The sequence below is a fragment of the Dipodomys spectabilis genome, unplaced genomic scaffold (assembly GCF_019054845.1).
Source record: "Dipodomys spectabilis isolate Male_0828 unplaced genomic scaffold, ASM1905484v1 ptg000457l, whole genome shotgun sequence".
Taxonomy (NCBI): Eukaryota; Metazoa; Chordata; class Mammalia; order Rodentia; family Heteromyidae; genus Dipodomys; species Dipodomys spectabilis.
Window position 1 is genome coordinate 3676497 of NW_024871134.1, and position 144179 is coordinate 3820675.

The following is a 144179-nucleotide window of genomic DNA, read 5'->3' on the forward strand; positions in this document are numbered from 1 at the left end:
ATCTCAATGTTGTTTTGATTTGCATTTCTTTTATGACTAGGGAGGATGAGCATTTCTTCATGTGTCTATTGACCATCCTTCTTTATTCTTCAGAGAAGTTTCTCTTTAAGTCTTTAGCCCACTTATTTATTGGGCAGTTGTTTCTTTGAGGATTTGTTGTTGAAGGATTTAATTTTTTGAGTTCCAAGTATATTTTAGATATGAGACCCTTGATTGTTGTATGGCTAGTGAAAATCTTCTCCCATTCCGTGTATTTTCTATTGATCTTGCTAGCTATGTCCTTTGCCATGCAGAAGCTCTGCAACTTCATGCAATCCCATTTGTCCAACCTTTCTTTGATTTGTTGTGTTTCCGGGTCTCTATTAAGAAAATTTCGTCCCTCACCAAGGAGACCTAGGGTTTCTCCTATTACATCCTGTAATGTTTTCAGAGTATCTGCTTTGACTCCGAGGTCTTTGATCCATTTGGAGTTGATTCTGGTGCAGGGTGATATATAAGGATCTAGCTTTAGTTTTCTACAAGTAGTTAACCAATTTTGCCAGCACCATTTACTGAAGAGGCTGTCGTTCTTCCATTCTATTTTTTTAGCTCCTTTATCGAAGATTAGATGGCTATAGGTCTGTAGGTTCATTTCTGGGTTTTCAATTCTATTCCATTGGTCCTGAGGTCTGTTCTTATGCCAGTACCAAGCTGTTTTGATTACTATGGCTTTATAGTAGAGTTTGAAATTTGGTATTGATATTCCTCCAGCAATATTCTTTCCGTTGAGGAGTGTTTTTGCTATTCGGGGTCTTTTATTGTTCCATATGAATTTTTGGATTGCCTCTTCTATTTCCTTGAAGAATGAGATTGGAATTTTGATAGGTATCACGTTGAATTTGTAGATAGCATTGAGAAGTATTGCCATTTTCACCATGTTAATCTTTCCAATCCAGGAGCATGGGAGGTTTTGCCATTTTCTAAGTTGTGTTTTGATTTCCTTTTTCAAGATTTTAACGTTTTCATCATAGAGGTCTTTCACTTCTTTGGTTAAGTTAATTCCTAGGTATTTTATTTTTTGTGGAGCTATTTCAAATGGAGTTGCTCTCCTAATTTCAGCCACACTTTTCTCATTGTTGGCATACAGAAAAGCCATTGATTTGGGGGAGTTAATTTTATACCCTGCTACTTTGCCAAAGTTTTGAATCAGCTTGAGTAATTTGGGAGAGGAGTCTATGGGATTCTCTAAATACAAGATGATATCATCTGCAAAGAGGGAGAGTTTTATTTCTTCTTTCCCTATTTGGATCCCCTTTATGTTTGCATCTTGTCTTATTGCTGTAGCTAGGCATTCTAATACTAGATTGAAGAGAAGTGGAGAAAGTGGACATCCTTGTCTTGTTCCTGAGTTAAGAGGAAATGGCTTTAGTTTTTCACCATTAAGTATAATGCTGGCTGTAGGTGTGTCATATAGAGCCTTTATTATATTGAGGAATGTTCCATGGATTCCTAATTTTTCCAAAACCTTCATCATAAAGGGGTGTTGGACCACGTCAAATGCTTTTTCTGCATCTATTGAGATAACCATGTGGTTCTTATTCTTGCTCCTGTTGATGTGATGAATAATAGTAATTGATTTGCATATATTGAACCAGCTTTACCTCCCTGAAATGAATCCCGTTTGATCATGGTGTATGATTTTTTGGATGAATTGTTGAAGTCGATTGGCCAAAACTTTGTTGAGAAGTTTTGCATCAATATTCATCAAAGAAATGGGTCTATAGTTCTCTTTCTTTGATGAGTCCCTGCCTGGTTTTGGGATGAGGGTTATGATGGCTTCATAGAATGTGTTCGGTAGTGAACTTTCTCTTTCAATTTCATTGAAGAGTTGGAGAAGTATTGGTTTGAGCTCTGCTTTGAAGGCCTTGTAGAATTCCGCTGTAAAACCATCTGGTCCTGGACTTTTCTTAGCTGGAAGGTCTCTTATTGTTGTTTCTATTTCAATGTTTGCTATGGGCCTGTTAAGATGGTTTAACTCATCTTAGTTTAGTTTTGCCATGTCAATATTTGCTAGGAAAAGGTTTATTTCTGTCAAGTTCTCAAACTTATTAGCATAAAGTTTTGAGAAGTATTCCCTTATAATGTTCTGAATCTTGGTTGTTTCTGTGGTGATGTTTCCATTCTCATCTCTGAGTTTATTTATTTGGGTGTGTTCTCTTCTTTTTCTAATGAGATTTGCTAAGGGTCTGTCAATTTTGTTAATTTTTTCGAAGAACCAACTCTTTGTTTTGTTGATTCTTTCTATAGTATTTATGGATTCTAATTCATTTAATTCTGATTTAATTTTAATTATTTCTTTCCATCTGCTGGATTGGGGTTTATCTTGCTTCTCTTTTTCAAGGAGGTTTAGATGTGTCATTAAATTGTTGGTTTCAGATCTCTCCAATTTGTTGATGTCGGAGCTCAAAGCTATAACCTTGCCTCTGAGTACTGCCTTTGCTCTGTCCCAGAGGAGCTGATAATTTGTGTGTTCATTTTTGTTGATTAGCATGAACATTTGAATTTCCTTTCTGATCTCTTCCATGACCCATTCGTGATTCAGCAGTGTGTTGTTCAGCCTCCATGTGTTACCGGACTTTCTTTAGTGGCTTTTGGTGTTGAGTTCTAATTTTATTCCCTTGTGGTCAGAGAGAATGCAAGGTATAACTTCAGTGTTTCTGAATTTAGACAAGTTTGCTTTGTGGCCTAAAATGTGGTCTATTTTAGAAAATGTTCCATGTGCTGCTGAGAAAAACGTGTATTCTGATGCTGCTGGGTGAAATGTTTGGTAGATGTCTGTTAAATCTAGTTGATCTATGCAGCTGTTTAGATCTGCAGTTTCTCTGTTGAATTTTTGCCGAGTTGATCTATCTAGTGGGGAGAGTGGTGTGTTAAAATCCCCAACAATTAATGTCTTTGGATCTATGTGGGATTTGAGGGAAAGTAGTGTTTCTTGGATAAATTTGGGTGCTCCATTGTTTGGCGAATAGATATTTAGAATTGTAATATCCTCCTGAAGGAGAGATCCCTTAATTAGTATGCAGCGACCTTCTTTATCTCTTCTCACGAATTTTAATTTGAAGTCTATTTTATCTGTTATTAGGATTGCTATTCCCGCCAGTTTATGGGGGCTGTTTGCTTGGTAGATTTTGTTCCAGCCTTTAACATTGAAAATGTGTTTGTTTTTACAGGCAAGATGTGACTCCTGAAGGCAGCAGATAGAAGGATCTTGTCTTGTAATCCAACTAGACAGTCTATGTCGCTTAATTGGAGAGTTAAGTCCGTTAATGTTGATAGATAGAAATTCATTGATTGTTTCTAATGTATTTACAAGATGATTTCTTTGTGGGAGGGCGTGGCGGGAGGGATGGGAAGAGACCAAAGGAGGAAGCAACAATGCTTGATAAGAAATGTACTCATTACCTTGCCCATGTAATTGTTACCCCTCTGTATGGTATTTTCACAATAATAAAAATACTGACCAGCCATAGCTTAAAAGAAAAAAAGAATCACTTTTACATGCTAACTCTATTGGCTAAATGCTTTTTAGTGTCTGTGTGTTTACAATGCAGTTGGGTTGGTTGTTCGGGTTTGTGCTGATACTGGGGCTTGAACTCTGGATCTCATGCTCACACTTGTTTTTGTCTTTTTCTCTTGAGCCATACTTCCACTTCTGACTTTTTGTTGGTTCACTGGATATATAAAAATCTCATGCAATTTTCTATCCAGACTGATTAAAACCTCAATCTGATTCTCACATCTCAAACTTCCTGGGTAGCTAGTATTTACAGGTGTCAGTGACCAACACCAGGCTGGTTTGCTTTTAAATGTATGTCTTTTAATGTAAATTAAATAGAAGCAATGTTCAATACACAGGGAAACAATGAGAATATAAGTTAACATGTTGATTTCTGTCTGTACAGAGTTGCACATTTCAATTAACAATTTTTAAACAATTATATCACAAATTATTTGGAATAACTATATACCTTACTAGGTGATTTACATTATATGATTACATTTTCTAGTGAAAAAGTGGAAATTTAACAAAACACATGTGTGAAATAAAGGAAAATCTTCATAATTGATGAGGCTTTTGAAAACCTACTATTTGTAGAGTCACTTTATTCACAATAAGTGAACATCATTTGGTACAAAAAAAAAAATCTAGTAATTTTACCCCTCATTATAAGGTAGAAACAAAATGTCTGTCATTGACCCAATGGGTTTAAGCTAAAGGTAATAGATTTCCTCTAATGACAAGATATCACATATAGGGATGAGCTGCCCCTGAAGAGAACTGTGTCTATCAGTCACCAAACACAAGCCATGATTAGCAGAAAGTCAATACCAGAGCTCAATGCATTGCTTGAGTATTTTCTCAGAGCACATATGATTTAAAATATAAACTAAATACACATAGAGTAAACAAAGAATAGGAAAGAAGCACATATAGTTCGATATCATCGTGGTTTTCACTTTAAACACCCTTTGTAACTTATGTCCTTTGCAAAGTTCAAAGATGCTAAGGGCTTTGACCAGTTTAATAATGGCTTCTTTCAAAAGTCCATAAGGATTAGTAATCATGTGTAACACTTTAACAGCATCTTAATGCATGCGTGTTTTATTAAACCGTAAAAGCTATGTCGAAATTATACTACAATCCATATTAAACTTACCCAGGTGAGCTCTGTGGCACACAGTAAAGACGTTCCACAGAATCTCCTTCACTCTGCATGTGGGCGTGATTAGGAATCTAGAGAATGATTGATAAAGCAAACCACAAGAGCACAGCGTGAGCTTTTTGCTCTGGCTTTTATTGTATGCAAACTTGTTCCCTGGAAGTTTCTTTCATTTTTATTTATTTTTTCTAGGCTGTGCTCTGCCTTTGTGTTTGCAGTTTCTTCCCATCCTGTAGTCTTTGACTAAGCTCACACTCCCCCCTCCCCCCACAGTATTGCCCTCCTTGGTCACTTCTCCTAGGTCATGGCCTCCACTTCTTGAGTGTTTCATGGAACAGCTGGTCTCATCTCGCAGGCTTCATTATGCTTCCCGTCCTGATCTAAGCAACCAGTGGTTGCATGATGAACACATTATGTAAAGAATAGGCAAACTTCATGTCTGATTGATGCTACTGCTATGGTTCCTGTGAAAATTTTCTGGAAAGTCAGCAAAAAAAATGAACAGAGTTTTAATTTTAGTGTTTGTTCAACTGTAAGATATTGCTAACTGCAAAATTTGAGTCACCTGAGCCTTCTTGACTCTCCTGAAAGTGTCAGGAAGGGCAAAAGCCAGTTCCTCGTAGACTTCCACAGGAAAATCAGAAATGAAGATTCAGACCTACAAACATGGGGTGGTTGTGTGTGGGACACACTAACCCATCCTCAAAAGTCATTCATTTGCTCCAGACAAGAGTGAATTGGTTTTATAAATTGGAGTTAGACGTCGTATTCTGACAATCAGTGATTTTTCTATTATATATAGTTGTGTTTGCAAATGTGAACTGGACCATCCAATGCTCAAAACAGATTTTTTGGGGGGTACATTTTTCTTCATTATTACTTCTTTCTTTTCATTTTTCCTGGCTTTACTTAGGGCCTCACACTCTCCCTTAGCTTCTTATAAGGCTGGTACTCTACCACCTGAGCCACATCTCCACTTCTAGCTTTTTGCTAGCTCATTGGAGATAAGAGTCTCACTGACTTTTTGCCTGGGCTGGCTTCAAAACTTGGTACTCAAATCCCAGCTTGCTGAATGACTCAGATTACAGGCCTGAGCCACCAGTTCCTAGACAAGTTTTTCTTTTTCGTTCTCTCATTCTACAAGAAACAAATGGCATTCTTTGACCTGATGAAATATTAAAGGAAATAGGAAAGCTAGAAGTGGAAGTATCATTTTTACTATTTTAGCACTGTTTCACTATTTAGCACCTTAGAGTATGAGCAACCTTAAATTTACAGTGTGAAAGTATATTTGATATTTATGCATGAAGTATTAAAGTTAATAAGTATGATGCAAATGTTGTGCATATTTTGATTCTCTAATAGCTAATAGTCCTTTGGCTATGGTCAAATTAGGATTATATCTTCTTATTGTTGATATTCAATTTTATAATAATGAAGCCTTTTGATTACCTTGTAAACTACCATAATCTTCTAATTAATAATTAAATATTTTTACTTATAAGTGCTTTAAAGAAAATTACTAGAATTTCTAGCAATTTCCTTTTGATAATCTATCTCTAAATCAAGTTAATCAGCATGCTTTAACAATTCAATACGAATTTTCCAATTATTATATCAGCACGCTTTAACAATTCAATACAAATTTTCCAATTATTATACCAGCATGCTTTAACAATCCACTACAAATTTTCTAATTATCATATCACTCTAAATTATAATTTTACTGTCTAGGTATCCAAATGAAATATTAAATTAGAATTAAATTAAGAATTCCATATTTCTATCATAACTGATGTTGAGCTCACAGTCTTACCATTGTAATATTTCTCTTTTTATTTCTGTTATATTTTTTATGACAGAAATAAAATGATACCAATTTTGAGAGTTTGCATTATAGTTTATCTTCCATATAACATGAAGCAATTCACTTCCTAATCAGTATTATAGGTGATTATGTAATACTTAGAATGAACATTTTGTATCATTCGATCAATTTCTACCAATTCCCATGGATCTTTGATATAATTCTTATACCACCACTCATCTTTCCATTTTAAACGAAAATTAAATTTTAAGCAGATAATTGAGTAAATATACTGTTTTTAAATGACTCTACAATATTCAATTAATCAATCAAGTTAGAAATTAATAGAGTAGATTGCTATCTATAGTATGAAACTATTGTAAAGGCCCAATTTTATATGTTTTCTTTTTGAAAATGTGATGTATATATAAGAATTAGCTAACGTGTATGTGTGCAGGGGTGTGTGTGTAAGGGCATGTACATGAGTGTGTATTTGGATCTAAGGCATCCCGTGTGTGTTACGTTATGTGTGGTGAAGTGACATACATCTGTTTCCTCTAGTGCACATAACTCAGCAATTCCTCATGCAATGTTGGAGTTTTTAGTTTGTGACCAATGGTCAAGAGAGAATGGCCTAAATTCATGGATCCAATAACTCAACAGCATGTAATTAGTTGTAATGCTTAATATCTATCCTATATGAAACATAATTAAATGAAAATTTGAAGGATTCAAGTGCAGTATTGTAATCCCTTTAACCAAGGACTGGCTCTCAAATTATGATTTCATAAAAAGTATTCTTCTTTTTATTTGGAATTAAACGCACATCCAAGTGTGCATTTCTTAGAGATTTAAAGTTCTAACAATTTGGATTTTAAAAAGGAATAAATATCCCATTATTTTCATAATACAATGTCATTTCAGAAGGTAAAGAGGAAAAGAAAATAGTGAATTTTTTTTACCCTTGTGAATAGTTTGAAATCAATATATCAGTTATCCCAGATTAATCTGACAGCTGCCAGTATAAAAATCAAATGTTCAAATTCCAGATCCTTTTCTGTATTTTTGCAAAATTATAGCCATGCTTGCAGCTTAATTTTAAAATTCAACTATAAGCCAGCCACCAGTGGTTCACCAGTGGAATGTAATCTTAGCTGTTCAGAAAGCTATAATTGAGGCTCCTAGTTTGAAGCCAGCCCAGGTATACAAATCCAACAGATTTTTGTCTACTATGACCAGCAAAAAGTCAGAGTAGAGGCATGGCCCAAATATAACTTTTGTGAGGAATTATGTTCAAAGTGAAAATAAAAGTGTTGCATTTATGTGATTTCTTACATTCATAAAGATAAACAGTAAACAGACTTTCAAAGTACAAGATTGCATAGTGATTTACTCTTCTGTTACAATGCATCAATATTATAGATCTACCTAGTGATATAATAGTATTAATGCAAGGATTAAAGAAGGAGGAGAGGTTATACTTTAAAATAAGAAAAGCTTGCTAGAAAAAAAATCTCTGTAGATCATGTTGTTCAGTTTTATTGTGATAAAATGTGTGTAAGGACACACAGAACAACAATTCACAATTCCAATGTTTATGTTGGGTTCTTATGAAAATTGTTTGGGCTGCTTCAGTGTTTGAAAGGTCTTCTCAGAAAGTGCTAACTCCCCTACAATAAAAGTGAGTTTCAAGACTTGATCTCTGCTTACCTGAATTGATCGAATTAAACTTTAATGTGGCTTTCTGCAGTCTAGGTTGATAGTGCTTTTCCATCAAAGACATCAGCAGTAAGGAAGGGAAAAAAATACCGCTGCTTCATATTACCCATGGAATTACTGTATCTTCACAGGTCAGTCAGGGCAGCAGTGAATTTCCAGCATACTTTACTCCTTTGGCAAAAGCTTTATCGACTAATGCGTAGCTGAAAACTCTTCTTTCCGTCCAATGTCTACAGCATAGTTTCGAACACTCTTTATCTATGTTCTCCAAGCTTTTCCCATATTTTAGTTGTGGCAGAACTAACAACCTGATAATGAGATTTTTGAAGATAAGGGGTGATTTTATGAGTAGTTTAAATTGAAATCACGGTGTGTGCATTTCTATAGCTTGTTATGTATTGTGTGTATAAGATGAAAGGTGGGGCAGAAGGCAGCTGTGGGGAAGATCTCCTAGCCTTGACGAATGGACAGGGATTGGTGTGCTGGCACACATGCAGTTGTTCTTCATTTGTAGATTTGGCAGACATGGATTCAACCAGGGTCAGAGAAAGAAATATTTGCAAAACTATGCATCTGTGCTGAACATCCACAAATATTTTTTCTTGTCATTTCTCCTAAGCAATACAATTTAGGAACTATTTGTACTGTAATTGTTGTAGTATTTCATATGAAAATATGATATCATTTTATAAAGATGAGTATCTGCAGGTTTTGGTAACCAAGGAGGATCCTATATCCAATTTTTCAGGGAACTCAAGACAGAAGTATCATAAATACATTCTCTCTCTCCCTGGCTCTCTCTATCTGTGTGTCTTTCTATGTTTTTCTGCCTCTTTCTGTCTTTATCTCTCTGTTTCTATCTATGTCCTTCTGTCTGTCTGTCTCTCTTTCTTCTTCTGCTCTCTCTCTTGATAATCAGGAAGGAAAATAAACACTCCACTTCTTAATGTCCGTGGAACTTCAGTATCTCCACAAGTCAGACATTTGCAGCAGGCTTTGGTTCTTCAGAAATAGCTTGTACTAAACAATTTATTCAGCTGAAAGAAAACTCTTCTTCCAATTTCAAAAAGCATGATTTTGATTTTACTTTATCCATAAACATTTTCCAAGCTTCTTCCAAATCCATTACTTTGGAAGTACTATGAACTCTCTCTGTCTGACTCTGTCCTTTTTCTGTCTCTCACTTTCACTATCTCTCTCTCACTCATACACATACACACACACCACTATACATATATATGTGTATATATATATATATACATATATATACACACACACATATATATAGATGGAGGAGGAAAATAGATACTTGAATATAGAATTTGAATATATATAATTCTATATTCAAAGTAGCATCCTCATTCTACATAACTATCTACATAAGTATTTTTTATAATTATGCTTTTTTTGGTAAATGTTTATTAATTGCTTTTAGCTGAGCATGCACAACAGGCAAAGAAACAAGTGAGTTAAGTCTCTCAAGTGAATAAAGTTGCCAGTTATTAATAAAAATTACCCAGAATATTACGAGACAGGGTAGAGTGAAGCCATGTTCATTGCTGCACTAGTCAAAATATGAAAACAGCCTAAATGCAAAAAAATGGATAGATAAAGAAAATATGCTATAGACAGACAGACAGACAGAGCCATATTATAGAATTTCACTTATCTAGGGATTTGGTTGGGAAGATGGCGGAGGAGAAGCTGGAGTCTAAGTAAGCTCTCGGATAGAAAGCAGTTTTAGAGTTCCAGTGAACAGTCCTAAGCCAGAGAATTATACCAAGTGTGCCATCACAGTACAGAGAGTTAGACCAGAGAGGGGAAACCCAGACAAGGGGAAACCCTTCCCAGTAGCCGCCGTGGTGGCGGCAGCTGTGGTGGCAGCGGCAGCTGTGGCGGCAGTGGGCGAGCGCAGGAGCCATACCTGAGCCACAGAAAATCCAGGACGAAGGAGCCAGACGCAGCGGGTGAGCGGATTCTACTCAACACCAGCAGGAACCGACAAGGAGCGGACATCTTCATCTTGCAGTTCGCAGACCAGAGACGACCCAGGAACCAAGACACGGTGTGAGTAGAAGCCTGACGTCCTCACTCCTTCTCAGGGTGCAGAGGAGGGAAGGCCACCCCTCCCCCCCCCCCCAGCACCAGAGATCTCCATCTTGGATACTGACAAAGCTCGGAGGAGCTGCTAGCTCCAACTCAGGCCTTGGAATAAAATGAGTCATTTAGCAGGTCACAAGAACTTAACGGCGGCGTGACCTGTCAGACTCAGCTCCACCCAGGGAAAAGTCACCCAGCTCAGGCGCCAGCCCTAGGAGCGGCTTTCTTCACGGGGTAATCAGAGCCAGAGGCTGCCTCTCCCTCTAGCAGCCTCGACAATCAATTGAAAATCAGTAAACAGAAACCCTGAGAATGGCTCCAGGCTGGGCTCTGTGAGGTTTTCACAAACTAGCCCCCGGGAAAAGCTACTATCTGTTGAAAGGCCTCACTCTACCCAGAACCTAGCCTCATCACTGCATCCCCCTCTTTTGTGATACTCAAAGCAGATCTGTCTCCCAATGAACTAGCCTGGGAGGAGGATCACCAAATCCTGGGTAAAGCAGAGCATTTTTCTGCCTGTTCGAACAAACTGACTTAAGAAACCAACCAAGCCACAGGACCACAAGCAGACCAGAGAATCCAACAAGAGGCTGGTTACAGACACAAGGGAGATACAGGATTTTTCCCACTCCTCCCCCAAAAAAAAAAAAAATCAAAGAACTTCTTTTTTCTTCTTCTTCTTTTTTTCTTTATTTTTGGTACCTTATATAAAAAAATTTTTTCTTCTTTCTTTTCTAAAACTTTTTTTAACCTTTAATTTTTGCTTTTTTTGAAAGAAAAATTGTTTTCCAGAAACTTTTTTTACCTCTTAAAATTTTTATTTTAGGGATACGTGAGTGTGCGTTTTTCTTTCTTTTTAGGTTTCCTTTCTCTTTTTTTTTCTTTTTTAATTATCTTTTTGTTTTTTGTTTAGCTCTACTGAACTTCTTATCTTTTTTTCCTTCCTTTCTTATCCTTTTCACCTTCGCCTCTCTTTCGTTCTTCTTTATGTGACTTAATTCTTGTCCTGCACATCCTCAGATAAACCCGTAGTTGATTATTAGACCCTATCCCCCCTATTGTGTACACACTTAATCCACAAATTTATTACTCAATTCAAAACCTCTAAGACTTAAATTCCTTAATAGCAGTACCACCTCTTTATACCTATATGATATTTTGAGCATTTTTAATTTTAAGTTTTTCACATCTCCTTTATATCCCTCCCCTTCTCTCAATAAATTCACATTCTTCTCTAAATAGATTGTTATCGATTCTACATAATTTTATTAATTTTTACTTTTCTATTTTTTCTGGTCTTTTCTTTTCCTTTTTCCCTTTCTTCTTTTTTTCTCTCTCTCTACTTTCATCCTACCCAACCTATTTCCTGCTTTGAGATTAGGACTTAGTTAATTCTCCCTGAGCCTCCCCACATCAATCTATTCCTATTTTTTACCCACATCTCTCCCTAACCCCAATAATTTCTGGTCTTCCAAATTCTTCTTTGCGGTTCGTAGCCCATTAACATATAGTTATTTGATGTTGAATAGATGTATCTGTTGAACTAGATTGTATCTGTGGACTATTGACTGTGCAAATTCAGACATGGGTTGATGCTTGCCTTAAGATAGTGTTCTAGCACAAAACTGGAGCTATTTTCATCTCAAAGGGCAGAGTAAGCCGGAAAAACACAAGAAAAATGGCAAATCTGGGTATCTCAATTCCCAATCTTGATAATCAGGGGACAGAACAGATAATGAATAATCCAGAGGAGAATTCCCAAATAGCTCTACAAACATTGCTGGCAAACATGATAAATGAAAAGATTGAAAGCATACAAAGGACTCTGTATGAGCGTGATAGGGAGAGAGAGGAGGCAATCCAAAAGTTTATACAGGAATATCATAAGCTTGAGGAAGCTACTCAAAAACTGATAAAGGATTTGCATGAGCAGCTGGAGAATACCCAAAGAGAAAGGCAGGAATGGCATGAGCAGTCTGAGAACACTCAAAGAGAACTACAGGAATCCCATGAATGGGAGGAAGATAATCAAAGAGTAATACAGGAATTGAAAGAGCACGAAGAGAATACACAAAGATCACTAAAGGCATTCATGGAATCCATTAACAAAGAGCTGAAGGAAGTCAGGGAGATCACAAAGGGAATGCTAAATGGAACCCAACAGAAGGAATGGGAGTCCAAGGAAACCATAACCAATCAACTAAGTGATTTGAGAATAAACACTGAACATCAAATTAAGGAAGTAAAGAACTTCATACAAGACCTAAAACAAAGCTTCAACAAAGAATTCGAAGCCATCAAAGCTGACCAATTAGAAAGAAAAGAGATAAAAAACAAAGTAGAAAGTCTTGACAGCAGGTTAGACCATGCAGAAGATCGAATCTCAGGGGTTGAAGACAGCCTAGATATTATAGAGAAAGAACATACAACCATCCAGGACAAGTCCAAGAAATATGATAGATCTATCCAACACCTGGAAGACACCATCAGAAGGCCTAATCTAAGGATAATGGGTGTAGAGGAGCACCTAGAGACAGAAGTTAATGGTCTAGGAAATTTGTTTAACAGGATCCTAGCAGAGAACATCCCAAACATGCAAAAAGATAGGCCTATTCAGATACAAGAAGCTTTTAGAACTCCAAACAGACCAGACCAGAATAGGACATCCCACCGTCACATTATAATCCACACAGGATCAACTCAGAACAAGGAAAAGATCCTTAAAGCTGTCAAGGAGAAAAGATTAATCACCTATAAAGGAAAACCAATTAGAATCACCTCAGATTTCTCAGCAGAGACAATCAAAGCAAGAAGAGCCTGGAATGATATATGCCATGCCCCAAAAACAAACAACTATCAACCAAGAATACTGTACCCAGCTAAACTCTCCATAACTGAAGGCCAAATAAAAACCTTCCATAGCAAAGAAAAATTGAAACAATACATCTCCACCAAACCAGCCCTACAAAAGATTCTTAAAGATGTCCTACACATAGAAAACCAACAAGACCACAATAAAGGCCAAGAAACTGCACCCAAACTGAGAATCCAAGAACCATAGGAAGAACCAAGTTTTCGCAGCCCCCAAGAAGGTGGATAACATGGCAGGAACTCCCAAATACCTCTCAGTCCTATCTCTTAACGTTAAAGGACTTAACTCTCCAATTAAGCGACATAGACCGTCTAGTTGGAATAAAAAACAAGACCCTTCTATCTGCTGCCTGCAGGAGTCACATCTTGCCCGTAAAAACAAACACATTTTCAATGTTAAAGGCTGGAACAAAATCTACCAAGCGAATGGCCCCCATAAACAGGCTGGAGTTGCAATCCTAATAATAGATAAAATAGACTTCAAATTAAAATTCGTGAGAAGAGATAAAGAAGGTCGCTACATACTAATTAAGGGTTCTCTCCTTCAGGAGGATATTACAATTCTAAATATCTACTCGCCAAACAATGGAGCATTCAAATTTATTCAAGAAACACTACTTTCCCTCATATCCCATATAAATCCAAAGACATTAATTGTTGGGGATTTTAACACACCACTCTCCCCACTAGATAGCTCAACTCGGCAAAAACTCAACAGAGAAACCGCAGATCTAAACAGCTGCATAGATCAACTAGATTTAACAGATATCTACCGAACATTTCACCCAGCAGCATCAGAATACACGTTTTTCTCAGCAGCACATGGAACATTTTCTAAAATAGACCACATTTTAGGCCACAAAGCAAACTTGCCTAAAGTCAGAAACACTGAAGTTATACCTTGCATTCTCTTTGACCACAAGGGAATAAAATTAGAACTCAACACCAAAAGCCACCAAAGAAAGTCCGGTAACACATGGAGGCTGAACAACACACTGCTGAATCACGAATGGGTCATGGAAGAGATTAGAAAGGAAATTCAAATGTTCATGCTATTCAACAAAAATAAACACACAAATTACCAGCTCCTCTGGGACAGAGCAAAGGCAGTACTCAGAGTCAAGGTTATAGCTCTGAGCTCCTACATCAACAAATTGGAGAGATCTGAAACCAACAATTTAATGACACATCTAAACCTGCTTGAAAAAGAGCAGCAAGATAAACCCCAATCCAGTAGACGGAAAGAAATAATTAAAATTAAATCAGAATTAAATGAATTAGAATCCAAAAAAACTATAGAAAGAATCAACAAAACAAAGAGTTGGTTCTTTGAAAAAATTAACAAAATTGACAGACCCTTAGCAAATCTTATCAAAAAAAGAAGAGAACACACCCAAATAAATAAACTCAGAGATGAGAATGGAAACATCACCATGGAAACAACCAAGATTCAGAACATTATAAGGGAATACTTCTCAAAACTTTATGCTAATAAGTTTGAGAACTTGACAGAAATGGACCTTTTCCTAGCAAATATTGACATGCCAAAACTAAACCAAGATGAGTTAAACTATCTTAACAGGCCCATATCAAACATTGAAATAGAAACAGCAATAAGAGACCTTCCAGCTAAGAAAAGTCCAGGACCAGACGGTTTTACAGCAGAATTCTACAAAGCCTTCAAAGCAGAGCTCGCACCAATACTCCTCTAACTCTTCAATGAAATTGAAAGAGAAAGCTCACTACTGAACACATTCTATGAAGCCATCATAACCCTCATCCCAAAACCAGGCAGGGACTCATCAAAGAAAGAGAACTATAGACCATTTCTTTGATGAACATTGATGCACAACTTCCCCACAATATTTTGGCCAACCGACTTCAACAATTCATCCAAAAAATCATACACCACGATCAAACAGGATTCATTTCAGGGATGCAAAGCTGGTTCAATATACGCAAATCAATTACTATTATTCATCACATCAACAGGAGCAAGAATAAGAACCACATAGTTATCTCAATAGAAGCAGAAAAAGCATGCGACAAGATCCAACACCCCTTTATGATGAAGGTTTTGGAAAAATTAGGAATCCATGGAACATTCCTCAATATAATAAAGGCTGTATATGACAAACCTACAGCAAGCATTATACTCAATGGTGAAAAACTAAAGCAATTCCTCTTTACTCAGGAACAAGGATGTCCACTCTCTCCACTTCTCTTCAATCTAGTATTAGAATGCCTAGCTACAGCAATAAGACAAGATGCAGACATAAAGGGGATCCAAATAGGGAAAGAAGAAATAAAACTCTCCCTCTTTGCAGATGACATGATCTTGTATTTAAAGAATCCCATAGACTCCACTCCCAAATTACTCAAGCTGATTCAAAACTTTGGCAAAGTAGCAGGGTATTAAAATTAAGCCCCCAAAATCAATGGCTTTTCTGTTTGCCAACAATGAGAAAAGTGTGGCTGAAATTAGGAAAGCAACTCCATTTGTAATAGCCCCACAAAAAATAAAATACCTAGGAATTAACTTAACCAAAGAAGTGAAGGACCTCTATGATGAAAACTTTAAAATTTTGGAAAAGGAAATTAAAACAGAACTTAGAAAATGGCAAAACCTCCCATATTCCTGGATTGGAAAGATTAACATGGTGAAAATGGCCATACTTCCCAAGGCTATCTACAAATTCAACGCGATACCTATCAAAATTCCAACCTCATTCTTCAAGGAAATAGACGAAGAAATCCAAAAATTCATATGGAACAATAAAAGACCCCGAATAGCAAAAACCCTCCTCAATGGAAAGAACACTGCTGGAGGAATATCAATACCAAATTTCAAACTCTACTATAAAGCCATAGTAAGCAAAACAGCTTGGTACTGGCATAAGAACCGACCTCAGGACCAATGGAATAGAATTGAAAACTCAGAAATGAACCTACAGACCTATAGCCAACTAATCTTTGATAAGGGAGCTTAAACAATAGAATGGGAGAAAGACAGCCTCTTCAGTAAATGGTGCTGGCAAAATTGGTTAACTACTGGTAGAAAACTAAAGCTAGATCCTTATATATCACCCTGCACCAGAATCAACTCCAAATGGATCAAAGACCTGGAAGTCAAAGCAGATACTCTGAAAACATTACAGTATAGAATAGGAGAAACCCTAGGTCTCCTTGGCTCAGGCCGAAATTTTCTGAATAGAGACCTGGAAACACAACAAATCAAAGAAAGGTTGGACAAATGGGATTGCATGAAGTTGCAGAGCTTCTGCATGGCAAAGGACATAGCTAGCAAGATCAATAGATAGCCCATGGATTGGGAGAAGATCTTCACTAGCCATACAATAGACAAGGGACTCATATCTAAAATATACTTGGAACTCAAAAAATTAAATCCTCCAACAACAAATCCTCAAAGAAACCACTGCCCAATAAATAAGTGGGCTAAAGACTTAAAGAGAAACTTCTCTGAAGAAGAAAGAAGGATGGCCAATAGACACATGAAGAAATGCTCAACATCCCTAGCCATAAAAGAAATGCAAATCAAATCAACATTAAGATATCACCTCACCCCAGTTAGAACAGCAAAAATCAAGAACTCTAACAACAACAGATGCTGGAGGGAATGTGGACAGAAAGGAACCTTACTTCATTGTTGGTAGGAATGTAAACTTGTTCAACCACTTTGGAAAGCAGTATGGAGGTTCCTCAAAAGACTTCACATAGAGCTCCCCTATGACCCAGCAATCCCACTTTTGGGCATTTACCCAAATGTATACAAACAAGACCACACTAAAGCTACCAGCACAACTATGTTTATTGCAGCATTATTTACCATAGCTAAGATATGGAACCAGCCCAGATGCCCCTCAGTAGATGAATGGATCAAGAAAATGTGGTATATATACACAATGGAATTCTATGCCTCCATCAGAAAGAGTGACATTGCCCCATTTGTTAGGAAATGGAAAGGCTTGGAAAAAATTATATTAAGTGAAGTAAGCCAGGCCCAAAGAAACATAGGTCCCATGGTTTCCCTTATTTGCAATATCTAGTATATGTATGAGTCAAGCGGAAAAGGTCAGGTAAGGTGATGTTAGGAAAATGAATCCTTAGATATGTATTTTAATGTTTTTTTTTTCCTTTCATGCATTTGTTTCTAATGCATATGTAAGATTATCTCTTTGTAGCTTTGTATGTCCCTTCCCCACAGTATAACCCGTGCTTTCACTATATTTGATGTCAGTATAATTTGTAGAGGAGATGGGGAAAAACAAGTCGTTTAAGGATACAGGTGGACCTGTTGCAACAATGAGAAGGACAAGTTGTCATGTCGAAAACAAGCATTACAATGTTGGTGGGGGGGCGGAAGCGGGGAGGATTGGGGGGGGGGGGAGGCTGGGAAGGGATGTGAAGGGTAAATAAAGGAGGAGGCTACAATGCTTGATAACAAATGTACACATTACCCTGCCCATGTAATTGTAACCCCTCTGTACAGTGTGTTCACAAAAAATAAAATAAAAAATTTTAAAAAAAGAATTTCACTTATCTAGCAGATAGAATAATCCTATTTCATTTGCTTGAAAGTGGATAGGCCTGGAAAATTATAATAATTGAATTAAGTCAGACTCAGAAAGACAAAGGATGCATGCTTTCTCAAATATGTATATATATTAATATATCAGATTTAAAGTATAAATAGGTGTGAAATAACTAGATTCTAAACTAGATTCTAAAAAGAATACCAACAGTCACTTCTAGCCTATGGAATCAGTGCTAGCTATACCGAGGGAGAGGCATTTATATAAGGCCTTTAAGCAGGGAAAGTGAGAGGCAAAATTTGTAAACAAACAAATTTGAGAGCAATTTATCTAGTTGAAGAGCAATGCTCAAGATAACAGGGCGGGAGTCCAGCAGAAGGAGTAAAAGGACGAATGCAGATCAGGATAGAGAGACCCAAGGGACAAAATAAAATGTGTTGCTATTGTTTGAACATAGAAATTATATAATGAGTCAAGAATGACTACACTTTAGAAGCTTGTGTTATTGTATTGACTCAAATGCAAAGGTTTGCTGAGTATTTACGCAGTCTTCCTTGTCTCCAGGCAGAGCTACAGGGCCCCTCCGTCCACTGCCTCTGTAGGACTCCCTGGCTCAGTCAGAAGGTGTTGTTAGAGCAAAGCCTTTCAACTTCAATGAGGCCAAAGAAGTCAGAATGAATCTTCAGAGGAATTCTACTGATACACCAATAACAGGACATCTCACAAATGTTTTCTTAGCCTTACCTTTATTTAAAGTAACCTCATTACATTGTACACACACACACACACACACACACACACACACACACACACACACTCACACATACACACACCTCTGCTGGTACTGGAATTTGAACTCAGGGCCTTATACTCTGTTTTAGCTTTGCTGCTCAAGGCTAGAACTCTTATCAGTTTTGCCATCTCTCCACTTCTGGATTTTCCTGAATTTTTGAGATAAGATTCTCTCAGATTTGTCTGCACGGGCTAGCTTTGAACTTTGCTCCTCAGATCTCAGGCTCCTGAGCAGCTAAGATTACAGGAGTTGCCAACAATGGTTCATACTCAGCTATTTAATAACCTCCCTATATTACTCTATATTAAAAGTGCTTATCATGCCTTAATTATACTGTACCATCTCTGTGAAAAGGAGTGGTTCCCCTGAAAATCCTTGGGAAGTTATGACTGTATAGTTTCAAAATTTGCTGCAGTAATCAGTGGGTTAAACTCTCTAGCAATATTCTGACCTAACTATTGACTTCATATTACCATGTAAAAGTAGGTAGAAGGACAAGAGTTTTCTTTGATTCCTTCAAGAAATTTTTCCTAAAAAAGTGTTCTAGGATTTTTTTCTCTAATTCAAGGATCTCTAATATTTATTACATGACATCTAATATTAATATAATTTTATAAGAGCTAGAAGACTAACTTAATAATACATATATATGCTTTGCTTGACTATAAAACACGATGTTAAATAGCATATTATATAGTCTTGATAATGAATATCTAATAAGTAGAACAAATTGGTGTTACTAAGATATTGAAAGAACTTTTTTCTTTTAAGTTTGTGTGCCATCTGGCTGGCTGGCAACATAAATTGACAGCTACCCCTTGTTGATTTAGTGCTCTGGTGAGTCTATTGCTTATTGAAGACTTAACAAAAGATTACAGCCTCTATGCAATTTCACACAGGCTAAACCTGTTTACAATGGCTTTTTAGACTTCTTCCTAGGAAATGAAGCCAGATTTTATGGCCACCTTTCTTTATATAACTAGATTCCTACATTCAGAGTGCAGAGATAAGAATAGGGATAAGCTTTATACATTTCGGGTGGACAACTGGCTAAGACGCTATTGTAGGGAACCAGGATGTTTACCATTGCTGTCATTTATTTCAGAGGCACAACGTTAGAATCCTTTAGGAAAACAAGAGTGGAAGGGGTCAAGGGTTCTCTAAAACTGACTTCAACTTTATAGACTGATGAAAAGGTATTGTGAAAACAAACCTTTGGGGCAGGAAGGAGTACTGAATTAATTGATGGTCCTGGCACTGATAGTCCAGTCATGGGAGTATTATTGTCTTGCCAATTGTCATGGTAGCTTTCATCCGTCAGTGTTTGCATCCTGCTGCTCCCTCAGGGTGAGCATGAAAATGAAGCTCAACCCCACTCCATATTCCTTTCGCTTTGCATCCCTCTGTCTGACCTTCTTCCTTCTTTGTCTGCTCCTAACTCTGCATGGCTTCGATCACAATGCTTTGGCATTTGCAAGGTGGACCTGGCTGGTGTTGGCTGACCAGAGAGGGTGTACCTGATAGAACCCATGCCCATCTCACGCTCCTCCTTGTTCGAAAGTCTGCGTGACTTGGTGGGGCTAGGGAAGAGTCCTCACCACGAAAACATTCCTCCCACAACCTTTGTCTCCCTCACTCCCTCCCTCCTTACCTACTTGTACCCCACTGGGTGACTGAGATGAGTAAGGCTACCTTCAATGCTGGTCCTCCTGTGAGGACTCTATTTCTTCTTCCGGAAAGGACTCCAGGCATGCACCTCCAAGCCTGGCAAATCTCTTTAGTAGAACCTGCTTTCCCTACCCAGTTTCATGTCGCAATCTTGCAAGAGAATGCCTCATTAATTTTTTCCTTAAGGACCTCCAAAAACACATTGCTAGTCTCTGTTCCAGAAGCAGTTGTAGGAGACCAACCAAGCTGGCATTTTATTGTTGGTCCCAAATCTCTATCATCTCCTTCTTCCTACTTTTGTAGCTGGCTCTGGTTATTCTGAGGTCTTTCTCTGAGGTGAGTCAAACAACTCTTTACCATGTGATTCAGGTCACTGTCTTGTGTGGCTGAGGCTTTGTGGTAAGGGATGGGAGTGTTTTGCTGCATTTAGTTTCAATTTGTGACATGTAAATTGTCCCAGAGAAGTTGTACAAGACATGCACAACAAGAAAATGTCCAGTGGACTCCTACAGAATAGCCAAGCTGCCCCAAAATGCTACACAGTGTGCCTGAGCCAGCAGCCAGCAGCCCGGGAGGGGTCAGGAATGACTCACTGGTCATGGGAAATAATTTGCTATTTTTTTCCTCAAGAAATTTTACAACTAGCAAATCCTTATAAACACAGCCAATCATTTATCATTACCTTGATTTTTTTTCTCACTAGTTTTTTTTAAGAAAAAAATTCTTCCTCAAAAAAAGCCAAAACGGAATCTTTTCATTTTGTTTTATAGATTTTTGTCACTAAAACAAAGGAAAAGAGTGTGTGTTTCCAGCCACCAACAAGATGGCAGAAAGAGGAAAAAAAAATCTGTAAATACATTTTCTAATTCAGATGTATTAAGGCCTAATATTTGCTGATAATATTTAAATGATCACCCATATTAAATGTGAATTAGAAGTTCACAGTTCAATCATAAAACATAAAGACACACACACACACACACACATACTACTGTACTTTGCCATCGACTGGCAAGCATTTGTTAAGCTACTACAGAAAAGATGCTATTTTCTTATCATTGCTTTTCAAGCCAAGCAACACATTAGAGGAATTTTTTTTTGTATTTAAGTAGTTGTGCAGAAGGATTTCCTCCCAACATATGAATGTATGAGTACAGTGCATCTTGATCAATGCTCCCCCTCCCATCCTTCTCCCCCATCCCTCCCAAACCTTCCATTTACCTTGTAGATGGATTTTTGTTAAAAAGGTTTTGTGGGACAGAAGTAAGACACTTTGCAACAGATCCTTCATTGTAGGTTTTAAATAACAAAGGGAATTCTCCTGTTTCACCTTCATTAGGGAAATGTGGACAAAAGCAGTAAGAACATGAGCACATTTTACTCCCCACACTGTCTGCCTGCTCTGTAAACTCAAACTTACAAAAGTGTTATCATTTAATCAGACAATTACTAATATCTTTCTGAGACGCAAGGAGGAACTAACTATACATTATTCAGAAGATGTTATCCTTACTGTCCCATTTTATTTAGTTATTTTTTGTTATTCTATTCCTGGAAAAATAAAAATGGAAGGAAGAGGGAAATATGCATGATTAAAAATATCCTCTGAGTTACACTCATCTACTGCATTTGCAAAATTATGACCAGTACACTATGCATATTTTTACATATAGAACACATTGGTTTTCCTTGTTCATTTAATATGCTTTGTCCCTCTGCCCGTAATCCAATGTCTAAAAGAGATGTTTCATGGGTGACATCTTTCCCCATTGCCTTCCTCACAGTCCACTGTTTTACATAATGTGCAAAGGGTAGTGCTATATGCCTCATCCCTTCAATCCTCCAACACTCCTGGGCCAGGAAAAGGTGTACGCTCAGCAGGCTGTAAAACTGATCCCTTCCCATGTCACCTGACAAGAAGTATATTCTCTCTCCATCCTCTCTCTCTTCCTCTCTCTCTCTGTCTCTCTCTCTGTCTCTCTCTGTCTCTCTTTCTGTCTCTGTCTCTGTCTCTCTCTCTTTCTCTTTCTTGTACTTATTTTTTCTTGGGAATTGAACCCAGAGACTTGTAAATAAGGGGGGTAGTAGTGAGTACTCTACCGCTTGAGGGACATCTATGACATTTTGCTTTTACTTTTTTATTTATTGAATGATGTACTGCATTATAGTTATTCCACAAAAGATCTGAGACCCTACAAAAAAGATGTTTCTTTTATTTCTCTGCATTGATATTGTCATTTAAAATTATTTTTGGACTTCTATTAGTCATAATTCATTTGTTTTCGTGATAGGTTTGCTTTATTGATATTTTTGGATACTGGTCCTGGGGCTTGAACTCAGGGCCTGGGCACTGTCCCTGAGCTTTTGTGCTTAAGGCTAGCACTCTACCACTTGAGCCACAGCGCCACTTCTGGCTTCTTTGGTGGTTAACTGGAGATAAGAGTCTCAGAGTTTCCTGCCAGGGCTGGCTTTGAACCGTGACCCACAGATCCCAACCTCCTGGGAAGCTAGGATGACACTGGGTGGCTGGAGATTCCTTTCTAACATTACAGATCTGCCAGGCTGCGAGGTCCTGTACCCTGTCTTCATTCTTCCTTACCTGCCTCAGAGCTCTGGGGCAGATGGTAGGATGTAGCCCTGCGGGAGGGGAAGGAGGATCTGTGGACAAGTGGACGGCTGTGAGGTGTGAGGGTGCCATGCACCTGCTCCTCCTTCTCCTTCTCCACGGCCAGACCAGAGCCCTCGAGGTGTAGGTCCTCTCCAGGAGGAGCGCTAACTACAGTACCTTCTAGTCAAACACGGGCGATCGTCCCTGGTCACTTCCTTTTGTACCCAACCATTAAAATTCCACCTCTGGTGAAGACATCCCAGGATGGCTGTGTGGACAGGGACCAGGCTGCACACCATCCAGCTGAATCCTTTCATAGAATGGGAATCAAAGAAGAGAACACTGAAGAGCCACCCAGGAATCATAACATAATGTGGGAAGTCGGAGGAAAGCTTCAAGAATAGAACTGATATCCCGAGACAAGCAAGCTATCCACGACATTAAAACAGAGTTATGAGGAAGTAAGATAGACAAAGGAAGCTCCAGGAAAGTCAGAAAAGACTCCTCTGCCAAAGAGAAACATGCCAGAGAGGGCAGGAGGTGGAGAATTCCCACCACCCTGCCCCCCAGGAGACAGGATCAAAGCCTGAAGCTGGGCCCAGGAAAAAGCGAAATGGGATCTGAAGAATAACTAAAGCAGAAAGGAGTGAGAGGTGGCTGAAACGGTAGAGCACCTCTGTGCCAAGCCAGTGCAAGGCTCTAGGTTCAAACCCCAGCACTGCTAAAAAATAAATCAAAAGGAGAAATTAAAATGTAGATTCAAAGATAAAATGAAAGCAGTTTCCCAGAAAGGAGATTCCCTTCCCACCCAAACAAACCACAGAGATATAAGATAAAAGGATAAGGAGAGAAAATTAGTAAAAATATTTGCATTTCAGCATCTCATTAATGGTACTTCCAGAAAGAGATGAAAGGCAGAGGAAAAATAAGGAGTAATTCAGTATCATTTCCTAAAGCCAAAGTCCAGATATTTGTGGAATGGAGAGGACTACAGACTGGTCTAGAAAAACTCATTAAAATAAACAATCATTTTGATTTTTCTAAAATAGAGATATAAAGAATGCAGAACAGTTCGATGTAAAGAGAATAATATGTCTCCGGCATTGGTGGTTACACCTATAACTTAGCTACTCAGGAGGCTGAGTTCTGAGGACCTCGGTTTGAAACCATCCTGGGCAAAAAAAGCCTTATCTTCAATTAACCAGAGAAAAGAAAGCAGAAATGGAGCTGTGGCTCAAATGGTAGAATGCCAGGCTTAAGCAGAAAAGCCAAGTGTAAGGGTTTGAGTTCAAACCCCCATACACATACACACACACACACACACACACACACACACACACACCTTAGATGTGGATTAAAAAAAAATAATCTACAAAGGAAAGATAAAATTCCTCCAACGAAATGATCAAAATCAGAGTCAAAAGGATAATAATGTCAAACTTTGGGAGAAAACCATTTTATAATTTTTACTACTCAACCTGTCAATCATCTGTGCAAAGGAAATGAAGGACTTGAACTTGTGGCTTGTGTCAGGGAATGTAAAGAAATAAATGAATACTTGATGTGTGTATGCGTATGTGTACATATGTGTGTCTCTGTTCGTATTATCTCTGGGTGTCTGTGTGCATGTGTGCATGTTTTCTCTGTGTGTCTGTGTGTGTGTTACCTCTGTGTGTCTGTGTGAGTGGGTCTGTGTGCATGTTTGTATAATCAGTTTGAACTCAAGACCTTGCATGTGGCTTTTTCACTTGAGGCTGGTAGTGTTCTCCCACCAGAACCACACCTCAGCCTCTGTCTTTTTGCTGGTGAATGAGAGACAAAAGGCTCTCACAATTGTCTTCCTGAGCTGGCTGTGAGCTACGATCCCCACATCTCAGCCTCCTGAGCAGTAGGATGACAAGCTTGAGCACTGGGGCTGAGCCCTAAGGTGAGATTTGATCTCCTCCCTACCTAGCTGGAACTGAGCACTGGGTGTTCCTAAGGGGCACAGACAGACGGTGAGGCCTGCAGGGAGGGTACCAGTAAGCTTTCACTTGTGCTGAGAGAGTGAGTCCATGAAAGATGCATGGGAAGGAAGACACAAGGGAAGGAAGCAGTGACTTTAGAAATAGCTGGTTGATAGACTATGTCTGAGTTCTCCCTGGCCTCTCGGGGGAGGTGAGAAAAGGCTTTGCATTATAGCAATGAATGGGAAGCCAAGATGGAAGTCAGCCAACCGCCTTGGCAGCCGAAGCCAAAGCTCCCATCCACCCCAGGCCAAGGGAGTGGAGCTGGATGGAGCCTCCTGTGTGTGGCCCTGTGCCTAGCTCCAGGCAAAGCCGAGCTCGTAAGCAAGGACAGTCTGCCATGCCCCTTAGCGGGGTCATTAAGTTTAAGAAAACCATGTGGAGAAAAATATTTACAGTTTTGAAGGAGGGTGCCAGATTTCTGATTAAGAACTCTCAAAGGCTCTCAGAGGTAAAATTGGACTAAAGACAAGGATCTGTGACTGCAGCTCAGCCAAGATCAGCCTCCAGGTCCCCAACCATGTCACCGCCATTTGTGTTTATGTGGATGACATTTAATGACACATTCATTTCACCTTGAGAACTAAAATAGTTCCATGTACTTGAAAATCACGTGTGTGTGTGTTTGTGTGTGTATATGTGTGGTATATGCTCATTTAAAAACAAGAATCACGTAAAATATTAAATGTACTTATCCAGGTTTAAAGATTAGAAAGAAGAAATGCCTGTGTATTCATTTCTTAAATATCTTTCCAGAGGAAAACCTAGCCTTGGTCATTTATATAAGTGTTAGTCCCTAAAAGAAGAGCACTGTTGGCTGAGAAGGTGGCTTAGTGGTAGAGTGCTTGCCTAGCATGCATGAAGCCCTGGGTTCCATTCCTCAGTCCCACATACACAGAAAAAGCTGGATGTGGTGCTGTGGCTCAAGGGGTAGAGTGCTAGCCTTGAGCAAAAGAAGCTCAAGGACAATGCCCAGACCCTGAGTTCAAGCCCCAGGACTGGCAAAAAAACAAAAGAGCACTGTTTGGGAGATGTTTTGTGTCCATTGAATGAGATTTTCATTCAAATCCATGAACTTTTTGTTGCTACTGCTTGACTCCAAATAGTCAATTGATCATGTAGGTATGCAAGTAGGTCAAAAACAAGACATGCTGATTTCCTCTAAAACGGAACCCAAGATTCTGAAAAGGCAGTCTATCAATTATAGACTGTAAAACATTAATCAACATTTCATTTGTGTTTATGATTTCTTTCCATTGACTCTCACAGAACATAAATAACTATAATAATGAATTTTATTTCTGCAACATTGTTTGTAAATATCCATGATAACATTCAGAAAACACTGAATTTCTCATAGCTCATGCATATGGATGTGAGCTTTTCTAAGAGACACTGGGGAGGGGGTCAAGTGGAAAAGTGTAGACAAAGAACAGAGGGGGAAAACACAGACAAGAACCCAATATATATCCTACAAAATTAAGAAGAGTGAGTGAAGGTGTGGATTGGAAAGGATGGGTGAGAATGTGGAAATGGGTGACATTGATCAAGATATATTTTATTTATTTATTTTACCATTCACAATGGTTATCTGTGGATTTTTAGGCACATTCTAATTATGAGGGATAACATGCAATCTATGTTTCTTTAGGTCTGGCTTACTTCGCTTAATATAATTTTTTTCCAAGTCTTTCCAATTCCATAAGAATGGTACATGCTTTCTGATGGAAGCATAGAATTCCACTGCATGCATATATATATATATATATATATATATATATATATATATATCCCACATTTTCTTGATCCATCCACTCAATGAGGGGCATTTGGGTTGATTCCATATCTTGGCTATGGACAGGATAATTATACAGGTCTTTAGGTATTCATACAAAGTGAGTCGAAGGAAGAAATGCTTAGGAGGGAACAAAGAGCAAAACAGCTATGTGCATCTGACCATATCAAATAATACTTATCAAAATGAGCTCCAGGAAATAGAAACAGGAGGACTTTTTTCTCTTAGTTGTTCATTTGTTTTCATTTCTTTTTGTCTTGTTTGTTTATCTGTCTTGGAGAGATTAAGTATAGAAATGGAGGGACAAAGGGTGAACAAATGCTGCAGTGGTACTCACTAGACACTATGTTGAAAATGAACTATATGGTTTGTGGGTGGGGATGGGATGGAAAACTGGGAGAGAGCAAGGGAAGGGGTGACATTGTCCAAAAAGACATGTACCCCTTACCTGACATGTAACTGTAGCCCCTCTGTACATCACCTTTACAATAACAATAAATAAATTTAAAATATATATATTGCACTTATAAACTGCTTTGTTAAATGACAACTCCTTTGTACAACTACTTAAAGATAAGAATGTCATTTAAAAATAACATAAAATATAGTTTGTGGCTGGGCACTGGTGGCTTACGCCTGTAATCCCAGCTACTCAGGAGGCTGAGATCTAAGGACTGAAGTTCAGAGCCAGCCCTGGCAGGAGAGTCCATGAGACTCTTATCTCCAATTAATCACCAGAAAATCAAACGTGGTGCTATGGCTGAAAGTGGTAGAGCCCTAGCCTAGAGCTGAAATGCTCAGGGACAGCACCCTGGCCAGAGTTTAAGCCCCACAACCAACAACACACACACACACACACACACACACACACACACACACACACATATTCTTGTGTTCTGATGATCTTCACTGGTCTTACCTATTAAAAGGGAATATTATTTTTATTCAAATTCACCTTTTCACCACAAAAAAAAAAATACTAGAATGAAGACAAGAGAAAATACATTGTGTGACAATCATGAGAAAGAAACAAGGAAAGAACCTTGTATATGTGTTTGCACAAATGTTGAGTTACTGAACCATGATATCCCAAGGGTGTGCTCTACAGTAATGCTATTTGTTTATTTGTGTTGCTAAACCAGATGATGGTGAATCTCTCAGAAAGAATCTGGCTCCTTTGCCCTTAAACTAAACGTATCTACCTTTTTTGTTCATTTAGTATTTACTTGCCTATCTTTTTTAAAAATTATTTTTGTGTTATGACAGTTAATTTAAAGGTTTTTTTTTATTTCAAAATTGCATATACAGGGCTGGGAAGATAGCTGAGTGGTAGAGTGCTTGCCTCACATGCATGAGGCCCTGGGTTCAATTCCTCAACACCACATAAGCAGAGAAAGCCAGAAGTGATGCTGTGGCTCAAGTGGTAGAGCGCTAGCCTTGAGCTGAAGAGCTGAGGGACAGCGGACAGCGTCCAGGCCCCATGACTGACAAAAAAAATTGCATATACAGGTTTTGGGGGTCTATTATTGGTTTTGGTTTCTTGAGTTTTTATGATCTTTAAATAGTTGTACAAAGAAGGTGGCATTTATGAAGTATTCAAACCAAATTTATTGCTGAATGAAAGCATGATTGGTTAGTATTTCTCCTTTACTGGTGGTTCTTCATTAGTTCTTTATGTAGGAGCACCTGTGCGCTCTCTCTCTCTCTCTCTCTCTCTCTCTCTCTCTCTCTCTCTCTCTCTCTCTCATATGTGTGTGTGTGTGCCAATAAGATTAAAATCCGATTGATTTTTCCTACTTGAGAATAAACTGAGAATTATCTGACATTCACACCTTGAGACTTGTCCTGAACAGAGTCAGAAAAATGGGACTTCAAGACATATCCAGCCTCCATTGCTTAGTTGGGGTGAAGGCAGCTTAGAAGAGCTTCTACCAGACATCCATTATGTGGACAATGCTGTTTTATAGAATCTGTTCTGTGTAGTGGAAGCCACAGGGCAGAGTAATGGGAAAGGGGTGGAAATAATGCAGTGCATTATAAAAATAAATTTATAAAAATAATGCAATGCAATCCATAGATAGTGGTGCATATGTTTATTATTTAGTGTTCATTGGGAAGTTGTTAATATCACAGATCCATGAAGTTATTCTGGTATTGTTTAAAAGTTTAAACTTAAGCAAGCTAAAAGAACATCTCTCTCCACTCTCCCTCCCCTGCCCTGCAATTCTCTCCTGGCAGAAGCTATTGAACAGTGAAAGAGAATAAAAGTTCTTTCAGAAAGTCTAATAATTATCAACTAACTTCTACGTTTTTATTGCCAAACAATTATTTAACAATTGTGTTAGTAATAGATAATAATAAGGAGAAATAATTACTCAATAATTATTTAATAATGGAGAAAGTTCCTCATGCTTTTTTTTTTACTTATTTTCTGGCAAGCACAATTTACTAACTTAATTGACTTTTAATACTATGAATCTAAGATATTAATGTTCATTTTTGAAAATCTGATTTTTAAGTCCTCAAGGTAATGTGTGAAAAATATTCATAAAAATGAACACTATTTATTATCTTTGCAAGGAAAAGATGTGAGTCATTATAAGAATGCTAGACAAAATTTATTTTCCTGCAAATTGTCTTTTTTCAAGAATCAATTCAATATTTCTTTAGACATAATTGCTATTTCATTATTATTTATGTAGTATTATGTAGTAATATATTCTTTTGCTAATTCATAATCACATAGGCTTATAATGGAGAATTATAAAATTTTGTCAATTAATGACCATTGAAGTAACTTAAACTATTTTAGAAGAAAACAAATCAATAGCACATAAAGTAATTTAAGCACAAAATTATCACAAGAGGACAGAGATTACACTGAGTTCCTTATTCGTAATTCATGGTGCATTGATTATGTCTGGAAATTCTTTATGGGCATACAGCAGTGGAGATGGACCAAGTATGTTCTTCAGATTGGATTTCCAACTCAGTAATTCTTCCTTCCATCATAATAGTCAAGGAATTAAAAAAGAACCCTGTCTGTAGTATTATTTTATCCAACTATCCTATTTTTCATATACCAGAACATTCACCTTTGAATGAGGTCATATTTCCGTTCTTCCTTCCTACATATGTATCTAAGGCTTCCACGTCCTTATTTTTCATTCTTCTTTGCTCAATTCAGCCTCATTTAATATATGTCACTCTCCGTTGCTAACCCAGCCCTAGGCAGCCGTGATGGAATACCAGGCTGAAGAAAACCACAGAGCCATAAACAGAGAGATAGCAAGGTGTGGCTAACCGGGGTTCCCAAGGCCCAGTTGCACTTGGGCCTGAGTTCCCCCAAGCAAGCCTATTTCTCTGAGTTCACACAGGGAAGGTTACCATGGATACATGCAAAAAGTAAAGCATCTATATTAACGTTACAGCCAGAGCCAAAGCAGAGTTTGCAATAGCCTTTGGTTCCCTTACTCTTTGGAGACAGGAGGCTGCGGCCCAAGGGACATCTGACATGAAGCCCTTGGAGTCTCCTCTGTAAGGTCTCCATCCCTCAAGCCCAGCCTTCCCTGCACTATGGGAGGGGCCACATTCCCACTAACCCTCTCCAGAGCTGGCTGTTTTAACCTTTCCATGGGGCTCTCAGCCTTCCAAGTGGTGTCCAGGTGGCATTTCAACCTCTCACACCTTTTCCAGGTTTCACAGCTCAGCTTCCGAGTTCCCAACAGCTCTTCCCTTATAGAGCTACCATCTCCCATGGGTCATCTCGCTCATGCACCTGGGGGTGCAATTTGCTGGGCTCAGGAAGCATCTGATACTGAAGCCCAGATGGTAAAAGAGGTGAAGATGAGTCTGTTGCATTCCTTGTTGTGGGCCATGTTGGAACCCTGGAAGAATGCATTTGTATCCATGACCAGACACCTGGAGAGAAGGGGTCTCCCATGGGGGACACACTGTGAAACTTTGCCAGTTCCAGTTAGCTTTTTTTATAGCTCACTTACTGAGGGGCATTTTTCATGGATGTGAAAAGTAGAAAGAATTCCTAGATATACACCCCCCCCCCACTCCTTCCAACCCAGTTTTCCCTTTCATTATTATCTTCCATTAGGATGACACATTTGCCACTTTAATGAGCCAATTTTCATGCATTTTTAAAAATTAAATCTATGATATGCATCAGCGTTCATTTTCTATGTTATATATTCCATGAGTTTTGACAAATGCACCATAAATTCAGTGACTGTACTACACAGAATGGATTAACCCTCTAAAATCCTGTTCTAGATTTTCCTCTCTCTTCTCATTCCCAGCCTCTCACTGGGCCTAAACTCTTTCCCAACTTGCCCAGTATTTGGCAAGACATAGTGATAAATCTCAGAGCAGGGAGCCTTTTCTGACTGCTTTCTTTCACCCAGCACTCTGCACTGAGGTCTGCTGCACATGGGTCTGTAGCTAGCAGCACACTTCTTTCCATCTCTGAGAAAACATTCTATTTTGTGCACAATTCACACTTCATTTATTTCACTCTCTCCTCATATGGGGATCATAATTGTTTCCAATCAACCATGATTACTATATCAACTGTAAATAATAGTGAAAATATGTGTATGGACACAGATTTGTAGACTTTTAAAAATAACCTACAAAGAGTGCATTTATTTGTTTGTTTGTTTATTTATGTCATGGGGTTTGAACTCTGTGCCTGAGCACTGTTCCTCAGCTCTTCAGCTCAAGGCTAATACTCTACCACTTGAGCCATAGCACCACTTTCAATTTTCTGGTGGTTTCTTAGATACAATAGTCTCATGGACTTTCTTGCGTGGGCTGGCTTTGAACAGCGATCCTCAGATCTCAGCCTCCTGAGTAGCTAGGATTATAGGCGTGAGCCACTGGCACCCAGCTCCAAGAATATATTTGGTGTATCAAGCAGTACTTTGTTTTGTAAGAGATGAGAAACCATCTCCCAAGGAGAGGCTGGTACTGATCCTTCAAACTCAGGAGTGAGCAGTGGGAGTGTGTGACACTCCAATGCTATCCAGTGTCTAGCAATTTAACTTGTAATTCACCATTAAATAGTGCAGATATTCACATGCAATTTTTTCCCATGTGTTCATTTTCTTCAGTGAGATATTAGGATCTTTTACAAAACGTTTAATTGTTGAGTCTTGAACTCAACATTCCATGCTGTGGTGTGGCTTTCCTGATCAAGGCGAGTGCTCTAGCACTTGAACCACACCTCCACTTCTGACATTTACTCATTAGTTGAAGATAAGAGTTTGTCAGGTTTGTCTACCCAGTCTTGCTTCCCACATGGATCTTTCTACCTTATCTTTTGCATAGCTAGGATTGCAGGTGTAAACCACCAGTGCCTGGACCATTATTTAATTGTATTGCTTGGATATTTTTTGTTTAGTTTAACAGTTGTTCATTATGAAGATGACTCTAGTGTCAGGTAATATGTTTCAGAAATATTTTCTCCAGTAGTTGAGCTGCCTTTCACTCTATTAATCAAGTAATAAATAGCCTTTGGGTGAGGTATTCAAATTAATTTTGTATAGAAAAGCATGCAGGAACAGGAAGACCTCTGTATTATAATCCAGCTGATCTTGGTATATTTGAATGTTAAAAGAGAAAAGAATGATCAAGAATAGCTAACCCTCCCCTAGTATTATATATAGCCCCACTAAAATTAGGGATCCTTTTAATGCCATCTAATTCCAATACTTTTAAGTCCAAGCACCAGGCTGCTTTGGACATGCAAGAAGCAACTCAAATGCAGCTTCTCTTGCAGTCTTTATGAACATCAATATTTTTAACCACAGAACAAGAAATCAAACCAGAACAAATGTATCCAAACAACTACCAAAATGACAATAGAAATGGCTCATCAGAGTAAGGCATTAACTATTGACCTGTCTGCCTATGAGACAATCCAGTGTTATTTACCCTGGAGTCTAAGTACCGATGACATCTGGAGTTAATCACTGCTGGGAGATTACTTCTAACAATCCTTCTAAAGCAAAAGATTAAGTTAACACATGAATTTGAAAGAAAAAATACATCATCAGTTAGCTAATGAAGTTGAAATCTCGTTGAAACTTACAATGTTATCCTTATATATCCCTAACCATATTTAATTATCTTTATGATGTTTTAATATTGTGTATTTGCATTTCAAAAAGGCACAATTCAGCGTCTAGTTAATCTTTGAATGTTTTGAGATTATTTCAATACCTGGTAAATTTCCTTCAGTTAATATCATTTGTTGGCTTTCCTTGGAACAGTAGCTCACATCTATAATCCCAGCTACTCAAGAAACTGAGATCTGAGGATTACAATTCAAAACCAGCCCAGGCATGAAAGTCTATGAAACTCTTACCTGCAATTAACCAACAAAAAGCTAAAGAGGGGCTGTGGCTCAAATGATAGGGCAGTAACTTTGAAGTTTGTAAATGCCAAGCAAGATCACAATGCCCTGAATTGGCAGAATTCCCAGAACTGGCACCAAAAAGTTGTTGTGATTCTTGTTAGAATTTAAGATAGATGGGGGAAAGGTAGAGTCAAATGGAGCATGAAGTTTATTCTTCTCCCCCAAAAGTTCTGTATATGAACTGCATGAGGAATATTCTTGATTTAGAAAAAGAAGAAACTTGTAAGAATTTTATTCCTTATAGTTTATGGTATTCATTACTTGCTACCATTGTGGCCAAATTTTTACTTAGAGGTAACTGCTTTCCGACTTGGAAAAAATTATATTAAGTAAAGTAAGCCAGGCCCAAAGAAACATAGTCCCATGGTTTCGCTTATTTGCAATAACTAGTATATGTCTGAGATAAGCAGAAAAGGTCAGATAAGTTGATATTAGGTGAAATGTACCCCAAGATAAGTTTTCAAATGTTTTTACTTTCATGGGATTGTTTCTAATGTATTTATAAGAGGATTTCTTTGTTGCTTTGTATGTCCCTCCCCCATGGTATAACTCCTGCTTTCACTGTATTTGATGTTGGTATAATTTGTGGAGGGGAAGGGAAAAAACAAATCGTTTAAATAAGGATACAGGCAGATCCATTGCAACAATGAGATGTACAAGTGATTATGTCAAAAAACGAACTTTACAACTTTGGTGGGGGGGATGATGGGAAGGGATGGGAAGGGGAAACAAAGGAGGAAGCAACAATGCTTGATAATAAATGTACTCATTATCTTACCCATGTAATTGTAACACCTCTATACGTTATTTTCACAGTTAAAAAAAAGTAACTGCTTTCCTGTGAGCTCATTAAGCAGCTAATCAATATGCAGTATTAGCCAAAAAGCAAGGAAGACAAAAAGACACTTCAGCAAAGTCTAGAAGCTCTTCACTATTTTTTGGTCAGAGTGTGATACTTAAGCACTAACAACACTTAAAATAAGAAATCCACAGCCTTTGGCATCCTGTTTCTTCATGCCATCGGTTCTTTCTTTTGGTTATTTAACTGTGCTAGGTTCCACACATCAATGGCATGTTCACTACCAAATCTGGAATACTGGCTATTGTCAAGTGCTTCAGGAGTCTGGGTTATAAAGAAGAAAGAACCAAAACTCTACCCTGGTCTTGAAACAGTCTTCCACTTCATCTAGGCCTCTGCTTCCTTATTCTATACCACAGTCTGTTCTATACTTTGATAAAACCCTAAATCTAACTTAGGTCCTACAGACAGGAATGATTCTGTCAGATGTCTATGTCTAGTGCTTGAAGATGGAAAGAAATTATTGAAATGTCAACCAGTTTAGCTTAAGACACAAGTTCCACAGTATACTAAGTGGTACACATTTGCTGAGTGGGAAAAGCAAATATTATTGCTAACATATTTATAAAAGTATAAATATGTTTAAAACAAGAGCCCTCCTTCAAATATTCTAGATGCAGACATCCTAACTATTTGTTTTGTGTTATCTGTTTATTTCTGCTGGTACATAGGCTTGATGGTGGGGCTTTATATACTTGTTTAGCTTTTTCATTTAAGACTGGCACTCTACCATTTGAGCCACACCTCCACTTAGCTTTTTGTTGATTAGAGATAAGAATCTCATGGATTTATCTGCCCCAGCTGGTTGATCCTCAGATCTCAGTCTCCTGAGTAGCCAGTATTACAGGCATGAGCCATCTGCACCTGTCAACTTCAGTATTTCTAATATCTATATAATTGTATAAAAAAACAATGATCAGCAGGACTGAATCAAATATCACCATTAAAGAAAGAGCAGTCTTCTAGCCAGCTAGTGAATAAAAAGGGTTATATTTTCCTACATATGTTGAAAAATTGGTAACAGCTTCCCATTGGAAAAAGAAAATCTTTGTGCAGTGTCAGAGATTGGCATAAACTGGCTGCTCCCGCCAGTAAATCTTTTATGATGTAAATAGGGAACCCTATAGCTATTTCCAGAGTAATTTAAAACCCATCCTAGGAAACTTCATAAGCCAAAGACACAGGAAAAGCATAGCTGGCCTGGAAACAGGTTTTCTAGCTCTGCTCAAGCAATGAATTTTTAAAAGCTTTGCTTAAAACAACAGAGTGTGTCAATTGGCAATATCAGTCCACATATAAGCTTTCAAATGCTCTTGTTCTAAGCCCAGGCAGCTGGGTGATTTGTATCATATTTGATTCTGAGTTTTCCTGCATTCCATTTTGATTTAGTACTTTTTGTAGTTATACAGAGAACAAAATCTTGCAGCAAGCTATCTTTTACTGGGAGCTTTTGTTAGTTCATATTAGGAAAGGGCTCAAAACTGTTCTAGAGTAAAACAAATGCTATGTGACCTTCTGTGGAGAGGATTAACCTGAAGTGTTTGATTGGCTTGATGATTTTCTTCCTAAATTATCCTTAATCTTCACCAGAAGGCTTGTACAGCAATGACTGTGTTCAGTTTAAAAGAGAATACTGAAGCTCATAGACATTAAGAACTTGTCTTGGGTGTATGGTTTACCTCCAAGTGGGAAGTAGAAGGTCTAAACTCAGATCCTTCTTCCATCCTATTGATAATTTCATGGAGATAAAAACCACATTAAAAATGGCTCACATGCCAGGTGCCAGTGGCTCATGCCTTCAATTCTAGCTACTCAGGAGGCTGAGATCTGAGGATCACAGTTCAAAGCCAGGCCGGGCAGGAAAGTCTGTGAGACTCATATCTCCAATTAACCACCAGAAAACTGGAAGTGGTGCTGTGGCTCTAGTAATAGAGTGATAGTCTTGAGCTGAAGAGCTCAGGGACATTGCCCAGGCCCAGAGTTCAAGCCCCATGACAGACTAAAAACACATGAGCCAGGCCCTAGTGGCTCACACCTGTGAGAACTGATGATCATTGGCAGAAGCCAGCTCAGGCAGGAAAGTCCATGAGACTCTTATCTCCAATTAACCACAAAAAGCTGAAATTGGAGCTCTGGATCACCTGGTAGAGCACTAGCATTGAGGCAAAAAATCTCAGGGTCAGTGCTCAGGCCCTAAGTTCAAGTCCCAGGACTGGCCAAACACACATACACACATCCATACAAAAGCCCACATGAACAATGTTGGTGAAAGAAAAATAAGAGGATTCAGAATGACCAGATGGGAAAAGCAGACAAGGCATAAAACAGCAGATCACGATACACCAGAGAGCTGAAACCAAGAGGATCTCCTTGCTGGGAGTCCCTCTGAGGACAGGGGAGGAAGAGGAGGAGGAGGAAGAAAAAAAGGAGGAAGAGGAAGAGGAGGAGGAGAAGGAGAAGCAGGAGAAGAAGGAGGAGGAGGATCACTAGGATCACTACTGCTTCTCCATGGCGCCAACTCTTGCTGCCCCTAGGGCGTGGGAGAGAAACAGGTCTGCTTTTCTGGGAACACTAATGTCTTTCTGAGGCTTCTGTGGCTGCTGGAACTCACCCTGTGCCTGGGGAGGAATGATACTGACACCCTGGAGAGAGGCTGGCGTAGCAGAGGTGCAGCACTTCTCAGGGTCCCAGCTAAAAGCTGCCCAACACTCTTCCTTCCTGTATCTGTTCAGGAGCTGAGTCCCTGGAGCTGCCTTTGCCCACCAGGGCACAGCTTGCTGTGTGAGCTCTCTAGTAATCTCACAGGCTACTTCATGATGGGATGTACACTTGAAGTACCTTTCCCTGAACATGCCAGCCAGCCTGACAAATAGTAAGCAGTACTTCGTACAGATAGTTGCATAGCACACTAATTTAATTTGTTGTGTCAGGTTAAAAAGGTCAGCCATCAGATAAAGCACAATAACTATATCCCAAAACAGGTGTTTCAAGAATCAATAAGAGCCAGCTGCTGTTGGTGCATGCCTGTGGCTCGAGTTACTCAGGAGGCTAAGATTTGAGGATTGCTGTTCTAAGTCAGGCCAGGGAAAGAGTCTGTGAAACTCTTATCTCCGGTTCACTAGCAAAAACACAGAAATGGAGCTGTGGCTCAAGTGGCAGAGCACTAGCCTTGAGGGAAAAAGCTCAGGAACAATACTAAAGCTAATCACAAACAAACAAACAAAAAAAGAGATAGAACAAGTAAGGGCAAAAGTTAGTCTGAGGAAAGCTTACTAGAAGGAATGAATTTCCAACTAGTGTGAGAATTCTGAAATCTGAAATGTCTTCTGACAGGTCCATTTGAATTGACTGAAATTGAAGAAACAGACAAACACGTGCTCTCAGGTAATTTAGTTCTCAGAATTAAATTTGTACACGACACACTGTAAGGTTCAGTATAAAATGTGAAGCCCTGGTAGTGAATGTGAGGTGAGCAAAGACATGAGTGAGAATGATGATGCATGCATGTAATCCCAGCCCTGGAGAGACTGAAACAGGAGAACCTGAGTTTGAAGTCAGCCTGAGCTACACTGTAAGACTCTTGTCCCCAAATGGTGACAGCTACAGCAAACGCCAAGACAGAAAGCCAGATCCAGGGGAAATGTAAAGTTGCACTGCTAAGATTGGCTCCGTGCGAGCAGAAAGCAACAGGGTAGGTGGATTGATGGCTTTCCTTCTGCAGGGAGATCTTCATGGCTCCCAGGCTGCATGGAGATAATCTGCAGGCTGAGGATAAACAGCCCAGCTGGCTGTTAGGACAATGGCCTGGGCTAGCTGCTGGATGCTGTTTTCCCTCCTTTTCTCTATAAAAGAAGGGGAGGGGACGCTGATTGGACAAATCCTGCTTTCCTAAGTTATTGTCCCAGAACCAACCAGGAAGGAAGGAATCTCAGGGCGAAAACAGGATCTCTTGACTGGAACTGCAGGGTTCTTTTTTTTTTGGGGGGGTCCGGTTGTGGGGCCTGAACTCTGGGCCTGGGCACTGTCCCTCAGCTCTTCAGCTCAAGACTAGCTCTCTACCACTTGAGCCATAGCGCCACTTCCGGCTTTTTTCTTTCTGTTTATATGGTGCTGAGGAATCGAACCCAGGGCCTCAGGCATGCAAGGCAAGCGCTCTACCACTGAGCCAACTTCCCAGCCCATGGAACTGCAGGGTTCTTGCTTCACTTTATTTACTTGACTTCTGTGTTTTTACGACACAGAATGTTTACATCTGTGCCCTAAAGCAATAGACTTCAGAAGAGGTTTGCTACAGATGGGGCTAAGATGATAAGCAGGTTATTAAGAAAGGGTGGACATTTATATACCTTTGCAAATTAAATAATTTGAAAATCAGAAGTTGGCTTTTTCCAGGATAGTTTTTTTTTTTTTTTTATAGTGCTAGCGGATACAAAAGAACATTGTGGATAGCAGAGACCTTTAGACAGGCTCCAGGAAGATACATTTGCAATTGTCAATGACGAAAAATATGACAAGAGCAGGAGGAGGAACAAGGCCCAGAGGAACTGAGCGGTTAAAGGACAGCCCAGGAGAGGTCTATGTCGCACAGGTCGTGCAGGTACAGCCAGGGATCTGAGTTCAAATCCAGGTGTGCTCTCAACAGGTGGTCAGTCAGCATGGGCAGCTGCAATACAGGTGGGCAGCCTGAAAGGTGAAACTCTGGGCCTCCTGTGTGGGGTGGAGAGCAAGGTGAGGAGAAGGTGAGGAGGGAATGGCAGAAGGGCCCCTGGCCCTGGGCACTGGTGCTCACATTTGGGAGGCTGAGATCTGAGGATTGTAGTTTGAGTCCAGCCTGGGCAGGAATGTCCATGAGACGTATGTCCAATTAACCTGAGAAAAACACAGAAGTGCAGACACGTTTCAAGTGGTAGAGCTCCAGTCTTCATTGCAAAGGGTATGGGAGAGGGAAAGAAAAGAAGGGAATGGAGGGAAGGAAAGAAAGAAGGAAGAAAGGGAGGAAGGAAGGAAAGAAGGAAGAAAGGGAGGAACGGAGGAAAGGAGGAGGGAAGGAAGGAAGGAGGAAGGAAGGAAGGAAGGAAGGAAGGAAGGAAGGAAGGAAGGAAGGAAAGGAAGGAAGGAAGGAAGGAAGGAAGGAAGGAAGGAAAAGATCATCTTCCCAAGTATGTAGAAACAATTTAGTTGTTAAAAATTGTATTTAGGGCCAGGTGCTGGTGGTTCATGCCTGTAATTCTAGCTACTCAGGAGGTTAAAACCTGAGTATCATGATTCAAAGCCAGCCTAGGCAGAAAAGTCCATGAAGTTCTTATTTCCAATAAACTACTCAGAAAAAAGGCAGAAGTGGCACTGTGGCTCAAGTGGTAGAGTGATAGCCTTGAGCAAAGAAGTTCAGGGTCAGCACCCAGGCCCTGACTTCAACCCTAGGACTGGTGTTAGTAAAGCATATTATTTTTTTGCCATTAGACACCACCAGTCTTATAGGTTAAATGCCATTTCAGATGAGCCTGCATCAAGAGAGTCATTTGGCATTCTAATCAGATCCCCATTTCACCTTCCTTCTTTCCCACTGGTAGGCTGATACTGATTGAGATGCATCAGCTAGCTGTTCACCCTGCAAAACACAATTCCTTGGATTTATGGCATACCGGAGTGAAGACAAGGCCGTGTCAGAGAGGACGGGAGCTCATGGACTGAAGTTTGGGAAGGGTAGAATCTGGAAGCAGACGCTTTGGCTCTGTGCCCTGTCTCTGGAGGAAGGAGCACAGGTTTCTCCTCAAGGCTGGAGCCGTGTTCTGCAGCACACCAGGCCCCGCAGGCCAATGTCCTTTGGTGGCTGGAGGAAAGCCAAGCCACCAGACAGGATCCGGAGATTGATATCCTCTGAGTAATGAGCTGATTTGCAGTTGTCCGTGACATTGGCCATGATGGCTTGAAGGCTGACCTACTGACATAGGCCATTCCCTGATAAAGACCCAGGCTTAAAGCAGCTCCTAGAAGACACCTGCAGAGAGCTAGGAGTTCAGTCCCCAGCACCACCGAAAGATCACGTGTGGCCTTCCCTCTACCTCTGTACAGACAGGCTGGGGCTGCTACCTCCTCTCGCTCCTTTTCCTTCCTCCATTTGTAACATGGAAGTCAATTTACCTGTCTCCCATAGCTGAGTCAATATTATCAATGCCTGAAGAATTAACCAGCAACATTGCATCTGTGCAAGTGTATAGTTTCTTATTTTTTTTATTTTCTTTATGATTACCCCAGTAACAACATTAAAACAATTTGTTTCTTTTTTTACACTTTTTTTCTAGTTACTGCCCCACATAAAATGAAATTATAAGGGAAAATATTTTGTCAGGTGGGGTTAAGCTTATATGATACAGAAGTAGCAACATAGCCCCTCATAAGAAGGCCTGTTTTTTTTTTAAATAACATTAATGAACCATTATCCCACAAATCCTGAACTCACTTGATAGCTGTAACACTTAAAATCTTAAGGAGATATTCAGCTTTGCCACAACCTAGAAACGTGTAACCTGTTTCCTGGAAATAGTTTCCATATCCCTGAGTTCAAACCCCAGAAGGGGCACAAAAAACAAAAACACCACAAACTCAAAACGGTCCAGTCCAACTCATAAAGCTGTACTTCTGAACTTTTATTAGTCAAGGGCTTATATTACGGCTCTACACTCATTTAAAAGGCTCCTTATCAATTTTCCAGAAAGCTACCCTGAGGTTATAATAAAACTTTCTAATTTGACCCAGGACTCGTTTAAGCTAGATAGTTCACCCAACAAGAAATTCCTTGCCAAAAATTCTATTCAAAGACCAGAGATGTAATTGACCTTTGCAGAGACCAAGGCTGCCATCAAATCTCTTGATCCCAGGAATCTCAGGAAAGAAGAGGGAATTCCCCTACCTCTGTTTATTTTGCGCATCTGTTTCTTTTTCTTTTCTTTTCTTTTTTTTTTTTTAATTGTGAGAATATCGTACAGAGGAGTGACAATTACATGGGCAAGATAACGAGTACATTTCTTATCAAGCATTGTTGCCTCCTCTTTGTTTCCCCTTCCCATCCCTTCCCATACTCCCCACACCTCCCCACACCTGATCCTCCCCATCCCACCCCCACCAAAGTTGTAAAGTTCGTTTTTCAACATAATGACTTGTACATCTCATTGTTACAACGGGTCCATAGATTCATTCTTACTCTTATTCAGCTATGGAATTTACAGGAAAATGAATGAACTGGAGATCATGATATTAAGCAAAATAAGCCAGACCAGGAAGCAATACAACGCATTGTCCCTTGCTGACAGATTCTAGACCTATGTAAGCACAAGAGTGCACACTGACAGCAATTTCACAGGAAGTCCAGGGGGAGGGCGGGGAAGGAGGACGAAGTGAGGCTGTGAGGACAAGGATGTATTTTGTTGGAATTTATAAAAATAAAACAATGAAAGCCATGAATTTGTTTCAAAAAGTAGTGGATAGAAATGGAGCACACATACTAAAAAAGGAAGCGCTGGACCAAATTCTATGCATATGCTGAAATATCATCCTGAAGCACCTTTGTCTCACTGACATTAAATATCATTTTTCCCTTCCTCCCTGCCTCCTTCCCTCCCTCCTGCCTTCCCTTCCCCTCCTATCTCTTTCTCTCCTCCACTCCCTCTCTTTTTTTCTCTTCTTTTATCTCTCTTTCCTTTTTTCTTTCTTTCTTCTTTCTTTCCTCTTTTTGTGCCAGTACTCTGACTTGAACGCAGGGTCTAAGTACTGTTGCTTAGCTTTTTTCACTCAAGCCTGGTCCACTACCTTTTGAGCCACAGCTCCACTTCTGAATCTTTTTTTTTTTTCCTGGCTAACTGAAAATAAGAGTTTCAAGGACCTGCCTACCCAGGCTGGCAGTCCTCGGATCTCAACTTCCTGAGTAGCTGGGATTACAGGGTTGAGCAACTACTCCTGACCTAACTAAACATATTTCTCTACAGTATAACTTCCTTGCTTTTAAGTATATTCCTTTGGTAATTTGTAACATTGGCTCTAATATATTTTTCTTCAGAATTTAAGAAGCACTGAAGATTTCTTAACAAATAATCATGGCAAGCATGTACTCCTTCCTCATTTAGAGCCTGGCTTTATAGCAGCTTATTTTCTATAACTTCATTAATATACTTCTACAGGGAATTTCTTTCTGTCTAATGTGGTACTTTACAGAAACTTGTGGAAAATAAAATCTATTCCATGACTAGAGCAATCAAACCTAAAGTAGACTAGAGATATATTTGCTAAAATCAATACAGTCTAAGTGCATGGTGTTTGTTTGGTTTTTTTTTTATATGAAGACAATAAAAGCAGTGAGTACAAAACCAACAGCATCATTCTTGTGAAAAATAGACTCGGGGGACCAAATCAACACTTTTTTTTTCTCTCCAGAAATATATGTGTGTGGACATTCAGCAATGTGAAAACACATGCATATTTACTATTGTTATTCCATGCGTCTGTCTGCTTCTCTGAGTGGAGAAAAACAAGATAAATAAGACAAAGGAAGCAGAGGAGTGTGCTGGAGAAGTTAATCATGGCTCATGTTCGACCATGGCAGAGGATTCAGCCCTGTTCCCTGCTACATCACTGCTCAGAGAAACATTTCCAGGGGCTGATGTCTGGTCCTAGGGGATTTCAGGAGCAATGATTTAAGCTGGGGGGGAGGGAGGGGGAAGGATAGGTTGCAGAGGACCTGTGACGGGCATTTCTGACATGTGTCCAATGGACAAAGAGATCTTCCCGGTTTTGCAACTTGCTGGGTGAGGGTAAGTTTCATTTCTTGTCCTTTTCAGCATGCTCCTCCAAATCACTACAAAGTCCCTTTCTTTTCTAATGTGTGCAGGTTCTAGGGATAAAATCAGAGCTCCATCATCAACCTTGGCTTTTTTGATCATAGCTGGTGCTATACCACTTGAGCCATACCTCTGCTTCTGGCTTTTTGCTGGTTAATTGGCAAGAAGAGTCTGAGATTTCTCTGCCTGGGCTTGCTCCAAACCATGGTCATATTCATATAACATATATTCATATATATATCACACCTCACTCCCCAACCTCTGCTTACCTTTTCTCTTTTCATCTCGGAAAAACGTAAAGTAATACTAATTAATAAGAACACAAATAGGTTTTGCACTTAGCACTTATTATACAATGCAAATCTATTTTCACGGCAATCCTTGTGAAATTCTGGTGTGGATGTGGGAATTTTTACTTCGTATTCACAGATGAGGTGATAGTGGGAGATGAAGTCTGTTTCCCTGGGGAAAGAAATAATTTCTAAGCCATAATCTGGGCTGGGGGTTGGTCTTCATTTTTCTACCTTGGGTTGAGAAGGTAACTATGTATTTCTTTGTTTGTGCTCCAGGAGGCTCTCTCTTCTATGCTCTGAAATTCCAGTTGCCTAAGGGGGGCAATATGCAAAGATTTGGAAGTGAATGGTCTCAACTTACTTTTGCAGATATTTGGAACTGAATTCCCATAGACCCCTTCTTGGTGCCAATTAGGGGTGGAACAAAAATATGGAAGAAGCTCACCGACAGCTATCTTGCAGTAAAGTCCGACAGAGAAGCCTCCTCTCACCCCACCCCACCCACAACTCCAACCCACCCCCCAAACCCTGTCCCCACTTCTACACTGGAAGTTACAGCAGGGGTGGCAGAGAATGGCTGGATTAGGAACTCTTCTGTTCTTCACTGGTTCTAATCTCTTCCCCCTCCTCTAGGAGCCCCACTGAAACTCCCTGCGGGAGTAAGGTGGGCACTCAGCCCTATGGGCACCGTGCTCACCCTGCCCACGGGCAGGCTTCCTCAAACATCTCCTTGATCACTTACATTTCTAAACCCCCAAATGGGGGCCCCCACCCCTCAGATCTCAGATTCCTTAGCTCAGCTGCAGGAAGTGTTTAGATTAGAGCACATGGACTTTCTCAGACTCACTTTGGCCTTTCCACCATAATCACCTTGGGGCCACTTCACCTCTTCCATATCCTTGTGCCAGAAGCTACAATGTAGAGTGGAAAAAAGATGGCCACCCTCCTGGAGTGCCAGGTCAGAGGACAGCACTGACCACACTGTAAACTGAGTACCAAAGACAGCCATGCTTATGACATTCACTACCTTCCTTCCTTCCTTCCTTCCTTCCTTCCTTCCTTCCTTCCTTCCTTCCTTCTTCCTTCCTTCCTTCCTTCCTTCCTTCCTTTCTTCCTCCTTCCCTGCCTCCCTCCCTTCCAGTCTGGAGATTGAACTCAGAACCTACCTTTGTTAGATAATCACACAACAGCTTGAGCCACATCTCAGTCCTATGAAGAAGGCATTTATTTATTTATTTATTCATTCATTCATTCATTCATTTTTTGTTTGTGCTAGACCTGGGGCTTGAACTCAGGGCCTGGGCTTTTTTGCTCAAGACTAGCACTCTACCACTTGAGCTATACCTCCACTTCCGGTTTCTGCTCATTACTTGGGAATATGAGTCTCACTGACTTTCCTGTCTGGGCTGGAACTTTCAACCAAGATTCTCAAATCTCAGCCATTTGAATAGCTAGCATGACAGGGGTGAGCAACAGTGCCAGACTTTGAGGTAGACATTTAAATGTCTAACCCAGCTCTCTGACTTGTCCTTCCAGTTTATCTCTCTCTCTGGGTGGCATGCATGAGCATTGACATATTGCTTAAAACAGCTACACAGTTGGATTTCACAAAGGAAAGCAGTAATTCACTCTCATCATTAATCTCAATTGAACTCTTTCTTCACTGTTGTGAACTCCAAGCTATGGTTTTACCTTTACTCACTACTTCTTTTTCTTAGGTCTGAATGTGGTTGTACTTCTGGGTAGTGTGGTTCTAGAAGAATCTAGGAACTCACCATCTGATACCTCAGACACAGGGAAGCAGACTTCCCAGGTTAGAGCCTTTGCTCCTTATTGGAATGCCTATTTAGCTTTTAGTGAAATCTTCTTAAAACAGAGCTTCAAAAACATCTCCTAAGTAATGAAACACTAAATCCCTTTTATACTTTTTGGAATAAATACCATATTCGTTCAGAAGCTCTTCAAAGCACACCAAAGACCAATTATTTCTTTTTTCTACATTAATCCCAAATAGCACAATAAAGTACAAATATATAACAAGACACAATAAAATCCAGACAATATGTTAGAAATTACAATGGTTCCAAAAATAAACCAGACACTATAAGTGACTGAAATTACCTTCATGCATCTTCTTATTAGCAGCATTAAAAATGTTTGATTTGCTATACTAAGTCAGCATTCATTCAAACAGTATAATTCAAAATGTATCAGAAAAAGGAAGGACCACACAGTGGTGTGATGACTCTGATGACAAAACCCAGGGAAGAAGTCCTGGTGTCCACATCTGGGACCAGACTCTGTGGTGTAAAAGAGCCATCACAGGACCTGGTCAGGTCAGAAGAAAGAAGAGTCTCCTGGCTCTGAGGACCACAGAGACAGATTCAGGAGTGAGCTGAGACTGGGGAGAGTTTTATGAAGAAAAAATTGGCCAGTCACTGTAATCCTAGCTACTCAGGAGGCTGAGATCTAAGGACGGAAGTTCAAATCCCCCCCAGGAAGAAACACCTAAGAGACTCTTGCCTCCAATTAACTGGACAAAAGCTGGAAGTGGAGCTGTGGCAGATGTAGTAAAGCCCCAGCCTTGAGTGAAAAAATCAAGCAAGAGTCCAAAAGAAAAAACACGGGGAGACCATGAAGGTATTTGTGAAGACAGTCTAACTCTCCAAATACACATCGTTCATTCCCAACCTTCAAAGCATCTCCACCATAGTGGCAAATAAATCCCTTAGCTCAGCACCAGCCTGTTTCTTGTTTGCAGAAGTGTGTGCAGTCCCTCCTCCCTCATGTCATTCCAACTGACCTGAAGCTTCAGGTACTTTTTCTTTCCTCCCAGTCTAGAGAAAAACAATTGTTTTCTGTCTTGCAGTGTGTGGTAAATGCCACTCACAGCCCAACAGAGACAAAGCTTTGTTTAAAGTCAGTCAATAACCTCCTGCCTTGAATTTTAATTTGAATCATTCTCTTCTCATGGTGAATATATTTAGATCCTCGATTCCTTTAAAACAAACAGGAAAAATAAGCTACAAAGTCACAACAGCTCTCTTTCTCTCCTCACTCTCCTTTTACCATCAGCCACATATTTTTTTAGCCACAATTTCAGCTGATTTCTCTATCTTTGCTATTTTTCTTCTTTCTCTTTTCATGAGGGACCCTGCCTTCAAAATCTTTACTCATTACTGTCTTTACATGCAAACCAAAACAAGACTTCCACTTTTTTTTAAAAAAAAACAGTTTCCACTCAAATCAATAATCTCAAGCTGAAGGAACTTGTAAACTCTCTAATCACTTCGTGTCTGGATGAAATGTGTTTCTTCTGTTTCCTTCATTGAAATATCGACAGGAGTTTAGGTTCATTCAGATGTCACTCGGTGGGGGATTGAAGCAAATTCCTCTCTCTAGGACACGAATTGACCAGAGGATAATGAAATCACGGGAGCACAGTGCAAGTCCTGCCCCTCTCCTCCACCACCGTCATCCTGACAGACAAAACAAGTTACGTGTTTAAAGCCAACCTCAACTGTGCAAGGAAGTACACTCTTTCCCAGGGAAAGTGACCAAAGCCGAAAACTTACAGCCTTCGTCCTGATTTGATGTCCTCTACGAAGCAAGCTGGCCGTGATAGTGCTCCGTGGTGCTGCTCCAGACGATGCTGGCCCTGAACACTTCGTAATCAACCCCTCTGCCCTTTGAATTATTTGGCAAGGCCCTCATCATCATTGATCCAAGAGAGGGATGAAGTTCATTCCACCTTCCAGGCGTGAGTCTTGGTCCAAACATCAGGAGGTGAGATTGAGGAGTAAGATTCTGTTGATGTGAAAATCAATCATGGATGTGTGTGTGTGTGTGTGTGTGTGTGTGTGTGTGTGTGTGTGTGTGTGTGTGTGTGTGTGTGTGTGTGTGTGTGTATGCACACGAGCCCATGCACCAGTACTGGGACTTGAATTCGGAACCTCTCACTGTTGCTCAGGTCTTTCCATCAAGGCTCTCGCTCCTCCATATGAGATGTGTCTCCGCTTTCAGCTTCTTGGTGGTAAAGTGGGGATGAGTCTCTTGGATTCGTCTGCATGGCCCGGATACTAACTGAGGCTCTCAGATCTCAACCTCTGGAGTGGCAAGGGTTACAGACCTGAGCCAGAGGCGGGTAGTAAAAGTTGGGAGTTTTGATAAACTTATAAAGCAAGTTTCCTCTTTAGTTGTATTATTTAGTCTTTGAAAATAATTTTATTATTTAGCTGTGTTATTAAAAACAATATTCTCATCTTCATTCAGAAGATCATTGGGATTTTTTTTCTCTTTTTCGATTTCAATTGCAGAAATAAATGGACTGCTTGTAGCTCATTTAGAGAAAAAGTCGAGGGTGGATTTCTTCTGCTCCCAGATGATCCAGCTGTGTGGTTTGAGTTTGACACAGGAGCATGGAAATCCAAGAGAATACTTGTAATTGTGTGTGTGACTGAGGCCTGGGTATGTGCAAATACAGGAGGCAGATTAGGCTATTTAAGTCTGCGCAGTCCCTGCTTGAACTGAACAATAAGTAAGATAGAATCTCTATAAATATGTGTGTGTGTGTGTGTGTGTGTGTGTGTGTGTGTGTGTGTGTGTGTGTGTGCACAAATGTATGGACAAGTATGAGAGCCCCATACAGGATGAAATTCCATTCCGTGTCATTCCTCAGTCTTTTCAAGAGACCTCACCTAAACTGTGCATCCACACCTCAAAGGAAGCACCAGTGTTCAGATGGTTTGTTGGCATGTATTGCCAGTTGAAAATTCCATAGGCAAAGCAGCATGGCTGTTATTTTCTTATCACTTTGTCCTCTGGAGAGAATCTCAGGAACATCCCAGGCCTCGCCTCCTCGGGCCTCCTCCCACCTCCTTGAGCCTCCTTGGGCCTCCTTGGGCCTCCTTGCCTTTGCCTGCCCTTCCCTGCCAGGATCCCATTCTTTGCCAAGAAAGTGATCTTCTTCTGGTAGAAAGGCTACACTCTTGGTTGCATTTTTCCTCTGTGTGAACGTCTTCTGTGCCTGTGACTCTTTGTTTATGAAATGTTTCATTCATTCATCAGTTTTGAAAGCCTGAAGTAGAGCATTCTAATCCTAGGAAACCCTCTCTCATCAAATTTTACTCCATTTTAGGGGAATTATCATTTTTAAACCCTCCTTCTGCTTTCTATTGTGCTCTCTGTAGGTCTCATACATCACTTACACGCATGCGAAGCAACCTTTATCTTCATTGAATAAGGTGCTGGGATTAATTCTATAGAAAGATGTGGCAGTGGGTGGAAGAGTCAGGGATGTGTTCTTCCGTGTGTTGGACAAGCAGAGTGCTCCTCAAAACTTGCATCTTTTTTTTCTATTTTTTTAAATATAATATATGGCATGAGAGACTGTAGACAATATTGTTGCACGGGTCCAGCTTTCCAGCCACTTTTATTTCAGAAAGCTACATAACTGACATTTGCTATTAGAAGTCCAGAGACTTTATTTGGTTTGATGAATATGTAGACATGCCTAATGCTAGCAGTTTGCGGAATACCAGGAGCGGGAGGTGATGGATTCGCCGTTTTCTGCTTTCTTGAGACTCATTGACACAAACACACACATACACACACATGTGCAAATAGCTAATGGACATCTATCCATCACACATCAGAGCGTCCCAATCATTGGACTGACTGAGCAGCAGGCACACACAGGGGCCAGCTGAGCTGGGCTGAGCCCTGGATCAACCTGGAGGGGCCCTGGTGTGTTTTTGGATGCAGATGGACATCTGTTGGCCAGGAAGCGTCTCAGGGGAGGAACAGCGATTAGAAATCGCCACGTGCCAGTAGGCCTGGGTCCCTGCCCATGCCGGGAGGCCCCGGGAGCCCACCACACTCGTGCTCACGAGTGCAAGGGAAGCCTGAGGTTCACACCCCTGCTAGAGAGAAGATGGAGATGTGGTGGTGCATCGCTGTCAATGGAGCACCGAGGTGAACACACTGAATGTCACCGGGCCAGGATGCCTCCCTGGAAGGAGCAGGAGGGAGGTGTGGACAGGGCTGTGGATGGAGGCCGTGGATGGAAGCCGTGGACGGAGGCTGGTTCCGAGGGAGGCCATGGATGGAAGCCATGGATGGAGTCTGTGGACGGAGGCTGTGGATGGAAGCTGTGGATGGAGGCCATGGATGGAGGCCAGCTCCAGGAAGGCCATGGATGGATGCCGTGGATGGAGGCTGGCTCCAGGGAGGCCAAGCAGGTACCATGGATGCCTCCTGCTGCCAGGATCCCGAGTGAGCGCAGCAGGCGCCCTCTATTTTCTAATTCTGGAAGGTTCCTCTGAAGGTCGAGGATAACATCTGAGCCGTGCAGGGCTCACACCTTCATCCCAGCTGCTCAGGAGGCCGAGATGTGAGCATCACTGTTCTAAGCCAGCCTGGTGGGGAAGCCCACCAGCCTCTCATCCTCAGTGAACCGGCCAAAAGCCAGAAGTGGAGGCATGGCTCAGGTGGTAGAGAGCCGGCCTTGAGAGGAAAAGCTCTAGGACAGTTCCCCAGCCCTGAGTTCAAACCCTAGGACAGACAGACAAACAGAGGGAGAGAGAGAAAGGGGAAAGGGAGAGAGGGAGGGAGGAAGGGGGAAAGTGAGGGGGGAAGAGAGAGAGAATGAGGGAGAGAGAGGGAGAGAGAGAGAGGGAGGTCAACGCCTCTGCATTTATCCTTGTACTTTCCCCTGGGTGTTTAAATAAGTCACTGAAGTAATACCTCACTGTGGGAGAATGCTTCCTGACCCCTGTCCTGCCTGCCTCACTTCCTGTCCCCTGTCCCCTGTCTGTCCTGCCTCACTTCCTGTCCCCTGTCCCCTGTCCGGCCTGCCTTGCTTCCTGTCCCTTGTCCCAGCCTGCCTCACTTCCTGTCTGTCCCATGTCCAGCCTGCCTCACTTCCTGTACCCTGTCCTACCTGCCTCACTTCCTGTCCCCTCCCCCCTGTCTCTCTTCCTATAGAAGCCTGCACATGCCCTGTCCAGCCCCATGCACCATGGCCTCCAGTTAAGAAACTTTAACCTCCATGGGCTTAGCATGCATCCCACCATCTTTTCCAAATGTGGGTTCGAGGACTGTCAGATTCATTGCTCCTTTTTGGTCAAAACACACGTTGACCTTGTTGTGTAGACAGCCCAGCCATCTGTTGTACTGGCAATATTAATTCTGGCTGTTTCTTGTAGACCATTTCCACCGTTAAAATAGAACACTGTGCTCTGTTTTCTTTACTGTTTTCTTTCACACACCGAAGCCTCCGACTGGCGTCCCCTCTCTCCAGAGAGATGGTTTATTCCATCTATAGGTTTACTACCCAGTTGACAGTGCTTTGTAGCTATTATTTATTTGGTTTGTCCAGCAGGTGTTACTCTGGGAACAGTGTCATCTTTGAATAACTGATCACCCTTACTTACCAGGTGTCAGTCTCTAGGAAACAATCTTCATAAAATCAAGATGGTGCCCAATGCCACCTGGTTCTGTAAATGTAAAGCCTGGAAAGAAGAAACTAAACCTCACACTAGCCACCAGCAGGCCAAAGCCTGGTCACACACAGTCAGTGCACTAGCCAACTCTTTTTCTATACAACCATTCTGGGTGCCATAGATTTTTAGCTGACAAAGGTCTGAGAAGCTTTTTTGAGGTTCAAATCCCAGGCTTGCTCCTTCCACAGGAAACAAGGTTACCAACATCCTCAGAAAGATGACAGGTGGACTAGAACAGACCAGTGGACTAGAACAGGCCCAGCCCTAGATCTCCTGAGCGGCTCTCCTTGGTATACTCATGGATGGGTCCCATGTCCATGGCAGTCCTGACCCGTTGAACGGTGGAAGTCAGGAAATATCCAAGGAGATCAGAGGACTGCAGTTCAAAGCCAGAGGGGCAGGAAAGTCTGTGAGACTCTTATCTCCAACGAACCAACGAAAAGAAGCAGAACTGTGACTCAAGTGATAGATCAACAGTCTTGAGCAAAACTGCTGAGGGACAGTGCCCAGACCCTGCATTCAAGCTCCAAGATTGGCTCTCTCCCTTACCACTTTCATTATTCCCTGATTATTCAGTTTATTTCCTTGTGTGTTACCATACTTAACATGAGATTTGTCGTAGAAATGCTCCTATCTCTATGTTGTTGCTTTCTGAGGTTCTACCCGAACAGCCATGCCTAGAGTAGAGTCTGACATTTTATGCCCTTGATAAATAATCAATTGAAGAATTTAAAAAGCAAGAACTGAAATATTCAGCTTAAAGGACTTAAGTAAAAGTTATATGTCTCTCTCTGGGTAGATAATGGTGCCTGGTTTCAATAAGTCTTAAAGTTCTTAATAATGCAAGATAAGCTCACCATATATGTTTTAGACTGTCATAAAAACAAATGTTAGCCCATTTAGACATGAAACTTGGGTACCATGGGAAGCCTCACAACTCACTTTGAGCTTTAAATATGTGAACAGATAAGCAGAGAAAGGGATGGAGAGATTGGTGGACAGGTAAAGATGGACAGGTAAAGATGCACAGATGTGGGCAGGTAAGGATGGACAGGTAAAGATGGACAGGTGTGGATATTTTTGCCATCACAAAAGACATTTTCAGGTACCTGGTTTCATCATTTAAGGGTACACTCTAGAATGTTACATAAGTGTGAATGAGTCCCTGGCTTGTGCAATGCCTGAGCTACAGTATGCAGTATGATATTCTCTTCCAGTTGTGATATGATTATGAAAAGAAGTAACAACTATGCTACTGTGAGACATCACAGTAATAAGCTACTATGTACAGTATGTTATGTCTTATTAGATGTATTTACAATGTTTTTTGGTGACATAAGCCCATTGAAAGTCTAGGAGCATTTATTCCTTGATGTTGCAGAATTTGAGTCTAATACTTCATCCACATTAGTTCCTTAATTCTTCAACAAACCTTTAAGATGTATACAATTATGTCTCTCTTGTAAGTAATTACTTTGTATTTGTGCTGATACTGGGGCTTGAACTCAGGGCCTTGCAGCTATCCCTTAACATTTTTGATCAAGGCTAGTGCTCTATCACTTCAATCACATCTCCACATCTATATTGTGCTAGTTAAATGAAGGAAAGAGTCTCACAGACTTTCCTGCTAATGCTGGTTTTGAACTGGGATCTTGAGATCTCAGCCTCCTGAGTAGTTAAGATTACAGGTGTGAGCCAGAATCACCGGGCTGAATATATCCCTTAATACTGAAGCGGAAAGTAACTATGGGGGTCATGTGACCTGATTGATTTTATGGGTAGAGTTAGGTTAGCTCTGTGGCATCTACCTTCTAGAAAGTCATACACTCCAGAAAAATGACTCAACAAATTTAAAGGAAAGTGAGATTAAGAGCGTGGCATGTTTGCATATGACTTACAAGAAACTAAACTCAGTAGTACATTAAATTATTAATAAATCTATAAAAGGTACATTTTACCCTGTAAAAGATTTTGAGTTTGCTTTTGGGTTAGCTTTGATCTTGGTTGTTAAGTGTTGAGTTTGCAGATTTCCATAATGTGGTGGAAGAAGGTTTATTTGGAGTCTGTAGAAAAGAGTGTGTGCACACATATATGTGTAGATGTGTAGGTGTGTGTGTGTGTGTGTGTGTGTGTTTGTGTGTGTGCATGTGTGTGCATCCTGAGGGGTGAAAGGAGGTGTCTGCATTGCTGTCCCTGCGTGGCTCAGTTGTGCTGAGTGCAGAATGTTCATTTTTCATTAATGCATAAGCTAATGCAAGTTCCTATCACGTGTAAATCACACACTAATGTCTCTATTACACTGGAATAAGTTGGTGTTAAAACCGACTGAAATGGAGATAAGTATCATTCCATAATAATACCTCTGCACTCACTAAAAGACTCTGAGAAATACAAAGGAATCGTGAAGAATTTCCAGTTGAGATGACATACAATACGTACTGTACACCATTCTTGAGATCTTTTCAGGTGTCATTGTATAACACTGTGTTCTGAAGGAACATAAGACCGCAACTGCTATCTTCAATCAACTTTGAGCCCAAGACCCACACGCATTCATCTGTCAGATGATGGAATTCTGAGTGTCCTCACACAGTTTCAAAAGGCATGCTCTTAAGCTTGCTGCCTCCTTTTCAAGTTCACTTGCAGAACTCTATGTTCTAGAAGCTCACATTTTCTTTGGTCAACTATTCCCTAACGTAGCAGTTTGAATGGAGGGATATTTCCAGGTGCTTATTGAATTCTAGGTACTGTGCACACACCTAAATGTCCTTTTCTCATAGCCTGGGTCAGAGAAATGCTATTAGCCCATTGGATTTATTGATTATGCCACAATCACAGACAGACTGAGTAGCTTTCCAAAATTATTATGAGCCAACAGTGGAATGGAGTTGTGACTGTCTCCTTGAAGTCAGGTGCCGAGTATTGGTTTCATGTCACAGCCATGGCTGATTCAAAATGGAAGCTTCTCACCCTGATACTTCCTTATCTACTATTTCAATTTAAGTAACTTAACTAAAAAATATCATGTCCTCTAACTTGATGCCCTTGTTTAATCTTGTTATTAAGTTCATTGCCAAAATTAATTAACCCAAGTTAATTATCCAAGTCCAGAATTACATACTCCATATGTAATAATTTACTAGTTCTTATTGTTTGTTAAAATGTTTTGAAAATCTTTTAGGTCTGTGTTTTTTATCTTGGTACCAGGATATAAACGCAGGGCCTGGACACTGCCCCTTAGCTATTTCACCCAAGGCTAAAGCTCTACCACTTGAGACACATCTTCCCTTCTGGCATATTGCTGGTTATTTGGAGATTAGAGTCTCACAGATTTTTCTAGCTATGCTGGCTTTGAACTGAGATCCTCAGAGGCCAGCCTCTAGGATTACAGGTGTAGCTAGGATTATAGATGTCAGCCATTGGACCCTGAGCTCCATGTCTACTTTCTTAATCATTATTCTAATGCAGATAATCCACCTCGACACTTTTCATGTATTTTTTGGGAGGGCATTACATGGGCTTGAACTCGGGGCCTAGTCACTCTTACTGAATTCTTTTGTTCAAGGCTAGTGCTCTACCACTTGAGCCATGGCACCACTTCTGGCTTTTTTGTGCTTACTTGGAGATAAGAATCCCTTGGACTTTTCCTTCCCAGGCTGGGTTCCAACTGCTACCCTCTGATTTCAGCCTACTGAGTAGCTACTGAGATAATCCAAGGAACTCCAAAATTTATTGTTTCAAATCTTACCTTTCAAAGTACCAAAACATTTAGCTCACTATTATATAACCCACAATAAGCTGGGTGCCAGTGGCTCCTGCCTTAATTCTAGCTACTTGGGAGAATGAGATCTAAGTATGAAGGTTCAGAGCCAGCCTGAGCAGGAAAGTCGGTGAGACACTTATCTCCAATTAACTACCAGAAACCAGAAATGACACTGTGGCTGAAAGTGGTAAAGTGCTATCCTTGAGTGAGAAAGCTCAGGGACAGTGCCCAGCCCTGAGTTCAAGCTCCAGGAATGAAAAAAAAAACTACAATAAATATATACAATTAACACATTGGAAATATAAATTTTTGTTAGTCCTCATAAAATAAGGAAAGAAGAGATCCTTCCATTTTCAGAAGTAATGTCTGCGTTAATGTGTTTTGTGCAGATTTTGTCAGGTTATTCATTTTGCCAAAATAGGGCATAATTGATGGAATACGAAGTACAGGAAAACCATCCTTAATATATGAAGAACTTTCACAGAAAACATTAGTGAGCACCTATATTCTAAGTCTCTTGTACGCAGCTACAATAGGCACTGAGAAACCTCATTGCTGGTACACTCTCCCACAAAAGGGACCGGGTCTTATCCTTCTAAATACATGTGCAGAGGATTCGCAGGTTCATCCCTCTTTTCTCCTAAGTCTTCCGCAGTCCCGAGGGAATCTGCTGGAAGCTACTGAAGTATTTGTGTTCAGGAATGTACTAGTTGAATAATTAATTCACACTTAGACTTTTTTCAGCCTATGAAGGTAGTTTCCCCTTTCAACTCCACAGAGCAAATATTCTTTCCCCCACAAATCTGTGGAAAATAAGGCATCTTAAAGATCAAGCTTGGGACCAGCCATGTTTTCATGCTGGCGGTGTTACGAAAAGAACTGGCTAGCAAACACATCTTCCACAGAGAGCAGAGGTGACCATTTGCACACCCACACCAGCACACACTGGACTTGGGGAAGGAGAAAGTTCAAAGTGTGCTTTTTTTCCGTGGCTTTTTGTTTGGAAGGCATCTTCTGGAACTCAGGGGAATGCTGTTGAAAGTTTTAGTGGGGCTGAAGAAATATTTACTGCTTGCATTGGGTTTCTATTACACATAACACTGGCATTTTAGGACATAAAGTTATGTTACAAAAGTTAGATTATATGTCCTCATTTAACAAACACATTTCCCTGGGTTGTTTTGCACATCAAAAGACAGACAGGGCTGGACCCTGGTTCTGGTGATGAATATTTTGAGCATGTCTGTGTTTTGTGTTAGTGGGAGTCTTGCTGAATGCCTAACATCACGGCTGCTTGTTTTGATGTGTGGCTTTGTGATTTGAATCCTTTGAAACAAACGGTGCTGAGCTCCACAGCCGTGGAGAATTTGACTCTGCTTTTCCATTGTTGCCTTCTGGGTCACCTTTAGAACATTCCAGCTTCTTCTGCAGAGCCTTCGTCCGAAGACAACCGAAGGTTCTCCATAATTTAAAACAAACAGCAAGACAGGTGAAGAAATTGGCCACAAAATTACTGCAGTGACAGAGCTTGTCTGCTGTAATTTTCAACTTTCTGCTGAGAGAAAGAAAGGGGAATTGTTAGGTAGATAAAGATAAAATGAGGCAGACCATAACACATCGTGAAAAAACAAACAAAACACAAAACACCTGTGTCCCATCAAGACACTTCTTCCTATAGCGTCTTGGACTCCTGCTCAGATGCTTCTTCTTCCCATAATGCTTTAGGCGTGCACTCCACCGAGTGAAAGGGTAATAGTGGGGAAAATACAGCCATCAATCAACCAGTACCAAGCCCAGAGGAGGAGATGTGGGAGGACCCCATATTAACCCTGCCCTGGGCTCCTCTATGGCCACTCTCTAGGAGCGTGTGGCTACTTTCTTTTACAGCATGTCCTTCACTTTCAAATAAATGTACACAACTTACCTTAAACACTTTCCTGCCTTTTAATAATTTAATGCAGAGAAAAATGAAACTATTCCCCTAGGAATGACTGGTAGAAGAATGTGTCCATAGTTGGTGTCAACTTCTGACAAGGAAAATCAAGTGTCAGAGAAGTCACTTTCCTGGATCCCTAATTCAGAACAGCGAGTGTGAATCTCTGTGGGTTTTGTTGCTATTTTACAATGGTGTACTTCTGGGCTTTGTCTTCTTCCTGCAGGATGGTAATTCATTGTGGAAATAAATTTTCCCTGACATCTTTTCACCATCAGACCACCGCCACTAAACCATTTTCATTCCTACTCAATCTGTCTTTGTGGGATAGATTGATTATATTTCCATTGATTTCTTCCTGTCTTTAATCGATGTGGTCCCTGATTATGTGTTCCAGATAACAACAGGAGTAAGTGGGGGTGGGGGGCACTGGAATTCACACACGCACACACACACACACACACACACACACACACACATACCTTTTACAATATGGAAAAACATCATCAAATGAATCCTTATACTCTTCACCTAGGTAATTGGAACTCACTTTTCAAAACTGAGGGTATAGGGAAATTGGGAGAGAGAGGGTAGACGAAGGAAGGGTGACACCAATCAGGATGCATTGTCCTCACACATTGACATGGTGAACCAAAACTCCTCAGCACCTCTACTTAAAGATAATTTAAAACATATATAAATTGTCTTATTTATTCATCACTTTACCTACCATAACAGGATACCTATCTTGGTCTATGCACTATGCCACAAACTAAGTCATAAAAATGAACAAAGCACTAGATGTTTCATGAAACAACTACATGTGTTTAATAAAAAGCCCTCCATGCCCTGGATGATCCAATCATGGAGATTTAAAACAAATAACATGTCAAAGAGTATAACTGCTTCACCCAATTCATTTTATTCATATACTATTTTATGTCTTCCAAGGTACAATCAAACATCCTATCACCCACTTGTATGCCTGCAGATACTTGATAATTTTTTTGAAGAATTCAAAAAACAGGGGACTCAGCTGATGTGTTATGCTTTTGTTATGCACTGGTGTAATCCAGAACACGGCCACATCGATTTCTCGGTTAAAGGCCATGGTCAAAGTTGGCCTAATTTAATGGACTTGGATCCTGACATGTAAATAACACACAAATGATCACTTGAAAATCTTTTATTTTTTTTCCCTCTCCTTAAGAAAATTCAGTAACAGAATTTAACTCTGTAGAAATGATCATGGACACAAATGTGTGCAATAATGTATAAAATTAGGAGAATAAACAAAATGGCTGTTTTCTGAAAATAGGAGCATTGGGGTTTGTTGAAATGCAGGGTGTCTTCTGTAGGAGTAGCTTCCTTCAGGCTCATATTTTGTGTAAGTCAACATTGGTACAATCAATTAACGAAATGTACAATGTCTCTACTCATTCACCTTGGGTTCTATAATTACAAAGTTAATATCTGATTCATGTGCTGTCAAGATGAGATGACCTTCTCTGAGAATTGTATTTTTACAGAAATCTTTACAGCTGTCCCTTGCAGGATGGTATTTTTCAAAGCAGAGCATTTCTTTTGTCCTGGGACATCAGGTCTCCGAAATTCCTGTGTAACATTCAGGTTTATTAGAGGTGGCAGCAACTATATTATTTTATAAAGTCAAAACCAGGCTGCTACTCTGGATAAATAAACAAGATGTCACAACTATAACCCCAGCCAGCCCCAAAACAACGTGTGAAAACTAAAGGAATGATCCACCAGAAAATGAGCAACAAGAGGCCGAGAGGGCTCTCTCGCATCGCCCTGAAGCAAGCTGTGGGATCTCTGACAAATCATGGCCTGCCCAGTGTTGGTGATCTGAGGCTAAGGCTTAATATCAGCTTCCCTGAAATCTCAAAATACCCTTACCTCACTACCATGACTTCGGTATTTAATTCCCAACATTCAAACCGTCAGTAAGACCATCAGTATTATTTTAATGTGCTTAGTTTGTCAGATTATTTTGTATTTTTCCTGAATAAAGTTGATCTGTCTTGGAACCTATCACTGTCTAACTGACCTGCAAATACAACATATACACAATGCTAAGAACCACACATGCTCGTGTCCCTCACTTTCTGAAAGGGATTCGGCAGGAGGAATTTTTCTCTGTAACTCCATTTTAGATGTGTGGTTTTTCCTTCACAATAAAAAGAGCTGCCCAAATTGACTCCTGTTGTTGATCAAATCTCCCTAAACTTCCCTTTATTTGCATGTCTCACAAATTTTAATGGCTCTTTTCCATCTTTCTCTAATCTAAACCAATCTTGTTTTTGGTTGTTGTGGTTATTTTTATTATTTTTTTAAGACTTCCTCGGGCTTGGTGCATATTATGTTAGCAAAAGAGCTAAGCAAGAATATGAGGCCCTGAATTTATGGCCAGGTACTAGTGCACACATACACACACACACACACACACACACACACATACAGAGAGAGAGAGAGAGAGAGAGAGAGAGAGAGAGAGAGAGGATTCTTTCAATTAAATACCTTTATCCACTATTCCCATTAACATAGCAAAATATACTTACAATATATTAAATAAAATTTAGATAATCATTATTAAATAGGCTGGACATAAACAGAGAAGTTATGAAAGCTTAAAAATATCTGATCTTACACTGTTTTGTCTAAAGTTTGTCTAAAACTTACCAAACTCCACGTAACAGCAGTTTCCTCCCAGTGAGGTTGCTCTGTACTGAAGTGTACAGTACATTTGCAAAACCTTTTTGCATGTAAAACTACAAGATAGTAAAAGATTTTTAGAAGATTCGTATGTGGTGTGTGTGTATGTGCCCGTGTGTGTGAATCCACTTACTTTTACTGAATTTAAAGGGAAAACATTTGGAACCAATTGCCATGGAACATAGAATTTAAGGTTCTGGGTCTTAGAGCTTGCGTTTATGGTTTGCAATTCTGTCCTGAATTTGGTAACTGTTAGACTTCAGGGAAAATTTTAACCATATTTTTCCCCTAGTTTTTCTTTTTTTAAAAGAAGAGATAACCATAAGGCCTGCCACATAAACTGATACTCAGAATTCAGAGGGAGATGAATTTTTACACTTCAGGATGATATTTAAGTTCGAAGGGGAAGATAGAACTAATGATGACATGATTATGTTTAGGATTATATTCAGGTTTCTATCAGGGCACAATGTCTCACAAAACATTTGGGAGCCTTTGATAATTAATTTACCCTTTCTGGAAGTGAATGAATGCGCTTCTTAGTTTGGGTTATTTACTTTATTCCACTACAGAAAATGTCCTGCTGGAAGATGGGCTGTCCTTCTCTTAGACACTCACACTACTGTTGAATTGTATACAGTCTCAATGGATGTCAGGGCTACCATGTTTGTTGTTGGATTTTTTTGCGGTGGGGGGGTAAGGGGGAAGTGAACCCATGTGAAGGCTCATGGCTCCTGAATGATTCTGGAGACCCTCGCTTTGTGTTCATAAAGATGACACACTGAGCAGAGCGTGACTGGCTGAGCTGGTTGTTGCACACACACACACACACACACACACAAACACACACACATTCTAACCCATCCTGTCACTGGAGAGGAGTGCTGTGCATCACCTACAGTTTGGAAAGGTGAAGACTGTCATAAAATTGTTCCATCTAAGCCAACGGTGGATCAAGGATATACTCAAACCACAGCACCTACTCTGTGCTTGTGCACATGTACACTTGTAGATGTGCACATGTGTTTGCATGCACCTTCACATATGTATTTAGATAGATCAAAAATAAACAGGAAATGCTATGTTTTAACTTCTTTAGTTAACCCTCAACAACCATTTTGACAATTCAACTTTTGGTGGTATACATATAATAATTTCTATACTAACTGTACTTTTAAGAATGTTGGTAAATGCATCATCTACAAAGTAAAAATATTTTCACATTAAACCATATATTTTTTATTAATAGACTTGTTTCTACAAATTAGATCCTATCTGCTCTGAAAGTCTCTGGGTAAATAACAACATATTAAAAAATATAGGTCTTTATCAATTCTAAGCTGTATAACCAAGGGAAGATTGCTTTAATTTTTTCATGTCTCATATTTCTCATTTGAAACACAGGTATTAATCACTACACAATCATGTTCCTTTGTATAAGATGATTGTATCATTGTCTTTCTCCTACCCACCCCTATTTCCAAAAAGAAGTGTTTACTTTTAGAAATGTATCTTCTGCAAAAACATTCCTACTTTCATATTGGTTCCTCATATTTTAGGAAAACAAGTTGAGGGGCTAGTTTTTTATGTATGAGCCTGAAACACAATTTCATCATAAACCACAAAGTAAACTCTATATTGTTAGCTGAAGGGCACAAAAAAATTAGGTTACAAACATTTTGGAAATATGCCTAAAGAAAATGCCACCAGTACAATAACTAGATTGCAATAGTTCATGATTTATTAATTTTCATGCTCTCAGGTAAAGTAAATGATCGATCATATTAATGAATAGCCCACATTTTAGTAAGAAAAATGTGTTATCATACACTGTCTCTCTAGGACAAAGTTTATATTTGGCATCTCACATCCTGTGCAAGCTAGCTCTCTTCTTCGATTGCAACGATCTATACAATTTATAACCGACACTGCTGCTAGTATATTTCTTAGGATTACCTGAAGGTGATTTGTAAGGACTGAAATTCTGAATTTTCCTACTTGAGGTGTACATATACCTGCAAAATTTCTTTTTAAAAATGATTAAGTAGGCTCTTTGATATACATTGTGGATATAGAGGTTTAAACTATGAGTATATTTAGAGGTTTACAAAACTAAAACCAGGATTAAGAAGAAAGTATTTGTAAGAAGGTGACATTGGTAGCTGATCACAGGCTAGAGGAAAATGGAATTCTCTTTTAAGCTGGGGTTGCAGCTTAGCCAGGAAATCCTTTTGCAGAATTTGATTTCTGAGAACTATGATGACTAGATCATTTTCATTCTGTGCCAGAATCCTCCAAAGCTCTTCCCTTCAAATGAGAAAATGCAAATAATGTATGCATGATACCACTAAAGACAAACAGAATGGGGGAAGGAAGCCGAATGGGAAAATCCAAATGGTCAATGCCTGCAGCACTGAGTTATCACTTTTCTAGACTTTTTTCTTGGAGGGAAGGGACGAAGTGCTGGAGAATAACACTATGTACTCCTGCATGGTAGGCAAGTATTTGGTCATTGAGCTTTGACATGATCTTGAACTTTTTAAAAATATATATTACCATATACCTATGGCTGCACAATTCTCCAGTCCCACAGCAAAACATCTGATACACGACTGGCTTGTGTGTGGCAGGATACACACTATCGCATTTTCCAGGAACTTAATTATTAAAACAATCGTCCCAATAATCACAAGACACCCAGGAACATGGAGGGTGTGAAATCTACCCTGGCTAACATCCTAAATCCTAGCAGAACGCAGGCAGCACAACGCTGGTGGCAGCCAGAGAGCCCGGGGGACCTGGGGTTTGCTCTGATGTCTTGGTTCCCCCAGAGCCCTGCAGAGGGGCCAGGCAGATGCGAATCACAGCTGGTAAAATGTGATATAACCATAATCTTTTATGAGACAGCGACCAGCAAACCTGCCCAAGCTTTGCCCGGAAGGGAGGCATGCTTTTTTCTCCTGAACAGCAATCGACTCTGTACTTCACCCCAGAGGAAGGAAGACACAAATCCTCTGGAGATGGCACAGAGCATTGCCTATGTGTCGGTGGCAGGCAGAGGTAGAAGAGACCCATGGAGAATCATCTCCCACCAGAAGACCCACAGGCTAAAGGAACCCGGGCAAAAGACCTTCGCTTCCTCAGAAATAGGAGGCAGAGTAAGAGGATGGACTTAGGAATGGGGAGTAAGAGGATTCTGCATGTCTATTTAGTAAGAGATAAACAGATTGGGGAGAAGCAAGTGACTACCATTTTCCTTCTCAAAGTAATCTAAATACCCACGCAAGCTGCTTAGGACAGAGAGAGTGTGGACAGCTCCCCTCTCACATGCCTTGCTGCAGCATGCACCCATGAGTTTTCACACGTGTCACACATGTATGCATTTTTTAAGTACATGCATGCAATCCTAGCCACTCAGGAGGCTTAAGACTGGAGGAACATGATTCAAAGCCAGCCTGATCAGGAGAATCTCTGGGACTGAGCTCCAAAAATCTACCAAAACAAAAAACAAAATACCGGAAGTGGATTCGTGGCTTAAAAGGTAAAACACAAGCCTTGAGCAAAGGAAGCTTAGGGATAGTACCCAAGCCCTGATTGAGTTCAAGTCCCAGGACTGGTGTGAAAAATCAAAACAGCACAAGTTTCATGGACAGGGTTGTTTGGCAGAATGGCCAAGCTACCTTAACAAACACAATCCTTGGTAGAGTTAATATAGGCTAAGAAGAAAGGAATAAAAACCAGACAATGATGTTGTATGCCTGTAATCCCAGCTACTCAAAGTCAGTCCCAACAGACAAACATGAAAGACCCTGATTTCCATTTAAACAACAAAATGCTAGAATTGGACTTGTGGCTCAAGTGATACAGTGCCAGCCTTGAGTGGCAAAGTCAAGAAAGAGTATGAAGCCCTGAGCTCAAGACCCATTCCCAAAAAGAGAAAGCCAGCTGGGAATGCTGAGTTGATTTTTGTTTAACTAGAATCAGCACTTTATAAATGGGTTGGGCTTTTTATAAGTTTTAGCCAAGATTTATTTTAGTATAATAGGATTTTCTATTATTATACAAAAGTAAGGGGGAAGTCAGGAGAAATAAAGAATAAAGTGAAACATCTTCTGATTCCCACACAGGAAATGAGGGTCAAAGACCCAACATAGTTCTTCATACCTATGTGAATTGGAGAAATAATTGTGGTCCTATCAATTAACCTCAACCTGTAGGGAATTATTCTGATTTGCCAAGATGTATGCTGTTTATTACTGTTTATTATTATGATCACTATTATTATCACCACCATCATCATCATCATCATCATAAAGGTGTTTCTGAACTTACATAAAACACGGGTGATTTTAAAGGTGATTTTGTTTACATATGTGTCTCCTTTTGGAGAGTATCTACCCATTTGTGGAAAGTTCCCAGATTTTGCCATTTCAAAGGAGAAGGCAATTTTACATAACTAGTCTTCTTCTTTTATGCCAGTCCTGGGGCTTGAACTCAGGGCCTGGGCACTGTCCCTGAGCTTCTTTTGCTCAGGGCTAGCACTCTACCACTTGAACCACAGTACCACTTCCAGCTTTTTCTGTGTATGTGGTACTGAGGAATGGAACCCAAGGCTTCATGCATACTAGGCAAGCACTCTACCACTGAGCCACCTTCCCAGTCCTAACCACTCTTCTCTTTCCTATTTTTAAATTTTTTAAATTTTTATTTCTGGCTAATGATCTTCAATTTTTTGTTTCTGTTTTGTGTTTTTTTAATCATCTTTAAGTAGTTATACAAAGGGACTTTATTTCAACAAATCAGATTATAAGGACAATGTATCTTGATCAACATCAGTTCTTCAATCATTCTCCCTTAGCCTTCCTACAGCCTCCCATCTCCTCACGTTTCTCAGTTCCTTTTTCATATATGTGCCTTGAATATAATGGCCATACTTGCCCACCCTTCCTCTCTCCATTTGCCAATCTCCCCAACAAAACAGGCTTCTGGTATTCATTTTGTTCAACTCTTTCCGGAGGAGTTACATCCCCAGATCCTCCCTCACCATACTTTATGAATATCTGCATATCACCCTGCTTTTCATCCTGTGTATTTATGTATATCTGCATATCACCCTGTATATCACATTTATAATGTAGAGCTAACTTCCGCATGTGAGAGAACACATGCTGTGAATGTGTTTTGTTGACTGTACTTCTGTACATGCATAGATCCTCTGTCATGATCTCAGATCGGGCCTACAATTCTACTCATTAGCTTTGAACTTGAAGAACCATGAAGGCTGAGGGCAGGCAGGCCAGGTGCAGAGGGGACCCAACCATCTCCATCTATGTAGAAAACTCTGTGAAGTCCATTTCCTTTTCCATATTCATCATAAAGAATAATTACTCCTTTCTAAAAGTGTTTATTCTCTTAAATGTGTTCAAATTGTCCAGTGATATTGGAAGCCGAACTACCTTGAAAGCTCATGGCTATCTAAGTTAGAGTTAGATGAAGATGCATTGTCTTTGGCTGGGTATACAGCAGAAGAGAGTCAAAATTCTTAGCACCAGCATGAAAGCTTCACGGAGGTTATTTTAACAGTTAACTCATGATGTGCACTCCATTCTCAAAGGTACTCTATGAATTCTGCATGAAATTCAACAAAATTCCACCTCATGTTTGGAACGGTAAGGCCAATACTTCATTCCACATTTGAGTTTTTATCTTCATCAGCCATTTTCTTCATAACAGAACAAGAAGAAATTTTGTAAAAAATAGAAAAGAGGATGATCATCACACACTTAGTTTTCTGATTAGAAGTTGGTACGTTTTATGAATCATCATACAGACACCACACCTGGTAAAAATCCCTGTGTTCAAAGATTAGTTTGCAAAGCTGTTCTGCAGATTTCATAAGGCTTCTAACAAACTCAGTAAAATTGTGAGTAGAAAGGAAGGAAGGGAGGCTGAACACAGTAACCACATCTACAACTTTTGAAGTTAAGAAAATATACGCTAACAAGATTTCACCGTGAGCCATGATGTCCATTGCTGACCCTGGCATAGCTACCCTCCATTACACTATGAATATTTAGTAAGGTTTACTATTTTATCATGAAATGGATGTTAAAATATTACTACATCTCTCATATATATATATATTATTTTTTCAATTTTTAATCAAGTGTGTATTCCTATAATAAATTTCATTAATCAGAATATGTTCTCTTTGTAATATATTGTTTGATTCAATCTTCTAACACCATATTATGGATTTTTACCAACATGTGTGGGAATTGGTGTCTCTTGCAGCTTAGTTTTGTGACTTACTTTTGTCCATTTGGACAATTCCTGTCTTTTCCTTTCTTAGTCCTCTGCCATTCCCCTTAATGAAAACATTTTATGATTGAATTGGTCAACTATGTTATTACTAGTTTTCTGCATATTCTGCTTGGATTTAGTCATTTACCTCCCATTTTGTCTTCTTTTCAGTTCATTGGTGGTATTTAATATTCCATTTAATTCTGCTATCCACTGTGTCTCTTCACATTCCATTTTTATTGCTGTTCTAGTTCTTAAATCCTTAATTTGTCACATTGTAATTGGAAAAGTTAGTGTAATAATTCCCACAAAATCCAAAAAAATGTCAAACTACTATGATAACCCATGATTGTAAGGCAGTTGGGTGTGTGTGTGCATGAGTGCATGCGTGTGAGCATGTGCACGCATCGGTGTATGCAAAACACCTCAGTATCTGCTACAATTGTTGCTTTAAAGAATTATGACTTGTAATAATCTTAGCAGATGAGCACAATAGCTCAATAGCTACGTATACATGACTATATAAGATAATGCTAAGTGAAATGAACTCCAAAACATGGACACAAGAGGTTTTTCTTTGTTGTTGTTTTCAATATACTATGTGATTTTTTTATTGCTTTTGTATGTTCTTCTCCCTTTGGTATATTCCCTGTTGTCACTGTATTTGCTTTAATAACTTGGTATTGTATATATGTTTATTGGAATTAGGGAAGGGAAGGAGAACAACAGAATGGTGAGGCCAAGAACCAATGCAACAGCGATATACACAAGACAACATGTTGGAAATGATCTGTACCACTTGGGTGTAGGGAGGGAAAGTAGGAGAATAAAGAGGGAAGGGGTAACAAGTTTGACAAGAAATGTACTTATTACCTTACTCATGTAACTATAACCCCTCTGTACATCACTTTGACAATTAAAAAAAAAAAAAGAACTATGGCCTGCAGAGTTGGGTGCCAGTGGCTCACGCCTGTAACCCTAGCTACTCAGCAGACTGAGATCTGAGTATGGCGGTTTGAAATCAGCCCAAACAATAAAAGGCATGAGACACTTAAACTCCAGTTAACTAGCAAAAAAAAAAAAAAGCCAGAAGTGGAGTTGTAGCCCAAGTGGCAGAATGCCAGCCTTGAGTGAAAAAGCTCAGGGACAGCACCCCAACCCTGAGTTCAAGCCTTAGCTCAGGCACAGACAGACAGACAGACACCATTCATGCCATTGCTCTCTTTCACTCATTGAGTCCCTGTGTTCACCTGCTGTCAAGGAACTTTCTTGGTTCAGCTTTTCAGGGCTTTGCCTGGATGGCGTAGGAATTCCTAGAGAGTGTGGGCCTTGTGTCCCTGGCTCCCACACCAGGCTTCTCCACCTTGGAAGGCAGTTTTGCATTTCAACAGTGAGCTAGGCACTGTCACATCCTGTACTTCCAAGCACTACTCCTGTGCTTGACCCTCTCAATGAACCTGCCAGGCATGGAGAGAAGCTCTTGTAGTTCAAGTTCACCAAAACATACATGGGAGCATTTCATCTGAGACAACTCCTAGGCAAAAAGGAAGATTCTATCAAAACAAACAAAAAAAACTCCTTGTTCAACCAAAAAAGCCCTATGCGTGGCTCCGTGTATCCCTCAACTTTCTGCCAAATGCACAGTCCCCAGTCCTAACTCCAGAACCTCCAAGAGTTATGTATTTCCAGTTTAAACTCCTGAACATGAACGTTAAGCTTATTTTTGTGATGCTTGCCTGTGGTCTTCTGCATGCGAAGTATAGGCAAAGTGACAATATAGACTACTACTTATTATACCGGTTATATATTGTATCTGTATCATTATATTCTAGTGTTATATATATTATATATACATAGTGTATACATTATTATATTATATTGAAGAATATATTACTGTATATTATTATGTAATTATATATTATCATATTTATTACATCACTCTTTCATGTCTACATTCTTTGAAAAAGTTTGTGTTCATGTTCTGCACCATCTTAACAATATTCCAACAAGATTGTGAGTATAAAAATGTTAACTTTTTCACTTATATCTAAAGATAGATGCAAATGTCCCTTGGTAATCCTAGACTAAATCGAATTAATAAGATTAGTAAGTTTTTGTATCAGCAGTCACAATTACGTCCATCTATACAAAGGTGTCTATTCCTCCTGTAAACACATGTAGTTTGGCTGGGCACTGGTGGCTAACACCTGTAATCCTTGAAACTCAGGAGCCAAAGATCTGAGGGTCCTGGTCCAAAGCCAACTCTAACAGCCCAGGTATAAAAGTCTGACATACTCATCTCCAGTTAACCAGGGAATGCTCTTTTTAACCCAAAATGGAAGTGTGGTTCAAGTGGTAAAGCACTAGGCTGGAGTCTAAAAGTCAAGCAAGGGCACAAGACCCTGAGTTCAGGCCTCAGTACAACGCCCCCTCCCCGGCCCCACCATACATGGACCAAAGCAAAACTCCTGAACTTACTAAATGAAGTGCTCAGATTCTTTCCTATCACATAAGGGGGAAAATATGTTCACACTTGGCCAAAATTGAAATATTAGTGCATAAAGTCTCAAAGAAAAGGAAGTTCATTTTGTCTTCGCAGAGCAGCTATTGAACAATTTTGAACATGATGTATTCCTGTGCTCTGCTACAAAGGTCGAGCACTGCACGAAAATCCGCGCTGCTCCTCTCCTCTGCCAGCCAGGGAGACGGAGGGCTTCGTGCTGGCGCAGAGAAGAGATTTTAAATATTTATGCAGGTTCATGGTCCTCTATGAAACTTTTATAAAATCACTACTCAAAAGGAACCTCTCGTGTGGGGCTCACTTGAGCAGTGCAGACACTCACACCAGAACGACTCAGAGAAGATTAGCTTAGCATGGCCCTGCACCAAGAAGACATGCAGGTTCCCTGAAGCACTTGTGATGTTTAGGGGCAGGGAGGTGGGGAGAGGGAACCTAATACTCTGCTGGGGAAATGTCAATTGGGGCAGAAAGTAAACAAGGAACTTCCCTAGGAGCCAGCAACAGCAGACTGGGCACTGCTAGAAAAGATGAGGAGTCAGGACACCGTGGAAACAGCAATGCACACTGCTGCCCTGGCCACCAGAGTCAAACTGTGGAAACTGCCCAAATTCCTGCAACGGAAGAAGAAATTAAGAAAAATATGTATGTATGTATGTATGTATGTATATATATATATATATATATATATGTATGTATATATATATATACATATATATATATATGAATTTTATTCATCCATCAGGAAGCATGATACCATGTCCTAAGCAGGGAAATGAATAGACCTAGAAAAATCTATGTGAAGTAAAGTCCAGACTCAAGAGAGACAAGGAGCACTTGTTTTCTCTCCTTTCGGGGTCTCAGACCCCAACTATCACCTTCTATATGATCACACATAGAGGAACACCCTTAGTCCAAGATGAAGTTGAACTAGAATATAGTAAACAATTAAAGAGCTCAACAAAATGACCATCAGAAGTGAAGGGCGCTGTGAGGGGACTGGGGGGGTGGAGGGATGGGATTGGCAAGGTGGGCAGTGGCATGGGAGCTGGCACACACACAGCCAGATCACGCGATGAACTTGTGGTGAAGGAAGGCGGAGACCAAGCCGTGTCGGGGGGAGGGGACGTGGGGGATGGGCACGATGGTGACTCGCAGATGGACAACTCAACTTAGAACCACGTGGTACAACGTTTTCAAGTTCAGAAAGATCAAGGTGAATTTGTAAAGAGTACACCTTTGAGGCAAAGTAGGGGAATAGAAGAAAACTTGCACTGCTTCTACAGCCGCTCAAAGCAGAGCCTCTGTCACCTGAAATTGTGCCATTAGGACATTTTATTCAGGGCAGAAAATGAGAGACTCTGTCATGCATTCACATGATAACTGCATGTCTCCCGTGAGTATCTTCTCGTAGGGTGAAAGAGCTAGTATAATCATCACTCCAGTGTACTGCTCTATCTCTGTGGTCAGCCCAAACCAAGGTCCCTTGCCCTCCCTCCCCCCATCCCCCGTATCCGCCCAACCCGGATACCTGTGGCCATGTCTTCTCAGTCAGCCCCATGGCTCTGTAATCTCTGAGAAGAGACCGGGAAAGGCCAGCACTCTATCAAGCTACTGACTCATAAAGCAATCATCCTACACCTGGACTCCCGCTATGACATTTTGGTTTTTAGAAATGACTGACACACATTAAATTATTTAAAAAGTAAAACTGATTTCCAAGTGAACAGCTTCCCATGAACTAGACCTAAACCTAGACAAAGATAGAAGCCATACAGAAGCTGAAAAAAGAAATATTTCTAAATTTTAAAGTCACCTAGCTGTAATTTTCCCAGATAGGACGGCGTTTTTTTTTTCCTCGTAACTTTTAGGATCTTGCCAGGATTTCCTGTCGCTCTGAGGAGAGCAGGAATAGTGAAGAAAAATAGTTTGAATCACTTGTCTCTTTTTTTCAGGCCTTGGTTCATGCTCAGACAGAGGAGTTAAATTAATGTTTGCTCTTGTTGTCAGGAAAAGTCACAAAGAGAAATTTATTACTTTGAGTGTGCAGTTCCTGAATCCAAAAGACCAAATGCTCATCAGTATTAGGAAGCTATTAAGTTCTGTGTGTAAGGTCTCAGGAATCCAAATCGATTGTGGGAAGGGAACAATAAGAGTAAAAGGATGGGAAATGATATATTGTGGAGGAATTTCCATGAGTATGTATGCAATACAATATCCCCATCATACCAAGTAATAAAAAGGGAATATCTCCCTGCTATTTCTTTTATGCCTCCCTGAACTATTTTAAAAGGCTTGAGGGATAGTTCAAATCCCATTATACTTAAATTAAAACCCTGGTCTAGGAAAAGAGATGGAGAGTTTAGTTTTCAAAGTCATCGCGACATACAGAGTTCATAGCAGGAAAAAACAAACAAATGGAGTTCAGTCTGTGTTGACTTGGACCTAGAAGGACAAGGAGCCTCTCTCCCTATGTGAGGGGTGAATTTTGGTGTGGAAGGTGCACACCAATTTGCTCCTGGTTGTTTGCCCATGGAGCAAGCTGAGTACACAACTTAGTGAGGGACTCACCAATTAACCCATTATCAGCATTCTCTGCGATGGCGTTTTCACATGTGACTGCTGGAGATTTGACACTGGGCACAGACAGAACACTGTGTTATCACATTACTATACTTCCCTTGTGTGTGGTACTGGGGCTCACAGCGAGGGTATCTACCCAAAGGACTCTGCCACCAGATCTCCTCCCTCAGCCTCCTCTTTCTCTGAGTATTTCTCACCAACTCCACCTGCCTGTCCTTGAACTTTTGATTCCTTACCTCCACCTCCTGAGTAGCTGGGATTACAGCTGTGTGCGCCACCACACCTGGTTCAAGTACACATATTCTAATGTGGAGAAATGCTCCCTCCTCTAAGTAAAATTGTCAAATATAATGATAGAACACAACTAACAAAGCTTAGTTAGGATAAACACTGCCATTACTGGGATGTGTTCGCTGTTTGTTGAAATTGACTAAACAATAGTGTATGTTTACAGAATGAGATAAAAACAGATTCATCAGGTGATGCTTTTCCTTCTCTGGAAAGAGTGATGCAGTTTGAAAGACACCATGTTGCTGTGTGTTCAGACTGCTGTAACAACACCTACCACTCTGAGGGCAACTTGCAGTCTAGACCAGAGACACCCTGGCTCTCGGGTCTGGGCTGGCCAAGCCATGCTCAGGTTTCCAGTGGATGGGGGCTGATGAAGGCTCACGGATTGGTGCCCATGGCTCTCAGTCTCCATCCTTCAGGTAGAAGGGCAGAGCTAGCTCACGACGTTCGCAGATGAGAGCCCTCTACCTATTCGTGACAGCACGACAGACCTCCAGGCCTTCATCTCCCCTCACCCTGCTCTGAGGAAAGAAAGAAGGTTTCTTTTACAGGTTTAGAACTCACTCAAACATCAAGCATTCTTCGTGACAGGAAGCAGTTGAAAAACTTGCAGCTAGGCGTCCACTCAAGTTAGACGCCTACTCCACCACAGCCTGGCTACTGAGTTCACCATCTTCCATGAACTCTATGTGTCAGAGAATTCCCAGGTACTAGAAAAGAAAAACTTGCTCAAGGTCATAACACTGGCAGGAGGCTGGGAGAAGATTTGCATCTCAAACGGATAGAGGAAAAAAAGGGTATAATTGCATGCTTTCTCCAGGAAAAGCTGGAAGGAAAGAAACGTCAGGAGCTTGTCAAAAGGTTCAGTCAAGAAGAGGTAAAAAGCAAGAAGGTCATCTCGGTTAGCATGCAAAATTAAATCCCGAAGGGAAAAAAATTGCAATCCTAATCAGCTCAATCTAATTTTGTTTTATCCCTAAGAATAAGGAATCTTGATTTTACAGGTGTCTCCCTTTCTAATTCTATGAAACGTTGAAATGATTATATACATACCTATGTATGTATATCACCTTTAAGTAGTTGCACTGTGGGGTTACAATTCAACTTGTCAGATTAAGAGTACAAAGCATCTTGATCTCTTCCACCCTCCCCACCTCTCCCAGCCCCTCCCACCCCCTCAAGTGACGCGTCCCAGGCCACACGAGTGCACTGAGTGTCCTGAGTGTCACTTTTCAACTTCCTCTCCTCATTAGCCTGGCACCCCAGGCCCAACACATATCCTAGTTTCCTGGTATTCATTTTGGTAAACTCTAAGCTATTTGTTGAAAGAAATTCCACCATAGCAATGCTCCCCTGCATTTACCAAACATTGATTACTGCATTTGTGAACCTATGCATACTATATTGTATTTGTTTATATATATATATATATATGTGTGTGTGTGTGTGTGTGTGTGTGTTTGTACGCACATATATATGACATATATATGCATATGACATTGTATCTGTGTATATATATATACATTCATGTATCTACACGGATACAATGTCATATATTTATAACCTAGACATAACTCCCACATATGAGAGAAAAATGTGTCCTTTATCTCTCTGAGATTGACTTACTTCACTTAACATGATTTTTTTTCCAGGTCTGTCCATTTCCCTGCAAATGACCTAATATCTGTCTTCCTGAAGAGATGGTCTTTAAAAAAAAAACAAACAAATAAAATACACACAGTTTTTACAAATCCCAAGGGCTGTGTAGCCAAAACTCTGAAGAGATTTGTATTTGTTACAGTCCAGGCCAGTGCTCTCACCTAATTAAAAAGGAATTGCAACACTTAATTGTGTCTCTTAAAGAGCATTAGAGGAGATTCATTTCATTACACACAAAATTATTTCTGAAAGCTCGTCCCTTCCTTTCCCAGTGTCCCACCTGCACTCTCAGCACAAGGCCCCAGGACACAGACCCCCACCCCCACCCCTGCACCCCATCTCCCACCGCCCCTGGCTTTCTAATATTAGGAATCTCTGTGTGTGTGTGAGAGAGAGAGAGAGAGAGAGGCAGAAAGAGAGAGAGAGAGAGACCAGTTTCGTTCCTGCACACCTGCACCACTCTGCCCGCACCACTCTGCCCCCTCCAGCCGGGATCCTGGTCCTCTGGATGGATCTAGCACGAATACATCAAGGCTGACATCTTCCACCGTGGCCGGGACTCGAACCCCTGTGTGCTGAGGTTCCTTCCAGAATGGAATAAGCCAATTCACTGTTTTCTTGTCTAAGAAATGCACTGATGAGCAGACGAGGTCAAAAGCTATGTATATGTGACTATATAAGATGGTGCTGAACGAAATGAACCCCAAGATAGGGACACAAGAGGTTTTGTCTCTGTTGCTGTTGTTTTTAACGTTGTTTTGCTTATGATGTATTATGTGATTTTTTGTTTCTTTTGTATGTTCTTCTCCCATGGTATAACCCCTGTGGTCACTGAATTTGATTCCGGTGCCCTGCATCTTGTATATACATTTTTCTAATTTGGGGAGGGGAAGGGAAATAACAAAATGCTGAAATAAGGATACAGGATGACCCCTTGTAACAATGAGATTTACAAGACACTATATTGAAAATGAACTTTCCAACTTGGGGGGCGGGGAGGAAGGGAGGAGTTGGTGAGGTGGGGAGGGAAGGGATGGCAGGGGAAAAAAAGGAGGAGGTAACAATGCTCGATAGGAAATGGACTCCTCGCCTTGCTCATGTAACTGTAACCCCTCTGTGCAGCATCGTTACAACAAAATAAAATATAAAAAAGAAAAGAAACGCGGCGCCTGTTACCGCAGCCTCTGCACTGCCGGGCGGGGGTCAGCCATGGGCACATGCACCGTGCACAGGTGAAGAAGGAAGGGGTGGCTCCCGGGGGATGGTATCGGGGACCCAATACCGCAGGTCTGGCGCATTGCGGCCTGTCTGGGAATTTCTTGTTCCCAGAGAGCTCTGGGCTTCTGCTCCGATCCTGCTTCCCAGGAGGCCGGGGGTCCAAGAAAAGAGTCCGGATGGTGCAGGACAGCTGTCAATCAACCGGTGCCAAGCCTGGGGAGGAGGCCCGGGAGGAGCCTGGGAGGAGCGGGTACCATTGCCCACCTCCGCAGGCCCCGGCCTGCTCCTCCATGTCTCTGCTGCCAGTGTTGCTCTGACCTCTAATTCTTTAGTGAGAAGAAATCAAAGCGTCCACCATGGTCAGCAGCCGAGGGAAAGGGCACCCAGCCGGCTTGGAGGCCGGACCCGCGCCCCAGCACCTCCTTCTCCCCGCACGACATCCCCACGCCCCCCCCCCTTGAGCTGTCCCCATGTCCCCTGCACGCCATCCAAAGGCCCTGCGCGCACCCATCCCTAACCGCCCCCTCCGCAGCCTTCCCTAACACCCCCCCCCCATACCTTCCTGCTCACGGGCCACCCGCCACCCACTGACCCACCCCACTGCAGCCTCCGCTGGCCTTTTGGAACGTTCTTTCCTGAAGCGACCTTGGAACTCAGGAGGAGAAGATCGCTTGACAGGCAGTAGTCACATGTTTGATATTTTGTGTTTAACCAAACCAAGGAATCTTCTGAAAACCCCTCTCTCTCTCTCTCTCTCTCTCTCTCTCTCTCTCTCTCTCTCTCTCTCTCTCTCACACACACACACACACACACACACACACACACACACACATTAAGAGCAATCATTTTCTCCTAAAAGTAGGCCTGGAGAGCCTTGAGACTTTTGATCTTGTTTTCCTCTTTTTTAATTAAATTTGCAAGTAATAATAAACCTCATTCCCTTTCCTCCAAACCTTGCTTTTGTTATTTGTGAATTGTCTCTACAGGAATAGAGGTTGTAATTCTGGTAGCAATACTAATGTGTTTTTTTCTGGTAATTTTGTTGTATTTATTTATTTCTTTAAAAGAAGACTGTGCGTGAAAATTTGACCAGGTTCTGCAAAGAATATAGGTTGAATACTAAGTGATCGGGGTCCACACAGAATCCACCACCCTGGGGAAAAGGAGCAGGACTTGGGAGGACAGAGGCAGGAAGACAGGCAGGTCATAAAAGGAAGGCACCAGTAGAATACAGAGGATTTCTCCAGAGTCCGTGGAGGAGAAGAAGGTGGCTAGTACCACAGTCAGATATTGTCAAAATACTCAGGCTCCACCTGTGAAAATGGAACCGGATAACTTTAGGTGATGGCTGGAGCAGGGCAACATGGAGATGAAAAGGGTAATCTTGGTCAAGATGCATCATACTCATAACTTACATAGAATTGAAAGCCTTTCTACCGTTAAAGATGAGAAAAAAATGAATGTAGTTAAAGAATTTCCCAATAATTATATTTCTAAGCTGGAAGTCTGTACTGAGAAGTAATGCTAGACCCTCAAAGAGATCCTTATCACATAAATACAGTCTAGAGCAACACATTTGATTGGTATTGACAGTATTTACATTGGGTACTCAAACACCAGTACCGGTATTTGAACTCAGGGCCTCATGCATGCTCATCTTGCTGGCTTGGCTGCTGCTCTACCACTTGAACCAGGCCTCCAGCTGAAGATTATGCTGGTTAATTGGAGATAGAGTCAAATTTTTTGGTATGGGCTTGCTTGGAACTGCACTCTTCCAGGTCACAGTCTTCTGAGTAGCTAGGATGATAGGCCTGAGTCCCTGGTTTAAGTTTATTTCAAGCCATCTCTGTGAAGTGCATTGTGAAGATAATTAGCACTTTTAAAACAAAAGTAAAAGCTCACAGTGACAGATTTTGTTTACAACTATTATCCATAAGATCAGCTTTATATTGACCATTAAGCACTTACTGTTCTCACAGCCTTTTTCACGTGAAACCATTAAAATAACTGATACGACAATATGGGATGTATTAGCGTTCCCGCCTGCATTTGCTATGTTTTCTGGTTCCGGATTGCTTGTTAAACAAACCTTTCCAGGCATTCCACAGAAAATAATTTAAAACTGTAGCTCTCAAAACATAGTCCCAAAGCAGTGGCAGCAGTCTTACCCAGGAACTTGTTATGAGTATGGCGTCGTGTTTATTTATTTCCAGATAGGGTCTTACTGCAGTCTAGTCTGGCCTCAAATTCCCAATTTCCCTGCCTCAGCCTTCTGAGTGCTGGAATCATAAGCATTCACCACCACCACCAGACACAACAATAAATGCCCAACTGTAGCCCTAGTGAAAGAAAAATTCTGGGGTAGGAAATAGCAGTGGAAGCCCTCCAAGTATCATTATGCGCCCCCCCCCCCAAGTAAGAAACATACAAATTCAGAACATTTATCTGCAAAGAGGAGGTGCAGCCTACTGGATATATGGACTCCATGACCCCCTCAGCAACTGTGGAGAATTTCTGTCCCTGGATCTTTTCATATGCACTTATTCATGGCTATGTAGACAATGAACTAATGGCAGAGCTTCTTTACTGACTGTAAAGACGGTATAACAACATTTCTCGAATTCTCTGTTGCTCCAGCCACTCCACGAAACAGAGAATCCGGAGTGAACAAAGGGAACAAAGGGACGTGGGAGTTTCCAGAGAACAATTACTGGTCCACACTGGACTTAGGTGTTGCCTTTGTGTATTGCACAGTGAATGAAAACATTTGCCACTCAGCATAGATGGCCCTGAACTGTGGCATGGATTTTTTTGTCTCCTGTCAATCTTTGGGGAAGAAAAAAAAGCCAAACACATATTAACATGGAAAAACTAGCAAGATGGAAACTTTGGGGTTTGGAGAGATGCATTTTAAGGAATCAGCAGATGATACTTAAAATATCCTATGTCAGATAGCTGAGTAGCAGGTAAGATGGCTCACGTGACCATTATAAGTGCCTTGTTCTTGTAAGCCCAGTTACTCAAGAAGCTGAGAACTGAGGACTGATTTTTTCCAAGGGAGCCTAGAAAGAACAATAGGAGATTCTAAGGCAACTGAAAATATGTGACTGGAAACACAAGTTTGAAATTCCTGTCAGGTTGGAAATAAAAGTTATTTATTTGTAGTGACTTAGCAAGAACTGGTAGAAAAGGAAAAAGACAAAACATCCTGGAACCTCAGGCAGGGACAGAGACATTTAGAAACAGACAGCTGAACTTGATACAACAAAAGAAAAAAAAGAACAAAGGAAACCTAATACACTGCTAAAACGGAACCACGAGACACTGTTGGTGGGAATGTAAACTTGTTCAACCACTCTGGAAAGCCATTTGGAGATTTTTTTTCAAAAACTAAATATGGAACTTACCCTGTGATCTGGCAATTCCACTACTGGAAATTTATCCAAGACCACAAATGAGTATACAGTAAAACCATCAGCACAAACATGTTCATTGCTGCACCATAACCAAGGTATGGAATCAGCCCAGATGCCACTTAGTAGACAAGTGGAACAAGAAAATGTGGTATAGATACACAATGGAATTTTACTCATTTATTAGAAAGAACGGTAATATAGTATATCATTTGTAAAGAAATGGAAAGACCTCCAAAAACATATTAATTGAAATGTCAGGTCCAGAGGGACAAATGTGTGCTTTCTGTCACATACAGAAGCTAAAATTAGTTTATAAATATGTAAGTAAATACTTTGGGTGGTCATACAAGTGTACACAAATGTATTACCTGGTATATGGTAGGTCCAGGGGAAAACTCGGAAAGTCAAAGTCAGTATAAAGGTTAATTCAAGATCAACAAAATAAATACCAGAAAAAAGTATTTGAGAAGAGTCAAAGGGAAAGGTGTAGATAAATGAAGAAGCAGACAATTGAAGAAAGATAATACAGTCAAAATTTCAATGTATATTCTACAAAATTAAGAGAAATGAGGGGAGGAGTAGGCAGGGGAGGGATGGCTGAAATTGTGAATGGGATGACGTTGATCAAGACACTGTATTCATAAACTGCTTTGTTAAATGGCAACTCGGTTCTACGATTACTTAAAGATCATATAAATATTAAAAATGAAGTGTGAAACAAAATAAAGTAATATAATAATATGATATATAATAATAAAAATATTGTGGAATGAAAGGAAGATTTAAGAGATTCGTCAACTGCATCAAATCTCAAAACGAAGCCAGGATTTAATGAGAGTCTTGACTTTTGTCAACATTAGCTTGGATAGATGTTCGTTAGAACAATTTAAACTTAACATTAGAATTTTTTTAAGTATATAATGAATTGAAAGTCAGTGGTAAATTAGAAATGAATCCACTAGTACCAAATATATTCATGGTAACTAGAAACACAAGTTTTGTCCTGGAGGTGGAGTTCTGTTTTGAATGAAGAGATTATTTACAAGTCTTCGGAGCCAGAACGGGAGCCTGGGGTCATAGCTTTCAAACAAACAGAGCTCAGCTTTCTCAGAACTGCAGAGGTGAGGTTGGCCATGTGGTAGCAGATAATGGAGGTGAAAAGGTATGAAAATTGGAAAAATGAAAGCAAGAAGATATTAATGGTGATGCTTAGATTACTATAACAATGGTTTCACAATTTGTTTTCAATCTATCTACACAATTCACATATGAACCTATTACCTTAAACTTTTACACATAATATATATGCTTTTCAAATGATGATAATATTGAAGCATACAAATGCCTTAGAATGCTATTATTGATAATAATTAAAACTATTTCTTTCCATCTAAAACTTACATAAAACCTAGAACCTAAAAAATAGCCTGAAGGAGAAAAATCTCTGTGCCAACCAGAGCTGAATTTGATTTAGACTAATAGTTTGAAATCCAATTTTGGATAAATCCCTTACACAAAGCACTTACTATGATTTAATTATGCTTTGCTGTTACTGTCTCTCCCTCTCTCTTTTTATTTTTCATAACTTATTTTCTTTTTACATACAAAGGACTGTTTCATTATTTCATTAAACATACACATGAATTTACTGCTTAATTACTAAAACACTCACACAGTTCCAGAACAATAGACAAAGCTTCCGAGAAAAACATATAGCGTCATTTATGAAAAATGTGTTTCCATTTTTAAAAGAAATATAATCCATACTATAAAGACCTGTGAGAAGCTGATTCATTTAAAATAAAGCTTAAAAAAAGAACTTGTAAGCTATTAAAAAAAGGTATCTTTTCAAAGGACAATGTGAATGCTCAACTCACACTAGTAAGAACTCTATGTAAACCATGTCTGCTTTCTCTCAGTTTCATAATCTGTGTCTTTTTTAAAAATTTTTTATTTTTATTTAATTTTTATATTCTTATTATGAGAATACCGTACAGAGGAGTTACAATTACATGGGCAAGATAACGAGTACATTTCTTATCAAGCATTGTTGCCTCCTCTTTGTTTCCCCTTCCCATTCCTTCCCATACTCCCCCCAACTTCCCCCACCTGTTCCTCCCCCCCCCCCACCAAAGTTTGTTTTTCGACATAATGACTTGTACATCTCATTGTTGCAATGGGTCCACCTGTATCCCTAGTTAAACAATTTGTTTTTGCCCTTCTCCTCCACAAATTATACCAACATCAAATACAGTGAAAGCAGAGGTTATGCCATGGGGAGGGACATACAAAGCAACATAGAAATCATCTTATAAATATGTTAGAAACAATTGCATGAAAGGAAAAAAAAACATTTGAATACTTATCTTGGGGTTCATTCCCCTGAGGACATTCAATCCCTAGCTCTTCTGCTTTAATCCGTATTAAGTGCTGTGAGTTATGTATTATGTGGAAAATAAAGACTCCTGATAAATTAGAAATAGAAGTCTAAGATAACTGAATGTTAATAAATATAGTTGTTTCTCAAAATAATATTAAAGTATTGAGCAAAGTTAATAATTGCTCAATAACCTTTTAAGAACATGTAACAAAATAATGGAAGAAAACAGACATCAAAGTTTTGTCAAAACTACTAATTTCTGATTATTTATTTTAATTGTTTTTATTGTTTCAAGCAATGCCTAATAGAAGACTGTGGGTGATTACAAATCTAGAGTAAAAGGGCAGATTCAAATGACATTCAAATAAATATTATTATACATTAGATATTTTAAAGAAAATACTGTGGAGAAATGTAGCCACTTCATAGGAACCAAAGATTGACCTCTTGTTAATAGTAGTAGATTTTGTGTGGAAAAAAATGAGATTTAAATGCCTATATTGAAAGCATGAACCTGAATTCTTTTACCTATATACATATATATAAATACAAATATGTGTAAAGAATATATGTATAGCATCTAATATATATTTTGTGATATGTATATATATATATATCAGCAAAATCAATCAGCTATCTTAATGCAGTTCAGCAAGATCATTTCTCCTACATATTGATAAAACAGAAATGCCTCAAAAAATTCTAGCAAGTCCAAAGACTCTTGAGCTTAATAACTGTCCTTGCTCCCTTTTCTTGGGCGGGAAGGAGGTGGGAAGGAGAAAGGCTTCAGGTGAGCACTGATTAAATGAGTGATAAAGTCTTTGATGGATCGATTTTTTCATGGTTTTTAATTTAGAAGGTAAAACTTTCCATCACTGTTTAAGGTAAAAATTATGGCTGAGATAATAGAGGTCTGATGCCAGCACGCGTTAAACGGGGGAAGTTGCTACTCAGATGTCAAGACAGCTCATGGTCCGGGATGATTAAATCTAAACTGTTTGCTATATGAATCCCAAGGTGCAGCTATAGCTCAGCTCCAGTGACATTTAGCCAGTGACTTTTCATAGCTTGTTAATAATGTATAGCTGGCCCTATATAAATTTGCAGTGACAGAAGAGGCCATTTGCAATGGAGCCATTAAGGAGATTTATTCTCATCAGAGGATGCAGATTTGAATAGCATTTCGAAAGAATCAAGATTAATGACAAAGGAAACCATGTATTTAGCAGACAATACCACAATCACACGGTCTCAGGTGTTTGAAGGGAAATCCTGAACTTTCTCAAGCACCGTTGGTTCTATTTTTAATCAATATTCCTTGTGACCAAATCTCCAGTCCCCTCTACAGATAGTTCATACCCATCTCATCAAGTCAGAAGTCACAACACTTGTAGGGCTTAGTTTGATTTGTTAAATATTAAAGAAAATACAGGAAAAGGCCAATGTGGGAAATTTTCAACATGCTCTCAAAAGGGTTTTTTTTTTTTTTTTTTTTTTTTTTTTACAGTGAATGTACAACATCACTATCTTGAACAACCATTGCTTACAGTATTCTTCTACATAGTCCATGTTTAACTTTCTTGTAGAAAAAAATGGCCTTGGAATTTGGTTATTCAGTGGTACTTTTTCAACTTGACACCGAAATGATTAAGAAAAATCTATTGATCATTTGTTATCTCTCCTGCTGCCTTTTTTATGATACCTTTCTGCCAAGAAAGAAAATAATATATTGTTGATATCATATAGTATCGGTATGAGGACAACTTCTAACCTCTGACTGGGTTATTTCCACATAATTTATGGAAGTTTTGCATTATGAACAACCATGTATTTTGTAATTGCCTGATTGCCACCAATAACATTGTTTTTAGCAAAAATTTGGGTTTTTTCTGAATCCTTATCTGTATATATAATGATAGAATCAATCTTGATATGTGCAAATACAAATATGCCTGGAAAAATATGAGAACTATCACTAGTGTATTAGAAATAAAATTAAGGTTTTATCAGAAAGATGAGTGCATACTCTTATATTTTATTTCAATAGAAATAGAAAACTCCTGTTTTAAACCTTATGGATTTGTAATTTTTCAAATGAAAACCTGGCAGACATACTAATAATACATAAACTGAAATGTCGCTGTATAAATATTCTGTTTTCTGAATTGTGGAAATAATAGAGGACGAATGGAATGGATTTACAAATTAGTCATCCATTTTTATTTAATACTGTAAGACTCTACATAATCCCCAATTTTGGCTGATTTGAAAAATGTTAACCATTTTGGGATAGTGAATTTGTTTGTAAAAAATGTGTTTTATGAAAATTTTCAGTTAAGATAAGCAAAATGTATAAAACAAACAGCTTGCACCATCCTTAGAAAGTCCGCGCCCCCTCCGCCCCCCACGCAAACAAATCAACTCTCCAAATCTCTTTCTTAGCGTCACCACTGGCATCCCATTCAGAGGTGACTTCCTTGATCCTTCCCCTCACAAGGAAGTCCACACTCAACAACAGTTGCACAGGTCACCCTGGGGTGTCATTATTATGAGTTCAATGAGTTTTGCAACTCAGTATTTGTAAAGACAATTTCTTATAAGTATCACAGTATCACTTGTGTCATCCTCAAGTGTTATAACACTTTATCTGCAGCCTAACAAAAACATCAGTATATTAGAATATTCCTTGGTGACAGTAAAAGAACAACAATCTCTGATTTATAAGAGGAGTTAGACATCTGAAGATCAAGTTTTACCTTAGTATCTCCACATTGTGCCTTCTTACATAATAATATTAATAGCCATCACAACAATAATACTTAAAAGCTAAGAAGGAAAAGCTACATTTTCATCCAAGTATTTATCACATTTCTTTTTGATGCTGGGTCTTGCTATGGAACCTAATCTCATCCTGAACTCGGGAAATTCTCCCACCTCAGCCTCCAAATTAGGGGAAGTACAGACATTTGTTTATGTTTTTTTTTTTTTTAAGCAGGATGATTAGTGCAATTTTGTCTGCTTTTCACTTCTATTTGCTTTTTCAATTCTAAAATCAGACTTATGGTTAAACTTAGTTCTAATCTTGAACTACAAATGAACATCTCATGGATATTTATAGATACATCATTAATCAATACCACATAGCCAGTGGTTGTCAGATGTCATATTCATTACTATTAGGTCAAGAAAGAACTCCAAAATCCCAACCTATTCTATGCCCCCACCATAATATCACACATGGTTGTCTCATTGATCCTGTTAAGCTAAAAGATGGACTTTTTATAGGAGTGAACCTTAAACCTACAAGCATTGAGGCTCTTCAGAGAAGCCAGTATTGCCATGCACCTACCCAGTCTGCTTGGAATTGTTCAAGCACATTCTTGCAATCATCATGTCTCTGATTTATTTGTTGAATCAAACACACCACTTCCCTGCTGTTGGTTTTTGATGTTCCATTGCTCAGATAACCATAAGTTCATTAAACATCATCTAAGTGCTTGGTTGTTCAGCCTAACCATTAGCAGTGAGAGAAATCTAAAGCTTTCTATTAGGTAACAGAGAAAAATGGTAAATAGAATTTACTCTCCAAAGAAATTCATATATTTTGTGAAAGTTAGTTGATATAAAATAATAATGCTCTGATGGAGTCCTAGGTGATTATTTCTAGTTGTCTCACTAAATGTGATCCAGGATTTAAAAACAAGAGCAACCAAGCCTTCCATAGAAAAGATCTACTAAGAAAGTGGTTTAGAAAGCAGATTTTCCTACCTGGGAAATATGACTATGGGTCTGAAAAGCTAAATACCCACATTTGAATACTGTACATTATAATCAGGAATATGCTGTATGCGCCTGCACATGAACATACTGTGTGCAAAGGAGCATACATATGAATCAAAATGGCCCATGGTGCCTCATAAATAGGTACTATTTTGTATCAATATAACCAATAGGAGAAAGAAAAGATGAAGTGCTTTATTCTCAGCACTCACTCTGAAACTGCTGGCTTGGTTGGCTCAGGAGAGCAGATTTTTCTAACGCTGCATGCCACATGTGTCCTGGAATCCTATAGTGGGCCAGTGCTGTCAACATACCCACCTGGACAGTGAGCACTACACAGCAAGCACCTCTTCACGGTCAGGGGCCTCGAAGCACAGCAAGCATCTCTTCGAGGTCCCAGGGGCAGTGAGTGTGTCTGGCAGGATCGGGCCCATTTCTGTCCCAAGATGTCATGATGTTCAGGGGCCTGTGCAGAGGCCTTGCTGTGCTAGTCCCTGTGCTGACGGACTACAGAGTGACTTTAATTTGATTCATTTTATTGATACACAATTATGGAAGTCATATTTGCCTTCCTGTGGAGAATTCTTCACCATGTTGCTTCTAATAGTGGAGTGACTAGTTCTATAATGTGTGTGTGTGTGTGGGTGTGTGTGGGTGTATGTGTGTGTGTACTGAAGCTTGAACTCATGGCCTGGGTACTATCCTTTACCTATTTCACTCAAGGCTGGTGCTCTACCATTTGTGCCACATGTCCATTTCTGGCTTTTTGATGGTGAATTGGAGATAAGACCTCACACCCTTGCCTGCCCAGCCTACCTTTGAGCCATGATCCTCTGATCTCAGCCTCCTGAGTAGCTACGATTTTAAACATGAGCTACCAGCCCCTCTTATAAGACTCGAGGACTTATGAATTGACCATAATCTCTGCTGGAAAATTTTTGTACCACATGCTGTTGCTAAAGGAAATAAAACAAAGTTAAATGAATTAAAATTGAAAAACAATAAACTAACAAGACTGGTTCCATGACTAGCCCAGATGCCCCTCAGTAGATGAATGGATCAAGAAAATGTAATATATATATGAATTCTGTGCCTCCATCAGAAAGAATGACACTGCCCATTTATTAGGAAATGAAAAAAGTTGGAAAAAAATTATACTAAGTGAAGTAATCCAGGCCCACAGTAACATAGGTCCCATGGTTTTCTTTATTTGCAATAACTAGTACATGACTAGGACAAGCAGAAAAGGTCAAAAGCTATGTACATATAACCATATAGGATGATGTTAAGTGAAATGAACCCCAAGATAGGGACACAAGTGGTTTTTTCTTGCTATTGTTTTTAATGTATTTCTAATGTACTATTTGATTTTTTTGTTTCTTTTGTATGTTCTTCCCCCATGGTATAACCCCTGTTTTCACTGTATTTGATATCGGTGCCCTGCATCTTGTATATACATTTTTCTAATTTGGGGAGGGGAAGGGAAATACCCAAATGCTGAAATAAGGATACAGGTTGACCCATTGTAACAATGAGATGTACAAGACACTATGTTGAAAATGAACTTTACAACTTCGGAGGGACAGGGAGGGAGGAGTTGGGGAGTTGGAAAGGGAAGGGATGGTAGGGGAAAAACAAAGGAGGAGGTAACAATGCTGGATAGGAAATGTTCTCATTACCTTGTTCGTGTAACTGTAACCCCTCTGTACACTATTTTTACAATAGATATTAAAAAATAAAAAATAATTTTAAAATATCAAAAACAGATTGGTTCCATGAGAGATCATTGAAAAGATTGTGATTTCTATGCTAAATACTATGAGACACAAATTGTGGAAAAGTGAGGAAGACTAAAAATAATTTCATTAAAATCTAATGTGTCTTTCAATAGAACTCACATGTGATTCAACCGTAGCCATCAACATATCTAACACAAAGAATCAAAGTCCACTCAGTACAGAAATTCCAGCACACACATGATTGCCGTATTGTAGCAGTACTCACCACAGCCTGGCCCTGCCATCCACTTAAGTGCCCACCAACCTAGCACTCGTTGAAGGGAATGCAGTTCATAGGCATACCAGAGACTCCTTCAGTCATAAAGAAGAAGGAAAGCATGTCATTGTCAGGAAAATGGATGGAGCTTGTTATCATCGTGCCAGACTCAGAAAGACAATATGTCACCAAGATAAGCAAATGTTGCCTCTCTCTGTGGAGTCTAGATGGAGGAGAATGGAGCATGAAAAACAATTGTGAAAGGAGAAAAAGAGAAGAGTTAAGAGAGGGCAAAAGAGTGGGGGAATCCGATCAAGGCACACATGTGCCTGTGTGCAAGTGTCATGACTCAGTACTTTATGTTGTGCAATTGTAAAGGAAAATGAAAATATACGTATACATATAATTTGTCAGAAGATCAGCAAAGAATGTGAAAACGCACACATAAGGAATAATGAGAACAGATTACAATTTTAGTTTACTCTATGAACCAGAGATAACTCTCAAATGTGCATAGTAATACTATATTTAGGATCAAGTAAGGTCTATTGTTTTCTTTCACTCTCTTTTTTTTGGGCGGGGGGCGTCCAGTCGTGAGGCCTGAACTCTGGGCCTGGGCACTGTCCCTCAGCTCTTCAGCTCAAGGCTAGCGCTCTACCACTTGAGCCACAGCGCCACTTCCGGCTTTTTTCTTTTTGTTTATGTGGTGCTGAGGAATCGAACCCAGGGCCTCATGCATGCAAGGCAAGTGCTCTACCGCTGAGCCACCTTCCCAGCCCCTTTTCTTTCACTCTTTAGTGTGAAGTTATAGTCTCTTTTTAAAATTGGTTTAAGTTATCTGGGAATTTTATGCTTATTGCCACATGAGTACTCCTCTCATATCTTTGGGTGCATGTGTGTGTGTGTGTGTGTGTGTGTGTGTGTGTGTGTGTGGTATATGTGAGTGTGTGTGGTGTGAGTTTACATGTGTGTTTGCATGTGTATGTATATTTTGTTTGTGTTGTACATGTGTGTTGTCTGTCTATACAGACACAAACACTTTGTGTCATCTGGCTTATGTATAAATATACATTGAAAACAAATTTTTTTTTTTTGGGTCCGGTCGTGGGGCCTGAACTCTGGGCCTGGGCACTGTCCCTCAGCTCTTCAGCTCAAGGCTAGCACTCTACCACTTGAGCCACAGCGCCACTTCCGGCTTTTTTTTTTCTTTTTGCTTATGTGGTGCTGAGGAATCGAACCCAGGGCCTCAGGCATGCAAGGCAAGCGCTTTAACCACTGAGCCACCTTCTCAGCCCCACATTGAAAACAAATTTAAAACATAAATTCAGAAAAATGTACAATGCTAAATTTCTTTTCCAAAATGCTCCTTTAGTAGTACTGTCATTTATTATTTTTATAGAAAGAAGTACAATATAGAACTAGTTTTTCTGTGGAGAGCTTAATTTCTCTATTAGAATCATGAATGAGTTTACACACATAGTCAAACGTGCACATTAGACTGAAATACCTATGAAATATGACATAGTAAGCAGAGGGAGGAGCTTGAAGGTAATTATTAGAAGAAACAATTCTTGCAGATCACAATGTCATGAGATTAATCAATTTGTCAGCTCTTTTATGAGGAATGGGTTTAAAAATGGAAAAAAAATTGTGCCTAATGAAAAAAAGAGTTTGCAAGTGCTTATAAGATGAAATAGAATTCTGTTCATAGGATGTCATCTAGTGGGTAGAAGAATTAAAACACACATTAAGGTCAACATCATCACAAAGCGGCATAATGGCTCACACGTTGAAAGGGTTATGATAGAACGGCAGTTCGGTTTAATTCCAGTTCTGGCATTAGGGCTATTGAAAATCCAAATGCTTTGGCTGCCATGCTGCATACTTTGAAAGAGCACAGAGAACAGAAAAGCCTCTGACCACTCCTTTCAGATGCTTCTGTTTTTATTTTACTGTTTTCTATTTATTTATCTTAGTATCATTAAGAAATTGTACAAAGGGATTTAATTAAACATGTCATTATATGAATACATTGCATCTTGAGCAACATCACCTCATCCATTGCTCTTCCCGATCTCTCCAACCCCTCCCCTCCCTTCAAGTGGCCTGCTTCCATTTCCACATATGTACCTTGAATATCAGGACTGCATTCTCCCTCCCATCCTCTCTCCACTCCTCTGCCCCCTTCCCTTTGTCCTCCCCCTGCCAGAGAGCATGTTTCACCTTCCTGGTGTTTATTCTGCTAAGCTATCTGTCATTGTTTCCAGGCCGTACACCATTAGCATTCTCCCCTGCTGATCCCATACTTTTCTTAATATGTTTGTTTGTATATGCATATGACCCTGTATACATTTTTCATATATGTTAATGATTGTAGATCTAATTTCCACACATGGGAGAAAACAGGCATCCTGTGTCTCTCTAAGTCTGACAGACATCACTCGGTTGACTTCTCTTTTTACTCTCTTCCTTCCTTTACCTCAGATTGCGTGGACACTCCTGAAATTAAACAACCTGCACCAAGTTCTGTGCAGATTGTACATTCAAGCAAAGTAACTTAGAGCTATGAGATTTTGGTAATGGTAGGTTCAAAATTGAAAAGAAAATTTTATCAAAGACTAGGAAGAAATAATTTCTACACGAAGAGAATCATCTTACATCTTCTTCCTTTGTCATCACTCTGATAGCTGTAATGTCCCTTCAACTTCAACACAGTTATTTTATTTGCCATGTATATTTTCAACTGCTATTTAGACAATACCCTAATTAGTAGTCTCAAGGAACTTGGATTTGTTTCAATAAGTGCCTTCTGAGAATATTCCCCTTTTATTCCTTATGCATAATTAATAACAATGATAATAGAATTACTCAGGATAAAAGTAAAAACACTAAATTAAAAATGGCCTTTAGATTCATAAATTAGGCAATACTAATCAAAGTTCTTATTTTACATCTCAATTTGAATTATACTGTATGTGATTTACTTGAAGCTAAAATTAATTTAAATTACACATTTGAAAATGTGTATAATAGTTTAGATTTTAATCTTTCATCATTTTTGCAACAAATAAGTCAAATGAGTTGCAAAACCTGTATTATTTTAGGGTCCTAACTAAAAATATCATTTGGTCCTATGTTTTCAAATGTTTTGATGTTAAAAACACATAGAGATAAAATTGAAAATTATCACCCATAATCTCCCTGTGCAGAGGTAATTATTATTATTAAACTTGACTTTCTTCCAGTATTTTAATATTCAAATCTAGACATATGCAACGACTCTTTGCTCCTATTGACATAGATTAGAATTGTACTGTAACTTGCCATTTAAAAAACTTGCATTTAATGTAATAATGCACTTAATGTTTTCATCTTATAATTTTCACATCATTTTAAAGTTGTTTTCTTCAAATAATTGTACAGAAGGCACTCCACTTAATCTATCACCCAGATGTTGGTGGCTCACACCTGTAATCACAGCTACTCAAGGGGGCAAGCTCTGATAGCTGCAGTTAAGCCCAACCTGCTCAGAAAAGTCCATGAAATGCTGATCTCCAGCTAGCCAGCTCAACACCAGAGGTGAAGCTGTGGCTTACATGCTATCGGATCCCAGATCCCGAGGGTTCCTCCTTCAGGTTTCGTATATGTGCAGGTTTACGGCTATGTTCACTCACCATTTTGCCCCTCAAATGTTCACCCCCCACTTCATCTTTTCACCCCTACTCTCCTCAGTTAGCACATAATTCAGCTTCCTGGTGCTCAGAGTTCTCACTGTGGTAGTCTGTCCTTTAGGCAGATGGGTCATGTATGTACATGTATGGCCCTGTATGTGTCTTCAATTATGTTTGTACTTTAGGTCAAATTGCTACATATGAGAGAACACATGAGCTCTTTGTCTCTCTGAATCATGCTTATGTCAGTCAATATGGTTTCTTCCAGGTCCACCTACTTTCCTGCAAATGACATTGTTGTATAACGAATTACTGACATCGGCAGGAATTTTCTGAGTAAAATTCTAGCAGTGCGATACAATGAACACGTACATGTTAATAAGACAACAATTCCAAAAGGTGTGAATTTTTAAAGAAAAAAAATAAGCAAACATAAGTATAAACTGTATCCAGAATATATGATTCTGGATTGTAGGCTTGATATTTGTCATCTATAAAAGAAGTATATATATATATGATTTTGTTACATTCTAAATAAGAGGATTTATGAATATTTATATGCAGTAGCTATTTAAAAAGAATACAATCCTCAACTACAAAGCTGTGAGGATGTTGAATTTAAATGAATGGATGTACACATCTGACAGTTGATAAACCTCATTACAAGAAATATTGGCTTCAACCATTTTCTTAATGATGGATACGCTCAGCTTCTGAGCATTTAGAATTAATGCTTTTAAAGTCAGTGCTTGCTATGTGGTTTCCTCCTTGAAAATTACTAAAATAAATTCTATTCAATTACATTATCAAAGGCAGGCAAATGGCATTAGAAACCACCACTGTACTTCATTTAAAGTAAACATTTCAGAGGCAAATAAGAATTCAGCAAGTGTACATAGTTGAATTAAGTCTCATTCAAATTAAATTGTTACACGCCAAACCTAAAAAATAACAAAAGCTTCTGAATGGAATTGATTAAGTGGGATGGAAATTCAATTTTTGGATGCTTTATATTCTTTCTCACCCAATTACACGAGCCAGACACTATTTTATCTGGTTAGTATATTGTCTGAAAATTTTCTTTATTGTGTGACTTGCAATTTAACTAAAAAACTGAATCTCCTGGTCGTTTGGGAGTGGTGCAATCCTCTGAGATCTCCACAGATAGCAAGACCTAGAGCAGATACAAATTATGTGTTTATACAAGGCAGGGGAGCAAGGGAAGAACATGATAGAAAAGAAATATCATAGATACGGTGAAACATAAACGTGCTGTTCAAAGGGCCCACTGAAGCAGGAACACTAGAGAGAGCCAGGAATGGGGGTGCAGGGCAGGTTAGGGGAGGGGTGCTCAAGAGCAGAGAAAAAACGATATGAAATATTAAATAAAGTTAGGCTCTGAGAGGCAAAGGGCACAGGTTTTCTCTCATATGTGGAAGTGAGATCTGACTTCCATATAAATATAAATGAAAAGACAACTGAGCGCCGGTGGCTCATGCTTGTAATCCTAGCTACTCAGGAGGCTGAGATCTGAGGATAGCTGTCCAAAGTCAGCCCAGGCAAGAAAGTCCAGGAGACTCTTAACTCCAATGAACTACCAGAAAACTGGAAGTGATGCTGTGGCTTAAGTGGTAGAGAGCTCACCTTGAGCTGAAGAGCTGAGGGACAGCGTCCAGACCGAGTTCAAGCCCTAGGACCCACAAAACAAATAAATAAATAAATAAATAAAAATAAATAAATGGGAAGACATGCAGGGTCCTATGCATATATACACACACATTGACTAAAGTATGATATACACAAGAGAGGATTCCAGAGCTATAACTCCTCTGCAAAAGTAACTTTATGGTTTAACAAAATGAATAACAGAAAGCTGAAATGTGTTGCTTGATTTTGACATCACAGGCAGGTGACAGAGGAATGAAGATATGAAAGGCAGACAAATGCAGTCACAGTAGCTAATGCACAGTATGGCAATAGAACCAGGTCACCAGGCAGGAGAGGCAGGGCTGGGGGAGACAGGGAGGATGAACAAAGGGTGACACTGATCACCTTGCATGGTATTTATAGAGCACAGGTTGAATTGAAAACCTTTGTACAACTACTTAAAATCAATTCAAATGTATTTTCATTTCAATGTCTCCAAGTCCATCCATTTCCAGCAGATGACATAAGCGTGTAATCCTCCTGATGGATGAGTAAAATTCATTCATGCTCACATATGTGTATATATATATATGTATGAATATGTATACATGTATATGTGTGTATATACATGAATATATTTCACATTTTCTAGATCCATTCTTCCGTTCTTCCACTGCAGGCCATCTGGGCTGTTTTCCTAACTTGCCCATGGTGAGAAGCGACTAGTAGATAACATGGCCATGAACCCTGATGCACAGGTGTTTTCATGCATCCTAACTCATCGTCCTTCAGATACTCGCCCAAGAGTGGCTGGGTCACCATCAGGCTGCACAACTGTGCTTCCTTGGTGTCCACAGAAGGGCTGCCGTTCCCTAGGTAAATACAGCTGTGGTTAGAGAGCACTGCATTTAGTCCATGCTTGTGAAACTCTGCTATTTCAGTCATCTGACCACTGGCCTCTATGAGATGTCCTTCCACTCCCAAGTACAAAAAGAGAAAACAGGCACGTGTACAAAGTATTACCACTTCCTATATTCCTTTCTTTGGAGCTACATCACACATTACCATACACTGGGGAGCTGAAACAACGCTGATGTGTTTGCTGACAGTTGTGGTAACTGGAAACATCAAACCAAAGTGTGGGCCAGGCCTTGCAGGCTCTGCAGAGCCAAGAGGACCATGTGGCATCTGTCTCCCAGGGGACAGGCCTGAGCATTCCTACATTTGGCTTTGCTCAGCCTGGATCTCCATCTCCTTCACTATGTTCCCACAGCCTGCTTCCTTGACCTGGGGTTACTAGACTTAGCAGCCCCAAATCCCTCACGGAAGGTGCATACACTGCTGTTTTGGGGGCTGGGACTCAGATTCTCACCCCAGTTCTCCAAGCCCAGGTTCCTACTGCCTTCCATGGGATCTAAAACCACATTTCACTCACAAGCCATGATTGCTCACGTGCAATTTGCATTTTTATTTCTTAGGGGCTTGCCAGGATTTTCTGGTCAAATTAACATAAAATTAATATCTTCATCACCATGTCTGCACAGCACAAAGTGTGAAGATTATGTTATTGGGTGTATTTGCAAGGGTCAGCAATTTGCTTGTGTGCATGTATAGGTGTGTATAATAGACTCTTTCTGTTCCATTGTTAGGTCTTGAACTCATATGTAAGCTCTGTCACCTAGTGTTTTTGGCTCTCTCACTTGAGCCACAGTTCCACTTGTGACCTTTTGGTGGTTAATTATCTATTAGAGCCCCTTAGACTTTCCTGCCTTGATCCTCAGATCTCAGCTTTCTGAACAGCTAGGATTACAGGCGGGAGCCACCAACACCCAATCATAGTACACTTTTGGCAGACACCTTTATCAATAGTTTCATTTAATCAGGTTTTATGAAGTAGACATTATTGAAAAACAGGAGATGAATATTCTTTGATACTAGAAAGCAATCGCTGAGGCTGTCAGAAAGCAACCCTAGCTAATGCCAGCGGTATAATACATTATGACATGGGTTTTCTAAATTTAAATAAGCCCCAAATTCCTCATCTTTGTATCAATTATTCCTGGCACACCATATCTTTTGTAAATGCTATCTCTTATCAATACTGACACCAGTATTTTTTCAATAATTTTCAGCACAGAAACAGAAAAGCTAGATAAAGCGATTTTGTTCATGGCATAATTGGTGCTGTGATCTGACCATTTGGGTCCTGCGTGGTACAGAATGTAATGTCCAGCGCAGTGATTCAGAGGTTAGGGTTGGGTGGTGATTCAGTCAGGACAATGGAGCCTTCCTTCTGAACGCAGCACAGCCTTGGCAGCGGACATCATCTCTACTCGCTAAGACATATCCAAAAAGCACACTGAGATTTATACTGGTCAGAAGTAGGCTAGAAGATGTTTTATGTGAAAAATATTTACTGCCAAATTCCAGGAGAGAGACACTCTCACAGTTGGTTGGTCCTCAGGGACTGAATAGCGGCCGTTGGATTTGTTTAGGATGCGAGCCCTTGAAGTGTAGTCAGAGGCAGGACCTCGGGAGCCCACAGCTCCGCTTGGCTCTTCATGCAGATGTCCTGTCATAAAACAGCACCTTGCACAAAACAGTCTAAGCACAAAGCTCATGTTGCCTCTGTGCAGTGAACTCGCTGGCTTGGCGAGCTTACTTTTATTGAATTATCAGTGCAAGTGGTCTTTTGCAGAATTGAAATGTACTCCCTTTGGTTTTTGTCTTCTAGTGCCTTTCCTAGAGTTGGCTATCCACGTGTAACGTACAAGTAAAGTCAGAGTTAGCCCGTGAGGCACGAGCAATCTAGACCAGTCACTCACCGTACTACACATCGGAGTACTACTCCAACTCAAGCAGCTGTCATCCCTGAGCAGCCGCTGTGCCAGACACACAGTACCCAGGAGGGCACAATCATATTTACATAGGAATGAGACAAACAGCAGTGTGGATCAGCAGAATGAAGAAATGCTTTGTGAACAGCCTTGGGGCAAGGAAATAGTAATAAACACAGATAATGTTTGCTATCCCTATTCACAAGGACTCAGGCGGGGATGGGCCTTCTGGATTTAGAACAGGAAAGATTCAGAATGATCTTTTCTTTTAACCAAGACCCATAAAAAGAGAAATAGTTTGCAACATAAATGAAGAGAATGTATGATGGCACTTTCATGATGATTTAGATATAAAAATAAATTCTATGTGTCAGAATTAAATGGCAAGATGAGAATTTTTCTTCCTTTTAAAAAATTTATTTTATTGTAAACATGCTGTACAAGAGATGAGAATTTTTTTTCTGGTTATGGGGTCTGAACTCTGGGCCTGGGTATTATCCCTCAGCTCTTCAGCTAGCTCTACTACTTGAGCCACAGTGCTACTTCTGGCTTTTTCGGCTTATATGGTGCTGAGGAATCGAACGCAGGGCCTCATGCATGCAAGGCAAGCACTCTACCACTGAGCCACCTTCCCAGCCCAAGAGATGAGAATTTTAATGCATGGTGTCTAGTTACCAAGGAATACATTACCAAGAAAGACAGAATTGTTTTAGGTTTAACTGTAATTGAATTTTATTTTCCCGAGATTAGATGTGAATTGGTTGGCCCTGAAAGGAAAAGTGGAATGAAAGTTTAGGTCCTTGAAATAGTGACTTTTATATCATTAATAACTCAAATTAATATAAACTGTTATACTATAGTGTTGAATGAAAGAATGAGCACTGTGTAGGGTTTCAGGTTGTTTATATTTGAAGTTTCATTTTATTCATTCACTTTCATCAAAATCATCATTTATTCATCAAAACCATTCTAGCTTTCCCTGTGCTATATCATCTAAAGTCATCTTTGTTTTTTTATTTTCTCTATTGTGTCTGATAGTATTACTGAGCTCTTAATGCAATAATGGTATGTCATTTCTTTCTGAATAGCTAATGAGAACTTTGATCCTTAATTTTAATTACCAAATAGAATTTTTCTGAATAGTTGCTTATTTTTATTATGGATCGATAGCAAAGCTATGTGAGACTCAAAGAGCAAATTTTCTTCAAGTGGACTTCTATGTTTTTAACTCTTACCCAGTGGATATCCTGATTATAATCCCTTGTGTTGTTCCCATTTCTTATCATCACCTCAACTTATTCCAGTTTAAATACCCACTTTTATTTGTTGTTTGTTTGTTTATTTACTTATTTGGGATTGGAACTCAAGTCCTAGTTGTTGCTGGGCTTGCTTGCTTAACTAGTACTTGAACCATGGCTCCAGACTGGCTTTTTGCTGGTTATTTTGGAGCTGGAATCTAGTGGGCTTTTCTGCCTTGACTGGCCTAAAACCACTATCTTCTGGATCTCAGCCTCATACGCAGCCAGGATTATAGGCATGACTCACTGCGTCTCAGCTCCCACATATTAATTTTGATTAATTCCTTTATTTTTTCGGGTATGATTGGCTTTCAGTATCCATTCTTTTCTACTGTGATTTTTCTATGATTCAGAGGCAAGACAATGAATAGCTATAATTTCTCAATGCTCTTCCACAAATATATTTGTGTTTCAAAAACTACACACAGATCTGAAATCTGAGGGCTTCCGTGGAGCTTGTTTCTGAATGTCTCCACACTTTCTTGTTCTGGACACGAGTGGTTGTTTAGCAGATCTCTGTGGGCCTCTGACAATCTGTGTAACCAAAGGTGGCATGGGCAGGAGAGGCCCCAGATTGGGCACACAGTGACCACACAGGATCTCCAGAGCAGGAAGAGCCTCCTAGAGGGCCAGTTCATCCAGATTACCAGGGATCACTCTGATCCTGGCTTTGCTCTATCTCTCACACTGGCTAAGGGCATCATACACAAGATTGTCCCTGTGCTTTCTAGAGCTGTCACTAGGGAAGCAAATCCTTAGTGACTTTTTACTCAAGGTCAGTCAGGCTGGTTTTCTAGCTTTGAAAATGTGTCACTGATGGACAGCTATTATTCCTGATGGGAAACACCTAGAATGTTCATTTTTTGGATGTTCTTATTATACCTTAACCTGTTCCTCTTCTATCCTGGCTTTTGGATTTTGGCCAACATGAAAGCCTTAGTTTTCCAGGAGTCTGAGAAAACTACAGCGAGGCTTCTTTCTGCTTGTGAGTTCCTGACTCTTCTTAAGACACATACTTTAGAAAACTTGCATCATATCATCTTTCTCTGTCTCTTTGAAATGAATACTTTCTCCTGGCCTCTAGTCAGTTTATATATCAGATATCTCTTCCCTAAAGACCTGGCACTCATCCTTGATACAGAATCCTGGAAGCGTATGGTGTCTAGCTGATAGTTTCTCAGGAAAGATGGTGTCCTAGCTCCAGTAAGGACCATTTGCAAAATGAAAAGCACCATTTGCCTTATCATAGTGATCCATGCACATCACCTGAAATCCACTCACCTTTCCACCTGCGCACTCAGTTTTTAAATAGTTTCCTCTCCTAATTTGTTTTAGTGATGTTGAGTTCTTGCCATCTCTTCTATTGCAAAAGCCTCTTTCTCCTATAAAAATACTCTTGAAGTTAGTTTTCTTTGGCTATTTGATCCGTTGATGGTAACAGGTTATTTTTACATTTCTCATAAGTTAAAGCTTTGCTATATTTATCAGAGTACTAAATCCCAGAGGAAATTATGATTATTTCAAATGTTTGAAGTATACTATTAAACATTTCATTAATCATAAGGATGTGTGTATCTGCTAAATAAAAGTAATGTAATGAACATGAGTGCATTGACCAACTACTAAAATCAGTAACATATTACCCATAATTCTAGTTTTGTCTATGTCCCTCTCAGAGCACATTAATATCTCATCAGGCCATAGTAACTATTCTGAGTTGAAGAGTCAACATCCCCTACACATCTCTGAGAGTTTTATTATATAAGTGTGTATGTACAAGAAGGATTACTACATTTTGAATGTTTTTTTTTCAAGAACCATTTCTCCCCAGACATCAGTGCCTTACACCTGTGATCCTAGCTATGATCTCAGGAATCTGAGATCTGAAGATTGCACTTTGAAAGCCAGCCTAGGAAGAAAATCCATGAGATTCTTATCTCCAATTAACTAACAAATAGCCTAAAGTGGCACTGTGTCTCATGCAAAAAATCTGGGGACAGTGCACAGGCCCTGAGTTCAAGCCCTAGTATCAGCACACACACACACAGACACAGACACACACACACACACACACACACACACACACACACACACACACACAAGAATCCACTCTCAGAATGTAATTTTTTATGATATATGAGTTTATGTTCAACAATATGTTTAGAGATGAACCACGTCAATGACTGCTTTAAATAGCTGTTTATAAACCCTGCACAATAAGTTGTTTGTTTGTTTGTTTCTGTTATCACTTAGTAATCTCCATGATAGAGTTTTCTAGAGCATTGCAGCACATGAAAGACCACTGCAGAGTACAAGGAGTCGTGGATAGGTCTTGATAAAGTGAGACTGCCAACAACTACAGTTAAGTGCAAGACACCAAGTGTTTACACTTAGGCTTGACTTGGAGTTCGTATACAGCGACAATGCATGAAATGTTTCTACACACCCTAGAATACTTATTTAATTGATCTCTTAAATTTTATCGGCTGAGAGTGGTAAGAATATATTGTTAAGTAGAAAGAACAGGACTGCTTTTCTATCAGACACATTTCAGATTAAGTGCTGTGGGATCATACATAGAAAGATAAAGACAAGCAAGAATCACAATTATAATAGACACAGTAAGTCAGTGAACAATGAATGCTGCTTGCAAAGACCCATTGTCTCCAGAGAGAATAGTGTGTTTAAGATAACAAGATACTGTGGCTAGTATTTTAAGCATACTAAGATTCATTACAAATAATTGCCTGGTGTGAAAATCATCAATGCTTCAGGAAGTTCTCACGGGAAATTGCAACTGACGTATAATCTTACAAAGGGCTTAGCAATGGCGGTTGCTATGCTAGTGATGAAAATGTAGAAATGTTATCAAAAATATAAATAACTAAAACTCCAAATAAGGTTTTGTAGGGCAAATGAGGTTGTCCTCTTAAAGAGGATTCCTGAATCCAACAACCAGTGGACAAATACATTCCTTTTTATTTTTATTTGTGAGTTGAACTCAGGGCCTTGTGCTCTTGCATAGCTTTTTCAACTCAAGGCTGGCCCTCTACCACTTGACACACACCTCCACTTCCATGTCTTTGCTAGTTATTAATAGGAGATAAGAGTCTCACTGACTCTTTTGCATAGGCCAGCTTTGAAACACAACCCGCAGATCTCAGCTTCCAGAGAAGCTAGGATTATAGGCATGAACCACTAGTATAGAATTGTAGCTTAAGAATATTTACTAAGATACTATAACACCACCTAGATAGCTATAATTATTTTAATTTGAACTTGAGAGTCATATTAAATGGAATTGTGGAGAATATTTCTTTAATTTTCTTCTGCCTCTCATTCAGAATGAGTCATTCATCTCATCTGAGTTCAATTTTCACATGTGCTAAATAGAGATTCAAACAATGGCTATAAGATACAATGATCATGAAGATAATTTTCCTAAAACACTATGTCCAATAATGTGCCAATAAATAAAAGCTATCTCGTTGTTGTCGTAGTCATTAGAAAATGAACATCTGTTTTGTGATTTTGTGTTTCAGGTAGGCCTGACCTCTCTGTGAGAAGAATCTTGACGAATGCGTGCCTCATTCACGCCTTTATAAGCTGCACACTGGAAACACATCTGCTGGGCCTGATTGTGCATCCACCGCTGGCTCGGCGGCAAAGATCATCGGTCACTTTTATTGTTAGGATGACTAGGTTTTGCTCACACTGTCTTTGTACTGCAGTGAGTGGAGAGAAGTGGGCATCGGAGCATGGTCTTGAATCGCCCCTCCTCTGTCTCTACAAATGCTCTCTCCTCTCTCCTCTTTACCCTGCTGGCCATCTGTCTCTTGCTCTCTAAGCCCTTCTTTTCAGGAGAACAGCATTCTAATAAATTGGTCTACACTATGTATGGTACCAGTGACTTAATGGATTGTCCTTTAATGTTTTAATGCATTTGGAAAGAGGATGCCAGGAAAGAAATTGCTTCATATCGACAGTGTCTTGGCAAAAATTCCGTTTTGCCAAGGGCATAGCCTTACCTCCGTCCTGCCGAGAGTTGTATGTTCGAGAGGGCCAATCTGCTTCCTCAGCAAGCTGATCTGATCTGAACTCCACTACAATGAAAACAGACTTCCTTCACTAATAATGTCTTTATTAAAAGACAACTGTAGACCACAGTCCTTTAGCACCGACCAAAGCCCAGGAATAGAGTAGGGATACCGCAGCAGACAGGAAGGATGGAGCTACCTGGAATTCAACAGGGGCAGAGGACTGAGGGGACAGCAGGCAAACACAGTCATTATATTCTTGCATCCGATGGACATGCGTGATAAGGGAGCACAGTCATTTGAGTGAAAAGCAAGGGTCTCTGCAGTGGTGAAAGAAATGAACAGGAAATGGGCAGAGCTTGGTCAAAAATCTTTGAGACACATCTGGTTTTCCCTCTTGCTGGGTCTCCTAGGGCTTTTTCCCCCTAGAGAAATGGGGAATATGGATGAGCAAAGACAAAGCTTTCTTCTTTTCCTGAGAATCCTTCCACTCGGCTTTGCCTCAGAAAAGACTTGCTCTGAGTGTCCCACATGGAGAGATCTTCAGAAGCAATTTCATAGCATCTGATACCTGAGTGCATAAAATATTAGATGCCAGGAAGTTAATTTCTGACAACTCAGATGACACCACTAATAGTTTCCTCCAGAGACAGGTGGTAGATAGAAAGTTGGAGATAGGTCCTTATATATCTTATACCAATGCAACGTAATATATTGCCATTCAGATAAATTCCAAAATAAATGAACATTTTCATACTGTAATGTCTTCATAAATGTAATTTATTACCAAATGCACCTAAGATTCTTTTAAACATGAATTCTCTGGCAATGTCCTTCCACATTCAGAACATGAGTTTATTCCCTGTGCTGTCCCTTTAATATAAAAACCACATCTGGATCATAATTATATTTGTAGATGTTGAGAATCTGAACATCCTTTCAATAACATAGTTTAATAAAGCCATAAATTTACCAGGTAAAATGAAGTAATACAGTACATCATAATGAGTCTATATCTTATTAAAGTATTTACTAAACTAGTTTTCAATGAATATTTTCATAATCCCTACTCTCTCCCTTTCTCCATCCATCTCTTCCTAGTCCATCAGCCAAGTAGCTGGAATTACAGGTATATGCTACCACACCTGGCATTGTAGGGTACTTCTAAAAGCCTAAAAAGTGCTTTTGTGCTCACACATTAGTTATATTTTAAATGACTTTTGAGAAAGGAAATTGGATTTAAAAACTCCATTTGGAAATGTTGTTTCCATGAATATTACAACAGTATGCAGGCATTCTGAGTTATATTTTCCTATTTTTATTCCCTTGAAAAACCAACGTAAATTATTAATAAGAATAGAATGGGAGCCATTTTGCCAAATAAAAAGAAATTGCTCAAAGTCTTTTTTGTGGGATATAATAATAGTTTAATTCAAGCTTATATGTATTGAAGAAGAAGATGGAATGTTAACTCTGTTTTGCTAGTGGTTATGGCTGATCACCAAAGCTATCTTTTCAAATTCCTTTCCTCTCTGTCTCTCCCCTACTGCTTAACTTTGGAGGAATAGGAAACTGAAGATTCCCCAAAGTGGGGAAATGTAACATTGCATTGGTACCCTGTATCCTTTCCAATGAAAGCATGGTATTTAAGGAAATATCAATAGATTGGAAACATTTGCTAGAACGAAACATCCTTGAGAACAAGCGAAACAAGATGCCATTGAATTCCCTACAGCCCAGAAGACAGTCCGTGTGTTTTGATTTCAATCACTATTGTTTAATGTGAGATCTTAGCAGATTAATTACACCTTAAAGCTCCCAGTCTTAGAATTATAACCTTTTAAAATTTCTGTCTTATCTGATTTTGATGCTGGTTTTCAGAGTTCCTTCCTCCCTGTCTCCTTCCCTTCCTCCCTTCCTCCATTTTGGATGTTTGCTTGTTGGTTGATGGTTGGGTTTTTATTTCCTTTTAGTAAGCCTTGTAGTTTCATAGCTAAAGCTTTACTTGATGGCATGAGGGGCGGGGTAAAGGGACTGAGGTGTGAAGTTTTATGTTTATCTGGCTCAGAGTCAAACTCTGTGCACCAGAGTTGAGGTGTCAGAAGCTAAAACTTCTTCTGGTTACCCAGTTTTCATCTCTTTCGGGAGCAATTTTCTGTTATTGTCAAGGAGCCCTGCCGATTGATTGTAAGTTCTGAGTGGTGAAGATTCGAATGACCATAGGATTTTAATCTTATAGTAGCCTGAATCTGGGGGGCTGTAACCTTAATACTGCTTCTCAGAAACCTGTCTCCATAGAAAAAGCCATGAATTTGGATATTTCCCCTACCCTATATCCACTAAGTTTTGAGAAAAATAATCAGTCCCACTGGCTTACACTGTTATCCATGCTTCTCAAGAGACTGCGATCTAGAGGATCATGGTTCAATCCAGTCTGGTCAAGAAAGTGTATGAGACTCCATCTTCAAAATAACCGTCAAACCACTGGATTGAAGACTTGGCTCAAAGAGTAGACAACTAGCCAATCAAACGAGAGCCATGGGGCCCAGGATCAAATCCTGGTACTTGCAAACTGGAGATGAACAAGACAGGCCTTGTTCACAATGGACTGCTTTGGGTGCACAGGTGCTCACAGATGCATGAACTTACTTCTGGTTAAACTCTACTGGGTGGAAGCCACATGCACTGCACAGAACTGAAGCCTGCGTTTTCAGTGGTGATCCTGTCCTCAGGAAGGAGGACAGTCTGACCCTCTGCCAGGGCTTGGCAGCAGAGATAAACTGAGCACTCCATAGATGCTTAATGAGGAACATGGATACATTTTCTCATGATTCAAGGTGTACTTGAAAAAAATTGATTTCTTGATTCTAATTAGGCATTTTAGATGTGTCACCTTGAATAAGCGCCCTCTATGTAAGAATTTTAAAAATCATTCAATTGGATGGCATACAAACAGGTTGTTGGCACAGAGTAAACAAATACATAAGTACCTTTATACATATATCTGATAAGATAAACCCTAACAAGTAATTATGTAAAAGATGTCAAATTGTTCACATTCTGACAACTGTTAAAACATCACATTTGTGAGTTAACATGAGCAAATGAAACCTAACACCAAAAATTAAACCTTTGTCTTAAAAAATTGTAGCAATTTTTACATTAATTCCATTTGTCTTAACCTAATTTCTTTACAACATTCTTTGTCTTCTTATAGACCTTTAGTAAACAACCCTTACTTTCCATATCCTCTTCATTTAAGAGATTTAAAATCTCTCACTAAGTAGATTGTCACCTAAAAATGTTGTCAGCCACACACTGATAGGATTAAAAGATATTAATATTGTGACAATTATTTTTTGTTTTATGATAAAAAGTAACAAGAACTAAAGAGCCACTGCTGGATAAAATGTTGAAAAGTGATTTGTTTTCTTTATTTCAAAGAATTAATTTTTGTAGATAACAATAAAGACTCGATCTTTCAGCATTTTCTTAATTTTTAAAGACACAGCTCCTGACAAGCTGATAATTAGTGCAGATTACTGCTTTGTTCGTTCCAGTTGTGAAAATGAACCAAAGCAAGGTTAAAGTATTTACATGATTCTGAAATTCAAATGTTTGCAAAAATTGAAATGGCAGAACTCAATTTATTGAGTGTCTTAGACTTGCTAAAATATTCAAAACAAATTATCTCCCGCTTTTTAACTCTAACAGAACTGCTCATTTCTTCCCCCATCAGTGTGTTTTTTCCAAACAAGACACATCTAAAATGTGAATGTGTGGCTGTGTTTTGAAAAATTCATAGCAGTCAATACAACTGCGAATTGCATTCTTTAAATCAAAGCATAGGCATATTAATGCTGGGTGCTGGTGGCTCATGCCTGTAAATTCTAGATTCTCAGGACCAGGGTTCAAAGCGAGACTGTCAGGGAAGGCTGTGAGAATCATGGATGGGAGAAAAGTAAGGCTGACAAAGGGGCCATTTAAAAGACCCTGGTGGGGAGGTCAGGCAGAAGGAAAATGCTGTTGCTGCGGACCTGACACAGGATGGGGACAGTTTTATGGTGTTTATTAAACCTCCCTGATTGGTCTTTTTTTTTTATTCTTGCAAGCCTTGTTGATTAATTATTTCTTCTTCAGATCCAGGTTTGAATGTCACACATGTGCCAGAATAGCATGAGCCTGCCTTCTAGATTCCATCTGGCCGGTCCCTCATGTTTGACTTGCTTCTGGGATCCATCGGACCAACTCTGAGAGCACACTCCTGTCTCCTGATCCTGCTGCTGCTATTTTCATCCCAAAGCACTGTCCTCCATAATGAACCCCCAGTCCATAGCTCAGGCCCATTCTTGGTGCTGTTAAGACTTTTACATTTGGACACATATATACTAAGTAAACATCACAGCCATAGTTTGGATATTAGTGGCACCGCACTAAAAGTCTTCTGTGAGTTACCTGCCAACTTGTCCCTCCTATCCTGGCAAACATTGATAATCGGTTTGCCTTTTTCAAGATGTGACACACCTGGAATCATACTGCACACAGCCATTTCAAATGGGTTTCTTTTACTTGGTGATGTGAATTTGAGACCTATCCATGTTATCACAGTTTGCCTTCCTGTTCACCTGCTAAATTACTTAGTAATTGTTTCCAAGTTTCAGCAATTATAAATAGAGACACAAAAGAATCACATATGAGTAACTGTGCAAAGGTAAGTTTTCAGTTCACTTAAAGAGACCACATGGGACATATTTTTTGGATCATATGCTAAAAGTATTTTGCATCTCCATGAGCATATTACAATTCATCTGCAATGCCATACACCGTTAAAGATAAAGTACATTCATTTCTACCATAACAGAGTGATTTAAAATATCACTTAGACCGTAAAAATTAGTTATCATTGATGAAGCATTAACTGCTTTCAAGTCTTCTTCACATTTCAGACACATTACCTATGTAATTCTTAAAACAGAAGTGGAGTGCCCCTATCATATAAACAGGAAGATATTAAAGGAAGAAATTTACAACACAAAAAATGCAAAAATAATGCATGTTTCTGGGCTGGAAGAACCAATATTCTTAGAGTCGTTATAGCCCAAAATGGCGATGATTAAATCCTTCCCCTACTAAGATATTGATGTCACAGAGGGCTAGACACAGCCCCCCTCAAGGTAAGAACATGGGGGTGGGGGAGAAATTGTAGGAAATTTAGATCACATCCTGCATCCAGTCTCTCAGCTCCTTCTTCATAGTGCACCCAGATTCCAGAGTTCCCACAAGGGAATTTCTTTTTCCAGAAGCTACTTAGTTTATAATATTTTTATTATTATCTTTAAGTAGTTTTATAAAGGAGTTGCCATTTAACAAAGTAACTTGTGAGTATATGGTATGTATGTGATAGCAGACTGAGGAGACTAAATTTCAGTTTAAAAAGAAATCCTATTGGAGTATTATACCAACGTTTCTCTTGCCACTTGGTGCTCATGAGTGAGACGTGTGTCAGCTGGCACACACACATTCTACAAATGTTCCAGCTAGGAAGCAGGAAGCAGTCTGATAGACACATCCATTGGTTTTTGGATGACAGAAACGAGTTTCTGGTTCTCCTGTTCCTTGTAACATTGCCAGTGAGGAACAGCAGGATTTTAGAGATTTTTTTTAGAGATTGCCTTGTCTATCCAGGCGGTTGTTGTTTTATTTGATATTCAACGTATCTGTCTTAAGATTCACTAAAAATGAATGAAAATCTTGTAATAGTCAGTTGATAGAGGAGTAAGACCAAGGTCTGGGGTGGGGGAGGGGGGACTTGGTGGGGCGCAGTTGGACTAGTCCAAAGCACAGACGGCTTCGTGGCCTGTTTGCCATATTCTTAGCGTTAGGCGATGCCTTTGGATCACAGGAATTTTGATTGGATTTCTGTCTCATTCTGCATAGCTGTTTTCAGGTGTTCTCTCCTGTGTTTTCCCAACAAGAGGAGGGCTTGGCGCATATTCCCAAGACTTCAGAATCAACTTCAAAGTCAGTGTTGTGCCCCAGCTAACCCACTTCAATCCGAAGTCTGAGAGCAGAAATGAACAGCCTCAGCCAGATGCAGAATACGAGGCAGGAGTGAAAGTAGTACTTAATGTTTTCAACATTTAAAATGGTTTCTGTTTTATCAATTTTACATTTTACATGATTTTACCTATTTAAATGCAATGCTAGCTAAATAATCAGTGTAGGAAGGAAACACTGGTAGAAAGAGCTGCGGTCCCCCAGGAGACTGCACAGAATGACAGGATGTGCTAACTGGCATGTGCTGAGGAAGAAATGTATGTATATTTACATACATGTGCATATATATCTAGTTCAATCTGTCACCTACCTATTTTTTATCTATCATCTGTGTGAATATCATTTATCTATCTACCATCTATCTATCCAAGGTATACACTGTATATGTATGTGAGTGTGCATGTGTGTGTGCATGTACATGTGTATTTTCAAGTGTGGCCCTGCTCCAAGGAGGACAAGTAAGAAAGGCTGTGAATTACTACAAGGAACATAAATGGAAGGATATGATAAATGCACTGGTTTGGTTGTTGGTTATTCCAGTCCAATAGCTTGAATGTATGGCCTGGGCATTATCCTTGAGTTTTTTTGTTCAGGGCTAGTGCTTGAGCCACAGCTCCACTCTTGGCTTTTTGGTAGTTAATTGGAAATAAGAGTTTCATGGAATATTCTGCCCAGGTTCACATCAAACCTTCCTCATCAGATCTGAGGCTCAGAGAAGCTAGGAGTACAAGCATGAGCCATGGGTGTCTGTCTGAGGATGCTGTTTTTTAAAAAAAAAGTTTATGAGGCCGGGCACCGGTGGTGCACACCTGTAATCCTAGCTACACAGGAAGCTGAGATCTGAGGATCGTGGTTCAAAGCCAGCCCAGGCAGCAAAGTCTGTGAGACACTTATTTCCAAATAACCACCAGAACACCAGAAATGGTGCTGTAGCTCAAGTGGTAGAGCGCTATCCTTGAGCTGAAGAGCTGAGGGAGACAGCGCCCAGGCCCAGAGTTTAAGCCCCACAATTGACACACACACACAAAAAAAGGTTTATAAAGAAATGGAGCTCTGACTCAGTGGTAGAGCCTTATCCTTGAGCAAAATGAAGTTTAGAGACTGTTCCCAGTCCCTGAGTTCAAGTCCTGGGACCAGCACCAAAAAAAGGCTATGAATATTTTTAACTATATATATATATATATATATATATATATATATATATATATATAAACATAATATGGTATGTTTTCTTTTAGGGAGTTCAATCTCATAAATAGGAGCCAAACCATAAATAGAAACAAAGACACACTGAAAATAGTCTAACCCATAAACCAACAACTGGGAGTCCAAGGTAGGATAATGGCTGTGATTAACACCAGCCTCCCTGGAGCAGAGTGGTGACAGAATATTACCTTCGACATTGTGGCAGGGCTGAGTGCCAACGCCACCTAGGCTCAGGTGGTAGAGGAGTGATTTCAAGAGCAAACCCCCTGTGTTAGTAGCAGCAGGCACAGACAATGTGAACTCATGGAAAGAAATACAGGATTAGAAACAGCAATTCAATTTCTGTCTTACATGAAATTATTGTTGTTTCCAAAGAAGTGTGGTGAATGATTGGTGCTTTTGTTCTCTTTTATTTTTACTTTTCTTTTTTAGTTTTTTTATTGTTATTTTACAGAGTTGTACAAAGCAGTTACAATTTCGTAAGGCAAGCTATGAGTACAATGCTACATGGGTATTGGTAATTTTTAAGCTGAGGAATGACCACCTGTCATCTTTTATTTTGAAAGACAACTCTAGCGTGTAGTCTATGCTTAGTAAATATGCTTTAGAGAACTTGCCTCTAAAATAGTGTCTCCACCTCTAACCTCAGAAGCTTTCTGCAATAATATCTCTTGCCTGACCATCTATCTTGAGTGTTGACCTCATCTTTCGCCCTGAGCTGGAATTTCTGTTGGTTTTCTCAATTCATCTGCGTCTGGTCAGAGTAGGAGAAAAATCTGATTCTCTGTCTCCAGGTCTTCACACCTCCATTCATTAATTCTATAGAAATTGTCCCTGCAACCAGCGCCAGTGGCTCACGCCTGTAATCCTAACTACTCAGGAGGCTGAGATCTGAGAATCACAGTTCAAAAGACAGCCTGAGCGGGAAAGTCCGTGAGACTCTTACCTCCAATAAACCACTAGAAAACTGGAAGTGGAGCTGTGGCTCAAGCGGTAGAGTGCTCACCTTGAGCTGAAGAGCACAGGAACAGCGCCCAAGCCCAGAGTTCTAGTCCCATAACCGACCCAAAAAGAAGAAAGAAAAGAAAAAACAAATTGTCCCTGCAAATTAAAGTCCTTTTGCCAGGCAATGAAACTAATGTCAGGAGCATCCTTATAAATACCCTGAAGATAAGCCAGTAAAAAGAATAAGATTGTCCTCCAAGAAATTAGAGGCTCAAAAATGAAATTTTCCCAGAATAAAGTTCATTTTATGATAGTTTTTAATGTGATTTATCCAGCTAGCAGGAATATTTTCCATCTACCTTGGTTGTTCCAGTGAACAACTTTTACATTATGTGCTTACTGGTCAAAGTTTACTTCATATTCGGATGGCAAAGAAAAAGTTATGACCAGAGAAAAGTAATGTTGATGGCAGAGAGAAGCTCTTACCAGTGTCTGTAGAGTTAGCACCTGGGACACCAGGAGAAATTACCAAAGGAAGCATAAGGGTGATGGAGAGGGTGAAGGGTGAGGAAGAAAGATGGTGAGGAAGAGGAAGAGGAAGAAAGGAAGAGGATGAGGAAGAGGAAGAGGAAGGAAGGAAAGTGGTGGAGGTCAAGTAACAGCAAATCTCCTTCGCAGAGAGGGATTGTAGGTAGCAAAATGCATCACACGGGAAAGTTCAGCACAGACAAATGTGCACAGCATATGTGCTGGGAGAAAGGACCGCAGATTCATGCTATGCAGGTGCCATAGTTATGGTCGATTTTAGGACTTTACTGCAGTCTGTGTGTGTGCGTGTGTATGTGCGCACACACACAAGCACATGTGTTACTGGGGCCTTCAGCTTGTTAAACATGTACTCTATCACTGGAGTTGTACCTCCAAGCCTTTCCTGCTTTGCCTTCTTTTTTGTTTAATATTGTTATTGTAAAGATCGTGTCCAGAGGGGTTACAGTTATATGAGTAAGGTAATGAGTACATTTACTATTGATCATTGTTACCTCCTCCTTTGTTTTTTCCCTACCATCCCTTCCCTCCCCACCTCCACAACTCCTCCCTTCTCCTCCCCCCCATAAAGTTGTAAAGTTCGTTTTCAACATACTTTCTTGTACATCTCATTGTTACAATGGGTCAACCTGTATCCTTATTTCAGCATTTTGTTATTTCCCTTCCCCTTCCCAAATTAGAAAAATGTATATACAAGATTCAGGGCACCGAAATCAAGTACAGTGACCACAGGGGTTATACCATGGGGGAAGAACATACAAGAGAAACAAAAGAATCACATACCTTTGCCTTCTTTTTTTGCTCAACTTTTTCACTGGGTCTCTCTTTTCCCTGGCCAGGTTGACCTGGCACACAGCCCCTTCCACAAAGCTGAGCTAATAGTTGCCCGCCAGCAGGCAGCCCTGCTTCTTAATGGAGACAGAGTCTTGAGGACCTGCTTTGTAGGGGCTGGCTTTGAGCCACAATCGCTGCCATTACTGTCCACGGTGTAGCTCAGATTCTAGGCACCAGCCACTGACTCTTCTAATTCTATAAAAATGAATTGCATTTTCCCAATAATGATGTGATTTTCTTAAGCTCTATTATGTTTGTTTTTCTCTGGAGAAAGAAGGTGTGGGCAGACATTAGAATTAGGACTGAGGAACCCAGCAAGGCCATTGCTATAATTAAATGAGCAGTAATGACTTAAGCGTTGAGGCACGCCACAGATGCAGAAAACTGGGTTTAAAGTGAGTTATGAAAAACACTAAAACAGGGAAAATGCTTCATTTCCAACTTGGAAATATCTTTGCAACTTTAGTCTGTTTTGATAGACACTGTAACTTAACTGACTAACTCAAATAAATTTGTGTCAAATTCCAGATGAGTTCTCCATGGAGTTAATATCTCTCAGGATAGTGACAGCGAATATAGAGTTGCGTTTAAGAGTGTCTTTGTTCACCAAATGTAGCTGTGGTACTCCCTAGACATTATGTGGAAAATGAACTCTACAACTTGTGGGTTGTAACAGGAGGGAAAAACTGGGAGAGAGTAAGGGAAGGGGTAACATTCTCCAAAAAGAAATGCACTCTTTACCTGATTTTTGTAATTGTAATTTCTCTGTACATCACTTTTATAATAACAATTAAATATGCATAAAAACAGTGTGTCTTTGAATGTATTGGTTAGAGAACACAAAGGGAAAGATAGCGTGTATTTGTAACTGCTGCTTATACAATTTCTGTTCTTTTAAATAATTTAATTAAAAATATGGTCTTGTAGTGTAAAACCACATTATTTAGAAAGTAAAGCAAAATTTCTAATATGTCTAACCCAAGAGTTTAAATATTCATTGTTTGTGTCAATAACAGAATTGTAATTTCCATGTTTAGTATTCAGAATCATCGGATTAGCAAGCTATCAATTCTGAACAATTCTATTGTTCAGATTTTGGCCATCCCATGTAATGCGAAAATAAGAGATTGAGTTTTTCAGCTTTGGTAGTGACAAACATTTCTTGTGTACTTTTATTAGAAAAATGTTTTGCAGCAGTAGTACACTAAATAGGGTAGTCAGGTGAGGTTTCAGGCAGTATGATTCTTTCTATTAAGATCACAATTGTGCCTTATATTTCTGTTCTCTTCTTCTCCCCTTCCCCCCTTTTGAAGTGCAATATTGTTGCATGCACTGATTTGTCAGTATTGAGTATGGGCATGGTGTCTGAAAGCTGTTTTCTTTTGTCCTTCCACAGCATATTTCCCCGACTCCATCTCTGGGTGTTGGTGTTCACAGCCCAGCACCCACTGTCTGGTGTGCAGCATCTGTACCTCCATGCATCTGATGCATCAGACACGCAGACCTCCATCCTTGCCCTCCCACAGAGCCATAACCCCATTTCCATCTCTCCCTGAAGGGCAAATTTGTTTTGTTCCTCCATCATCTTTACTGTGGGGATTGCTCAGTCTGTTGCCTGGTTGTAGTTAGTGGCTTTCCAAGAGCTGAAGTGAGGGACTCCTGCACCCCATGCTTCCCCGGTGGACTCCGGCTTGCACTGGGGTGCACCCTGCTCCCCCAGTGTCTCCAGGAGACCCCAAGAGCTTTCCTTGGTTTCCAGAAGAGAACACTGGGGAATTCTGGGACCTTCCAGGCTTGTTCTTTGCTGCCAAGATAGTTATATGCCAACAGGTCGCCATAGAAGCTTACCATCTCCTTCCTGCCCAATAGCACAAGGACCCAGAGATCACTGCTGAAACAGGGCACTCCGAGACTCCACCCTCAGATCACAGCCTGCAGATCCTTTCTGTGGATCAAGCTGAAGGTGTGCAACAGGGCCCACAACTGACAGAAAACCTGCTCGTGAATTTTCCCGTCATTTTACCTAGAGCAGCCAGTGACCCTTTGGGAGGCCTTGGGGGTGCACTCAGAGATACTGGGGTGCACTCAGAGATACTGGAGGTGCACTGAGATACTGGGGTACACTCAGAGATACTGAAGGTGCACTCAGAGATACTGAGGGTATACTCAGAGATACTGGGAATGTACTCAGAGGTGATTCGGGGGATGTACTCAGAGATTCTGGAGTGCACTCAGAGTCACTGGGATGCACTCAGAAATACTGGGGATACACTCAGAGGTACTGGGGTGCACTCAGAGATACTGGGAATACACTCAGAGATACTGGGATGTACTCAGAGATACTGGGGTGCACTTAAAGACACGGGCCAGCGGCCAAGCAGTAACAGCAGCTCACAGGATGCCTTGCAGGCATCCATCTCCTTCTCCACCAGTGGCCTTTGCCAGCCTGTCCTCCTCCAATCCACCAGAAGAGAACACAGGCATGATGCTGTTAGCTTTATGCTCAGAGTGGCCAGGAGTCTAGCAGGTGATTTATGTTCAGATCAGAATTATTGACCCACTGAACCTCTGTGAACAAGTCTGCTAGGCTTTTGTGTATTCAGATTTTAGTTCAGAACTCGACTACTGATGGATCTGTCAGTTTCAAAAAGACATCCTACAGCTATTGAAATTAGGACAATGCAGCGGCATGACTGGGCCCAGGTGAAGTCCTGAATAACAGCTCATAAGAAGGCAAGATACCTCACAAACAACTCCCAGATTCATGCAAGTGACAATGCTCCAGAGTTCTCAACTAAGTCACAATATCATATTCAGAAACAATCGATACACCCACTAGCCACAGGGGCTCACACCTGAAACCCTAGCTACTCAGGAGACTGGGTTCTGAAAATCATGGTTCTAAACCAGCCAGGGGGAGACAATTCCAAAGACTGCTATCTTCAATGAACCAGCAAAAGGCTTAAACTGAAGATATCACTTAAGTGGCAGAGTACCAGCCTTGAGAGGAAAAAGCTAAAGGAGTGTGTGAGACCATGAGTTCAAGCCCTAAGACTGGAACCAAAAAAAAAAAAAAATGAAAAAGAGAAATACTGAAAGCATATATTCAAAGGCTTAAACACAGTCCGATGGGCTGGGATGTGAATCAGAGGCAAAGCACTTGCCCAGCAAGCGCATAGCCTTAGGTTCAATCCCCAGTACCAAAAAAGAAAAGACAAAAAAGACAAATCCACTACTCCCAAAGATTAAGTGCCAACCGGTGCGGAATGAGGATCCATTCAACTCTGCAGATTGCACAGCTTCTATGGGTTACCTGGCCTTCACATCTCACATCTCACTCCAAGGATGAGGCTGGGCACCCTTGAGAATGGTCCACGTGGGGGCCAGAGCCTGTCTGCCTCTGGCTCACTCACCGTTCTCCTCATCAAAATCCACTCCAACAACCAACGGCTGATGCCTTCCAGTGAGTTTCTTTGTTTCAGTGGAGAAAACATTTAGGCATGCATTTCTTCTCCGTGGAGAAGGAAGGGAGGGCCTGCGGTGGTCCCAGGAGCCCTGACCAGAGCGGCAGCGGCAGGCAGAGCCGGTGCCTGCTGCTGCCCCTGTCGCTGCACCGCGAGCCAGGCGCAGGATCAATCCAGGACCACGTCGGAGCAGCTACACCGCTGGTGGGTGATCAGAAACAGGAATAACAAAGATAGTTCAATTCATCACAACAGATTTTTCAAAGGTGAGGCGTCCCTTTCATGACTGATTTCTTCAAAGAGCTTCTTTGTTAGGTAGAATAAAATGCAGAGTTTCTTTCTGGAATCAACTTCAATGCTGGTGTTTTATAACGGGATAAAAATGAAGAGAACCTTACTGGGTTTGCTCGTCCTAGGGGATGCAAAATAATATCTTTAAATTCCATGAGAGTTCCATTGTGTGTCATTATGTCATTTGGAAGAGATTCATGTCCTTCATTAAGAAAACACCATGTAAGCCAGGCACCAGTGGCTTCTAGATAATCCTAGCTGATAGTTTATGTAATCCTAGCTCCTCAGAACACTGAGATCTGAGGATCATGGTTCAAAGTCAACTCAGGCAATTAACTCCATGAAACACTTATTTCTAGTTAACTACCAAAAAGTCAGAAGTGAAGCTGTGGCTCAAATGGTAGAGTAGTAGCCTTGAGTGATACATATCCTATCATATATATATATATATGTGTGTGTGTGTGTGTGTGTGTGTGTGTGTGTGTGTGTGTGTGTGTGTGTGTGTGTGTATGAGTTATATATGTGTCATATATATGTGTAATATCATATATCTTACGTGTGATTTTATTGTACAGCTTCCAAAGAAGTATGCAGTACTTCAAATACTTTTGAGATGTAACTTGTGGTTAACGACTCAGTAGTGTTAAGATACAGTCGTTTAATTTGGCATGTCTATTTATAAAGTTTTTTAATTAACATAATTTTAATAACAAATTTTACTGGAATATTCCCCTTCCAGGAAAAGATGGCAGCTGGCTATCTGATTTCACTGGTCACATATATCGAAAGCATTGCTTCTCTCATTCAAGGTCCTTAGAAAATGCTGCAACATTGAAACTTACCTATCTTGAAGGACTCACCTCCATAGCTACTCTGAAAGAACCAACTCTAGTTCCAGGAAGTCTAACCCTCATTGCCTTAAACAAAAACCTTTGAATGAAAGCTCCCCTCATGCAAATGGCCAAGACTGACGGTTTGGGCCTCTGACAAATCTCAGCATCCTTCTGGCTTGCTGTCCTTCTTAGCCCATTTAGAGACAGTAACCAAATGTTAGCAAGATGTCCATTGGCCTCCATCAATTCACCCAAAGGGACTGGCCAGGATGACAACAGGAACTAGAGAAGCCATTCTAATAACCTGCTGGGAGTACCTTTGTAAGGTACTCCTTACAAAGACATAGTTAGAATTTAAGGAGAAATGGAAAAAGAAACCACAGACCTTCAGTATAAGAATGGAGCCTGTAAGAAGAAAAGAAAGAGAGGGACCTAGAACCTAAAGAATATAGCTCCTGGCTCACATAGCACAGCTAGGTATATTTCTAGATTTATAGTAAAATAACCAGGCAATGAAGGAAGGGAATTAGAAAGACTTGGTTAATTGGACACCTGTTCCAAAATCACATGCTTCAATCCTACTTGTCATTCATTGAATTACTTTCAAATACCTTATATCATTGTTGATATGTGTGTGTATCAAAAGCTAGAACATTCTATTTTCCATTGTCGTTTATAGGTTTGTTCTTATTCAGGGTTAAAGTAGCTTGAATACTGTTATTTTCTTCTTCTTTTAGAACATGTGTCATTGGTGAGGGCAAGGGAGTGTAAAAGGAGGGAGAGCAGAGGAACAGAGCAGGGAAGGGCGGGTGGATGCAGTCATCATCTTCAATGCACACATGTGAAAGGGAAGCAGGTCGCTCCCCACTGAGGAGGATTGGGCCGGAGAGATGGGGGAAGGGTGGAAGGGGTGATGATGAGCAAGATGTTCTCAGAAACTTCTCAGGTTTCATCCTCTCTGTACACATACCTAACCATTTGGCCATGCAGCCAAACCTTACCCAATGTCTGTTTATAGAAGTGAGCATTGGTGGCACATAAGCAGACTGATTGCTTCCATGTTATCTAAAGCTGTCTTTCCACTTAAAGGCAAAACTGGGTGATATGAAAGATGTCATGAGTCCTAAGGAAAGCTTAAAATGTTTACTGTCCAGCGTAAAATACTTGGCAATCTCTACCCTAAAGATCTTCGAAGGCTTCATGTTAATCAGAGGAATGACCTCACGAAGATATTCCACCTTGGAGTTTGCATCCTTTCTTCTGTCTATATTCCCGGGCTTATGTTTGACATGTTCCTAAGCATATCTGTCTAGAAGCACAAGAGAGTTACACATTGTTAGATTTAAATCCCATTGTAGCTGGTCATGATGGCTCATTCCTGTTACCCTAGCTACTCGAGAGAATGAGATCTGAGGATCATGGTTTGAAGCCAGCCTGTGCAGGAAAGTTAATGAAACTCTGATCTCCAATTAATAAAACGTCCTAAACAGAAGTGTGGCTCATGTGGTAGATGTACCAGCCCTGAGTTAAAAAGTTAAGAAACAGTGCTCAGGCCCTTAGTTCAAGCTCCAGAAATAGAAAGAAAGAGAGAGAGAGAGAGAGAGAGAGAGAGAGAGAGAGAGAGATGGGTAGAATAAACAAATAACTAAATAAAATTTTGTTATAAACAATTTAAATATAAATAGAATGTAGAATATTTCTAAAATCCTCTGAGGTTAGTACTGAATATGATATTTCATCACAGCTTAAAGATCTAACTTATTGTATTATTAATTACATAGGAGAGTCAAGTATAAAAATAAAATCTGAGAATATCTCCATATCTTCAAGGAAATAGTTCCAAAATCCTTCTGAACTGAAAAGACACACTGTTCATGGTTAAGTTTCACAATCTTCTTGTACCCTTTAAATCATCTCTGAATTATCTTTAATACCAAACAAATGGAATATAGACAGCTGAGATACTGCATTGTCTCAGGCATGATTACAAGGAAGAAAAATGTCTCTGTTTGGTTGTAACTGTGGCCATCAGCTTAAGATACCCAGTCCAGAGCTGTTCAGATCCGCAAGTTCATAATCAGCATATAAGGAGGATTGAGTGTGTATTGACTACCAGAACTTTCTTTTTTTTTAATTTAATTTTATTTTTTTTGTGAACATATTGTACAGAGGGGTTACAATTACATGGGCAGGATAATGTGTACATTTCTTATCAAGCATTGCAGCCTCCTCCTTTGTTTATCCTTTACATCCCTTCCCTACCTCCCCCCTACAACCCCCCACCCAATCCTCCCCCCCTACACCCCCACCAACATTGTAAAGCTCATTTTCGACATGACCTTGTACTTCTCATTGTTGCAACAGGTCCACCTGTATCCTTAAACGACTTGTTTTTCCCCATCTCTTCCACAAGTTATACTGACATCAAATATAGTGAAAGCAGGGGTTACACTGTTGACTACCAGAACTTTCTAATGAACTTAATGCCAGCAAATTCAAAAGTACATAAATATGTAATTCTGAAACATTTTAGAAAACTAAAGTAGCTTTTAACTTATATCCTTTTCTTGCTATAAAAATGCAAATATATAAATATAACTATATTTATAAATATATAAACATAGCTTAAGAGCATATTTTATTGAAGAAATCCTACATCTGAGAAACTATTTATAGTGTGTTTCATCCATTACTAAAGAGGGCACACATTCTCTGACCTCCTGGTGTCTAACTTACAGTACAGAGGGATGGATGGTGAGCATGAAACATGTCTGTATTTCTATACCACCTGACTTCTAAAATAGATCACATGGAGTATGTATTCATGTGTCTTATGAAAGGGAGAGAGAGTATTGACAAGATGATAAATCATATCGACAGGAAACAAAAATGGTAAGAGCAGAGGATGTGGAGGGATGTTCCATGTGCTGCCAATGAGTGGGAGAGCAGAGAGCCAGGGTCTGTTCTCCGTGAGAGAGCCACATGACCATGACAAAGTCACAGGGAAGACCGGTGCCCCGCACGGGCAGCAGTGACTGCCTACAGGCAGGGTGTTTGCCCTTTTCTAAGAACCATTAGCAGGACTCAAGGAAAAGACCCACAGGGGTGGGGGGATGGGGGGTGGGGAGGCACATCAAAAACCAGGGAAAGAGCAAATCCATACAAGGAATGAAAAACTCCTACAAGAGAAGACCCCAAAAAGCATCTTGGGTTCTGCATTCAGTGAAACAGTTGTCCTAGGACAGGAGGCATGGCTCAAGTGGTAAAGGGCCAGTCATAACATAAGCTTGGCACCAAAGGGAGTCCCTGAATTCAAGTCCTGGTACTAACACACACAGACATGTACATACACACACACACACACACACACACACACACACACACACACACACAGAGGATTGGGCCCTGGGGATAGGAGGCCAATGGCTTAGTCTATCAGCATGAAAGTATGGATAAATGATCAGATTGTAGATACATTTGCAGTCCAACAGAAAATTTGTCAATGCATTGCATTATTGCTTATTTTAATACTGTTTTACAAAGAAAAATACTTGATGATACCTTCTGAAGACCGAAAAGAAAAATGATTATACAAGACAGTTTTCCAGGGACACATGCTGCAAGTAGGCTAGGCTTCTGAGGTATTCTTCTCAGCTAAAAATTGTGTCTATTAAAATGTAAAAACTCTGGTAATTTGATAACGGCATTCCTGATCATGGCCTTGAGGCACAGAAAGACTCTCCAATTTCTGCATCTGCCCAGAATTAATGAGTTGTGTCCCAAGTGAAATCTATGTTTAGTGTCATGTTTTCTACTCGTTCTTGGAAATGAGTGCCTTCATGTTGAATTGAAGCACTGTCTCTAACCTCTGTCTTATTCCCTAAGCTATCAGTGCCTTGATAATATGATTTTAGCACAAAATGTGAAACATCTGTGTATGTGATTCTGTGTGTGTGTGTGTGTGTGTGTGTGTGTGTGTGTGTGTGTGTGGCTTGTTCATGAGTATACAACAGGAAGTCATCAGTAGATAGTGGAGAAACTCAACAATGCAATATGAAGTACTGAAAAGAGCTGGTACTGTATTAAAGCATATGGAAGTAGAGCATTTTGGAAAAGAAGAAGGCAGTGGCTGAAAATGTGGGAGCTAATTCCATGGATCCCTTAAAGATAATTGAAAAAAAAGAACTAAACAATGAATCAACCTAGGTGGATGTAATGCTCATATGAAAACTATAACCCTTCTAAAGTCACTAACATCCTCAGAAACTGTGTTGGGGAAGATATCCATCACCAACAATGCCCACACCCACAGTAAGGGTGCGGAGGGTGTGAGGGACTGGTCTTATCTCTGTCAGAGTGTGCTGTAACCCCTGGTGGACCTCTGACAGCTGGGAGTTCTGCTCAGAGGCTGTGGCTTGTCAAGGATGTAGAAATGGCACCACAGGAAAGCAAAACGAACTTTACAACTTGGAGGAGGGAGGGAGGAGTTGGGAGGTGGGAGGGAAGGGATGGTTGGGGAAAAACAAAGGAGGGGTAACAATGCTAGATAGGAAATGTACCAATTACCTTATTCATGTAACTGTAACACCTCTGTACAGTATCTTTACAATAATATATATATCTCAAACATTGGCCTGCGCATCATTCTGCATTTTCTTGGCTATTTAGCCACATTTGTTTGAGGCTCTAAGTGGGTCAGTTTCACTGCCCAAGAGCTCAGCAGAAGCTGGAAAGCTGAATCAATCCTGACTGATAATACGTTAGCTTCACTTAGGAAGTCTGACTCCGTCTACTCCTGGGTTCATGGAAGTACCACACATTTTATAGGTAATCTTAAGAATATATGAATTATTCCCTACAGATTTTTGTCACACAGTTACTTAAATGTACTCTTGCCCAAGTGTGATTTGTTTAGAAGTTCAACTTCATGTATTCTTTGTATGTGGGTCTATGTTCCGGAACTGGGGTTTAAACTCAGAGCCTTGCACTGTCCCTGAGTGTTTTTGCTCAAGGCTAGTGCTCTACCATTTGAGCCATGACTCTACCTCCATGTTTTGGGTGGTTAATTGGAGATACAAGTCTCTCAAACTTTCCTACCTGGCCTGACTTTGAACCGTGGTCCTCAGAACTCAGATACCTGAGTAGCTAAGATTACAGGTTTGAGCTGCACTTTGTTTATTCCTGCTTTTGTCCTTCCTTTCTCTGGACAACTTTCCTGTAAAGAATTAATCCTATAGAAACAAGATACAAATATCAACAAATGGTTAAAAATCTCACACGTCATTTGCACCTTTTCAAGGATAAGCCCAGAACCTCCACCTTGACACAAGCACCTGTTACCTCACTGCAGACCCAGCAAGCTTCCTGTTCTGAAAACAGAAAATAAAGTCACCTTTTATCATTCTGACAGCTGAAGTCAATGGACTGAAAGAGTGTTTTTTGGCTAGTCTAGCATTCATCACTGGAAGTGCATAAGTATCATTATTTAGACTTGCATGCAACTTACATATCTGTTCTTCTCTCCAACTATCCAGCAAAATTCTGGAAGTTGAGGTGTGACTCAAATGGTAGAGCATCAGACTTGGGTGACAAGCCATATGAGAGCACAAGGTCCTACCTTCAAGCCCTAGACCCAGTACAAGATACAAAACAAAGCCATAATAAGCCATAGACAAACATAGTCATAAACAAAGCCATAAACAAACCAGAATGTGGCTCTCTCTTGAGCCACCTCATTGTTTCAGAGCCACTTAGAGTGGATGTTTCTTTCTGAGTCTCAATATAATGAAAATTAAGAGCAAAGGCTGTGGCAGACACTACAATAGTTAAAAACTATTTGGTAAACAGCACTTTGGAAAAGTGCATAATGCAAAGAAAAGATAATATTTCCCCTCACAAAATAATCATACATAAATCTTATGAGTATCAGAGAGTGACATTAAAAAAATAAAAATAAGTCAGAAGCATCAGCTAGCAAAGGCATTATTAGAAGTATCAGGCAATTACAAAAACAAGCAATTATCTCCTTTGAAATGACACTTAAATTAATCAGCCTGTCTGATCTTCTCCCTCTTTGAGAAGACAGAAGCAAAGGAATAAATTATTTCTAAATCATCTCTACTCCAAACTCATCCTCACAGTATTTGTTGCCTTTTTTATGTATGTAAATAAGTTTAATACTATTAAAGATACAGATTTTGCTTTAAAATTTGATATCTAAAGGTAGGCACTGGTGGTTTACATTTGTTATCCCAGCTATTCAATTGGGATAATTTTTTAATTTAATTTAATTTAATTTAATTGTTAAGATGATGTCAGAGGGGTTAGTTACATAAGTAAGGTAATGAGTGCATTTCCCACCAAACAGTATTACCCCCTCCCTCTTCTTCTCCCCCTTTCCCTCACCACCCCCCCCCACTCCCCTCCCATCTAAACTGTAAACTTCATTTCCAACGTGTTGTCTTGTGAGTGTCTCTGTTGCATGGCTTCTCCTTTGACCTTTGTCTCACCATTTTTTGATTCCCCTTCCCTTCCCCAAATCAGATAAATGCATAGACAAGACACAGGGTACCAGAATCAAAAACAGTGACACCAGGGGATAACCCAAAGGGAAAGAAAAGAAAGAAAAAAGAAATAACTTCACACAGTACATGAAAAACAACAAGAAAGAAACAACAATATCTCTCATTTCCATATCTTGATGTTCACTTCAATTAGCATCATCTTGTATGGTCCTCTGTACATAGGTATGGAGCCATGGTGATCCTCTTCTAGAACTATCCTACACATAAACTAATTATGACAAATGAGGGAAACCATCGGGCTTCTTTGGTTCTGGCTTACTTCATTTAATATGATTTTTTCCCTAGGTCTCTCCATTTCCTTACAAATGGGGTGATGTAATTCTTTCTGATCTTGAGACCATGGTTCAAAACTAGCCCAGGCAGAAAAGTTCATGAGACTGGCTGATAGAACGTGGTCACTGCCTCACTTCTTGGAACAAGTCAGGAAACAAAGGCAGGCAGATGGGAAACCTCTGTCTCTCCACTGGCATTACTCCCCGAGGGCTTAGTAGAAAGAATCCTCAGAAGTGAACAAGGGGAGGAGAACAGAATGCTTGTGATCGCCGCCTCACAGCAGCATGTCCACAGCAGCCATTTGTGCTCAGCACCTCAATTCTAAAGCTATGCTGTTCACAAAACCTTTCACCTCCTTCTTGGGAAGCAAATTGGCTGCTAAGGAGGAAATGAGTTAAACAGGATGAACTTCTAACTTCACTACCACAAGGGCATTTTTGTGTGTGATGACTTAATTTAGAAGAATGCAGGCCTCTCTCAGAATGCCTGGTGGGGAGTGAGGGGTGTCCTGGTCCAATAGCTCTAGAATCTTCTGTGACAATCTCATATCTATCATCGCATGAGTGACAGCACACCACACTGCAACACGCAGTGGGACCAGAGGCTGCACAAAGCAAGGCCGGATCTCAGGCTGGTCAGCTCCTTAGTGTTAAGTACTAAATTAGATAGTTACTGAAGTTTGAATTTATTACATGTTTTCTATGAGGACCTTCTTGAGGTAAAATTTGTAGTAGAATAAATTAGATTTAAGTTTCAATTCTAAATGAGCTAGAATTCTAAATTAGCTCTCCTTACTTTGTTTAGAGATTAAGTAGAAACTATAATCTAGTTCTGTGTGTGTGTGTGTGTGTGTGTGTGTGCTGGTCTGGGTACTTGAACTTGGGTTCCCTAAGCTTTATCACTCAAAGCTGGCGCCCTACCTCTTGAACCACACCTCTACTTTAGATTTTCTACTGGTTACCCGGAGATAAGAGTTTCTCAAGCAGCTAAGATTACAGACATGAGCAACTTTTTCACATGACAAAGACCCAGTCCTTTGGATATAAACTCCTGTAGACGATTCTTACATTACAAAGGCATTGCATTTTAGCCTACTTTCAACTGTGGTTTATAAATGAGCTCTAATTTCAATAATGTCCATTTTCCCATTAATTAATCCGCTTATATGGTTAGCTATATGGGGCTAATCCTTTTAATTGGGTAAGAAATGCTTTGCTAAGAAATAATTTCACCTGTGAATATTTTCCAGCACAAGTGTTGCTTAGTTCATTTATTTTTTAAATGTAATTGATGAGCACCAACATTTAAGAGAATTGCTATTATTTGTTTACTATTCATCCCTTCCACCACAGAGCCAGTGATAGAAATACCCAAACCTTTTACATCCTGCTGTTGCCTTAGAAATGGTTTCTATGGCAACCAAGTACGTTGAGCTGAAGACCATAGGAATGTCACATAGAAAGTGAACATTAATGCTGAAAAAAAATCTTTACATGATCTCTCGTTTTCAGTTCCTAAATTATTGATAGGGAGATTTCTCATTGCTGTATATAAATATTACAATAAACAGTGATGTTTAAGTTTGATTCCTTTATTTAATTAAAATTCATGTCTCAAAGCCATTTGCATCATTTTTAATCTAGTAATGTTACCGCACTTGTAGCAGCTTGAGACCAACCTCAAAAATAGTGCTAGATTTTTTCCTAAAGGTTATTTGCTATCTGAAATTCCTGAGATTAGATATAAAAATTCTAACTACAAAGGCTACTATATTCTTGTGAGTGGTGTATTTTTAGACAAATACTCTTAATCTAAATAATTAGAACTATTCGATATACATTGTGGGAACAAATGATCACGCTGGTTCTAGTACAATAAGGGCATTCTGAAATATTTTTTCTTCTAACTATAATAGGCACAGACAAACAAGATTCTTCAGAAATACAATGAGGTTTTACAGCAGCATCTAATTCACCTTAGTGTCTGCGTATTTTGTGGTGTTTCTTTCTTTCTGTCATCTTTCCACTATGGTACTAAATCCATCTACCTCCCATTGTTCTCCATCTGCCCCAACCTTACACCTTTTCTCTGAAAAGCAAACCTCTAAGTCCCAGTGTTCTAAATACATATGGAGAAGAAAACCTTCTCCTCTCACGTCACTTTCTAGAAATCACACCCTCGGCCTGACCTTTGCTCTTTTCTGAACTCAAAGTGAAGTTCATTGCCAGCACTGTAAAAACTCTTACTTCAGTCCCAAGGCCTGTGTCCGAACTTCACGCGGCCATTATCACAGGCCCTTCTCTGGGCCCAGTGGGATTTACTTCCATCCTTTTAGGACTTGCACAACCGTGGCGTACATCTGAGATTGATTTCCCTGAAAGCTCTGCTTCTCACCTCTGTGTTGCTCCCTGGCTCTCTAGCACTGGTCCAGAATCAGCACTGTTGTCCACCAACTTTGGGCTCTTAGGTGTCCTGTGCTGCTTGTCCACCAACTGTGTGCTCTTAAGGGTCCTGTGCCCCATCTCCCACTGCCAAGGTGGCTGTGTGGTCTAGCCTTAGGTTTAAATAAGGTCCCAGGCTAGTCCCGATGGCCAGACCGGTGTCCCCACAGGACCTGGAGGAAGCAGTTGAGTCACACACAGGAAAGGCCTGCATAGGAGCATTGCCTGCCCAGCCAGAAGCCAGGCAGCACCCCAGATCACCACCATGCTGTGATCCTGGCCTTCCAGACTCAGAAACGTCAGGACCCCGTTTCTGTGGCTTCTCATACCCACCTGTGGTATTTTGTCTTGGTTCTATTACCAAAAAATCCCAACAAGGAATTCCTTGACGAAGATTTCTACAAAATCATCCTCCTGTTCCTACCCCAGACTTGGAATGTTCTGTTCTGCTCAGAGACGTGTCTCGCTTTTGTTTTGTTTTGTTTTGTTTTCTATTCTGTTCAAATAGTGTAGAGACTCAAAAAATATTAGGAGCTATCCTTCAAGCTGCTCCCCTTGACTAGAGAATGTTCTAGACATGATCAAGGGCTCTCTAACCTCCTCTCTTCTGCTTCCTGACCTGCTTTGCTTATCTCATCCTTTGCATATTCGTTAGCTCCCTGTTTCCTAGGCCTTCTACTCACTCTTAAGAGATACAGTCTTCCTGTTCTTGGCACATTTTCCCAGAACACCGTGCTGCTCACCTTTGTCAGCTCTAGGCTGGAGTTCTTCATAGTTTGCTCACAGTGTTCGGTTGAAGATTCAAAGCCTGCTCAGGTTTCCTGAGCTTGAACTGCAGTTTGCTTCCCTTACACAGTGTGAACGGAAGATCTAGCCACCTTGGCCTTTCTGAATTCTCAACTCCAGCTCTTCTGACCAGGAGCAGAAAGACATAATCAAAGACATCCAGTGAGCCAGCTCCAGAAGTCTCTACTCACTGTCCAACCCAGTGCGTTTATTGATTAAAGAAGAAAGTTACACCAGCCCAGTTTTTGTTGCAGCAGCCTGCTAGAAAAATAGATATTCTGCCCTAAAGAATAGATATTTTTATTACATTTCAATTCTCTTGCAAAATTCTTGCCATTGATTCTAATTTTATGCACTGCTTAATCCAAGTCTAGATTTTAAAAGTATTAACTAAAACCAAAGTTGGTGGCTCACACCTGTAATCTTAGTCCCTGAGAGAGTTGAGATCTAAGGATTGCTGTCTGAGGACAGCCCTGGCAGAACAGTCTGTGGACTCTTATGTGTAAATAATTTGCAGGTGGAGACGTGGTTCAAATGGTAGAGCTCCAGCCTACCAGATGAGAGTGCAAGGCTCTGATGTCAAGTGCCAGGACCACACAGACACACACACACACACACACACACACACACACACACACACAGTATATAATAGTTGAATCAGTGGGTTAGTTACAACAATGACTTCTTAAGGTCAAATCAGTTCAAACTATTTCAGATGCCAAGGTCCAGCTCAGATTTAATAGAGATAATGACTTCTCTCCATGTACCAATTAAAAGTGGAAGACTGTCCAGGTCCTTTTTATGCTTCAGTGAAATGTGGTCTTATAATTTTGAATACATGAGATTTATCTATACAACTCCATTATTAATGATTCTGTTAGTGTTTGTTTGAAAAGGCTGTCTGAGGTTTTCTAAAGACCAAGAGTTCTTTTTCATCTGCTTCAAGAGAAAGAACACTGTCCTCAGGATCAAAGGATAAATGCTGACTATCAGAACTTTAGATTATGCATATTTAATGAACTCTGGGTCCAGAGAAAAGTACATTCTAGGAATAATGGGAAAAAAATATGAAAACTTAGTTGGTCATTGACCTTTTCTTACCAACCCACTATAGACATTTTGATCAAATGAATTATTAATTCCAAATGTAAAACTAAGCAGCCCACTTCACTATATAATTCTTGTGTCTCCATGGATTTTTCTATGAGTGAATACTAAAAGGTTGTATTATGCACAACTCTTACAAGTGATTTATTTGTCAAGAATTTATAAACTGTGAGATCTGTAGTCAGAAAATTGGGCTTTGCTTAAGTCAGTTCTGTAGTTTAAGGAAAATCTTTTTCTTTATGAAGCTGGTGTAAAAAATCTAGTGAACAGTTGGCTAGAAAAGAAGAACAAGGTCAGCTGAAATATTTTAACTGAAAATATGTTTATTAAATACTGGAAATTATGATATCACTACCAGTTGTTACTTCTAAATTTAGGAGTATAACCAATATGCAAGACAAACAACTTTTTTCATATGAAAAATTGAAATTTTCCCAATTAAAAAAATGACTAAAACTCATCCAGTACATTTGAGATCAAAGGAAAGTGGGGTGAAAATTATATACTTAACTTTCTTATTCTAACTCAGATACCAGATGCTTTCACTCAACCATTTTTAAATGGCAAGTTTTTAGAGGTCAATTGTTTTCTATTTCACTCAAAAAGTTTTCATATTTCTGTAATTGTAGTTTTTACATGAAAGATTATTATTATTGTCTTTGAGTGTTGAGCTCAAATATGCTCATCTCCTTTATAGTTAAAAATCGGATAATTTAGCAAGTACTTTTAGGTAGAAATTTTTCTGTTTTTCCTTATGGAAGAAATGATCTGAACTTGTTTTTGGTTTGAAGTATGAGTATGTTAAATGAAAAAGAAACTTAACCTATGGAGGGATAAAAGAAAATAGAATACAACAACATATAAACAGTGATTCTATTTATCCATCTCTTTTTCTCTCTTTCTCTTTTTCTCTATATAATGACCTTTTGATAACTCTTATTTAAGAGATAATTATAAATGTAGCATAAAATTCTAAAAGTTCTAAGGTGTTCATTTTTTCTCTATAAGATCAAGAATTGCCAAATTTATAACATAAAAGCAATATTACTTTACAATATAAAATTATTTTACAATATCACTTTACAATTGTAAATCCTTCTTGAAGATTGTTATGAAAATATTAATTTTAAAAATCAATAAATTCTTGAAAGTAAACAAGATGTGTTAATATTAAGAAACTGAGGTTTAGAAGTCCTCTTTTTTTTTTTTTTTTGGTCGGTCCTGGGGCTTGAACTCTGGGATTGGGTGCTGTCCCTCAGCTCTTCAGCTCAAGGCGAGCTCTCTACCACTTGAGCTACAGCGTCACTTCCAAGAAGTCCTCTTTTTTTTTTGTCAGTTGTGGGGCCTGAACTAGGCCTGGGTACTGTCCCTCAGCTCTTCAGCTCAAGGCTAGCGCTCTACCACTTAAACCACAGCACCACTTCCAGCTTTTTTGCTTATGTGGTACTGAGGATTCAAACCTAGGGCCTCATGCATGCAAGGCAAGCGCTCTACCACTGAGCCACCTTCCCAGCCCTGGAAGTCCTCTTTATGCCTGACAATACATAAGAAAATGTAGCAAGAGTTGTCCACTGTACATAGCAATAGTACTATGGTAGTGAAGAATTTTGTTTCAGGGAAATGGACTGTGAGCCACTCTCCAAGGTGGATAGTATTTCACCACTTAGTGAAAGTCCTGTTCTTTTTGACTGGCTTAGTCTAGACCACTGGCTGAAAATCTGTTTAGCATCTATGCACAGGTTTGGTTAGAAAGCATTTTTTGTATGCTAGCACTAGGACTTAAATTCAGGGCTTTGTTGATCTCTCACTTGGCTTGCTTAATCACTGCTGGTGCTCTACCAGCTGAACCATGCCTCCAGTCTAGTGTTTTGTAGGTTAATCTAAAATGAAATCTCACAGGCATTTCTGCTCAAGTTAGCTTTGAACTTCCATCCAACTCTGCTTCCTGAGTAGCCAGGTTGGCACAAATGAGCTACCAGAAGCTAGCTTCTTTATCCTCCTATTCCAACACCAATTTATCCAGATGGACTTGTCTTGCAGTAAATGTTGACATCAGGCCATGTGTTTTTCAACTAATGTCTGTTTTTTATTTTCCTTCAACTTGTTAAATAAACATTTTTAAGCAATTTCTTAATGAATTCTTGTGTATTTTGATTATAATCACATCAAATCATTAGACAAATTATCTTTTTCAGCATAAACCAGGTAATATATAATATTTTAATTTGCAACTTAATCCATATTTATTTTTCTATGTCTACACATTTTTTAGTTGCATATATATACATCTATATATTTGTATATATTTTTAAATTTTTCCTATTTCTGGAAAATCAGATGCATATTTTAAGATATATATATATATATGTGTGTGTGTGTGTGTAGAGAGAGAGAGAGAAAGAGAGAGAGGGAACACCTTTATCTAAGCCTAACTATTATATCTACTCAGAGAATTTAAGAAAAACAAATGTTAAATTTCTTCTAAGTCTGTAATGCCTGTAATCTACACCACTCTAATGGGCAAAGATTGGGATCTGCATAGTTCTAGACCATCCTCAGAAAAAGTTAGTGAGGTTTCATTTTAATAAATAATCTGACCATGATAGTATAAGTCTGTAAATTAGCCAGGAGTAAAGCAAACATAATAGTCCAAGCTGGAACTCAGGCTAAATCAGTGGATCTTATCTGAAAATGAACAAACAAGTAACTAAACAAGTAACAATAACAAAAACCAAAGCAGAAAAGGATCTGTATGTGGCTCAAGTGGCAGAGCACTTGCTAACAAGCATGAGGGCCTGAGTTCAAGCTCTCAAACAGCCAAAAACAACAATTAAAAATGAACACATTTCAGGATTGCATCAAATTAGTGCCTGCCTTGCAGGTTAGCAAGTTCAAGGTCTTGGATTCAAACCCCAGTAGTACACAAAAATAAGAGGGTTTGGTGTGGCCTTACATGCTTGTACTCTCAGTATTCAGAAAGAAGAGGCAGAAGGTCAAAATTCACAGCCACCTTAGACTGTGTCACAAGTTTATGTCCTAAATAAACAACAGTAATGACAAAATTACTCAATGATAATGTTGAAACTTATGTGAAAATAAGCCTTGTTTTATTTCAAGATATAGTTAGTCAGCTGATGGCAGTGGCTCACGCCTGTAATCCTAGTTACTCTGAAGGCTGAGATCTAAGGATCACAGTTCAGAGCCAGCCCACACAAAAAAGTCCATGAGACTCTTATCTCCAATTAACTAGCAAAAAACTAAAAATGAGGCTGTGGCTCAAGTGGTAGAGCACCAGCCTTGGGTGAAAAATCTTAGTGTCAAACCCTCAATTCAATTCCTAGTACCGGTACATGCATACACACACACACACACACACACACACAAAATAAAGGAAAATAGTATGAAGAATGTATATTGGATACTCTTGTTTGTAAATTTTAAATTATGTGTAAATTGTTAGTTATCTTTTGAGATGTTTTTGTTTTCATGTCTGCAGTCATGAAATCTGAGAATAAGGAAATAAAACAAGGTGAGTAGTCAGGAGTAAGTAGGAGTTAGGCCTCCTGAGTAGTTGGGATTACAGGCCTGAGCCATCAGCACCTGTGGATTTTCTTTAAATCTCCAAATGGACAAGAAATGTTGTCTCCTATATGCAAACAGATATCAGCATTCATAGGGACATTAACTGGCCAGCGACCCCTAACCACCCTCCTACAGTCCAACCTCTGTTTCCAATATTTCACATTCAGTGTAAGAATAATTCCAAGGCAATCTGATATCTTATAGTCATACGTTAGAAATTAAGACACCTGAACCTCTATATGGGTTGGCACGATTGAAAGGAGAACTTCTTATTTGAGAGCATGGCATGTGAGGGATAAATAGAATCTGAAATTCTCTATCTGGGATAGCCTGGATCTCTTAGATAGTCTAGATATAGACTTTCATCTATCTGTATGAATATGAAAAATTATTCTTGTTATACCTTGAATTATTACTCAGAATTTCCTGTGATTGTGTGTTGCTATTCCCATCTGACTGGTAAGTTGTTGGTCTCTGAGTTTCAAAATCCAATAACTAGCATTTAAAAGACAATTGTTAAATTTAAAAAATATGTAAATAGTAGTTTGTAAAATGGTTTAATGTTGTTTAACTAGACTTTATTAATCTAATTTTATTAATAAACTGTCATAGAACCTTCAAGCAATTTCAGAAGTAAGAAACTTTCAAATAAATAGAATTCAAATTCATGCTACCACAAATATCATTGAATTTAAATTCTTTTTAAAAAGTTAAAAATGACCTAGTTCCATATGATATTTTTTTCTATTTTTCTGAAGTTATAAATCTAGGGAAAATCTGTGTTGCTTTAAGCAACTCTAATTTAGACAAGTCTTTCTAAAAAGCAGTAAGTAGTAAAAATGAGGGGCCTGCATTTGAACATTAAGTTCCTAAAATCTTGTTTGTTTCATAGCTAATTATAAATATTATTTGTTTTCTCATCTCCTAGAAATTACATGAAGTTGAAAATTCAAAGAAATTGAAACCAAACCGCCCTAGACATTGTGCTAACTCATTAATTCTCCTTTGAAACCTGCAGCTATAAACTTGTGGTCATAAAAACACAATAAATTACTTGTTCCTTGTAGCAATATATTAGATGGTGAAGTTGGAAAGGACAGAGCATGGTGAAAGCCAAAATCTACCAAACCACAGAAATTATATGACTCAACTAAGGAGAGATCCCAGAGTTCTCTCCTCAGAGAAGACCTCCATCTCTTTGGACAAAGATTCTGATATGTAAAATAGTTGTTTACTACAGTATGTCATTGTAAATAAGGTGATTTCTTGGCAAGAAGATTAAAATACGGAGTAACATAGATTTCTTTTGTCAGAACTTTTGTCTAATTTGTGATTGTGAAATCTCTCTCAAGAAATTGCTTTCTGCTCTTTCTTCCTGTTTCTCCTTAATATAGTTCTGTCTCTTCTCCTAAGAAGGTTGCTCTTCTAGTCATTCTTCAAATATCTGATGCTCATGAAATTGTTCAAGTATTTTGTACTCCTTATGTCTACATCCTCTTGTTTTTTAGCTTTTTTGCTCCAAACTAGAGCTCTACCACTTGGGCCACAGCTCCTCTTCCAGCTTTTTCACTGGTTAATTGAAGAAAAGAGTCTCATGGATATTCTTGCCAGGGCTGACTTTAAACCGGGATCCTTAGATCTCAGGTTCCAATATGGCTAGGGTGACAGTTATGAGCCACCAGCACAGGGCTATATCATACTTCCTGTGTTTATAGTGAATGTGAAATTGAGCATCACTTTTAATTTCAGTTTGGGAAAGGAAAAAGGGATGAAGCTCAGAGAACTCTAAAAGCTCTCTAAAAATAACTACAGCCTATGTACTTAACTCAGCAAGAATCTTCGGTGTCCTAAGTTCGCATTTGAGTGTATGTCTCCCCAAGCCAAATACTTGGTATTCAGGTAGATGCTGAGGTTCCTATCTTAGCTAATAGCACAAGATAATTGAGAGAATTTCCCCCTAAAGGAAAATGCATCCCACAAACGTTAGTAAAAACAGCATTTCTAAATGGATGAAAAAATAAATCAGCATGAGAAAGTGTTCTAGGGTTTATTCTGGTAGGTGATGTTTACACAGTTATTTCAAAACTTCAAAACTAAGCCATAAAGGTCATTATGACAGCAATATTAATTTGATCACCTAATTTTTTTTAAAAAAAGAGTGTTGGAGTGAGACATCTATTTTTCTTTCTTGATGGAAAACTGAATGTGTTGATTTGTTCATCAAACTCAGAGGTGGAATACTTCATTATTCCTGACAAGTAATATCCAACGAATTCTTCTTTCAAAAATTTTTTATTTATTTTTTATTGTGAAAATACTGTACAGAGGGGTTACAATTACATGGGCAAGATAATGAGTACATTTCTTATCAAGCATTGCAGCCTCCTCCTTTGTTTCCCCTTCCCATCCCTTCCCATCGTTCCTCCACCCCCCTACCCAATTCTCTCCCCTCCCACCAAAGCTGTAAAGTTAATTTTCGACACAACAACTTGTTGCAAAGTGTCCGCCTGTATCCCTATTTAAACGACTTGTTTTTCCCCTTCCCCTCCACAAATTATACTGACATCAAATACAGTGAAAGCAAGGGTTATACTGTGGGGGAGGGACATACAAAGCAACAAAGAAATAATCTTATAAATGTGTTAGAAACAATCGCATGAAAGAAAAAAAAACATTGAATACATATCTTAGGGTTCATTTCCCTAACATCACCTTATCTGACCTTTTCTGCTTGACTCAGACATAAGTATATGTCTAGATATTGCAAATAAGGGAAACCATGGGACCTATGTTTCTTTAGGCTTGGCTTACTTCACTTAATATAATTTTTTTCCAAGTCTTTCCATTTCCTAACAAATGGAGCGATGTCATTCTTTCTGATAGAGGCATAGAATTCCATTGTGTATATATACCACATTTTCTTGATCCAACGAATTCTTCTTAATATTTATCTTCACATTTCACCACACCATGAGTATAAGTTCCGAAATAAGGTAATTCATAATTTTTTAATGTGCTGACATCTTTTTAAATTGTGTATGACTGAGTCAAAGAAATGAAGCCATCTGCTCTCAGATAGACACACATTTTGCTGTCTCTGAGATGAACACTTTCCTCAAAATGAACAGATAAGAGGAAAAAATTAGAAATTGTCCAGAGTAACCATTTTGAATGGTGAAGCACATTATGAGGTACGTGTGTGTGTGTGTGTGTGTGTGTGTGTGTGTGTGTGTGTGTGTATGTGTGTGTATACACATGTATGCTGGTACTGGGGCTTCACCTACGGGTCTCTTTCTTTCTCTTGGAACTTTCCATCAAGACTGATGGGTTACCACTTGAGCCATACCTTCACTGGTTAATTGGAAGTAATTTGTCTGTGAGATTCTTCCCTCTGATTAACTACCAAAAAGCCAGACGTGGAGCTGTGGCTCAAGTGGTAGAGGGTTGGCCTTGAGCACAAAAGCTCAGGGACAGCACCCAAGCCTTCATTTCAAACTCTAGGACACACATGCACAAACACATACACACATAAACACACACACAAACACACATACAATGACATCATTCAATCTCATTAGCTAAGTAGCTATAATGTAGTTATAATGTATTTAATGTAATGATACGTACAAAGAAATAAATATATATATATATTTACATACACAAAATAAATAAACATGGCTCTTTAGCTGTACATTCTGTATGGTATATCTAATATGACTCAAATGGTAATTGGTATTTCTCTTTGTTGAGAAAACCTTTCTGGTCTGGGGGCAGCCTATGCAAATTTCTAGCACTTTCCAAGCTTGGGGAATTGAGGCATACACATTGTCACATTCATGAGGGAATGTGAAAAGATGAATTCAGAAAAAAAAATCTTGAAATAGCAATGTGTGTTGATTACATTCAGACCACTTAAAAGGTGAAATTGTTCATTTTGCCAGTCCAACATGGTGAATAAAGTGTTGAAATGAAGTCCAGGGTCAAACCATGCAATAGAGACCTGGTGATGTTCATCGTGAACATTTAAAGTTTCATCACTGAATGGTGCTTTTGTTCTGAACTGCGGCTGGCAGTGGAGATGAATGACCTCTACTACAATGAGCATTTGGAAGGGCGATTTTTCCCTTTTGCTTTCTATGTCTTTCCTATTGTTCCTTTGTGTTTGTCTTCCAGAAACCAGAAGATAAGAAATTGATTTTTGCAGTATGATAAATTATTGTTTTGAATAACACAAACATTTTGCATTCTCCCATGCTGTCAGATAGAAATATATATGTTTTCTAAGCCCAAAACATCTACTCGCAAATAAATTTTCTGCTTTTTTTAACTGTATTTTTTTTTTGTCTTTTCTTTTTTGGTACTGGGGATCTAACCCAGGACGTTGCACTTGCTATGCAAGCGCTTTGCGACGGAGCTACATCCCAACCCAAATTTTCTGCTTTTAAAGTAAGAATTTCAATTAATAATCATGACAGAAGTGTAGTTAGCTCATATATCCACAAGTCATGAATGGAAACAATAAAGTTGAAGCTGTTTTATCACAAATCAAAGTTATAATCAAAGGAAATGCATTAATAATGTATAAAATTTTAACATTACACAAGAAACTAACTGAATACACAACTCTCCTGATTTGAAGTGTTTGTTTTCCAAGTCTTGTGGCAGAGATTACCCAAAACAACACAAAAACAGATTTCAAATCCTATCAATAACATAGTAAGAAGTTGAATAAACTTTTAAATTTTATTTTGCCAAAGACTTAAAACATGGACCTGGCTCACATCTGCAGAAATCACCAGATACAAATTTATAACATCTAAACAGTATTAGTACAAAACCCTTTGCATTTAAGTTTCTCAATACAAGTATGGCTTTGTAAATATTGTAAGAATATAAACTTAAAACCATACCTAGATTCAGGACCTGGTGGTTAGTATACATTTTCTTATAAAAAGCAAAAGCTGTAAATCAAACTATAACCTAGAATTTGGTTTGGATAAGGTGTTTAATAAATTATGATTATATTAAATGAATGCTTGTCTTTATGCTTAAGTAGCTGATCTATGAAGTGACATAAAAAGCAAGATACTATTTTCTCTAACTTGTATTTTTATCAGTGAGTTCACTTTAGCAGTAAATTAAAAATAAAAATAAACACTAGGTAAATTAACTATAAAATATTAATGTAATAATGCAAAATTTTATTTAATTTATGAATTAGACAATGTTTTAAGGTTTTTGAATCTGTGTATTATTTCTTTTGTGGGAAAATTTTTCATTTGTTATTACATAAAATCTTCAGTCAAAAGCTGAGACAAACAGAAGTGTAAAACCATACAGCCTGTCTTTAAAATATTCAACCAAGATTCATTGTTTTCACACTGACAAGTTGAATTGAAACATCTATGTACAACTATTAAGGATGGTAAAAAAAATAAAATATTCAACTTTAGGAATAGTTTTGGCCAAAAAAAAAATCTCTAGGCAATTTTGGAGTTGGTATTGTTACAATTCTAGGAAAGGAAAATAGTTATCAAGAAGTCACAAAATTGAAGATATCAAGAAAATCAAGACACAGCATGAACCAATTAGATCAAAGCACATCTGAAGCTATCTCATTGAGTTAATGTGAAGGCATGTGTGGAAAGGACTCTTTGAAGACACTGTGCATGAGCCAGATGTTTGCAAAAGCTGGAATACTGTATTGTAATCACATTGTAATTGATTGTAATCAATTACAAGCCATTGTAAGCTTATGTGTCACTAACTCTTTAATAGCTAATTCCCATAGGAGGTCCATTGTTAAATAAAATAGAACCACATGGCTCAAACTACGTCTTATTACCTACTATCCCGGAAGAAACTTTGCTGAAATAATACCAATAAAAGTTAACAAAATAGAAAGTGAAAATCTGTTACTGGTTAAAGAAAGTAATCAAGGAAATGAAATATGTGCAAATTCAGGATTAGAATCAGACAGAAAGAAAAGGAAATGTAATCACTAAACAGAAATGTGTAGTCATAAGAATGGCAGATGGAAACAAATTTTTAAAAAAACTAAAATGCAAGGTTTTTCGCTTTTTACTGAATGGCAAAGACAGAAAATCTCATTGAGAAAAACAATTTATTTTTTACTAATATTGTAATTTCATTAATTTACTTTAAATAGCACATCTTGAATTTATGTTGTCAGCTAACAATTAATTTTTTAATTAGCTAAAGAATACCAAGAGCAAAAATTATTAATACCAAAGGAGAGATAAATATCTAATTTAATTGCCTTGCTACCAAAAACAGAAAATATAAACTATGACTAAAATATTAAATTAAAATGTGATTGATTTTTACATTTTATGTTACTAGAACAACTTTCACAAAAACACAAAACAGAGAGAAACGTTCATAAATACAACACATAGAAAATAAGAGTTTTCTTTGATTGATTTTGAAATTTTTACATGCTTAAGTAACAAAAAAAGAAAACGTTTATATCATGAAACAAAGTTCTAGTTTTCTAACTACTCTTATTACTGTCCTAAAACATTGTGATTGCTAAAATTAACCATTAGAACTGTCTGCTCTTGTCTTTCTTTGTCTGCTTGGTATGTATTTTACTTTCTTATTATATAACAGGCTTCCTGTTATTATTGTATATACATTGCATAATCTGATCTTCAACTTTTATTTTCATTAACATGATTTATACAATTTATTATTATTGTTGTTATAAGGTGATATACAGAAGGTTTCTATTTACATAAGTCAGGAAAGAGTACATTTCTTTTTGAACAATGTCACCATTTTCCTTGCTCTCCCAGTTTTACCTCCTGACCTCACCCACAAATTGTATAGTTCATTTTCAACATAGTCTCTAGTGAGTACCACTGCTGCATTTGTTCACCCTTTGTTCCCCCATTTCTGTGTTCTCCACTTACCCTCCCCCAAACAGGTAAACTTACAAACAAGGCAAAATGTACAAAAAAAAAAAAACAAAAACAGCAACAAAGGAAAAGGAAATTATAAAAAACCTCTTGTTTTCATTTCTTGAAGTTCATTTTGAAAAATATCATTTTACATGGTCATGTACACTGAGCTGTTGAGCCTCTGTGATCCTCTCTAAGATTATTCTCCTTCAGTGTTACTGTGTGAAGGTCTGGAGTCCTGCATAATTTATCATGTCCAAGTGTATTTCTTGTTTTTACCATCTAGTGTGTACTTATAGAGTTATAGGCACATTCTAGTTACAACAAATGAGGAAAATCATGTAACCTGTATCTTTGGGTTTGGCTTACTTCACTTAATATAAACTTTTTCCAAGCCTTCCCATTTCCTTATGAATACACAGTATCATTCTTTCTGATGGAAGCATAGAATTTCATTGTGTATATATACCATGTTTTCTTGATCAGTTCACTGAGAGGTATCTGGGTTGATTCCATATCTTGGCTATGGTAAACAATGCTGCAATGAACATGGTTGTTTGTGTAGCTTTAGCATAGCCTGGTTTAAGGTCAATTGGATAAATGCCCAGGAGTGGAATGTCTGGGTCATACAGGAACTCTATGTTCAATCTTTTGAGGAATTTCCATATACCTTTCCAGAGTGGCAGAATGAGATTACATTCCAACCAACAGCAGCAAGAACAAGAAGGCAAGCGAAAAACACTAAGGGGATCCAAATAGGGAAAGAAAAAGTAAAACTCTCCCTCTTTGTAGATGGCATGATCCTGTATTTAAAGAACCCCATAGACTCCCCTCCCCTCCCAAGTTACATGAGATGACTCATAACTTTGGCAAAGTAGCAGGGTATAAAATCAACCCACAAAAGTCAGTAACTTTTCTGTATACCAAATGAGATAATTAAGACTGAAATTAGGAAAGCAACTTCAATTTAATAGCCACCTCCCCAATAAAATACCTAGGAACTAAGTTAACCAAAGATGTGAAGGACCTCGATGATGAAAACTTTAAAAATCCAGAAAAAAGTAATCAAAGCAGATTTAAGGAAATGGGAAAGCTTCCATGCTCCTGCATTGGAAGGATTAACATTGATTCATGTAATTTCTATTGAACATCCCCATCTTATCTAGTGTTATTAATCTTTTAGCACCATAATTCTAATTCCTTCTAATTCCTAATGCATTTATCAGAATTTTTATTTTCTATTTCTATTGACAAACTTTTTTTAATGTTTATAGGAGTGTGTGTTCATTGTACAGAGGCGTTCATCACTCTATGTCCTCTAATGTTCACATTGAAATTTGATTGAATTCATTCCTTCTATCACTTGGTCACCTCTCTTTACAAACAGTGCTAACTGGTATTGTCACTATATTCTCACACATGCATATAAAGTGCTTGATCACCGCCATCACCCTCTCCATTTACCCACCAACAGTCTCTGATTGACGCTCATGACATGAATGTAGCTAGCTTTTAAGTCTAGACTCTGCACAGGAGAGAGATCATGTCATGTTTGCTTTTGTTAGACTAGCCTGTTTGGTCTATCTTGATTGTTTTTAATTCTGCCCACTTTCCTGCTCATGAGATAATACTATTTATCTTATGGCTGAAAAATACTGCACTGTGTACAGAATCCATCTTTTCCATGTCCATTAGTCAATGATTCCATAGACGGGATTGTGAGCAGCACAGATGCACCTATGCACAGGTGTGCAGGTACCTGGGCTGCATGCTGGTGTGAGCTCACACCCTGGGTGTGAGCCCAAGAGTGGGGCTGGGGTATGAGGGAGTCTAGTGTGCATTCTTTTGGTTTTGTTTTTGTTTTGTTGGTTATGGGGCTTTAACTCTGGGCCTAGGTGCTGTCCCTCAGCTCTTCAGCTCAAAGCTAGCGCTCTACCACTTGAGCCACAGCGCCACTTCTGGTTTTCTAGTGGCTTATTGGAGATGAGTCTCACAGACTTTCCTGCCTGGGCTGGTTTTGAACCGAGATCCTCAGATCTCAGCATCCTGAGTAGCTAGGATTACAGGAGTGAACCACCGGCACCCTGCTTCAGTGTGCAGTTTTAAGGGGACTCTCCATACAGATTTCCGTGATGGATGAACAGTCGCATTGACAGTGTGAAACAATGCTATAACGCCAACATTAATTTGGTTTGTTTCTGAGATGGCTGCCGTTCCTACTGGGTGAGAGAAAATTTCAATGTCATTTTCATTTTCACTTGCTTTATGGCTAAGGATGTGGAACATTTCTTCGTGTGTTTATTAACCGCTTCTTCTATGGAGATGACCCTGTTCACTTTATTAGCCCTTTTATAAGTTTGATTGTTTGTTTTCTTGGTGTCAAATTTTGGGAACACTCTGTCTTTTGAATATTCAAAAGATTTACTTCTATTGTGTAAGTTGTTGCTTTGTTCCAGTAAATTGTTTTGTTTGCATGCAGTATCTTATTAATTTGATGAAACAACTTGTGAATTCTTTTGTGAGCAACTATTCAGAAGGGGGGGGTGCAGTTTTATAGTTAAGCAGACCTGGAAAAAGATCTCTCTGTTCCCACAAATGTCTGTCTCCTCTCATACTGGATTTTCCTCAATGTATGTATCCATTTTCCCTTCATACATTTCCAAACTTCCTTTTCGATCATAGGTAACACATTCTATTTGACATGATCACTTGTTCTGTAAACAGGTGTTCTGTCTCAGGTTTATAGGAGGCTTGGTGGCTGACCTATCATCTTCCTCAGTTCATTTTCTTTTAACTAAAAGTCTTGTAGCACTGGAAATAAATCAGGCAATGTTGTACATGCTCAGTGTTCATTTATTTAATCATCTAGATATTTTATTAGACATAAGCCTTCACAATAAAAGAGCATTCATTTTTTAAATCCTTACAGGTATTCCGCATGTACGTTGAATATTGAATTTGATTTCAGTTATTTATTTACTAAAAGCATCCATCTAATGTCAATGATGGACATGTATCTTGTGATTGCATGGTGATGCAGGTGATTCTCTAGTTCTTAGCTGTGTCTAGAAGAAGAGCACACACAGGGTACTGGCTGCTCCTCCTGAACAGCACAGATAGAGATAGGACCAAGAATTAACCCATACTGTGGTAATAGACTCACAAGTTGGCACAGACGGCAACTACAGTTTGGTGCCCCTAAGCCATGGCTGAACACATGTGTAGATGGAAGATGGCAGGCGTGGCTGACATCCTGGTCCGTCCTCCTCATATGATCTATGGTCCTCAAAGCCAGTGCTGCCCAGAGGCCTAAGGATAGCACTGGCTCAGGGCTGTGCTGTGCAGTCCACGTACCTGGCAAACGAAAAGGAGCCAGAAGCCTAGGAAAGAGTAAGTGAGTTCACACACATCTGCCTTGCTATGCATCTTGCACTCTGAAAAAAAAAGATGGATCAGAAGTTCTAAGATGCATTGTCATATAGAAAACTGCTTCTTGTTTACACAGCTTTACCTATCTATGATGACATAACAGTTCCATCTAGAGTAGCACCTCTACAGCTAAATCAAGACACAGGAGAGAAAATGATGCTGCAGGATTTCCAACAAGCGGAGAGGATGATGAGTTAATGTTTTTTGGTGCTTGGCGTGACAGGACACACAGATGAGTTGGCAGAGTCCTTTGGACTGGTAGAAGCCATTCGTCACCATAAGTCAGCAGGAGGAAATCTCTAGAACATGGTTGGGAGAGCTCTATATAAGAGCTGAAATGGGAGTATGGATGTGTTCTGAAAACAGAGCCTGAATGGAAGGCACTTAGTAACAACGCAATGCAAGGAAAGAGGAGGTCAGGGAACACATGACTGGGTAAATGTTGTTGTTGTTGTTGTTGTTGTTGTTTACCATGAGCTTAAACAAAGATTCAAAGTGAAATGTATTCCAGGAAAATGGTAATGGGTGACTTCAGACATGTGAATTAAAATCCTTGCAGAACATCTGCATAGAGTAAATCAGGAGGCCCCTGGCTCTACAGGACTGGGTAAGCTCATGAAGGAGAAGGGATGGAGGGATCTGGGAAGGAGTGCATAGTGAAATAAAAGGAGAGGATTGAAGATGGACTTCCAGACAGTCAGAATTGGAAAACAACAGATTCTGGGGATGAAATGCAATGAGCATCAGTCAATGAAAAAGTGTGTATGTGAAACAGAAAATAGGAGGTACATGAAATAGAAAGTAACCCACTTTCATGACATGACATTGTATTGATTCTTTCTTCCAGTTACTCAAATTACTGTAGTTGAACTCACATTTTGCTCCACAAACCAATTTTCAGCAGACCTAGCAAAGTAGTACTCCAAATTTGTGCATGGTTTTACCACTTATGCTATGAGGGAAATGGAAATCTATTCTGTTTTAACATGCTCTAAGTAAACATTTCTCCTTTTTTTTTTTGCCAGTCCTGGGACTTGAACTCAGGGTCTGGTCTCAGCTCTATGAGTTTCTTTTGCACAAGGCTAGCACTCTACCACTTGAGCCACAGTGCCACTTCTGGCTTTTTCTGTCTATGTGGTGTAGGAATCAAACCCACGGCTTCATGCATGCTAGGCGAGGACTCTACCACTAAGCCACATTCCCAGCAGACATTTCTCATTTTTTAAACCAAGGGTTTTTCTCTAAATGATAGGCATTTAACAACTGAATATTCTTTATCACTTTCCTTTGCCTCTTAGAATGTACAATTAACAATTTCAAAATTATCTATCCATCCTATCAGAATTTTTTCACAAAGTCCTACACTTAGATTTTCTTTTAATTATTTTTATGTCTTGTTTTTAATTTTTTATTTGAAACCATATGTGAGTTTGCGTTAAACTATTTTATTTTTGTTGCAGGAAAAATTATATTTACCAGGATACATATTCTGTTTAACTAAGCGTGTGTTTTAGTTACATTTCATTCGACTTCAGTCATAGTTCCAAATAGGTTTGTTTTAGTCAAAGAAAGTCTTGTCTGCTTAAGATATGAGGATATCAAGAATGTAAATGATAAATTATCTCACTGGATATGTCAGTTAAAACACAATGTCTCCAGAAAAATCTACTCGTGTCTGCTAGCAATCCTGTAGTTTTTATTTACAAAAGTTGACTACCAGGCATCATCATGTTTTATTAAAGTGTTTCATGAAGCAGAGTGGAAGAAGGGCCCTGGGTCTGATATGTCCATCTCATTTTTCCTTGTTCATTTCCATTTTTCGATTCCACTTTTGGTTGTTATTTAAAACAGACAAGAGAATGCCAGCGTATGTTGAATGCTGCAGCTCTTGCCTGAACACGCTTCTGTTTCAAGTGCAAGACAGTTGTTGACTGTTGATACGCAGTAACTCACTGTGATTCATGTGCTCCTGAGCCTGGGGTATTTTGTTTTGTCATCTAGTCTACCTATGTCTACTTATCTCTGCAAAAGTACCCACAAATGTGCTGTGAGGAAACCTTTAAAAGTTTGGTGGTTGTTTAATTCAAAATGTTATCAAGTACTCTCAACAAAAAAAATTGGCCCCTAGTGAGGAATCTAATTTCTTTTGTATTTTTGCATAGATGGTAGCCAGAAAAATATTAGCTCTCTGATCTTAGTGCTTAAAGGTAAATAAATAAATAAATAAATAAGCACTTTACCTTGCTTAAGAAGAGTTTCTAGTGGAGGGGAAGGGAAAATAAATTGTTTAAATAGGAATGTAGGTGGATCCATTGCAACAACGAGATGTACAAGTCGTTATGTCCAAAAACGAACTTTACAACTTTGGCTGGGGGGCGGGAGTAGTGGGGGGGCAATAGGGGTGAGAGATGGGAAGGGATGGGAAGGGGAAACAAAGGAGGAGGCAACAGCTTGATAAGAAATGTACTCATTACCTTGCCCATGTAATGGTAACTCCTCTGTATGGTATTTTTACAATTAAAAAAAAGAAAGAAAAAGAAGAATTTCTACCAGGAAAGTCTGAAGTTGAGGAACTGTACCCCAAGTCTCAAGTAGAGCACTAACTATTTGATTATATAGCATTTAATGTTTTCAATTTAGAAGTTATAGATGGAAAGGTAGAAATAACAATAGCAAATTACAGGAATAACAAATTTCAGATGTGATAACGTTCTGAGAAACAAAATTTAGGAACTTCATAAAAATCAAACCCCTGCATGTACCATATAGTATATGTATACTAAATAATGTAATTAAGGCAAAGCCTATGATAAGTTATCAATAATATATGTATGCTAACTAATGTAATTATGGCAAAGCCTCTTAAATTATCAATATGCAGTAATGTGGCCATCACCTATTAAGTCTGTGGGAAAAGAAATACTATACTAAAATAAATAAAATAGATGTCTTTAATTCCTGGCTAGTCTTTTCTACTTGGAATGGATTTTGAATTTGTCATGATCGAATTCAAGTGTGTGAACCTATTTAAAAATATTTCATACACAATTATGACAAAATCATTTACACAGCAAACAATATGTTTTCATGCAGACACTGGAGGCTCACACCTGAAATCCTAGCTACTGTTCCCATGTTATGGTCATGGGATATGTTTCCTCTATGAATTAAAGAAGATATTTTTTAACCTTTATTGTAAGTGTAGGTGTGATTGTGGATCCATATCTTTCACTGTATTGTGAGGGATAAAGAACAACTAAGACATAAAATTTAAAAACTGGATTGGGAGAAAATAAAATACTAAATGAAGAACTAAACAAAACAACTCTTCAATCCTGGGTATCTCTCTTGTTTAACTGGTCAATTGGTTTTCCGACAAATTTGAAGAGAGGGAAAAAGGAAAGGCTTTCATTTAGCCACAAAGTAGAGCCATCTAATAGAGTAATCTTCCCACTACTGCAAGAGCCTGGGTTCTCATCATTCAGAAAAGTTCATAGCTTTGCCTCACTCGCATACAATGTCTTTTCATTTTCAAGACTGTCCCCACTTCCTTCCCTGAGGTCAGACCTTTCCTTCCTCACCATGTCCAAAATTACTTCCACTCTGTCTACTAAAACTTGGCACCAGAAAAAAAATTCACGATTGTAGGAGCATATCTTGCATGCTGAGTGTTTGTTTAAAAGACTTCTTCTAAATGCACTCAATTATGTCTAAAAGAAGGTTCAAGGATACCCTGGTTTGTTAATACAGGAGAGCAGTAGCAATGAATGAACTCACATTCTACAGTCACGTGAAGTTGGACATCCTTTATGAATCTGATGGTGTATTTCAGAAACTCCAATCTGCTTACGACATAAGATAAATGAAAAATGGCAAGTTGAAAAGAAACAGAACGGAGATTACTGTCTGACTGGGTCTACATTGCCAAAGTTAGATATCCTTATTGATACCCTTTCTTATTTTTAGTTCTCTGAACTTACCCATTTTAATGGCTCAATTTCTATACAGGCTAGAACTACCACCCATGAAATAAAGACATCATTCGTATTAGGTGGAGCTGGTTTTGTCTGGTGCATAGACTGATGGTGAAAAGGGTTACTCTAGACACCCAGCATAGTCGAGAGAAGAAAGAAAGAGTCCTTGGGACAAGACCTAGAGTACTCGCAAGCCTTCTCCAGCTTCTCCTTTTAACTGGTTAGAGAGTTTGTGCTAGCTAGTTTGGTTTACAGGTCAGAAGACATCTTCCAAGAAGTGGGAAATAAGATATTGAGAGGGGGTCAAAGTTAGGGACACAAAAGATCAGGCATCTATCCCGTCTTTGGACAGGATCATGGTGTGATATCAAGCAAGTACTCAGCATCTCGTGTCTTTGCTCTGAAACAGGCTAGAACAGACGGACACACCAACCGTTTTCTGCTGCTCTCAGGCTTTCTCCACACACATTGTCAACCACAATTCCTGCATGTAGTCATAGCCTCCATGGGATCCCCACAAAGTGGGTTTAATTATCACTTCAAATGCCCCTGTATGAATGCTAAGACTGCTAGCCAGTTCACCTCGAGGAAAAACCTAAAGTAGAAGTCATGTATAGCCTGACATTTTGTTCCTTTGAAAAGAGTGCAAAAGAAACATCCGTTCATTTTAAATACACAACTGATCAGATATTCTTTTGATGGCTCAAATAACAGAGCCATTTTCCTCTCCTTTTGAATGGGTTTCCAATTGCTGAAGAATTTAGCATTCAGAGCCACAATGATGTTTTGTGCTTTCCCTTGACATTTATTTTCTTTATTAATTGAGCCTTACATGTTAACCTTCAGAGATCAAGGATATTTGAAAGCATGAAAGACTTGCGCATGTGGAATAGAAGCCGGAATTGAGGTTAAAGTCAGCCAGATAGTGTCGTGGCTCAGACCTCTGTGGCCGGGTGGACACTCCCTGCTCAGCCTCCAGGCTCTGAGGGCCAAGCAGGCAAGCACCCCACACAGAAGTCTGAGCAAAGTTTGGGGTGCTAATACCACAAAGGACCACTATTTACCCTTGCATACGGCATGTGCATACTCCTTTCAATTTATTTACTCTGATGGTAGATTCTGTTTAGGATCCTACCTCAATCATTCCCCAACCTCTTCCCCTTTTCTCTGTGTGTGTGTGTGTGTGTGTATGTGTGTGTGTGTGTCTGTATGTGTGTGTGTGTCTCTGTGTGTGTGTGTGTGTGTGTGTGTGTGTGTGTATGAGTGCGCGTGTGCACACCAGTACTGGAACTTTTGAACTCAGAGTCTTACATTCTTGCCTGGCTTTTGCCTGGCTTTTTGCTTAAGGCTGGCACTTGAGCCACATCTTCACTTCTGGCTTTTTACTAGTTAATCGAAGACAAGCTTCCGATGGACTTTTCCTCACAGGCTGCATTCGAACCATGGTCCTCAGATCTCATCCTCGTGAGTAGCTAGGATTACAGGCATGAGTCACCAGTGCACAGCAACTATCATCTTACACTTGTCTATGCTAGGGCTTGAGCTCAGGGACTGAGTTAACTGTTGTGCTCAAGGCTATTACTCTATCATTTGAGCCATAGCTCCACTTCTGTATTTTTACTGGTTGTTTGGAGGTAAGAGTCTGGCTGGAGATTAGACTGAGCTGGCTTTGAACCGTGATCCTTAGATCTGAGCATGCTGAGTAGCGGGGATTACAGGCATGAGGCACCAGTGCCAAGCTTTATTTTTAATGATAAAATATGTTTGGTTGTTTTACACTTAGCTTGCAAGAAAAGTCTACAGCACTATGAAGATGTATTGCGTATTTCAGTCAATGGAGTGAAATCACACAAGGATGGGAGATTGTATGCACTAGAAATTAGCAAAGGTCCTCAAAAAACCCTTGGAGGCCCCAGCACTGTTAACCACCCACTGACACCAGCCACAGGTCAGAAAGTGAGAACTCCATCACACAGTAATAAGGTGCTCTTGTGTAGGAGTTCTCCCGCACTCGTAGCTACTTAGGCTGCTGAGACCTGAGGGTCTCAATTCAAAACAGTCTGGTCAGAAGTCTATGAGTCTCCTATCTCCACTTAATCACCAACAAAAGCTGCAAGTGGAGCTGTGGATCAAGTCATAGAGCACCAACCTAGACCCAAAAAGCTAATGGAGAGTGACCAAGCTCTGAGTTCAAGCCCCAGTACCTGTACACACACACACATACACACACACACACACATGCACACATGTGTGCACACACAGGTACTTGCACACACACACACACATGCATGCACACACAAAATCCAT